Source organism: Phyllostomus hastatus, unplaced genomic scaffold (genome assembly GCF_019186645.2).
Source record: "Phyllostomus hastatus isolate PE091 unplaced genomic scaffold, TTU_PhHast_1.1 phas_contig_196, whole genome shotgun sequence".
Classification (NCBI taxonomy): domain Eukaryota; kingdom Metazoa; phylum Chordata; class Mammalia; order Chiroptera; family Phyllostomidae; genus Phyllostomus; species Phyllostomus hastatus.
Genome location: NW_025333709.1, coordinates 32162319 through 32306497, shown reverse-complemented (window position 1 = coordinate 32306497; position 144179 = coordinate 32162319). Strand labels below are relative to the sequence as shown.

The 144179-nt window shown below is 42.7% G+C and overlaps 1 protein-coding gene across 2 annotated transcripts; it reads right to left on the bottom strand.

Annotated features, from left to right (window-relative positions):
- Positions 1 to 41820: 41820 nt before the first annotated feature.
- On the bottom strand, positions 41821 to 120182 carry KIT (KIT proto-oncogene, receptor tyrosine kinase). Of its 2 annotated transcripts, none has more exons than XM_045834392.1 (21): positions 120038 to 120182; positions 86456 to 86725; positions 83664 to 83945; positions 82490 to 82626; positions 78276 to 78447; positions 74257 to 74446; positions 72157 to 72272; positions 58269 to 58383; positions 56439 to 56632; positions 55166 to 55272; positions 54945 to 55071; positions 54568 to 54672; positions 54366 to 54476; positions 53038 to 53188; positions 51079 to 51170; positions 50422 to 50549; positions 49251 to 49373; positions 45849 to 45960; positions 45635 to 45734; positions 45191 to 45296; positions 41821 to 44068 (listed from the first exon to the last, which is right to left on the bottom strand). In XM_045834392.1, exons 1-21 carry the CDS (start codon positions 120102 to 120104, stop codon positions 43940 to 43942), a joined length of 2934 nt encoding a protein of 977 aa, XP_045690348.1. In that variant the 5' UTR covers positions 120105 to 120182; the 3' UTR covers positions 41821 to 43939. The 2 variants fall into 2 exon arrangements, with proteins under 2 accessions (XP_045690348.1, XP_045690349.1); XM_045834393.1 differs by having other exon boundaries at positions 56451 to 56632.
- Between the last annotated feature and the right edge of the window lie 23997 nt (positions 120183 to 144179).

Below are 144179 nucleotides of genomic sequence, written 5' to 3'. Positions count from 1 at the left end.
AGCTGCAGTTTTCCTAACTCTAGAATGGGGGTAACAGTGCCTACTTCAGAATGTTGTTGCAAGGGTGAATTGGATAATGTATGTGAAAGTGCCTGGAGTAGTTCTGGGACCTTGGAGGCATCCATTGGTTTACCAGTTATATGGTAGAAAGTAGTGGTATGTTACTTGGACTGTCAAACTTTTTGACGAATTAAGTGCACGGGTTCCTGTTGAACTCATGCAAGGCCAATCATTGGGATGTGTGTTTTTGTCTACATCTGTCTGCACGCCGGGCAGAAAGAGAGATTAAATTGTTCTATGTAGAGCCCACCTGCATAGTGGTTAAGGTCTGTAGACAGACTGTGTAGCTGTATATCCTTGCTCTTCCTTGTACCTGTCCGGTGGCCGTAGGCAATTTCCATAGTCTCTCCGTGCTGCATCTTTGTCTGTGGAAGGGGAGAGATAACTTACGTTTGTTGTGAAGGTTGAGTAATATATATTAAGTATTTAATATGAACTACTTTTATTTAACTCTGTACTTGTAATTGAGCTGGAAACAGATCTCTCTTTGGCTGTTCAACAGCTATGTTCTCTGGTTCTAGGATCAGCAGGACATGGCATTGGACAAAACTGTGGCAATGAAAGAGACAGAGATTTCAAGGAGGTCTGTGCTCAGGGAGGTGCCAGGGCAATGATCTGTGAGGGGCACAGGCCAGTGGGATGACAGAAGCCAAGAACCTGAGAGGAACAACAAGAGAGGGGTGGGGAGCTATGGTATAATGAAGGCGGCACCTAGGACCCAGTGCACTGAGGACACAGTGACACTCTCTGCCTATTGCTGCTGCTGAAGCTTATGTTGAAGGTGGAATCTGACACTTGGGGTTTGGGGATGTTGCAGGCTTTCAGGGTCAGCTTGGGCAGCGTGGAAAAAGCCTGTGGATTCTGTCTGGTGTCTGCAGAAGAGGTTAGGCCTCTTCTATAATATTGTATTCAGTGTGCCATCCAGTAGGGAGGGCTGAGTGTTCAAGTGGGCATGTTGCCCTGAGAGTCAGAGGGACAAAGCAACCAGGTCTTCTGTGGTGACATAAGGCAAAGGCTTCCAGTTACCCCCCACACCTGCCCCCATGCTCAAATCTATGCTTCTAGGTTTAATGTGCAGAGTTCTGGGAACTGGGTGCTTATTGTCCTTCTGAATATGTCACAGGTGATAACTTGGAATGGAAAGCGGCATATCTCTACCACTTCCTAACTGTGTGGTTTTGGGAAACTTACTTCTCTTTGACTCACTTTCCTCATTGTTATGGGCTGAGTTGTGATCTCCCCAAACTAATGTTAAAACTCTATCCCTCAGTATCCCAGAATATGACTGTATTTGAAAACAGAACCTTTGAAAAAGAAGATTGCTTTAAAATGAGGCCATTAGAATGGGCACTGGTGCAATCTGAATGGTGTCCTTATAAGAAGAGGAGATCTAGGCACAAAAAGAGACAACACGGATGTGCAGGCACAGAGGACAGACCGTGTGAAGAGGTAGCAAGAGGACAGCCATTTGCAAGCCAAGGAGGGAGACCTCGGAAAAAGCCAAACCTGATCCTGGACTTCCAGCCCCCAGAACTCTGAGAAAATTAATTTCTGTTGCATGAGCCTTGTAGTCCATGGTATTTTGTTATGGCAGCCCTAGCAAATGAATACAATCATCTATAAAATGAAGGTTAAAAACAATACCTCACGAGATTGTTGTGAAATTTAAATAAGATAGTCCATGGAAGTCGCTTGTTACTTTGCCTGGGTCAGAGTGAACTCAATAAACATTAGATTTACGGGAGGTGCTCTGGCAACTTCTGTTATATGATGGGGTGGGTTGGAGGGGGTGGGGAGGGATGGGGTAGGGTGGGAAGAGGTTCTCCAAAATACATAGGTGATATCTGAAATAACAAGTATCATGTATGACATGATTATTATGTGTGGTTCTTGTTTAGTATTAGATTTGGTTGCAAGCAACAGAAAAAGACCACCTCAATACTTAAATAAGATGAAGTGTATGCCTCTCTCCCCTGCCAACATTTGGAGGCAAAGAATCCAGGGAAGTTACGATACTACATCATGTTAGGGACTTCTTTCCATTTTGCTAAACTGTCGTGTGTAGCTTTTCTTCCCTAAGTCTCCTCACTGGCCAAGATGGCTATAGGAGCTCCCCCCACTGTATCCCCATCCTAGACAGGGCAAAGGACGAAAGGAGAAAGAAGCACAAGCCTTATTCTAAACACACGGCCAGGAAACTGCACGCACCTCTTCCGCTGGTAGTTCTTTGGAGAGAACTCAGTTCAGTGGCCACACTTAAATGCCAGGAGACTGAGAAATACAATGTTTATTCTTAACAGCCAAGAACCCAACTAAAAATCAAAGATTCTATGATTGAGGATAAAAAGGAGAAGAAATATCTGGTAACAACTATTGATCTGTGTCAAATGTGCAAAGTGTGTACTTGTGAGACAAGCGCCGTCATCGTGTAACTTGTTTCAGATGGGGAAACGGGGCCTTGGAATCTCCTTCAGGAGCCCTCCAGCTAGGACAGGGCGGGGTGTGATCGACCCTCAGTCTCTCGTTCACGACACTCTGTCCTCCTCACAGGTAAGATCGACTGCTTCTCACACAATCAAGGATCCTCGAGGAGATGGCGACAACTCCCCAAATTCCCCGTGCGTGCCGTCTGACAGAAGACTATCAAGTTAGATTGCAGTTGCTTAAGCCAGACATGGAGAACATTTTAAATCTTGCCATAGTGATTTGTGGAAACAAGTCTTGAATTAAAGTATAATGTCATCTTGTCGTTCCCAGGAGATGCTGAGGAGGGGTAGGCAGGAGAAAACGGTCTGGGGTCTTTGGTGGGGGGTGGGGAGCTCCTACCCCTGAAAAGGCGTCTGGTGAATCTGTGGTTAGAAAAAAAAGGGGGGCTTATTTACATGAAGAAGAAAAAATAATTGCTGTATCTGGTTAGCTTAAAGGTTTCCAGGGAAAAAGAAGCCTGACAGAAAAGTTGAAAGAGTAAATGTTAGACTGGAATAAAAAAAAAAGCTTTCACCAAAGTGTCAGGGGAAAAAGAAGTGCTGGGAAGTGAGGCCATTAATAAGTGAGCACATGATAAAGCTGGCGGCAATTCTTAAAGGCGGGGGGGAGTTACTGAACTACTTTAAAAAAAAGTTCATTTCTTTCTCTTTTTATTCAGCTCATTTATAGGTGTCCATTACAGAACATCTAATCTTACAGGCAACTAGGCTAAATTGAAAACATTAAAGAAGTCTCACTCTGATGAATTAGACCAAAACCACAGCTCAAGGAAGCCCAGGAGACTGTGGGGGGCCTTGGGAGAAGCTCAGAAAAAGAAAATCTTCCCAACCGAAAGAAGGATCAATTCCCAAATCTGCAGTGATGCTTTGGACTCCGGGAGGATGGGCGGGTGCAGAGTGACTGAATCCACATGCTTTCAAGGCTGGTGGACAAGAAAGAACAGCCTAATCTTGCCTGAAAGCTAAGATCTTTGCCAGCTTTTTGTTTTAAGGGGTCCTTTAAAACACCCCTGACTGGAGTTTTCTTTCTTTGGCCCAGAGGAGAGAAAACAACCCCAGGACTCACCGAATGATGTTTCTCAAAGCCATGAATCCTTCCATTGGCCACACATGTGAGGTGAAGGAGGCAGCCCTGGTGTGGTCTGAGAGATGCAGAGGAGCTGGTACCCCCCCAACACACACACACACACACACACACACACACACACACACACACACACCTGTCCCTGGTTCTGTTCTGTCCTAGTATTTGAATACCCGCCCATGTTAGCCCTCCACCGGGTTCAAGCATTGTTTGTCCCAAACACCTGTTGAAAGGCAAAGATTTCCTAGCAGAGTAATGCACTAGCACCAATGTGTTTCTTTTTTCTTTTTGAATCAGGGTGACATTGGTTTACAACATCAGGTAAGTTCCAGGTGTGCAACATTATAATTCAACGTCTGTGTACACCGCATCGTGCTCGCCACCCAGAGTCTAGGTTCTGTCACCATACTTTTGACTCCCTTTACCCAGTTCACCCTCCCTCCACCCCTTCCTCTCTGGTCACCACCAATCGGCTGTCTGTCTCTGTAAGTTTGCTCTTGCTGGTTTGTTTTGCTTTTGCTTTTAGAGGGCCAGAAAGGTCCAAAGTTGGGTAAGTTGTCCTGATGGGAACATCACAGAGGAGCAGGGAAGAGGAGGGAAAGGGGGAGTGTGGTGAAAGGCAGAAGCACTGAGCTCTCAAGATGGAAGGAGTGGGGTGAGGATGAGATCAGAGTTACAAAGGGGAAGGTGTGGGGGCTCCTGCAAGTCTCTAACTTTTCTCTCACAAGGTCTCCCAGAGGCAACCTGTTCCTACCTGAGGGCTCGTATTCTTCCTCAAGCCCACTGGTGAATGCACCTTGGAGTATGTGCCTGGAGAGGAGACACTTCATTCCTTTTATTATTAAAACAATAAAATAATAGCACCATCATTAAGCACTATTGGTTCTTAACTTAGGAGAGAAATGATACATTCCTGTGAGATTATAATGAAAACTCTGGTTTCACTTCTCAAAAAAAAAAAAACAAACCAAAAAGCATTTTCTCTACAGCCACACAAAATATTACATATTTTCACTTGATTTATGGGCACCGTGGGAGTCTGTCCTTGGATCCTATAAGAAACATGGTCTTCTGATTTATTTTTAATAACCCTAACACAGCCATTTTATTTTTCTGCATTTCTTCTAAGTCTTCCAGATGCATGCAAAATTATAATTGTACAGTCATAATGTATCTCATACAATTTATGTGTTCTATTTTATAAAATCTAACATTATCTAACATTTATAAATTCTAACATATATACACATTTTTCTAGCTGGTATATAGTCTTAATAATTATAAATTTGAATGGATCCATAATATTATATTGAATTGTTGCAGTGTGAATTTCTTAACTGTTCCCCAGTGATTAAGTCTTTGAATGGCTTCTAATTTTATAGTATAGATGATGTGGCATTGAATACCTATACATTATCTGCTTCTGTTGAATGTTCCCTTCAGACCAATTCTCGGGCATCATTTTACTAAATCAAAGAGGAAGAACATATTTTATGACTCTTAAAACATGCTGTCATGTTAATTTTCAAAGGGGTTATAATTTTTGTTACTGCCAACAATATAGACATGTCCTAATTTCAGCACACTTTTTCTGGTAATGGATATTATTATTAAAAAATTGTTTTTGTCTAATTTAGTAGTTGTCATAGCATCAAGGGGGCAGCCTGATGTTGGATTGCCAAGAAGTGAAGTAGAAAATGAGAAGAGTGTGTTGGGAGAGCAGGAAAGTCTGAGTCTATAATGGGAATGGATAACACCTCTCTACTTTTTAAAAAATATATTTTATTGACTATGCTATTACAGTGGTTCCAATCTTCCCCCTTTGCCCCCTCTACCCAGCACTCCCCACTCCCTCTGGCAATCCCCTCCTTAGTTCATGTCCATGGATCATGCATGTAAGTTCTTTGGCTTCTCCATTTCCTATGCTGTTCTTAACATCCCCCTGTCTATTCTGTGCCTATCAATTTGTACTTATTAATCCCTGCATCTTTCCCGCCATTCTTCCCCTTGCCCCTCCAAACTGGTAACCATCCAAATTGTCTCCATATCCATGATTCTGTTTCCATTCTAGTTGTTTGCTCAGTTTGATTTTTCGATTCAATCATTGATAGTTGTGAACTTATTGCCATTTTAATGTTCATAGTTTTGATCTTCTTTTTCTTAAATAAGTCCCTTTAATACTTCATGTAATAATGCCTTGGTGACGATGAACTCCTTTAACTTTACCTTATCTGGGAAGCACTTTATCTGCCCTTCCATTCTAAATGATAACGTTGTTGGACAGAATAATCTAAGTTGTAGGTCCTTGCTTTTCATCACTTTGAATACTTATTGCCAGTCCTTTCTAGCCTGCAAAGTTTCTTTTGAGAAACTAGCCGACAGTTTTATAGAAACTCTTTTGTAGGTAACTGTCTGCTTTTCCCTTGCTGCTTTTAAGATTCTCTCTCTTTAACCTTTGGCATTTTAACTATGATGTGTCTTGGAGTTGTCCTCTTTAGGTTCAACTTGTTTGGGACTCGCTGTTCTTCCTGGACTTACATGTCCATTTCCTTCACCAAATTAGGGAAGTTTTCTTTCATTGTTTTTTTCAAATAAGTTTTCAATTTTTTGTTCTTTCTCTTCTCTTTCTGGCACCCCTGTAATTAAAATGTTGGTACATTTAAAGCTGTCCCAGAGGCTCCTTACCCTATCCTTGTTTTTTTTTTTAATTCTTTTTTCTTCTTGCTGTTCTGATTGAATATTTTTTCTTCCTTGTGTTCCAAACCATTAATTTGATTCTTGGCTTCATCCACTCAACTGTTGATTCCCTGTGAGTTTTTATTTATTTCATTTACTATAATATTCATTTCTGCCTGGGTATTTTTTATGCTGTTTTGAAGTACCCAGTGCATTCCTTGAGTATCCTAAAACCAGTGTTTTGAACTCTGATAGATTGCTTGTCTCCATTTTGTTTACTACTTTTTCTGTCATTTTGTTCTGTCCTTTCATTTGGACCATATTACTTTGTCTTCTCATTTTGGAAGCCCCTCTGTGTTTGTTTCTATGTATTAGGTGGAGCTACTTTGACTCATTTTCTTAGTGGTGAGGCTGAATGTAGACAAACACACCCATTACTTGGATGAGGTGGAGCCTTACAAGATCTCCTGGGTGGGGCAACCTGTGTGAACCAAGCTGATAGAGTCTCAGATATGGTATCGCTGCTCTGTGGCTCTGTGTGGGGGAGGGCTCAGAAAAGGGACAATGGCCACTGCCTGGCCTCTGGAGTTTTGTCCAGGAGGAAGCTGTCTGCCACCACTTGCCCAGATGCTGGACACTTCACTTTCTCCCCATATGCCACTGGTGCCCTTCAAGCTGCTGACCTGGTGCTGGGGCCAAGAGGGAGTGAGTCTACGTAAGTCCCAAGTCCATTGTGGACCCTACAGAATTCTGAGATGCCTGAGAACCCCACAGTTTCTTCTTCTGCCCTAATCCTCACTGGTTTTCACAGCCAGAAGTTATGGGTACTTATCTTTCTGGCACTGGAACCCTGGGCTAGGGGGCCTGGCATGGGGCTGGGATCCCTCACTCCCATGATATCCCTCATGCTCTTTATCCACCTCACCTGGGTGTGGGACTGCCTGCTTCATGTCTCTGCATCTCCACATCTCTGTCCCTCCTACCCGTTTGCATGAATGTGACTTCTTTAATTCCATGTTTATCAGACTTGTAAAGTTCTCGATTTTCTGACAGTTCTGGGTGATAGTTGTTTTGTAGTTTAGTTGTAATTTTTGCTGTGGCTGTGTGAGGAGGCGAACTGTGTTTACCTGTGCCTCCATCTTGACTGGAAATCTCCACGTCTCTACTTTTAAATAGCAGCTGGAAACTGGCAGAAGATGTGCATTAAAACATGCACCCACTGACTCAGGAAACAATACATTTCCATTTTCTGCTCAGTCCCTTCTCAAGCCTTCACTTGTAAGTTTTACCATCAAAATGGAAAATGGGAGCTCGGGTTTGATTGGAACCAGGAGGGTTACCCTGGGTCACTTTATAAGGCTATATTTTATGGTTCATATTGGTGGTCTAACCCCATGAGCATGTTGTACTCTCAAAAAAAACTGCCTTTGCTCAACAGCAACACCATCCAACAGAAGCATAATGTAAGCCACACGACATTTTCAAGTTTCTAATAGCCACATTTTTAGAAAAGTGAAAAGAAACAGGCAAAATTAACTTTAATAATACTTTTTCTTGCACCCATCATATCCAAAATATTACCTACCATTTCAACATGTAATCAATACAAAATTATTAATTAGGTATTTTACATTTACTTTTTCATACTAAATCTTTAAAATTCAATGCATGTACTCACAGCACATCCCACTTCCATCTAGCCACATGCTAACTGCTTGCTTGCCACATGGGTCCCAGCCCTCATATTGAAGAGTGAAGCTCTGCAGCCTCAGTCCATCAAAGGTGCATGGGATCCACCTTTTACTACAACTGAGCTACTGAGAAATCTTTTCTTTCCATGCTTGGAGCTACTGGAAAATCAGAACCATTTCCTTTATCAGGAAAGAACGTTTCATTAAAAAACATAAAATAGTCTGGGTTGTAGGGCTCACGACGGTTGTAGGGGAGACAGTGGGAAACACTGGCCACCTGCTAGGATGCGTCAGAATACACAGACTCTCAAGCCCCACTTCCGACGCACTGAGCCAGAGCCTTTGTGGGGTGGGAGTCCGCAAATCTGCACTTATTCTAAAACAGATTTTTAATTGCCGGTTTTAATATGATGGTAAACGGTGCCTGTTATTAATGAGAGGAAATGGAGTCACAAAGGGAGTGACTCCTCCATGTTTTCCTAGTTAGGGGTCAGCCGGCCCTAAAACCTTGATCTGACCTGCAGGCTCCTTTCCCGCCACCACGCTCACCGCCAGCTGTTCTGTCGGCACAGTTCCTGTCGAGAAAACACCTGTCGTGAGTGATAGGTGCTTTTTAAGAACAGTTGAAATATCTTCCTGGGAAGGTAAAATATATTTCCCCGATTAACCCAAACAAGAGGAGAAAAAATGAATTTCTTCCTCTAATCTGCCTTTGTCTCAGGTTGAAATTGCTCTCTTGTCCAAACAGTTAGAAACTAATTGTGATAAGTTTAGTCGGCCAAAAAATGACACTTGTGGTCCATCTTAAAAAAAAAAAAATATATATATATATATATATATATATATATATATATATATCCCTAGTCTGTCTTCCTGTTATCACACTTAGAAATATGCAGCTGAATACTTATATAGAAGGGTTTGAAACAAATGCCCCTGAGAAGTTTCAGTAACAGAAAACAGCCAAATTTTCTGTTTCAGCCAGGGCCATGTGGCAAAATACTCTTCAGACCCAAGTATGATAATGAAACAAGAACAGCAAGAACAGCAGGTCTGTAAACATCCTGATGACAATGGGGAGCAAACAGCTGGGCTGAGACCAAATCCGCTCAGGCAAATGTGCTCGTGCTTTGGATCCAAGTGCAAGACAAACGGATGCAGGGGAGGCGGCAGCTGCAACACAGCTGGACTCAGGAGGCATGTGATAATGTAACTTGCAAATCATGCTTGAAGAATCCATCCTCTTGAGCCTGGACGCGAACACAGTCACATGCCCCCCGCCCCAATCAGCTCACACACTGCAGGCAAGAGGGAGACAGAAATGCAACCTGGCTAATAAGAAGCATTAGCCCCACTACTGGATGGACATGGCTATCTTTCAGGAAAGAAATTGCACAGGAAATGCACTATATTTGGAATGACCCTAAATTTAGAACCATCCGAGTGATGTACTGGCTTGAGCAGAGAGCTTAACTGAGAGATGCTTAAATGTCTTCTATAAGCATATAAGGCATTTTGGGAGGTTTTGATCATGGGGTCTAAAATGAAAGGTTATTCTCATCCCTACTATTGTTCTAGCAGTTTTCAAAGAGCCTTATATTAACCTTCACTTCACAAATAAGTAATTGAGACCCAGAGATAAGTGAACATTGGATATGTGTGTGCATGCACACTATATTATATATACTCTATGAATATACACATATTACATATATTTACACATCCTATATTATAATACTATGAACACATATAGATATATGTCTACACGTGTACATTCATCCAACAAATATTTACTGATCAACTGCTAGATACTAGACAGTGTGGGTGCTACACCAACAAGGGTAAAGGGCACAGCATGGCCCCAGTTCCCAGGACACTCACAGTGTAGCTGGGAAGAAAATATTAAATAAATAATCACAACATAAATATATAATTAGAGTCTGGATAAGCACTACCAGCGAAAAGTACAGGGAGTGCTGGGGGTGTGCAAGAGGGGCCTAGCCTGGCCTGGGGTGTGAGCACACTTCCCTGGGCTGAGCTACCCAGACGAGCAGGTGGCGACTACAGTCTGTACGCTGTGTCTGCTGAGCATCTGGCCACAACACCACCAGTGTTGAAGGCTTCGCCAGGCACAGACAAGGCAGGTTTCCCTAAAAGTATGAATTTCACCAAGTTAAATCATAATTTCAGCCCAAATCAAAAAGTTGGAACTTCATGGAAGCCAAGGTTAAAGTCTAATCAACTTAATAAACACCAGAATGTAACATGCTATAGAAACAGAGGTCTGAGTGCAGAAGAGCTCTCCAACTCGCCTTTCTGTGCTTTAAGTTTGCAGAAGTTTTCAAGAAGCACAAGGCTTAGTTCCATCTCTCAGAGCTCTCCAGCATTCCTGTTTCCTCTGTCTTCTCTCCTTTCCTTTGTTTTTCCTCTCTCTGTCTCTATGTCTCTCCTTTTTCTTCTACCCCCTTTCTTTTTCACTTTCATAGGTTAGTATCAGTGCTTCCATTAATCTCAATTATAAATACCCATTTTTCACGTTAAATGCTATCATCACTTGTGTTCTATGTTCCAACATTTTAAAATGTATAAATGATATGGCAAAAACTATTATGGTATCACAAAAGCAAGCTTTTGTTTGTATTCATACAAACACACACAATAAATACAAAGGGTTTGTTGGTGTAGGCTAGAATCAGACGTTTTCTAGTGTTTAGTGCTTCAGGTCATACGATTTCTAGTGTGCTGAGCCTGTGTCTCTCTGCTTATCCAAACTAGCCATGAGGGTCTTTTTAAGCAAATAGTAAAACCAACAGAGCATGACAGCTATGTTCTCAAAAAGGAAGAGTTTGAATTTTTGCTGTAGTCATTCCTCAGTCAAGGGGGGACTCTTTGCCTCTGGTTGCTCAAATTCAGGCGTTTCCGAGTGGCAAGGCCATCAACAATTTGGCAGAGGCAGAAGAAGAGAAAAAAAAAAAAAGCCAATGGAACCCAAGTGAAGTTTCAACACAGCGGTTGCCTTGGAACCCGTTGGGAGGTTAACTGTCTCCAGCATTTCCTTCCTTCAGGAGATTCGCACCCCAGTTCCAGTCACATTCCAACTCCAATGAAACAGTGACAAGACGCCCTGGAGGGGTGAGGACAAGCCTGTGGGGGGCAGGCAGGGTCAAATCACATCATGGGAACAAGATGGGATTTTACATAGTTGGAGTGTTGACTGTTTTCCACTTGCCAACAGTGGGATAATTGTGCTCGTTGTTAAATAATTAAATAGGCAGTTTGTATTTATTTAACATACAAACTCTAGCCAATTCCTGCTGACAGCTACCAAAATAACCCCACATTTCCTCGCTCTCAATGGCTCAGAACACTGTTCCCTGACTGCGGGGGCATCGCTGCCGCAGAACGAAACTCTCCTCCAAGTCTCCGAACACCTTTTTTCATCACTTCAAACAATAAATCAATTCACAGCGTGCGATCCAAAAACAACAGCCCAGTTTTACTGGATGAGGTTCTACTCTCTGAGGCGCTCCCCTCTATCAGCATGGAGCTGTCTTGAAACCACGGTGCTTGTCTCTGGGTGGAAGAAAAAGGATACAGGTTTCCCTCGTTTGTGCTTCTCCAGTAAACAAAGTACACATTGACCTAATGATTTTAAACCGGAAAAAAAGAGAAAGGGTGATGAGTTGGAGCAGACCAACCAGGGATTCAAGGAAGGGAAACATTTAAATGCCCTAAACGCTGTGGTGGGTAGTCTGTGAAATTTTGGAACCCTCTGTGGTAAAAGTAAAATCCCTGGCTGGTCCCCTGAGGTGGTCATCGGGAGTGGGAAACTAATGAGCCATCAAAGACTTAGTGGGTGGAGGGTAGATATAAGAGAGATACTAGGAATATTTATGTATTATTGAGGCTTTTACCCTATCACACATACAGAACTTGTTATCAGAGGATATATAGACCAGACCCTTCTTGAAGTTTCCTGGACCCCATAGTGTTTGGGGCGTTTTAGGCACCCTCTGCTAAAGAGAGATCTTTAGTGGAAGCTTAAGTGGGAGAAGAAAGCTATTTGCCCTGCCCTGTTTGGCTGCCCGTCACCCAACAAGATGATAGTATGTGGGTACCATCGCACCACATCATCTTCTTTCCGATGCTCCCCCTAAAGGGAGCACCAAAGGACCACCCTGGGCAAGGACGCAACCACAGGTATAAAGCAGGAGGAAAGCCTCAGTGGGAAGAAAGATCTTTTTCCTTCTCACCATTCTACCCTTACCCACTCCCTGACTCTTAAATGGTCTCTATACTAATGTAATCTGCCTTTTGAGTGATTCTATTGAAAGTGGACATAATAAAGGCCTCTTTGTTGTCAATATTAAAACCAAGCATCAAAGAGTCAAAATAACTCCACTTTAAACAGTTCAGCATTAGCAGCCCCCTGGAGGTGGGAGCTTAGGTGAAGAAACCCATTCACACAAATAAGAAAGAGGCAGCTTATTAGGATGACACAAACATTTCATCTGGAATATAGTGTCTGAAGCAGGAAGTCCCTCCCCCTATTATCTGTGCATTTGAAAGTCTGGACTCAGTTTCCTCATCTGTAAAATGGGCCTGCCCATTGTTACCATGTTGTTCTGAAGATTGAAAAGGATCAGGACTGGAAGTGCTTCGGGCTCTGTGATCCCCTGTCAGTCCTGTTTTGTTGGTCAGCCTTGAGGCACCACAGAATTCGTCTCTACTTCTTCTGGACATGGGAAAGTATGGGTTCAACCTAAGAAGTAGTTTTTTTTTTAAAGTGGTCACTCCGCCCCTCATTCTTTCATTTGTAAAAGAAGGAAGTTTTCATATAAGGTTTTCAAGATTTCTTCCAACCTTTAAAAAAAAAGAAGGGGCAGGCAGTCTGTTCAAGACTGTCGTTGGAGTCTTGACCTACTTTGGAATGAGAGGCAGGGTTTAAGTAAACCTCAGCTTAATCTCTATTCACTCAGCCTCTGAAGCAGACACGCTGAGCCTGGATGCCTCAGGAGCTGGGGCAGACTCCTGGGCACGTTTCTAAAGCACAATGAAAGGAGGAGTGTATCACACTTGCTCATCGTCTGAGGCCACAACCCTAGGAAACTAATTTAACTATTCACGGCCAAGAAAGATTTTCAGTCACAGCCCCAAGTCTCCCATCAAACCTGCTCCTGATGTATAACCTATGCTTCTATAAATCTTTTCAATTTCCTGGACAAGGAGTCAGGTGACTACCACCAGAAGCAATGGAGTTGCTGATGGTGGATATTTTGAAGAATCCCTCACCTCTACCTGTCCCTTATTTCTTTTCTCCCTTTCCTGTCCCACTCACAGGGTCCCTCTTCATTCTTACCCATCATCTTTGTTTTTCACCTTGTCCTTTCTCTCCCCTCCATTTTTCCTTCCTCAGCACCTCTGCTGATGACATAGTATTTCTAAGCTTCCATCGGGATAAACACACCAGCTCACTCACATTTCCTTCTCCTTCTTCCTTTTCTGTCTCATTCCAGTTCCTCCCTATGGAGGACAAGGGAGTGTGTCCACACTGGGATGGAATACAGCCAAAAGCAGCCTCTAACGACCCAAGCCCCATGCCCACAGTACACCAGACCCCACACAACATTCAGCAGATCACAGGACCAAATATCAGGCCCTTATTAGGATAGAATACTTTTGTTCCCAGTGGAGACTTAGTATCTGTCCATTGAATTTCTTCCTTTTTTTTCAGTTTTCATATAGCATAACCTTTTTTAAAAATTGTTGTTCAAGTATAGTTGTCTCCATTTTTCCCCCTCCACTCCCATCCTCTCCCCACCCATCCCCACCTTCCACCCTTGATCCTACCCCCTTTGGCTTTATCCGTGTGTCCTTTATACATGTTTCTTGTTGACCCTTCACCTATTTTCCCCCCATTATCCCCTCCCACCTCCACTCTGGTCACTGTCAGTTTGTTCTTTATTTCAATGTCTCTGGTTATATTTTGCTTGCTTGTTTGTTTTGCTGATCAGGTTCCATTTATAGGTGAGATCATATGGGATTTGTCTTTCACTGCCTGGCTTATTTCACTTAGCATCATGCTCTCCAGTTCTGGATGGTGGGCAAAGGGGAAAAAAAGATTACAGGTTGGAGGTTATGGAAAAGATGACATAGAGGAAAAAAACAAATTAATCTAAATACTGAGTGAGAGATGAAAAGCAAAATGAGTTGGAGAAGCATTTTATGGGGGGGAGGTGGAGTGGTGTTAGTGAATGGGAATTGGAGAGTAATACAAAGGGGGAACCAACAAAACCCTGGAATTTGTTTATTAAAAATGTGCATTTGTTCTTACATGTTTAAACTTTAGTCACCTTCAAAGTACTCTCCATTTGATGCAATACACCTCTCAAGATATTTTTCCCATTGCTCAAAACAGTTCTTGAATTAGTCAATTTCAATGCCTTTTACTGCATCAAAACATTCCCTTTGTGGGCTTTTATTCATCCAATGAACAAACAAACAAGCAAAAGCATCACTTGGATGAGATTGGGTGAGTAGAGAGGGTGGGGCACAGGGGTCATGCTGTTTTTGGTCAAAACTGCTGAACACTCAGCGTGGTGTGGGCAGGTGTGCTGGTAAATCAGCCATCATGAAATGGGCAAATGTGTTGAAAGAGTCTTCAAAAAACATTCACTGAAGCTAAACACAGCCTCTCACAACAATGCCAGCTGGTACACTGATACAGATGGATTCCTAGAACACTCACCTAACAGGGGAAGCCTGTACTACAAGAGGCCTGCCATCCAGAAGATAATCTCGGGGTTTCTTTGGTCACTCCCTTGTATACGGTAAAGAGAGTTGGGGAGAGAAAAAAGGAGATATGAAAAGTGTGGTGGGGTTTATACATTGGGTCCTCACAACCTTTTTTTTTTTAAGAGAGGCAATTTAGAAGCTAGATTTTTTTCTTGATTACTTGGGCTGTTTTATCTATAAATCTTCAAATATAAATCTCTCTGGAAACCTAGGAGGCATACAGGTTACACACGAGAGTTAGGTTAGTGCAGGAACTTCTGAATTGTCTTTGGCTTAAGCTCAACCACTGAGGTTTGGAAAGGGTGGTCATTGCAGGGATTTCCCCTGCAGCACTCTCTCATCAGACAGATTCTTCAAAGGGCAGTCTTTTCAGCAGAACTGGGGAGAGATCAATGGCAGCCCCGTGCATCTGATACTTGATATGTCCTTTCTTCACTGAGAAGCTAATGCTTTGGTTCCAGGCTTACCTGAAGCCGTTCGGAGACGATCAAAGATGTAAAACTCTTGTGCTAAAAGTAAGCAGGCTTTAGAGCTAGAAGAAGAATTGTCTTCAGAAGAATTTCTGAACACAAATGGCATTCGGAAACCCAATTAATGTTTGATTTTTAAAGCAGAATCTGTAATTGTGTTCAAAACTCTCAACTGTTCCGTCTGATTCTAAAACAAGCTCCCATAAAGATGGCTTTTAGTCATTAGGGCAGGTCGAGCTCCGTAGGATAAACTTTCTCTTTGGAATAATAATATATTGTGTTTTTATCGTTTCTTTCATCCCCAAATTTCAAAGCGTTTTAAAATAGTTTGAGGTGATGTAAAATGTAATGTTTTATCATTTAAGCTGTATGTCAATACTTTGCTTGAAGATAGAAATTACTTTTTCCATGAAAGCAATGTTGGTACCTAATTTTATTTCACTTAAAACTGCAAAAGTGCCATTATTAATCATTATGATAGCTAATACAGATTGAAAGCAGAGTGCTTATTCTGTTAGGTATTGCATTAAGTGCTTGACATGTATATCTCATTGAACCTCCCTGTGAATCTAATTCTAAATCTGTAGGATTCTTTGAGAAAAGCAGTACTTCTATCTTTTTTCTTACAGATTATATAAATTAGGGTAAGTAGATTAAATCAGTTATCATGGTCGCATAGTTAGTAAAATTGCTCGAGTATCCTGTATTGGGTAAGGACCAGTTAGCACACGTTCTGGTGGTCAGTTTCCTTCTCAAATGTCATCCACATGGTGTTCTAGGCAGCCTCTTACATCATGAAGAGACGGCCTCCTTAGTCCTGGAACCGTGCAGCTGGAATCTCTGCCAGGTCTTGAATGTGCCAAGCCCTCCATTGTCCCTTGACACCTAGTAAGTAGAGAAGACCCAAGGGTGGTTCAAAAAACATAGCAAATGACAACCCTTCTCAACTGTCAGCCAGCTCTCTAGAATTACAACTACAGCACACATTGTAGCCAAAAAACCCAAGACTGGAGATACAGGCTGTCATCTTTCCCCTGGATTGTTGCAATCTTCTCCCCATTGGTCTCCCTGCTTCTACTCTTGTCCTTGCAGTCTCCTGTTGACTGAGCATTTGGATTGATCACCTTAATATGTAAAACCCAGATAACTTCCCTGCTTAACCACCCCTGCAAACAGTTTCTCAGCACATTTAGAATAAACCCATGGCTGAACGCTTTACATGACCTCGCCCAGCCTTCCAATAACGCGATCTCATCTTATACCACTCTCTCCCTGGCCACTCCATTCCAGCCCGACCCACTCAGCTGTCTGTGGATCTTCAAACATACCAAGTGCTTCCTGCCTGAGGGTCTTTACAAATACATGCTGTCACCTCCTGCGGAAACCTCTCACCCTTACTTTCCTCCCGATTTCTTCCCCCTATTGCTCAGGTTTCAAATGTTATAACTGGTCTTCAGTGATACGCCCCACCCACACACCACCACCACTGCCCCCCCACACACATGAGCATATACCACATCTAAGTTCTTGCTACATTTTCTCCTAGCAACCTGTGTGTGTTCTTTTTTAACATTGCTTTCATCCATATTTATCATTTCCTACTTTTTGGAGTACTTCTTTGTCTAATGAGTGTCTCTCCATCTGGACTGCAAGTTCCATGAGGGAAAAATCCCTTATCTCTTTATCACCATTGTACCCCCCAAATCTGAGGCATCGCTTGATAGAACCAATGAAGTACTTGATAAGTTGAATGAATCTAATTCCTTATCAACCACCTAATTGTTATGTGACCTTTGGAAATATATCCAACTTCTCTAAGCCTCTTAGAGTTTTTATCTGTTAAATGGAGTTTACAATAACTCTGTCACAGAATCTGTATGGAGGAGATACATGACAATGCATATAAAGTGCTTCAGAAACCATTAAACCTTGGATTAGACTCGGCATCTCCCTCTGAAGCAAAGGGCACTCCTCCTCCCAGTCTGCAACTACACCAAGCTTGCAGAAGGAGCCGACTGTGGCTCAGTACCTGGGCAAATTTCACAAGGCTTGGAACCCGGCTCCAGGGCATTCAGAGGCTCAGAAAAGAGTGAAACAGGCCCGGTTCATCCCCTGAGGAGCACACCAGTCCCTCGGCTGAGCCTGCATACTCGTGTTGCTTATTTAGGCTTCCTCAACTCAGCTACCTCCTGTTGGCCTTTTGTCCTCTTTCCTAACTGACTTCTCCTCCAAAGCACAAAGCCAAAGGGAAACCCACAAGAGCATGTGTATCAACAAGCCCGTGCCCTTTGTAGGATCAGAGTGGCTTGTGATTATTTTAAGGGAGAAAAAAGCAGAGAAGCTCTGCAGGCGCCTAACGCAGAGGGCTCTTGTCTCCACCCGAGGAGGGCCCGGCAGGGTCACCGTGGCTGATGCAAACTTCTCCCAGAGGTTTTGATAAAGCCCTCTGCCTTCATGCTGACTGGAACGTGAAAAAGTAGTGTCAGCAAGAATGTTAGGGGAAAGGAGAGAATGGTTAGCTGTTATCTGCTAGGAGGAGGATCAGAATAAATAGAGGTCACCTGTAGAGACCAAAGTCTAGGGTATCTTCTTCCTTTTTTTTTTAACTTCCTTCTTCTCACCAGTGGGCAGATGGGTGATCTGGGAGTCCTCATCCTTGGAATTCCCTGGAGATTCTCTAACCCACCCCACCAGTACTTTGACGTGAACAGGAAGCCTCAGAGCAGACTGATCCTTAGCTTTTCATTTCCCATGGGCTGGCCTCTGGAACAGAAGAGAAAATAATTCATATCACATGTGGTATTCTAAAAACAATAGCTCTTTGGGGTTCTTATCTGGTACTGAAGGGGTGGCAGGGATTTTTCCCAGCTTGCGGAAGAGCCCCAGGGTCTGCTGGACACTGGGAATCCACCACCACAGCCTACAACCACTCCTGACGTGGCCTCCCTGCTTCTTGCCTGGATCGCGGCACCTGACTTCTAAACAGACTCCTCGCCTCTGGTCTGGCCCCTGCTCCACACCATCCTTAGTCCATTCTCCATACTTCACCCAGTGACCTATCTGAAAAAAATCCAATCATTCCTTCCCTGCTTTCAAGCATTTCCATTGTTCCCTGATGCTGTGGAGGTGCAATCCATACTGTGACATGGCCTGTGAGACTTGCTTGGTGCCTCTCCAGCATTGTCCCTTGGAAATTCTTTTTCTCCTCTCCCCACCCACCTCTTCCCACCTCTATTTTCCAGCCATGCTACTCTACCAGCAGGTCTCAAATGGGCCGGGCTCTCTTTTGGGTCTTCTGTTATTGTCCACACATGATAAAGTCTACCTTCTCACTGCCCTGTAGTCAAAATATTTCCCTTGAGTTACTACACTGTGCCTAAGACTACACTGTGCCTGGTAACTAATAAGGTAAAATTGCTTCCTTGAAGAGCTCCTAATCAGTGGGCAGACAGCTAGCACCGTCAAGACATCAGAGAGGACAATAGGTACAAAATGAAAGGGGCCCAGAGGAAGGGACCACTGAGCTGGTCAGGGAACAGTCAAGGAAAACTCCACTAGGACATAAGAAGAAAACTACCAACAATAATGACATACATTTGTTGAAAATTTATTTAGTTCTGTGCTAAGTGCTTTATGAACATTTTCTTATCAAATTCACAGAACAGCCCTGGACACAGATGCTCTCGGGAGACAGGAGAGCACAGTGTTTGAGCACATGCACCAGTGCTGGACCCAAACCCTGTCTCTGCCACCTGTAATGTTTGTGGCCTTGGGAACATTCTTTATTAAGAGAGAAAAAGGTGTGAAAACAGCATGGTGCCTAACACACAGCAAGTGTTCTTTAAAAGTTGGCTACTAATCTTCTTCTCAGTTTGCAGAGAGTGTAACTTTTGCTGGGTCACACAGCTAGGAGATGCCAATGGTAGGGTTCACACCCAGGTCAGCCTGCAGAGCCCAGGTTCTAGTCCACGATGTTCTCCTGAGAACTCGTCTGAACGAGAACTTTGGGACGAGTATTTGAAAGCACTCCTCAAAGCAAGAGCCAAAATAACAAAGAAAATGTGCCGTTGAGACAGCACTGGCTTGGGAACAGATACTTGGAACTGAAATCAGAAAAACAGTGCATCTTGGCTAGAGGAGAATGTGCGGAGGCCGAGCCAGCTCAGGTGGGTGGTGCACACCTGGCGAGGAAGCAGCAGCAGTTTCCACCGTGGGCGGTGGGTGCAGGGAGGCTGGGCAGCCTCCAGGACTACAGGACCCACTCTCTCTCTTTCCCTCCACCCAGGCTGCTGCTGCCGGAGGACTGGGGGACGTTCTACCTTTACTGCAAAATAGCTCCCTCCTGGAACCCCAGGTTGGCCTTTCCCTGCTCCTCTGACTAGCTATAATAGGAGCTGGAGGGACACATCAAAGAAACAGCAAAGCTGGGGATCCATTCAGCAAACTTTCACTGCTCCAGAGGTGCAGTTATGCTGTGTCTACATAAAAGACCCTAATTATCTCTTATCCCAATAAAACAAATTTCAAAGGGTCCACAAAGACCTACTAACCAAATGTGTAATCTGTAAGTACAAATCATCCACTGGGCAATCAGTAAACGCTTTAAGCCATTACTGAAAAGTTTATGCACTTCCACGGGAGATGGTTTTCCTGAGGCCTTTTATGTTTTTAAACCGAAATATACATAAAACATTGATTATGGACATAAACTACCCTCTCTCATGGAACTCATACATCAAGATGGACTATCACAACTCTGATAAGTTTACTGACAGACAATGTATTAAGAACAGTTTCGGAATGACACTAAACACGATGGATTTGGGCCTTGAAAACTGAAGTCGAGTCTGCACTAATAAAATGCTGGTTTTAATGAAAGAACTAGCAGCTTTTGGTGTGTCTCAGTCATGACACCAGAGCATGCAGTCTGGGCAAACCGATCCTGGCTCTCGGGCTGCATGAGACCCCTGTAAAGTGGTTGCATCCACATATTCATTCATTCGGCCAACAAAAATATCTTTTTGTGCTCCCGCCCTGTACCGGACACTTTGCTAGTGGAGGAGAATTGGATTGACAAGGTCATGCTCCCATGGAGCTTATCTTTGGAAGTTGGCAAGAAATAAGTAAAATGGGTAAGATAATTTCAGAGAATGGGCTGCTATTGAGCAACTACGAAGAAATAAAGGGATAGTTGACTGTCCAGTAGGAGCCTGGAGAGGGGCTGATTGAGACTGGAGATATGATTTGTCAGCTGAAGACTAATTGTTGAGAAGGATTCAGTGCCATAAAGATGAACAGCAAGCTTGTCATGTGTGAGAAACAAACCCGTTTGCCAACATGCTTGGAACACAGTGAGCAACACGGTACAATATAGCACTGAAGGGGCAGGTGGGGACCGGCTCACCTGGGGACTTGTCCTGGTAAGGAATTGGAATTTCACTTTCCTTGCAGTGGAAAATAGAGGGGTGACATGAAAATGTATATATCCTCGTACATTAAAAATAAACTTTTGGTTGCTGAGTGGATAATGGATCGTAGGAGAGCAAGACTAGACAGGGAGACAGCTAGGAGGTGATTGCAATAATCCAGATGAGAAAAACTGTACGCTTAGATTACAGAGCCAACAGTGGAGATGGTGAGAAGTGGCTGGATTCGGAATCAGTTTTGACATCAGAGCCAACGGGACTTGTTTCACACGGAAAATGAAGGAAAGTGACAAATGAAGGCTAACTCCTGAGACTTTGACCCAAGTAAGTAGGTGGATGACGGAGGCAGTCACTGAAATAGGGGAAGACAGATGAGGAGGAAATTTCAGAGGAAGGAGCTGCAGGAAGCAACCCTTCTGTTTGAAAATGCGTTGCATCTGCCTGATCTTTAAATGAGTAGGTCAGACGCACCGAATGGCTTAGAACCCAGAGTGGTTAGGGTTGGAGCTTTTGCATATTGAAAAGCATCGCCATCTTAAGAAAACTGAGAATTCGGAAGGGTAAGGGATTTACCTAAGGTCATGCAGCTCACACATGTGATTCACAAAGGATGTCCTGTTATGGACTCCTCTGCCCCGTCAGCTGCGTCCATGGTTCCCTCGCCTGTGTTGTCAAAACCTCCTGCCACACTGACTTCAGGCCATTTCTCAAAGGTGCAGAGCTCTTTCCTGCTTCAGGGCCTTATGCATGACCTGTATCCGGCCTGGACATTCTTCTCGTTTTCTGACTACGTATCATCCAGCACAACATCACTTCTCAGGAAAGCTTTTTCTGACCCCCTGACATAGATCATGTGACCCTTCCACATGCATTCATGGTTCCTTTTATGTGTTATGTGTCATAACCAAACTTGAATATATGATTATTTGATTAACTGCTGCTCATTCACTAGAATATAAGCTTCACAAATGGTCTCTTACTATTGTATGTATACCAGGAACTGGGTAATCAGGACATATACGTTGAAACTGGTCATTGACAAGTAGTGATAATCAATAAATGTTGAAAGAATAAATAAATTTTAAAATATTAATTGACGACTAGATAGAGAGGATGGTTTTATTACTTGGTTAATGTTGAGTTATTTAGCTTTTGTTCATCTTCCACCAAGTGTATATAATTAAAACATCTTTATCTTTTTGGAGATGTTGAAAGACTGAAGATAAAGTGCTTTGCTAGTTTAAAAATAAGATCTATAAGTACAGGGTAGTTTCAAATTCAGAGAAAATATTAAAACATTACTTAGTTAATAGTCATAATCACTTATCCAAGCATTTTCTTGGAGGTGCAAACAATCCATTTCAAAAGATCCCTATTTCCCCTCCTCTCTCATCCTTTGCTCACTTCTTTTTAAGAAGTGGAAATGCTTTATAAAATATTCCAACTAAGAGGGGCCAAGAATGTTCCCAGTAATCTTCTAATAGCTGCAGAATTAATCTCCAAGCAGAGGTCAGAAAAGCTGACTGCATTTTTCTCTCTAGTTGCCTATTCATTGATGCCCAAAAGACCCGGGACCAAATAAAGCCTTCAGAGGGCATCCGTGGGCCATGGTAAGTAAATAAGGTGCCATTTGCACTTGAGCCAGGTGGACGAAGTCCAGCTACCCTGCTGGAAAGCTCATGTGAAGAGGGACAGATCCTGGGACTTCACAGAGAGTGAGAGAATGGCCCGGTGAATGGGCCCAGCATCCCAGCAGAGCCCAGTCTCCCTGCCATCTCCACCAAGGTACCAGAAATGGGAGTGAACCAAGGCTGGAGATCCCAGTCGACCAACCCCACCCCCCACACTGCCCTGTGACTATGAGAACAGCTGACACTGTATGTGAAGCAGAAAAACTGACAACTCAGCCCACAGAATCCTGAGAAATAGTAAATTGGTGTTGCTTTAACCTACTAATTCAACTCTCTTACCCCTCTGGAATGATTTGTTAAGAAACACAAGATAATAGGAACAGAGATTGCTACAGGAATAGGATCATTCTGTAACAAAAGGCTGAAATACATGGCATTGAAACCACAGTGGCAGGTCTGTCCTAGAAGGGCCTTGAGAATACGTTTAGTATAGGCTGGATGGACACTAAGAACAGTTTTACTGGAGCCCAGAGAAAAGGCAACCTGTGTTACGTAGTTGCTAAAAGTTTAGCAAAACTGTCACCTATAGTCACAAGGAAGAAAGAAAGGGCATTTAATTTATTAGCAGTTATGGCTAAATTTCCAGACAGAATACTAAAAGTATCAATGTGTTTCATCTATGATGACATAAGAAAGAGTTTAACCAAAGAAAAAACTGTTCAATTTTCATGTAGAATTTAGAGGAAATAGAGAAACCCCCAAAGTGTTTGGAGCCTGGAAAGGGTCCTGAGAAATTAAGAAATGTTCTCAAGCCATCACTGTCCAGTTTAAAATGGCCTTCAGGTAAATCCAGATCAAATATGTGGTCAGACTTTGGGGAAGATAAAAGGTAGTGCCTCACAGATCCTCTGAGCTGGACTTCTATCCTTGGGGCACAATGAAACAAAGGCAAGTTTTCAATATATAAGTGATGAGAAGAAAGGTACTTCAGAGAAATTCATCTGACAATAGAATGTAGGATGAAAAAGCTTAAGAAATAAGGAAACAAAATAAGAACTATCCACCAGTGCTAGGGATGCCTTCTCAAAGAGTGTGGCATTTTGTTCTTAACCCAGAGAAGAATACAGAAGATTCAGCACCAATTATAGTACCGAGTATGGAGTACATATGCAAGAAATACTTGCTAAGTAGAGTGATGTATGATTTGAATATATTTCACAGTATTAATTGCAGAGCACCAGCTCATTTGATTAACATGCTCCAGTCCTACTCTAATTGTCTGCAAAAGCAAAAGCAAATACTCAATATTTATAAAGCAAAACTGACACATCTAAAGGGGGAAACAGAAAAATTTACAGACACCATGGGAGATTTTAACATATCACTCTTAACTATTGATAAAATAAGCAAACAAAAATATTAATACAGATATCAAAGATTTAAACAATACAATTAATAAAAGTGACCTGACTTATAAATGTAATAGATATAAATACACAAATGGGTAGTAGATGTAAATTGACTTTATATATTTACATACACACACATATATGTTCATATATAAATATATGTACACTATACCCCAAAATGGTAGAATACATATACTTTTTGAATGCTCAGGAAATATTTAAGATGTCCAAATGCTGGACTACAGCATATTTCAAATATTTCAAAAAATCAAAATCATATAGAATATGTTCTCTGAGCATTGTATAGTTAAGCTAGCAATCAATAACAAAAATATCCCTCAATGTTTAGAAACTAAGTAAATGACTTGATTAGAAAAAGATGAGCAGATTAAAACTCAAGAAAGTAGAAGGAAGGGAATAACAAAGATAAGAACAGAAATTAGGAAAAGAAATTAGGGAAAGAAAAACAATAGGTAATACAAAGGATTTTTAAAAGTTGACTCTTTGAAAAGATTTTAAAAATTTATAAACTTTTTGATGTGACTAAGAAAAAAAGAGATAGTGCTCAAATAACCAGTATCAATAATGAAAAAGTGATTGCCAGTCTATATTTTACACATATTTACAGCCATTGAAAATATAACAAAAAGATATTATAATCAATTTTTGTGACTAAATTAAAAAATTTAGATGAACTAGACAAATAGCTAGAAAAACAAAACCTACTGGAACTGAAGTAAATAAAAATGTAAACAATCACATATTGTTTGTTTCTGTAGTGAAGTCACTGAATCTGTAGTGAAAACCCTCCAGCAAAGAAAACTCAGACCCACATGGCTTCATCAGTGAGTTCTCCCAAATATTTAGGTTATTTAAGGAAGAAACAACGTTCATCTTATACAAACTCTTCCTGAGAATAAAAAAAGAGGAAACACTTCCCAACTTGTTTTATTAGACAAAACCCTTTGATAGTAAATCCTAACAAGCACATTCTAAAGCAGGTCAGACTCTCTCACAAACATGGATGTGGATGCAAAAAAATCCTAGATAATTATTATCAAATTGAATATAAGAAGGAAAATACATCAGGACCAAGCTGGGTTTATTAGAAAAAAGCAAAGCTGATTTAACATTTGAGAAATCAATAGATGAGATTCACATTAACAGAACAAAGGGAGAAATTATATAAACCATCTGAATAGAAGCAAAAAAAAAGCATTTTGAGACATTTAACACCTATGCATAATGAAGTCTTTCAAACTAAAAATAGAAATACACTTCCTTAATCTGGGGAAGAGTACCTATGAAAATCCCATAGAACCCCATACCCTGAGATCAGGAGCAAGATAAAAATGCCCCTGTTCTTACTTCTACTCAACATCACATTGCATGTCCTAGCCATGTAACAGAATAAATAATACTGTAATTTAATATTGCAATATAACATTTAATTTAATATTATAATTATTGTTGATTTAATAACAATTAATTGATAATTGATATGTAATTGCATATTAATTTAATATTATAATATAATATTGCAGTAATGTTTTAAAAAGGAATAAAAGGTAAAAGGATTGAAAGTCAAGAAATAAAAGTTAGTATTTACAGATTACATGATTTGTATCCATGCCCAAGAAATTGACATAGAAATTATTATAAATAAGTTAATTCAGTAAGATTGCTGAATATCATATCAACTAAAAGGTTATTTGTATTTTTATGTACCAGCCACAATTAGCAAATAAAATATTTTTCAAATATCAAACAATATTTCGATACTATTTTTTCAAATAGTATCAAAACAATCAAATACCCAGAGCTCAGTCTAATAAAAGCTCTTCGAGGTCTATATACCAAAAATTATCAAATGTTATTGAGAGAGATTAAAGAAATCATAAATAAATTAGAGGTATGCCAATTTTCATGGACCAGAAGATCGATATTGTGAAGGTGTCAATCTCCTCAAATTGATCTATAGATTTAATGCAATGCCAATCAAAATCCCAGCAGGAACTTTGTTAAAAATTGACAAGGAAATTCTCAAGTTTATATGAAAATACAAAAGGTCAAGTATAGTACCTCCTCCTCCCCCAAATTACGAAGAATTTAGATAACTTAGATTACTGGACATCCAGACTTAAAACCATGGAAATAAAAGTAATAAGATGTTTCACCAGGAACATACTGAGAGCACAGAAAAAGATCCACACACATGGATACTTTCTTGGCAATGAAAGTGGCAAAGTAGAGCAGGGTGGGGGGAGGGGGAAGGCATGTTCTCTTCCATAAATGGAGCCACGTCAATTACACATTCATAGTGAGGGGAAAATGCTACTTAGCTCCTCCACCTCCTACATAAATCTGTCCAGGTGGATTATAGCTTTAATGTGAATGCTAAAGAAAAGAGTAAAGCTTCTAGAAGATAAAGTGTGAGACTGTCTTCATGGTCATAAAAGGGGAAACTATTTCTAAAACAGAAAGCAAAGAGAAATCATTCTAAAGAAAACAACTAATATATTAGACTATGTTGAAATCTCTACCTAGCAGCCAGTGTGACCCTTAAAAAATAAAACTTTTATCACATCACTTCCTGTTCAGCCCTCCAGTGACCTCCCGCTGCACTTAGGTAAAAAGATAACTCCTGCCGTGATGGAATGGATGTCAGTCATTTCTTTGGTTTTCCAGAATCCTATCCCACTTTCTGTGTTTGGGAAATTGCCTGACTTTTGAGTGTTGATGGGTGGGTGGCATACTTTACTTTCCACCCAAGAATACATCAGATATTCATATTCAGGCTTTTTTGTCCCCAAGAATTGGGCAAGTGAAGCACTTAGCCCATTGATTGTACTTGCCCACTGTGATGGCTAATTTCATGTGCCCACTTGACTGGGTCACAGTGTGCTCAGACATTGGGTTAAACTTAATCCGAGTGTGTCTCTGAGTGTGTTTCTGGATGAGGTTAGCATTTTAATCCATAGACTGGGTAAATCGATTGCCCGCCCCAATCAATTGTGGGGGTGGGGGGGTGGGCATCATCCCATCAATGAAACTTTTCTAGAACAAAAGCCTGAGTTAGGGAGAATTCCCTTCCTCTGCCTGCCTGTCTTTGTGCTGAGACACTGTTCTTCTCCTACCTTCAGTCTTGGACTTGGACTGGAACTCACACCATTAGCTGTTCTCCAGCTTGCCAACTGCAGATCTTGGGACTTCTCAGCCTCCAGAGTCACGTGACCCAATTCCTTAACGGAGAACATATATTATACATGACACATGCATACATTCCCCATCGCATTAGTTCTGCTTCCCTGGAGAACCTAACATACCCATACACCCACCATTGGAAGCGTCAGGGACTGCAGGGAATCCCTCCGGGTGGTGGGGTCTCATGCAGCATGGCTGCCATCCAGCAGACGCGTCCTGGTTCCAGTGATGACAGCGGTGCAGGGTCCAGCTGTTGTCCCTTGTTCTTGTCACTTCTCCATATCTGTCCCTGGCAATCCAGAGGGCTACCTAAACTCCTTTCAATCAATTCCTTTTCTGACATAATTACCCAATCAGTCTGTGGCTTACAAGAGACTCATAAACGTGGCTTATCAGGCCTTCCAACTCCTGGTCACTTCCTCCACACCACTGTCACCACACACCAGCTTCGCCCCTCTGTCCCTACACTCCATCCCTCGGGACTTTTTTCTCCAAACTCTTCTGCCTGGGGACTTTTGTACCCACCCTTTCCCAGCTCTTAAGTGGTGGTTCCTTGTTATTAATGAAGATTCAGCTCAAAGGGCTCTTCTCAGGGAGCGATTTCTGATGGTGTGATTTAAAGCAAACTCTTTCCCACCAAGTACCTTTATTAATTACCCTGCTTTCTTTTCCCTGCAGTACCTGCAACTATCTAAAAGCATCTCGTCCATGCTTTCACTTGTTTACGGTCTACCTCTCCCATTGGGAGTTATCCCAGGAGAACAGGGACTGTTTCTGCTTTGTCGACACTGCATCTTCAGGGCCTTGAATGGTGTCAGGCACACAGTCATCTGCAGGAATCATCCACAGGACAGAAAAACATGAAAGCCCCTCTGGGGAGGTGCCCAGGCCACACTCCTTGGAGGCATATGCCCTGGCTCCAGGGCTCACCCTTCACACCTGAGCATTAGTTTCTGAGTGTAGTAAATTCGTGTATTTTGTCTTTCTGAGGATCCAGGCATAAGTCCCCTCGGGCTGTCAGCAGGAGTGGCTCTATTCATATCACTTACTGCCATTAAACCCTGAAAACTGCTGGAGTGTTGGACAGTGAAAAGTTAGAAGGCCAAATGCTGTGATCACCCCAAGCTATAAATGTCATCAGATGTCCCTGTCTGTGTTGGCAACAAAGGGCATCCACTGGTACATCTCACTGAGAAGCAACAATAACAAAAAAGGATTCATTTCTTTGTTCTAGTCTGACTCAAACCTATCACTATGGCTCTTGCTGGAGGAAGCGGCACATGGAGAAGAGCAGGGTCTGGTTTTTCAGGCTTTGGAGACATACAGGGTCAGCTTGGTTGGGTGGGAAGGGGGAGGAGGAGTAAGGATCCAGGGAAATAAGGAAGAGAATGAAAAGAGCAGATCTCAGAGGGCTGATGAGAGATGGAGAGACGGCGAGAAGAGGGTCTGAGGGTGGGAGAAGAGAAGAAACAGAAGGAGGATGAAAAGTGAGGGAAGTGGAGGGATGCAGAAGGAAGCAACTGTGAGGCCAAGGGGAGGAAGGCAAGACAAGTACATGGGACCGCGGCTTACACACCACTTGCTTTTTTCTTTTTAATTCCAGTAAAAGTAAGTTCCCTCATTGGGTTACTGAAAGGAAAGTCTGTGTTTTTAACCTGGATCCCCTGTACTGTCTTTCCCTCCTTTCTCTACCCCGCAAACTCTTAGTTAGCAACACGCATGCTGATCAGTAAGCCCCTACAGTGCATTCAGCACGTGCCAAACACTGTGTCGAAGACCTTCCCTGTATTAACTCATAATCCTCACAGCAACCCTATAAGGGGAGGTAAGTACTATTAGCCCCACTTTTCAGAAAGAAAAAGTGAGATACAGAGAAGAGAAGGAACTTGCCAAAAGTCACGAATCTGATACAGTGATGGAGCTCGGATTCAATTCTAAGCAGTTTGGCTCCAGAGTCTCTCTTCTCAAATGCGCAATCATTCAATATGTATTCATTGAGGAGCTACTAAATCCCAGACATCGTAAGTCTCTTCCAGCACCCCAGGCAAAGCTAGTTGTTCCCTTCTCTGTGCTCCCAAGGCGTTGCGTACATGCCTGACCCCATCATGAGAAATTGTACACGTATGATCTCCCTCCCCCAGGAGCCGCTAAGTTCTTGAAGGCGCTGTCTATGCCTTATGTATCACTCTGTGCCTGGGCCCCAGTCCTGTGCCTCCCACTGAAAATGTTTATAAAAGGAATTAAATTGTTGATTAATTAATTAACATTAGCTGCTGTGACTTCGGAGCTAGTGCCTCCAATTCCGAAAGCATAGGCTTCCCTTGGCTAGTGTGGAGAATGTGCAAACAGCAGTTCAGACAGCCAAGAGAGGTGTGTGATGATTGCCTGGCCGTGACCTGACTCATCTACTTCAAACTTGTGTAGCCCACAGCAAGCCTGGGGGTTGGAGGGTAAGGGAGAGAGGTCGCAGAAGCCAGTGTAGGAGGCACTGCACCAGCAGCTCGTAGTTCCTGAGGAGCTGTGCACAAGCCGGAAGGGTTCAGGCCTGACTTACGCTGTCTCTGGGCTCAGAGCCCATGGCTGGAACTGCTGCTCCCTCTCCTCACCTCTAAGAGAGGGCCCAGTGAGGACAACGTGCAAGAGAGAGGCCGTCGCCTTTTCCCAGCAGATTTAGGGGCATTCACAGAATCAAACTCTAAAGATCAACCAATCGGGTGGTTTCTAAGACCTATTTTTTGTTTCAAGTAGCAGAACTCTTTTCTCTAACAAGATACACAAACCAGATAAAAGTCAGGTGGCTCTGGTTAAAGCAAGGGTGAAGACTCAAAGTCCCACCCACTCCCATCCTCATGCTCATTGAATGTTTTGAAAACCACTGCTATATCACAACCATCTCACTTCAGAGATGCCAAAACCCGTGGACTTAAATAACCTAACAAAGTCGCCTAGGTGGGATCCAGCAGGTCTGAAGAAGAGTTTCCTCCATTATGTCCCTCTGCTTCTTTTACAATCAAGTCTGCGAGAAACAATGATGAGAACAGTGCTCTGTACTTTCTAGGGTGTAGCTTTCAGGACACTCTCTGGAGCCCAAAGCTGAAATGCTGATGCTTGTGAGGACCAGCCTGCAGCCAGAGGAGACACATTGGGAAGCCCGAGTTATACCCCGTGCACTTGGAGAACACTGGACAGGTCGCAGAACTCCTTTTCAGATGTGGCAATGTAATTTGTTGAGAGATTAATCTGTGAAGCAGGCAAAAGTTGCCAGAAGACAGCATCGCTCCTTTTTGAAGTCTTCTTTTTCTGAGGCCCGGGTTCACGGGAGGCATTAGGTTAGGCTTTGCCAGAGCCGGTGACGAGGCGAGTGAAGACATGAAGTGGAGGCTAGGGGAGTATTTGGGGAAGCTGAGACTCACAGGTTTTGCATTTGTACCGCAAATAATACTTAAAGTTACATAAAATAAGCCTAAAAATATACATGGCAAAATTACATAAGGGGGAAACAAGGAGCCAGGCCTGAGATTAGTACCAAGTGTTTATCATCAAATTGTCTCTGTTTATAAGGGGCGAATCACTAATTTGGTTTTAACCTTTTAGGGTGACTACAAAGAGGAAAAACCTATTTGATTCAGAAAATCCGTTCGGCCAAAGCATTTCTTTTCATGGAAAAGCACTTGTTCTGGGGCCGGAGAGAGACTTCTCTCGTGGGCCTTAAAAATGCTGTTAATGGCAATAATACAGTAGAAGTGATCTGGGCACTGTAATTCACTGGTTGATTTAAAAACAAAAACAGCACTGTTTAAAGTGGGGGAATTATTTAAAAAAACATCATGATACAAACATACTTTTACACCTTTTATTTAAATGAACCCTATTAATATACCTTCATTCCCCAGTCTGGGAGTAGGTCAATGAATGCCCTTTTCTTGACTCTAAATCCTCTGATTTGAGTTATTGCTCCACCTCTCTCATAGAAATCACATTCACGATATGTCACTATAATCTGTAGTCAAACTGAGGAGTGAAATTAGAAAATTTGTGAAGCATTTTGAGTATGTACTTCTAGATTTTTTATAGTACTCCCCCATTTTTGAAAAGATTTTATTTATTTATTTTTTACAGAGAAGGGAAGGGCAGGAGAGGGAGAGAAATACCAATGTGTGCTTGCCTGTCACGTGCCCCATGCTGGGGACCTGGCTGGCAGCCCAGGCATGTGCCCTGACTGAGAATCGAACCTGTGACCCTTTGGTTCACAGTCCAGAGCTCAATCCACTGAGCCACACCAGCCAGGGCTCCTCCGCCATTTTTTTAATAGTTGTCAAACCTGTATCTACTCTGACAGCAATTTTTCTTGGCCGCTCATCTTTATGAAGTCTTTCCATACATTTTCCTTTACTTTTATTGAAATAATTCCTGTCATACATTTTAGAATATTTTAATGTATATATATATCAAAACATATTATCGTGATCAATTCAACTGGCAAATGTGTTTGGGAACAAAAACCAGTGACTTCAGTAAGCATGCACGTTGGCTGATGTGAGCCCAAGTGGATGGGCAAGCTAGAGAATGACCTACTTGCACAGCGTGCCCAGTGGGTGTGAACCTAGGGCTTTATCATTTACAGAGGGCCTGGCAGGCTCTGGTTAAAATAATAGCTACTCCAGGAAGACCACGAACTGAGAACTCAACTGCCAGACTTAACATAGATTATCTCATTTAATTCTACAAACAGCCTATGGTCTAAGACAAGGGTGTCAAACTCATTTTCACCGGGGGCCACATCAGCTTCACAGTTGCCTTCAAAGGGCCGAATGTAATTTCAACTCCTTAACCGTTAAGGAGTAGTTACGCTTTTACAGTCTTAAAATTATTTCAGCCCTTTGAGGCTGATGTGGCCCCCGGTAAAAATGAGTTTGACACCCCTGGACTCCAGGAGCTGTTCTTCTTTTTCTTTTTTTCCTGGCTATATACATATAAATTCAAGTATAGTTGCTACACAATATTACACTAGCTCAGAGTAATTGTGTGGCTCACCTAAAGTCTTAACAGACAGCAGGGTTGGCATTAAAATTCAGGTCTTTTCAACTCCAAAGACCAAAAGTTAATCACAATAATGTTCTTTTTAGAATTTCCTTCATCTAAGGTGGAAGCTGATAGAATAACCCAATGTATAATTCAGAAGCACATTTCTGGAGTTATGATACAACGGAACCTAGTCCATGCACACAGCTTTCTTATATCCCTGGACAGAACCTGGTTTTCAAAAGGCTGGGAAGATGAACTAATTATTCTTTAGACAATTGTGCATAAGCGTTGTTTCCGTCAACCAGGCTTTTGATGGGTTCTGAACGTCAGGGAGCTGGAGGTTATGCTGCCTGACAACTACCTGGCGTGCAGCTGTTTTCGCTGTCGGTTAGAAGCAGACTAATGCTTTACTAATCAGCCCAAACAGGGGTAAGGATTGACATTCTTGGGGGCAGGGGAGTTGCAATCTTTGGAGAGCAGTTCGTAGAGAAAGTGATAACCTATTGTTATCGGAACAGTGAATGTCTAATGTAACCCTGCTGTGGTTTGGCTGAATTTTAATCCTAGTCAACCGAACTGTAGAGGCATGTGTGTGATTGGAAAATAACTCCTTTTCTTCTAATTTCCTTCAGACACCTAAGAAAAGCTAATAATCTTACTTTTAAAATACATTGACTAAAAATCAATCCCTTCTACTTTCTCAGATCATTAATTCTTACAAAAGGATGTTATACTTTCAGACTTAACCTTTAAGAGGACATACACCTTGCTGGGCATGGCTCTAGACCATCCCAGATGTGTCTTCATTTAATAAACTGACCAAAGTCTATTATTGCATACTCCCCGCTGACTTAGCTTTTAACCCAAACAAATACATGCGTGCCATACATTTGTTAGAAGTGAACCAAAAAATAAGACCTTGGACTGCTAGTAGCTAATATGACAAACTGTTATCTAAAAACATCAGACTTTTGGTATGTCCATACTGTGGGAAATTGTAAGTTTAATTTTTAACTGGTGATCTGGAGTGCTAATCATGATACAGTGGAAGTTAAAAATGTTTGTTGCAGAATATATAGTAATCTCATTTCTTTAAATAACAGGAAAAATATAAATGTATATATGTATATATTTGTACAAAAATAGAGAAGTATAGAAGGAACGAACCATAAGAAAGTTAACATTGATTCTGAGGGGGAATAACAGTTGAACAAATCTTTTCAAAATAACAGTATCTTACATACAAATTTAAAAGAAATTTGAAAACAAATTGGTGCTGGAAAAGTCTAGAAAACTTGCAGAAAGAAAGGTGTCCTTTCTTCCTTGTCTTCCTGTTGAGTCAAAAGAGGAGTCTGTCTTCCAGGGACTGGGGAAGGCCCTGAAGCACCGCAGTGCAGCAAATCTTCCAGCAAGAGGAGACATGAGCCACTGTCCACCATGCCACACCAAGGGGAGATGGGATTTTAAGCTACTGAACTGCAGAGGGCTTTCTGTGGTTTCTCAAATGTGGTCTGGGAAGGACGAGATAGCCGAGGAGGCTGTGGGGAGTGATAAGAGCCTTCCAGGCAGACTTCTGGGACTCTGTTGCCACTGTCTGCTTTGCACACTGGGATTTCCATTTAACTTAAGACTCAACATCAACACCCCTAAAAAACATTGAAAATTTCTGATTCCATCAAGGGGGACTTGGAAGTCCAACAAAATTTATTTAATCTCCCTGAGCTGTAGTTTCCTCATCTGTCTAATGCAGGACTGTGGTGAGAATACAATGAAACAATACAGTTAAGCGCTCAGCACTGAATAAGAGGTCACTTAAAAAGGGTTGCCCTGACTGATGTGATTCAGTTGGTTGGAGCGTTGTCTGTGACTGAAGGGTTGAGGGTTCAATTCCTAGTCAGGGAACACACCTATGTTGCAAATTTGATCCCCAGTCTGGGTATACCTGGGAGGCAACCAACTGATGCTTCCCTTTTGCTTTGTTTCTCTCTCTCCCTTCCTCTTGCCCTCTCTTTCTCTTAAAAAAAAGAAAAAGCAATGAAAAAACATCCCTGGGTGAGGATTTTTTAAAGATCAAAAAAAAAAAAAGATAAAAGGGTCACCTAAGTGGGTAAATAGAGGTACAGGCAGGGTAGTGATAGGTCTGGAACACCTTACACTATATCCATTGTCTTCAACTTTCCCTGTCACCTCCAGATATTACGCTTCAGAGACTTGGGTAAAACTGTCCCCCACACATGCTGTGAGCACCTACTCATCCTTGGGACTTCCTCTTTCTCTGGAAAAGACATCTCATTTTGCAGGAATCCAAGTCCTTGTCAGCCTGAAAGAAAGAAGGGCAATAGAGACCCACGAAGCTCACGTCTAGTATTCATCACAGTGGAGAAGACCCCTTCTTGTATCCTAGGCCAGGAAAAGTGTGAGGCCTTTACTGACCCAGGCTGACCCAGGCAGTCTGTCTTGATCACAACAGCATAACAGGTACATAAAGACAGTTGACAGAGTGGACCAGAACCCAAACTCTGAAGCTAGACTTCCTGGATTCAAATCCTGCCTTGGCCCCTTACCAACTATGTGAACTCGGTCAAGTCACTTGACTAGACTATGCTTTAAAATTATAACTATTTTTTTGTTTTTATGCCTATAAAATAATAACTATTGCATATGGCTACTTAGAGGATCAGATAACTATTAAGTATGTAAAGCAGTTAGAGCTTTATAAGAGCTATATGAGATGCTATGTGAATTAGCACATGCTGAATTCCCTATACCTACGACCAGGCAGACATAACTAATCAATGACAGAATTCTTTTTCACTGAATCTGTTTGGGGTCTCTGTAACCTTCTCAACAAAGCTACTCCATGAAGTTGCTTATTGCATAGCTCACCAAATGAAAACTATTTCCATACAAAATGCAAGTTGGTACAGCCACTGTGGAAAACAGTATGAAGTCTCCTCAACAAATTAAAATGGAACTGCCTATGACCCAGCAATTCCACTTCTGGGTGTATATCTGAAGAAACCTCAAAACACTTATTTGAAAGAATACATACACCCCTACGTTCATTGCAGCATTATTTACAACAGCCAAGATATGGAAGCAACCCAGGTGCTCACCAATAGACAAGTGGTTTAAAAAGTGGTGGTGCATATATACAATGGACTATTAGTCAGCCATAAAAAAAAGAATGAAATCTTACTATTAGCGACAACATGGATGTACCTAGAAGAAATTATGCTAAGTGATAAGCCAGACAAATACCATCTGACTTCACTCATATGTGGAATCTAAGGAACAAAGTAAACAAAACAACAAAATTAAAACAGACTCATACACACAGACAACAGCCTGAAGGTTGCCAGAGGGGCGGCTGTTGGGGACTGGGTGAAAAAGATGAAGGGGTTGAGAAGAACAGATTCGTAGTTACAGAATAGTCATGAGGATGTAAATTATTGCATAGGGAAAAGAGTCACTAATACTGTAATGACTATGTGTGGGGCCAGGCGGATACTGGCAATATCAGGAGAAACACTCTGTAAAGTATATGATTGTCTAATCATTCTGCTGAGCACCTGAAACTAATACAAATAAATATTGAATGTAAAATACAATTTAAAAATTTAAAAAGAGAAAATTACTTCCACATTGTATTACTGTATAATGTCAACTGAAATAAGTGGATGTAAGCAATGAAGTCCGTTCACCCATTCCAATTTTCTGTACCAGATACTCCACATGAGTAAAATGCATCCCGATTAGAGGCAAATGATGCCGCGTAAGGGAGATCTGGCCCTGGGGCCAGGCAGCCTGTTGTGTGGACACAATGTGTCTGGCTGCCCTAGGACGCCTATTCACATGCTGAGACAAACAGCCATGCAGACGTCCTTTTGCCTGTCCCCCTTGTTCCTTTGCTATAGAACAAGAGTGGCTGCTGAGCCACAGACCACAAAGAAAAAGGTCAGTCCCACAAAATGCACCGCGGTCCTGCTGGTGTGCTTGAAAAAACACGCATACTTCAAAGCCAACCATGGGCGGAGACACAAAGGCGAGCCACTTGGGGACACTTATTTTAACTAGGAGCATTTACTGAGGACCCCAGCCTTCATGAGGTTAAACCCCCCATAGAGGAACCCACATCATAAAAACTGCATTTAACCAATGAAAGTGGAATCAACAGTGAGGGAGACATATGGGTAACAGCTTGTTAATTTCTAACCAACAATAACAACTGCTGAAGCAAAGGGAAGGTGGCGGTTTCACCCACACTCTCACTGATCTGCAATTCCTGATTGCCCCCCCTCACCCCACCCTAATGTTCCTCTCTACACTTCAGACCCCAGCCCTCTCTGCAAACACACATTTTTCTCATGAGGCTCAAATGAACAAGACTGTTTTTTGGAAACATCAAGAGAAAAATGTTCTTGGAAGGCATGGGGAAGTTCACATGGTGCATACGGGAGTGGGCCGATCACAGACCTGTGAAATCAACAGAAGAGTCTGAAGCCTCACGTGAACTTGTACTTCAACCACCATTCTCCCCCTCATTTCGAGGGGTTGGCAATGAGCAGCGAAGTGGTTTTGATCTCCCTTTTCCTGAATTTTCTTGTATTTTTTAGATGAAATGGCTAAAAGATCATCCAAAGCCCAGAGAAACACAATAAAAGACAGGCTCCGGGACCAAGTAGATGGCCGACTCCGCCATTTAATCCGGGGGTTCAGAAGTCAAACACTTGTGCAGGCTTCTCCACTTCACGGCTCAGAGCCGTGAGCTTTAGGGCAAGATGGTGAGCTTCTCAGAGGCAAAGTTTCCTCACCTTAAAATGCACATAAATAATATCTCCCTCCCCGTGTTACTGTGAGGCTTAAACAAAGTAATACATGTAAAACATCTGATATAATAAATCCAGGTACATAGTAGGTATTCAATAAATGGTAGCTATTATCATCATCATATCACCACTGTAATCATCACTGATAATTATCCAAACAAGACAACCTACCTATTGTCACTGTCATTTCTATGACCAAAACATTTAGAAATATCCCAGAGAAAAGAAAAGGCTCAATGAATGAGTGCATGTTCTAAGAGAGTGAAATGTGCAGTGTCTTCTTACCAGGCAAGAATAATTGGAAATTAGTTTGTTAAAATTATTGGGATGCCTATTCACTGCAAAGAGGAAGGAGGGAAACTTTGGGGATCGTAGCAATGCTCTATAAGATTGCACTGCGGTTGCAAAATTCTATACAATGTATAAAATCACTGCTTTATACACTTATAAATTGATTATATGGTATGCTAATTATACTTCAACAAAGATACTAGAAATATTCTCCATGGACAGGAGCTGAAGGGGGATCACTTTGCGTGTAGCATAGAAAGACAGAAAGAATGAAAACGTGGAAGGCAGATTAAGAGACATGGAGGACAGAGTGAGAGGCTGTAGAATGCATTAAACTGGAATCCCAGAAGGCAGAAGGAGAAGAGAAAGCAGGATGAGCAGAGGCAACTTAAAAGGGCTGAGAAGTTCCCAATGTTGATGAAAGACACCAATCCCTAAATTCGAGAGGTCCAAAGAACCACAGATAAGGACAAATAGAACTTCAAGCTTACACATATCATAGTGAAACTACAAAACCCAGAGAACAAAGTCAGAAGCCAATAAAGACAAAAAGATGAATAACTGTCTTCCAAAGAACAGACTGATCTAACTTTCCAACAGCAACAATGGGAACCAGAAGAGAGTGGAAATAAATGTGCTGAAAAATATAATTGCCATCCATGATTTCTATATAGAGTGAAAATATTTTTCAGGAATAAAAGTGAAATAACTTAGAAAGCAAATCTGAGATTTGCCACCTACAGACTTTCACTAAAATTAAGTTCTTCCCCATTCTTCACAATCCCTGCAACTTTGACTATTCAATGATTAATTAGTTTCAGGTCCTAACTTCAAGAGGCCCAAGATCAAATCAAGGGTTGTTAGATTTAGCAAGGATACCCATTTCAATTTCAATTTCAGATAAACAATAAATCGTTAGAATATGTATTCTCTAAATATTGCATGTGACATTTACTGGGTTCCTTATTTCATTTGGCAAACCCAGTCTCTGTCGGGGAGAACGATCAGAGACAGAGATGAAACTTGCCAGCAGGTAGATGGCAGCCACATCCCAGGGATTAGAGGAGAGAGACCAGCGCTTAGCGGGCGCGTGTCAGATGAAAGAAAACAATAAAGGGCCAGACCTGGAATTCTGACCTTTCAAGGCTGATGGAGGGAAACTGAGATGAGGAGGGAGGGCAGGCAAGGAAGCGAGTTCTGAGGAGGGGTGCCCCCTGGCAGAAAGTTTCATTCCTTCGGTATTGAGTGTCTGCAACTGTTTTAGATCACCATTGAGAAGAGTGCTCTGAAATTGACTCTTTGGCAATCACTTCTGTAGTTTCTTAAGAGTTTTTAGAGAGTCAATGTCAGTACTCCAGTGAAGACCAGGCCACCTGCTACAATACAGAGGGTTTTGAAGTCTTTCTATTATGGATTAAACTGTGTCCCACCAAATATGTATGCTAAAGTCCTAACTGTAACCCCCAGGACTTCAGAGAGCTTATTTGGAAATAAGTTCATAGCAGATGTAATTAGCTAAGATGAGGACATACTGGAACAGGGTAGGCCTCTAATGCAATATGACAGATGTTTTTATACCAAGAAGGAGCATTTGGACAGATACCTGCACTGAGGAAGAACCCCATGCGAAGAAGGCAGAGATCTGTAAGGGAGAGAACACCGCAGATCACCAGACAACCACCCGAAGCTAGGAGGGAGGAGGATTCTCTCACAACCCTCAGGAGGCACCAGTCCTGTCAACGCCCTGACCTTGGACTTCTAGCCACCAGAATGGTGAGACAATAAATCTGTTTTCAAGCCACTCAATCTGTGGTCCTATTTTGCTGTGTATAATGTGCACCCATGTTTTTGTGCACATTATACATGGATTATACCCTTGGTGTGTAATCATCATACCCACGTATAATGTGCATTTCTATTCTTCCCTCAAAAATTTGGGCAAAAGGTGTGCATTATACATGGCAAATTATAGTACTTCATAAAAATTAACTCAAAGGAATTCTCCCCCACTGACACCAAGCCCTCTCCTGGTGTGCGTTTCCTGTGGAGACCCTGACCCTGACTGGCCCTCTCCCAGGGTCAAGCCTGGGGTAGGGGACGTGTCCTCAGTCTTCAGTTTCTGTATTTCTAGCCCAGGGTCTTCTCCTTGGTAACTTACTTCAATGCCTTCCTTCTGAACAAGGAAGAGAATTACTGCCACTTTCCCTTCCTCTCCACCCTTCCCCATGCGCCCAAGGCCTCCTTCACCTCTTTCCCACAGAGCAGCTGTGCAGGCCTGGTAAGGCCGCCCAAAACTTTCCTAGTTCCCCTTTCCCTTCTCCCCAAAGCCTCACCCCAGTGCAAAATGAAGCTGCTTTCATAGGCCCCAGTCTGGAGGAAAAGCTGTGTTTTCTTATATTTCCAGGCTTTTCTAGATCCATTTCCTCCCAGATGGCTTTCCCTTATTCCATGCTGATGGAATGTTTAATTATTCAAAGTATATTAATTAACCACGCAAGAAGCACTGTGCTAGGAGCCTCAGGAGCGTCTGAGACGGAGAACACCTGTGCCTCAAGACAATTGAAACTTGGTAATCATTTCAAGGTGGCAGGTAAGCTTGTCCTTAGGCTAACTCCAGTTGACTTATCTGGGCTTCCAGAAGGCTTAGACTTTAAGGCATCTCGGCTCCATGGGACAGAATGCTATGAGACATGAGTGATGTCTCCAAGGACAAAGGAGGGGAGATGCCAGCCTGGGAAGGCCACATATTTGCCATCACTGAACAGAGAGCCTCAGATCTAGATTCAGATTCTGGCTCCAAGTATGACCAAGTGAACTCGAGCAAGTTGAAACCTCTTGCAGCCTCAGAACGATTGAACCTCTGAGTCGCTCGATAATTAAATATTTTAACAAGTAATAATAAAACCAATAATTCTGGAACAGGTAGGTATTTTATCTTGATTGATTTTTAAGTCTGGATATAGTGGAGCGAGGAGGAGACAAGACCGGAACCCCAATAATTACAGCACAAGGCAGAAAAGATGGGAAGAGCGCTGGAAGTGTGGAGTGCCGTGGGGACCGCACACCAACTGCCCAGGGCCTGGAAAGGTGGGCTTGTTGGGAGAGAACAGACACTGTGGAGTCTGAGGATGGAATCAGACGAGGGGGCATATTCACAAGCCCATGGCAATGGGAAAAAAATGCCCCAAAGAAAGACTGGGACAAGAGCAAAGAGCCTTAAATTCCCAGCTAAAACGTTGGGATTCTAATAAAATAGAAATCTCTACAACAGAGCCAAGTGCCATAGCAAACCAGTACAGTATCATCTACATTTCAAAACACAAGATACAAATTTTCGATTGTATAGTTCTTTGTGGGGTGACAACTGAGTTATGCTGGTATAGAAGCATCTTACTCCTTCCGAATAAGACTAATTAGCCATGATAGCAGTTACCATTTTGGAGCACTATTTATGCATTACATGTATGAATAAGGCAGTCTTGACAGCCTCATATTAGTACATCAAAGTAGACACTACTATGATGAGAACTGAGATTTCAAGAGCTAATCTGCCCAAGGTCACCCAGCAGCAGTGACAGAGAAAGGGCTGGCAAAAAGATGGGACCCCAGTGTGAGCCTGCACACCATGCACCCAATACTACACTTTGGTATTAAAAGCTGCGCCAGTGAGGGGGACATAGCCACAGAGGAGTAATGTAAGGGCTCTTGACTGCTTCTAACTCAAGATTTCACGTACATGAAAAGGTCCAAATGACTCTTGAAAACATTCAGAAATGACTTGTTTTGTGATCCCTTAGCATTCATTCTTATTTAAAATAATGAAAATCACCTGAAATGTGAATCAGTTTTTCACTGATGTGTTTCCAGCCACCCAAGTTCTGCCTGATTTTAAACGATTCTTCTTCATTACGGGTCACCTCTCACCCTCCCCTTCCTTTCAGGCGGTACACCCACAGGTGCAGATGCCACATTGATAAAGGAAATCAAGATGGATGGTGTTCTGTGTTCACTCCTAACAGGATTACGTGGCTCAGGATGGCTCTTTGCTTCAAGCTGGAAGGCCTCGCAGGCACTGTGCAGGATCCGCTGGTCTGGACAGTGTCTCCTGATCACAAAGGATGCTCCAGCTACAAGACAGCCCTGAACCAACAGGTGCCAGTCACCTCCTTCCAAGTGTGTGATGGGACTTAACTCAGTTCCAGAAGCAAGTGAGCGTGAGGATTGAAAGGTGGAGCATGAACATCTGAAGATCAGCTCACTTCTCTTCAAACCCAAAGCCAACGAGAACACGAACCACTTTCTTGGGAGACTCCCCATGTCAGTCTTGCAAATTAGTTTATTGTTCATGCTAGTTTTCAGACAATCTCTTTTAGGAGGAACCATGCCAGTCACATTAGATGGAACCACATAAAGCTGCTGCTATTTGACCATTATTATTTTGCCCACATGAGTCAACCTAATAATAATCATCATAATGTGTCAAATTCTCAAAGTGTTTTCTCTATTTACTTTTCAATTTAAATGGAGACAATAGATAAGGATAAGAAAATACATAGCACATCCTAAATTCTTTATAAATGTCTGTTGAATTTTCAGGTGTGTAACAGTGGTCTAAGTCTTGTTGGATCTTATGCACACTTGGTACAAAACTTCCTCGCGTCCAGGTGACATCCAGGTGAATGCACATTACTACTTTAAAGTTTAATGTCACTAAGCTTAAAATAATGAAAAAATCCACTTGAATTTATATATTTACATTTTTATTAGAATTCTTCAGAACTGTCAACAATTGGACAACATATCAGGAAAAGAACACACAGAACACCGACATCCTTTAAACTTGCACCGCTTCCGTATTTACACATAAAGTTACTGTATATATAAAAAATATTTTCAAGGACTCATGGGCTTGGGGATATTCAAAAGACATTATTGCTACATTTCCATATTTACAAAAAAAGCCACAAAATAATTTCAAACATTAAGCCACTGCAAAGAAACATCTGATGTAAAAAAAATTATAAAAATATAAACTTTCAAGAATACCCAAGACAAAACTCTCAGTGGAGTGCCCCTGAAGTACCTAGACATCTACAGTTAACAATCACTTTTCTTACTCTAATCAAAGTCAACAGAAACGCAAAGGAAACTTTCAAAGTATGGCAAACAGCGACAATCTCTTTTGTTGACCAAAAAAAAAAAAAAAAAAAAAAGCCCCAAAACCTGTTACCTTTGGAAAGGTGCGAGAGCATAGAACTCCAGTGCAAATGGTTACTTCCAGATAAATGGCCACAGTTCTCTAAATGTCGTCTAAGGGACCTGGGAGGGGAAACCGTGAAAGCAGCATACCTGAATCTTGCAAGACAACACGCAGACCTTGCCATGTACACATGGACCCCTTATAGTTTGGCAGTGATGGAAAGGAAGGTAAACTCTAAGAATAATATCCAGGCTACAACCTAAAGGGTACAATTTAAATACGTTTCAGTGGGAGAGTAGCATCAATTAGGTCTAAGGAACGAGTACAGTATGCTAAGTATAAATAACAGAGTGCCTTAAGTGCAGGTGGATTGCAAATAAATAAGTACTTAGGCACTGCATGTCCTACATGCCTCTATGTAAGCTTTGGGTAAGCTTCTCAGGACAGCTAGGTGAAGGGAATCAAGAGCAGCATGAATAGTGAAAGCCAAGCTACTTTTTGGGTACTGAAGGAACCTCTTGGGCTCAGGGCAAGAATGCCCCCCAAAAGATTTTTCTATAGGCATACACACACGTGCACACATACACACATACAGATACTGGCCCGGTGTCCAGGACACGCCTGCAAAGGCAGCTGAATCTCAATTTTATTTCCTGCTCCAAACTAAGACAGCACCATTTTCTCACTCCTGCCAGAGTCATGCAGTAGATCTTTTCAAATGGCATCAAATCTATCGAACAAAATGTCATTGTGAAGCTAGTAGGCTTGTTCTGGAGAATCTATGAGCAAGTTCATTGGCTACAAGAGGAGACTTTTGTTAAAATTGTGCTTGACAATTATGTTCTCTCTCTCCCTCTCTCTCAGCACTAACTATGTCCTTCAAACTTGCCTGGCTCTTCATCGATTCCTACATACAGCAGACTTGAGCCAGAGTTGTATCCAGAAACGACACCTTGTGGGTTTCCCCCCTCAGACACACGAACACGTACGCTGCAGGATGAGTATATACAGATGCAGGCTGGGGAGGCCCTGGCTCCACTGCACTCCCCAGCAGCAAACTCCGGTGAGAAAGCAGGTCAGTAGCACAAAGGCTCACGCTCGGCAGCAAGTCTTCATTCATGCTCGGGGAGCATTTTTTCATGGTCTACGTCTCATTCCCAGCATGAAATAGAGTTCTTAAGCCCAGATATTCATAGACTCCTGACCTTTGTCCTAATAACATTCTATTTTCCACATCAAGGGCTTAGTTTTCAGCTTCTAATCTTGTTACACCATCACATCATTATGGATGGTTACGAGGGCCGAAGGTGACTACTGCCATTTATTCAAATAAACTATCAACCACATTTTTCAAACAGAAATAAAGAAGTCTCAGAAAGGGCTCAAGGTGTCTAGTCTATCCTACTCTCCCTTTCTCCAGCTCAGAATTATGTTTCATTACCGGCAGCTACTCTGCTATTGAGAATATATGCAGTTTGAACCCTGGCAAAGGGGTGGGGGCTGATGACAAGAATCATCAGCCACTAAAGTGTGCTCATAAAGACAGGATTACAGCGGGGTGTCCATTATCCTGGAGTAGGATGCTAGTCGAAAGAAAATAGCCATAGAAACCAGAAGAATGGGGATCACTGTGTTGGGGAGGCCCCAGACGTGTGTTCTGCTTTAGACGTCTTCGTGAACAAGCAGAGGCTGCGTGGATGAGGCGCTGCTGCCCACGGAATTGATCCGCACAGAATGGTCCACCACCACGTTCTCCTGGTTGGGGCTCCAGTTTGCTAGGTTGGAATAAATCTGAGGAAAACAAGTCCACAGTTAATACACTAGCCCCTCCACTGAGCACAGTAACAAATGGGGCATGTTCACAGCTTCAGAGTCACAAATAACTTAAGACTGTTAAACAGAGACCTTCACGGTCCCAAACCAAATCATATGACAAAAGAAAATGTAAGTTTTGCTTTACCCCTCATTTTCCCCAAGGCCCGATTACGTGGGAAGTGATAGCAAAAAAAAAAAAAAAAAAAAAAGTGCTTTTCTGCTAGGACACTTCCAGGAACAGGCACTGCCTAATCTATTTAAAAGGTTTATAAATCTAGGCAGCTAACTACAACCCAGCAGCCCATGTAATTTGCTGAGAAATCTGTGGCCCTTCCACGGGTCTTCCACTGAGAATCAAGCACTTGGGTGGAAAATGCCGTTTTGTTTGAAATACGGGTTGACACCCAGAAGCGCAAGCTTTAACCCTGAAGTACCAGGGGTATAATGCTCAGAAAAGAGCTTCAAGCACATAGTCCAGAAAAAAAGCAACTTAAAAAATCTGAGTCAAAGTAAAGATCTATCTTCTTTAAAAGAGGAAAGAATGGATTTGGGTTTTGAATTCCTCCCTCCTCGGATCACTGGAAGGGGTCTCCCCACTTCAAACAGCTCCTCATTCTGTGTGGCTTGTGGGCATGACGGCTCTCTGCCATTTTCTGGCTATGCTTGTTTGAGCAGAAGGCTTATCTCACTGCAGTAAGAGGCTGCCTTTTTATGCTTTTACTCTAGTTCACATCACCCCAACCCTCCGAAGGCTAAGTGGCCCCGACATGTGAGAGAGAGTCCACACCGACCCCATGACCACCATTTGGGGTGGGGGAGGAAACGTGGCAAATCCTTATGGAACCTCTACTTCCACACTTCTGAGTGTAAAGCCCTCCGCTCCCTTCCCCCCTCGTCTCACATCCTTCTTTGGCTCAGGGTGGCTGGGCAGAAAGAACTTGTTTCCTTTGCTTTACTTTCCCACCCAAAGTCCAGTACACAGCCTAAGCCAGGGAGAGAAGGGGTGGGGAAGGTAGTCCTCGCCCACACAGCCCGAGGAGGAGGACACACCTGGGGCCGGAAGGAGGGAGGCCCTGGGCAGGGCCAGAGTGTACTCACATGGTTGCTGCTCTCCGAAATCTGCTTCTCAATCAGCTGGACAATCTGCTTGAATGTCGGCCTCTTCAGGGGGTCGGCATCCCAGCACGTCTTCATTATGTCATACCTGCAACACAAGGGCCACGTCCCATCACCCCTCAATGCCTGTCCCCAGTCTTCAGGGGTACGCCAAGCAAGCACTCCAAAAATAACGCCAGGGCTGGGCGCCTGGACATACTGAATGGCACACTTATGTATGAAATGCTGCTGAAACCCTTTGTGTATTTGGTGACAAGTGAGGAGGAAAATAAACTACAGAAATGACATTTGACCAGGGTCTTAAACAGGAACCAGGTGACATTTCAAACTGGCCTACTTGAAAACCCTCAACATCTGGGCTTCTGTCTTTAAAAAAGAAAAATAAAAGAGGAAACATAAACTGCAGGAAAACATCTTGGCCCTTACATTTCAGCAGGTGCGTGCTCGGGGCTCAGCATTCGGAAACCTTCCTTGATCATCTTATAGAACTTAGAATCGACCGGCATTCCAGGGTAGGGGCTGCTTCCTGAGGCACAAATGGTTTGCAAATCACTGTTACTCATAAGAAAGCGGGACGCTGATAAAACCTTAAGAAGGTGCTCTGAGCCTATGAAGGTGCCTGTGGCAAGGATCACTTTACCTAAAGAGAACAGCTCCCACAGAAAAATCCCATAGGACCAGACGTCACTTTCAAATGTGTACACACAGTTGAATATGCTTTCAGGCGCCATCCACTTCACAGGCAGCCGAGCCTGTAATGGAAGCAGAGTGTAAGTTCAGAACCTCCAAAAAACCGAGTAGAATGTGTTCCTATCGACGTTGCTCCTGCTGAGAGGTGGGGGCGAGGACCTACCTGTCCTCTCACAGAAGCCTTTTATCTATACAACTTCCGATGACTCCCACCTACCTTCGAAATAGGCCCATCAGAAGAATACCATCCTTATTTTCGAGATGGGGACACCGAGTCACTACAGCATAGGCATCAGAGGCAGACAGACATGGGTCTTAATTCTGACTCCGGCAGTGGCCTTGAGCAACACAGACTTGTCAGTTACCACTGAGTGTGTTTCCCCTATCTCCCTTCACGCCAGAAACATGGCTTCCCACAATGAGAACTGCATTTCCCAGCCCCTGTACTGCGAGGTATAGTCATGGGACTCAGTTTTGGCCAGTAAATTACAAGTGTTGTACAGAAGCTTCAGGAAAACCTCCTAAAAATACTGTTGGTATATGCCTTTGCCCTCTCCCTCCTCGTCCCTTCCTCGACCCTGCCTTCTGCATGTGGCGGTCTGGGCAGTTGCGGCCCTCACGAACCACGATTAGGACTACACCCAGGGACGGTAAAACACAGGAGGAGGAAAGATTTGGTTCCCCAGTACTTCACGGCGCCTCTGTAACGGGCCTGGCCTGCTGCTCCTGTGCTTCTTTTTCTTTTCTTTTGGGTTTTCTGTTGTATATAACCAAAATTCTCCCTAAGAAATACACTGGGAAAATCCTTAAGCATATGGAACTAAGCCTCTGCATCTTCTTCTATACAACAAAAATAACACTTCAAATTTCATGAGCTGTTCTGTGGGTTAAATGAGATGATGCGGGTCAACGTGCTGCGTGCGCACAGGCCCGCCGACTCGCTAACACCTGAGAGGCGGTGCGGCACAAGCAAGCACTCAGCATGGAGCAGCGATGTGCGCAGAAGACTGTGACTAGTCCCAGAAGGTGAGTGGCAGATTCAGGGCTTACATTCAACAGCTGAACTTATTTCCTGAACCCTTTCTGCTAAAATCGAGCCAAACTTTCCGTGACTATTCCTCTTAAAGATGTTCTGGATTCCTGGATCTTAACGTACCATAGAAAACTAAATCAATCCTTCTCTTAATCCATTTAGAATGGAAAACTAAGGCATATTTTTCTAGTCTTTAAAGTTATTTTAGTCCAAAGGAAAAAAATCCTTCCAATATCCTCCCTGACCCTGAGATTTTGTGCTAACGCTCCTATAGGGGCTCTTAACCTGAGATCTTAAATTCAGATGCCTATGAACTTGGAAGGGAAGAAATGATATTTCAGCGCACACTAACTTCTACATGAAGTTTAGTATTTCCCTAGATTCTGAACGAAGGCAATAAAGCACAGTAGTCAGAGCAGGACCTGTAACTGTGTCGCCAATAGCAATCACAGCTGTCCTCATCATAGTCCAGTGCCTGCACTCACCAACACCTTGAAATTAGAGCAGTTTGCAGACCCACAGCTGCAATACAGAATTCTTTGCAACAGAGCACACGTACTGTCACACCACGAATTTACTTTTGAATATTTTGATAACTGTATTTCAGTGTAACTGGTTCCTTGGTTAGACTACCTATTTTATTTTGGATATTTAACACAGTGTTCTGACAGAAGATCCACAGGATGTGCCACTCTAAGAAGGAGACCATGGCACAAAAATGACCAAGAACCCAGGTAACAATGGAAGAACTTCCTGAGAACGGACCCGACGAGGAGATCGCAAATGACCATGATGTACATTTGGGGGTGGTAACCAGCTATGTGACTTTCCGTGTTGTTTTAACTTGTCCATATACTTTCCTTACTCCGTTCCCTGGTGAAAGTGACATCTGAGATCGGTTAGTTCAACTGACTTGAGCTGGAGTCCATAATACAGAAGCCTAGTGGGAACTAACCCATCCTTGGTGATTCCAGCTAAGGTCACTAACCAATAACAGGCTATCAGTGAACTGCAGCGTCACCATTGTCATGATGACTGATATCTCAAATAAGACAGCTATAAAGAATAGTTGCCATAAAGTGTTCCATATAAGTATTAGCCACACTGTGCCTGGCTCTAATCTAAGCACTTTGCATACAGTAATTGTCTCAATCCTCATTACGGCTTTATTAGGAAGCTGACAGTATTATTCCCAAGAGGAGCAAAACCAATATTCAGAGGTGTTGGATAATTCTTGCCAAATATGACACAGCCACTGAATGATGAAGCCAGATTTAAACTCGATGAGACTGGGTCCAGAAGCTGCTACCTTCTTCCTTCTGTAATTTTGTCACTATTCAGAGGCCTAAAAAACCGTCTTACACTCTTCCTTCTAACAATGCATTAGGACATAAAGAATATCATTTTATTAATGGTCCTAATAACGAAATCTAGCTTCGGAGCAATGCCTGCTTTGATCAGGAGGGAAACCTGGCAATGTTTTTTCTATAAACCCGAGTCAGATACAGCCAACCCATAAAGATGCCATAGTGACAAAGAAAAAATTATTACCTTATCATAAAGGACACAAATAGCTACTTCCCGGAATAAATCTGAACTATAGAAATGGGCCCGGGAAAACCGATGGAGAAGACTATGTATACAGGACTACGTGACTTCCCAGGTTAACAGGATGCTGGTCTGGAAATCATGGGCTCTACCAACCTCCACAAACCTGTGTCATCACAGACAAACATCACTGAAATGTACTGTAACTCTTCAAATGTAAGACGTTGCATTAAAATGCCAAGGGCTTGTGATACAATGAAAATTGGCAAGGAAATAAAGCACTTTAGAATAAAATCACTATGCTCTATAAACCAATTATAACTTATAAACTGATTTAATAAACTCTCTATTGATTATAAGATCCAACATTCTCTATACCTAATTCCGAACATTATCTTAGATTTTAATCTTTTTTTCACATGGCATGTCAATCTCAAAATAAAATTCTCCTGCGGTGACCTTCAGGTTCACATTCATTTCACTGGAACAAAATCAAGTTCATTGCTATTCGGAGGCTATAATGAAAACTAAGGCTATTTCTGTTTCCTTCACATGCCCCATAATTACACAATTAGAATGAGGAATTCTATTATCAGAATGTTAGTTGTAGTAATGTTCAGCATAGCATGCAAATTTTGCTGAAGTACAGTTGATTTGACTGCTAAAGTGCATGGTATCTCAAAGGTGGGATTTGCATTATGAAAATCATAAAAAACAATTCTTATGAAAACTTGAAACTAAAATCCTTCACTGGACTGTCAAGGTACTCACGTTTCCTTTGACCACATAATTAGAGTCATTCTTGATGTCTCTGGCTAGGCCAAAATCACAAATCTTTGTAATTCGCCCATGAGTAAGGAGGATGTTTCTGGCTGCTAAGTCTCTGTGAATACACTGTATCAGAAAAGAGGGGAGGGAAAGCCATTTAAATTTATTTTAAACCTTTAAAGGGTGAACACTATGTTTAATGCTACAGTGCTGCTTATGTTATACAAATTCAATGCTTCCGCTTTACATTTCAATTATTTGGTGCACCAAAAAGAAGTATCGAAATTATGCCTTGAATGATGCTCAAAATTTGTGTTTCACATCGTTAGGACCTTAATTACTATAATCACTTTCCAAAACCAACTTGAATAGATGCTTTCTTGGGCTGCTTTCATTCATAGGAAAATATGTTAGATGGTCATATCATATTTTTTACACCAAAAACTCATTTTGCATGCTTCTCTGTGAGTGTCCTTTTATAGAATTTCTAAAAGGTCTTTGTAACTTCAACTTGACATCTCCCAAGGACACAGGGAAGAGGCTCTTTATTTCAGCCACCCTATATCCTCTTTTAGTATGTAATTGTTTGGAAATGTCACCACTGACACACCAGAGTCGGGTCTGTGACCTTATCCTATTCTGTTCGTCCCACTTCCTCAGGAATTCCTCTCACCCTTCCAGACACCCTGTTCCTTGTTTTGGTCCCATCATTCTCTTCCCATCCTCATTCTATTCCCAAATGTTTATCATTCTCTCTGATCCATTCTTCCCCCAACACTTTATTAAACACACATGCAATATACTATTAGTCTAATTTCAAGAAAACCCAAGTATATGCCTCCCCAAGTGCTGCAGCTACATGAGGTGCCCTTTCCTTTCACTGATAAAACAATTACCTATTTTCTAACAGCTTCTGTATCCTAAAAGCCAAAAAGGTTTAAATGAATTCATTGCATGTGGAAGTATTCATAGAAAGCTCATTTAGACAGGATTACACTTTAAAGCTTATACATGAGAACAGGAATTCCAAAGAGACAGCAGTTGGAACATGAAGAAACTAAATTTCCTCTGCTTTTGGTTACCGCGCTTCAAAATGACACCCTGCATTCTAACAACGACTCTGACATGCTTCATTCTGGGAAGAAAGATTCTTCTGAAAACCACTTCCACTTACGTTCTTTGAGGCCAGGAAGGCCATGCCCTTTGCCACCTGGTAAGAAAAGCTCAATAAGTCTTCCAGGTCCAGGGCCAACTCGTCATCTTCCATGATGGCGGGAGTCACGTCTCTTTCTATGTATGAGCCTGTTGAGAGGAGAAGGGTTTTCTTATCAATTAACACCTTCAAGGTGAGGAAAACAAAAGACAGTAAGTGACATCAATAAGACCAAAGGCTGGTAGTGAGCGAACCGACGTGAACTTGCAGGCCGATGACCTCCCCCAGTGTTGAGGACATTGTAGATGTTGAATCACAAAGTGATATTGACAGTCCTGGAGTAGGTTATAAAACCTTTCCAGGAGAAGGGCGGTGGATTAATACAACAACCTCCTATTTTTGATATGCAAAATACGTATCTGAAATAATCCGATTGCAAAATACATATTTGATATGCATATATTTTCACAGATGCAATAAGATGCTTAGACACAATAGCCCATGCTTTGACACTAAACACCCCCTGGGAACCCTGACTGCCTCCGACCACTACTGTCATTGCCATTGGACCCCACTATAACGGAGAACTGGTCACCACCAGGAAAGGTGTTATATTCCACGGTGGTAGGAGAAATCCTCTGTAAATAAAGTAAATTTTATCACCTGACAGGTACCCACCTATTCTCGCTGACCTCCTTTTGTCTGCCTTGGTCGGCACAACATAAGAAACTCCGGGTTTCATGTCCATGTACTCATTAGTGCTGTCACTGCTGCGAGAGAGAAAACAGGCATCAGACCATGACTGAATAAAGTGGGAAATGGGGGAGCACCCATGGGGCAGGCTCTATCTCCCCCTCCCTTTCTACATAATAGGCTGATTTTATTCAAAGAAAATACTGCCAAGTTTGAATGAAGAAAATCTTCTTTAGTCAGAGATGAATTTTTAACATTCAACCTTTGGGTCCCATCCCCAAGAATGAGGTGGGGTTTTCTGTGTTCAATCATACACGAGACTCAGGTTAGAAGTGTTCTATCTCTGGACACTAGAGATTTAATGGAAAACAGAGCCCAAAAGCATTGTCCCATATTACTTCAAACTCTCTAAATTAGCCCCAAGAGACGAGATGAAAGAGACAAAGAACCAGAGTTTCTGAGACGTGTTATGGGGGAGAAGACAGAGATCATTAACATACAGCAACTGATGGGAGACGGTTTAAAAAAAAACAAGTTTGGTTCAGATGAACACCAATAATTTGGATGATTTTCTGAACCATCTGGACCTCTTGAATCTGCAACATTTGGCTGGAGAGTCTTCAAGATTTCTAGTACTTCCTGCTTGTGATTAGCATAGAAACACCATGACAACTATCTCCTCCAGAGCGTGTGGATGGTTCCAATCCCATATGGGATCCCAAAGCACAGAGAACACCACACAGGCCTGAACAATTTAGGCCATTATTTCAGAGAGTTAAAAAATACATATGAGACCAAGGCTTTAGAAATAAGGCAAAGTGGCTCACTTATTCATATAAAGAGCATATGCTCTGGAGAAACTAACAAAAGGTGGTTGGTACTGCGTTTTACTACCACTTGGACAATACTCAAGTTTACAGGATTAAAAGAAAATTTAAAAGCTTCACCTGGGCTTTAAAACTTTAGCCAGAGGTACAAAAAAGGCCTTTTAAATGCGCATTGATAACATTTACTGAGGTTTCCTTAAGAGTCTGGAATGAAAAGATTAGGAGACCAAGTCTTGCTATCTCAAAACATAGGGAACACAGTAACCAAGAAGAAGAGAAAAAAACCCACCACACAACTACAGAAATATAAAGTACAAGGGATGGGGCACGAGACGTATGATTTCTGTTGGGCTGAGTGAATCTAGGAAATCTGTTTTAGTGGTGGATCTTAACAACATTTGGAAAAAAGAGGCAAGGCGTGGCAGAGAAGATTTCTATTCTAGCTGCAAACCACACTAATTCTCCTTAAAGGAACTTGAAGCTCTTTACACATCATTTGAATTCAGAATGCTATCAGTGATGAAAGAGATGAAAATAAGGTGCAGAATTTCTTTAAATGTGCTACAGTGGTTGTGCCTTTTTATAGCATAATGAGTTTTTTTTTAAGGGTAAAGTACATAGAAATTATTTAGAGGTAGATGGAGAGAAACCTACATGCAGAGTTATATTCAGAGCTTCCTGCCATTCTGTTAAAAGTTTTAAAGGAATTTATTGTGACAACTTGACAAGCTTTCGCATCCTCCCCATACACAGTATCTCACTGTAAAGATGCACATAGCACCGAGCTCCACAGTATAGTGGCATGACACACGGTTCCCAGAACCGTGATGAGGGAAACAGGTATCCAGTTCATCCAGGTGGACAGAACAAAAGCTTAGGAAAAAACTAAGGATGCATTAAAAAAATCTGCAAAAATCTAAGTTTCACACTACCTGAATCTTTAAAAACACTATTTGAACTCTGTAAACGGTTCATCACATTTAAGTGATTTAATAATTCTGATTTTGCACCTCAAAGTACCTCAGTTCATTTTTTTAAAGAATCAGTCTTGATTGCAAACCCTTATGACCCCAGAACTGCCTGTCGACAGCTGACTGTTGATGTAAATCAGTCTTACCAGGAAGGCTCCTTTGAATGCAGAAGGTTCTTATAAAGTGCTGCTTCTGCGTGATCTTCTTGCTTTGAGCAAATAAACGAATCACGTTTTCTCCTCAAAAAATTCAAAAGATCACCATAGCAACAATACTCTGTAATGACCAGGGTGGGCCCTACAAGCACATGCAAAAAGGTTAGAGAGAGTTGAGGTGTACAGACAAACCCCGCCTCTCATGACAATGCCCCAGGATGCTCCAGGCCAGCAGCAGTCAGTGTCGAGGGATAAGCCTACTGGGTACCAACACAGTCCTATCTATTAACACTGTTTATCAAAAAGTAGCCTTGTGTGGATAAAATCAAACACACAAGCCCCTTTTTGCCTAAATTTCTAAGTGGTCAGGGGCCAGGTGTGACTGCTGGTTGTACTATACCATACTTCCTACACGCATCCTTTGATTCACTTCTGCTCACACACAGTCGGGCTCACAGAGTGGGGCTCACACCCTCTCGGTAATATTATTATGGAAATGAGGGCAATGCAACAGGGAAACAACCTCATGGAAAAGCTGGCTGAGACCCATTAAAAAATGGGAGAACCTGACATGACAGGGCATCACCTGTGTTCTGAGCACTAAGTCAAACACTTCCTTGGTGTTGTGAATGTCTGAAACTGCAGCTCTGAAGGGAACAGGCACCTCATTAACTTGGGCAGAAATTTCTCATGAACTATTCATGATGTGGTAAAGCGACATTTATGGGGACTGTTTTAAGAAATTATATAAAGTTGTCAACTTGACCGTGGAGCTCTCCAGATCTCAGGGAACAGTTCCTTTCACACGGCTTTGTTCCTTTAGACCAAAACGAAATCCCTGATGGGAGGCTCAACGGATGCTTCAGGACTAGAAAGTTATTTTTAACAAAAGTGAAGTGTTTGCCTCATTTGGTGTACACTTGAGAGCCGGGAGGCTTAAAGGCCTACTTTTAATTGTGGTATGCAATGACTATTAACCCTTTAGTGCCTAAATATAATCCAGCAAAATATAAAGCCTGCAAGATAAAAAGAAAAGTTTTCTGGGCAGATAAGGTATTCTCAAGATATTCAGGAGGTCAATGGTGTTGATGAGACGTGTAGCACAGTAACTAAGGTATGTCCTGGGCTGTCCCACCCTGTGATGATAAAACTAAAATACCCATTCTTCAGAACAATAACTGGAGCGGGGTGGGGGGTGGGGATCTAGCAAGAAGTAACAATGACCTGGGTAAAAATCTTGCAAGGAGTTATTAGTCAAGCACAGTCAAAATCATCTCAAAATTTCCCCCCTTTTGATAATATGCTGGTCGTGGCTTTACCTCCAATGGTGCAGGCTCCAAGAAGATTCACAATATTCATATGATTCCCGAGGTAACTCAAGACTTTGAGTTCAGACATTAGAGCTTCTCGTTCTGTTAAATGGGCACTTGCTAAAATTAGAAAGACCTTGTGTTAGTGAAAGTAAGTTTTTTGGGCAAACTTGATGTTGAGCACGTGATGCAGTAGCCTGCAGAAACTCACGTTTGAGCATCTTCACGGCCACAGTCATGGCTGCGTCCGACTTAATTAAGCCATACGCGGTGGCCTCCACAACCTTCCCGAAGGCGCCAGCCCCCAAGGTTTTCCCTGAAGAAAGGAAAAGAACAGAGTGGGTGGTGGTGGAAGGACCCAATGACCATCTGTGTAATTTTAACATCAACAAAGGAATGAAGGACAAATTTGTCTAGATACATTTCCCTATTATGAGCTTTATGCCAAATCTAACAAAGATGGTCACATTTCACAGAAAACATTTACTGTTCCAGGTGGAATAAAGCAAAGAAAGCTATTGGGGTTCCCTAAAGTCATTGTTCTGTATACACAAGAAGGTTCCTTGGAAAGCCCCCCTTCATACTGACCAAAGCTCAGCCTGTTCCTGGGAAACTCCCATTTGTGATCATAAGGAAGTTGCGTTGGGTCTATGTAAACATAATTGTTCCCATTTATCTCCTCAACAACCTTCCACTGCACTTCGTACATGGGTTTCTGGTGGGAGGAGAAAGGGAAAGACATATTATCTTTTAATGATCAGCATTTCAACCATGAGAATAGTCAGAGCAGAGAACAAATAAATGGTTACCTGTAAATATTTGTAGGTAAGAATCATCACAATAATGCACATCATACCGGCCGCAATCACAAAACCGATCAGCAAAGGCGTGAAGAGGGTGTGGGAATGGATTTGTTCTGAAACGAAAGAGGAACGTGGAGTCACAACCTATCAGCAGGACCGGGTCTTTGCCATAACCACCTAACCCCAAACCATCCGCCTTCCATCCCCCAGCCCACCGCAGCATTCGCAGCTGCGCACACCTTGGCTGCGTGCCTTGGTTAAGATCTTAGTCCTGTTATTCAAAGGAATCTTTTAAGGTAACTTGGACCCAGATCCTATGGAAGAGAGTGTGAGATGTCCACAGCACGAAAGTAATCTTATGCTGCTTGTCAATGAAAAGCAACATCTGAATGAACTTAGCACTTCAACCCAATTCCTTCCTTCGACAACTTCTAAGAAATGTTCTTTATGGATGATTTCTATTTTCTTCTCTATGCTTTCCTGTACTTTCCTCATTTTTTCCCACTGAGGATGGATCTTTTCCATAACTGCGAAAAACATTTTTTAAAGTGTTCTTTTTATTGCCCCGTCTGAAAAAAATCTATGCTGAAGAACAATGTAAGGTTCTTCCCCTCATTACTCAAAAACTGAGAACACCCCACTTTTGGCACTCGCCTCTGCCAGCTCAGGAAAAACAAAAACTGAGTCCTAAGAACGTACGTGCTCAGCTCTTTGTCTGGCAATGTCACACCAATTTATCAATGTGTCCACAAGGATCATGTAACTTCTGTTGGGAGAGCTAGTCACTCATGAATCAAATTTTAAAGATGTTAAAGGAATAGCTCACTAACATGACTTCATAAAAAGCACTGTCGACTTTCTGATATAGTGTCTGGCAATGTGTTGAAATAATTGACTTTAAAGGGAATTTAAATTTTTAAATTTCCCTAACTCTGTTTCTGTTTGGATATAAGGTAAACATATCCCCCTATTTTCCTTCTCTACTCCTTTTTAATAAAAACAATTGGAAATACACAATTCATTACACAGATACGTGTGAATGCACACATACATGCATATGTGGACACACACGTGTAAAATATATATAGCACATGGCTACAATTACCACGTACATTTTATTAATAGACTAGTAGAGAATGAAAGTGAGTTTGATGACAGCACAGTGCAATGTAGATATTACCAGAAACGACATGGCCAGTGATGGGATGGACTTAAAATCATGACTGATATGGAAGCAGAGACTAAGCATCCCCTTAAATTGGATTAAAAAGAAATATACCTTTGCTGTTACCTTTAAATGCAAAGTTTAAAAAGGCAGAACTCTTGCCCACATCATTGTAAGCCCTACACTCGACCGTGCCGTTGAGCTTGAATGCGCTGTAATCAATGGAACTCTGAACCACTAGCTTTCCAAACGGCAACACAGAAGAGTTCTGTATCTGCACGTCCACCGGCCCGACGGGAACAGAACATCTAGGGGGAAAGCAAACAACAGCCCAGACTTACTTCAGGAAAATCCATCCCTCCAACACCCTGGGTTCATGATCTGACATTTCCCTTCACAACCAAGGCCGTCTGGTGACAAAGGATCACTTCTGTGGTCCGGGGAGCAGGAAAGCACCATGGGAGGGAAGACGGAGGTGTAGCTTTGAAGTAAGGTGTGGGTTTGAATCCTGACTCAAACACCTATCCTGTTGACTTCTGACCAGCCATTTCAAACTCTCCAAGACCCAGTTCCCACAGCTGTAAAATTGGGATAAGATGACCCATCTTGGAGAGTGAAATGGTTAGGAATGACTTCAATATCCTTAGATAAACTAATACTGAAAGGATGTACGAAGGGTTGAAAAGGAAAAGCATGGGGGAAGAAAGCATTGTCTCAGCAAGGATGACCACAAGCGACCCAAGACCCCAGCAGTGAGGACCCTACAACTGGAGGTTCCCCGGAGGCAGGTACAGGTTGTCCTGCCAGGCTGCAGTCCAGGTGGCAAAGACCATGTACAGCCAGATCCTGATGACTCTATTTAAATCATCCCTCCCACCCAAGCCCCATGTGCCTAGCAGTCTTCTGTTCCTTACCTTGCTGTTTTCCTCCTTAGCATTTAACACCTGCCTACGTTGCTTGTGTATTTCATCTTTTGTCTATCTGTACCCATTAGAATATGAACTGACAAAGCTGGAGCTCAGGTGTGATTCATTTACTTGACCAGTGTCTGGCATACAGTTGGCGCTCCATAAACATTTGTTGAATGGCTGACTGTAATTACTGGGTTGCTTCCACTGTGAGCAGACTCGCTGAGGGTCTTGAATCATCCCTACTATTCCCCAAAGAAAACATTCTACTAACACTCAGCTGAAAACAACAATCCTATGTAACCTCTTCCAACTTGTGGTGATAAAAAGGTCTATTCAATGAAAAATAAAATTTCGACTATTATCCTGACTATTCCATTGTGATGTTGCACTGAGCTTTTACAGCCTGAGCATAAAATACCATTCGACGGATAAAAACAGCAACGCTGACCCCGTTTTCATCTTCAGGTAATATGAAAGGACAATTGAAGCCTTAAGTGTGGATGCTCAGGGAGAGGAAGCACAATGCCAGATGCGCGCTGCTCAGGGGCTGGGCACCTCGTCGAGGAGGAAACCGTCTTAAAATACAGAGCTTACAAACAGCAGATGCACGCCGTCACTGAACGATCATTACTTTTTGGTAACTTGGCAATTAACTTCTGAGGTAATATTTTTCAGGGTAACTACAGCCACGTTTCCCACACACATTACCTCCTGTGTACAGAATGGAAATCTAATTACTCTGCCCCAGAAAATTGCTTTATCTACCTGTGGGCTAGAAATTGCATGATAAATCCAAAAAGATAACCACCAAAATAGAGAAGTCATCTCAGTAATCATTTTTCAGCAAACAAAATTAATGTCTCCCAAGAAAAATATAGCAATTACGCTCCCTCAAAAGCCACGTGGACAGGAAAAAAAAATAATCAAAACAAAGCTTTTGGGGGAAAAAAAGTCTGAAAACACAGTTGAAATCCAGCTGTATTGCAGGCCTTCCGTTCTGCATGTTAAGTGGTAACCGGAATCATCCTCTCACCTCTGCTCAGATCCTGGACAAAAATACCAGTCTATGGTGGGCTCCGGGAACCCTGCCGCCACACACTGCAGCATGCCATTCACCAGCCCCTCCAGAGTCAAGATTTCTGGTTTTGCTGCAGAAAAGAAAAGTAGCCACATGTCAGACTGCTGGGGAGTCTCACCGAGATTCACCCTACTCTTTTATTAGAGTTCTTAGAACCTTCTTGGGGCTGAAGAAGACCCGAGGGCACATGTTATTCAAGGGGAGAATCCGAACCCCAAATGGAAGGTACAGGGAGGGACTGTGAGGGTCAGGCCGGGAAGGTTGGCGGGGTTGCAGTGGCCCAGCCACAGCACCAGCGGTCCTCGCTGCAGACGGGGGTCTATCCCCGAGAGCTCCCAGGAGCAGAGAGGCCAGGGCCACCCGGTGGGGCTTCTGTTTCCAGTGAGCGGGAATCGGAAACACTGCTTCTAATCAAGACATTAGCACTCCAGATTATTTGAAAGGTGAAAATTCTGTTGAAAGGACTCCTGACATCAGGACTTCAGGTTATTGTGGGGACTGAAACAGATGAACACAGGAAGAGCGAGCCCCTGTCAAGAATTCCCTCTCTTTTTTTTTTTTTTTTGGAAGGGGAGACGAAAGGTGGTACAGATAAATAGCTGCATCACCCTATTCACAGAAAACCCAAAACATAAGAGCAAATACAATATGGGCTTTTAACTCCAAATTTTCATTTCAAATGCAAAATACAGACAAAATTAGAGGAGGAAACCAGCGTAAGAGTTTTATTCATACATATTATCTAAACCTGAGTACAATCACCAAAAAAGTAAATTATATCAGCAGGAAGGCTCTAATTTGGCATTTCTGTGTAACTACAATAATCAAAGGATATTCAATCAAGGGTGCCCTAAAGCACTGAAAATTCCTGAGATTATTTTGGAAGTGGAATGGAAATGAAGTTATATTCAGTTGTCCTATTAGTAATACATTTGGAGGATTTTAACCCTGTGAGAAGGAGTAAAATAAACTGTGAAGGGTGATGTGTTCACCCAGGATCCTTGGTGCAACATCGAGGGCCCGGCTGGGGCCCTGGACGTGGAGGCCACGTGCGTGGCGGACGGCCCTCACCGGTTCTGCGGCCTCCATCAGTCTCCTCAGTGTAAAATGAGGTCAGTGGCAGCACCCATTCCACGGGGATGTTGTGAGAATTATGTGAGACGGAGCACGAGAGTGAGTCACAGAAATTAATGAAACACTGAGAACAATTCATAGAAATGAAATGATTGTTAATGATTCAGTTGGTCTTTCCCGTGCAGAGTGCCAGCCCTCCTTGGTTGATCAAGTCTGCTTGCTACCAATTAAGTTCACTATATTTACCACTCTAAATGTTCTCTTCCATAAACTAAAAAGTACTTCTCTAAGATAATGTGAAAATGTGTATGCATTTTAATCTGATCAGCTGGGAATTTGACATCAGTTATATTGCAACTAATAGGAAAACTATATGTGGTGAGAAGGAAAGACTGACAGATTAGAAGCTGAGGAAGCTTATTTTCTCAAAGGAAGGTAACATTGATAAATGACATCTTTGTAGAACAACCTCTCAGCATCTCACCTCCTTACAGGCAAAACAGCTTGGCAGGGATCGGAGTGTCCACATGCATGGCACACCCACCTGTCACTCAACCTGGCTCTGCTGATGGGATGGCCATTTGGCTAATACACACAAAAGAGTGACACTCCAAAGCAATCTCAAGGTAGGGCCATCCTTGAGAGTTTGGACCCAATGCCAGCTTTCACAAATAGAGCAAGAAAACGAGCCATCGTCTTGCGAAGGCATCCATCTGGCAAGCTTCATTTAATTATAATGGGCAACTGTGTGATTGAACTGGAAAGTAGGACATAACACACAAAAAAGTGGAACTTTAAGAGAGTGCTATTTGCTGGAGACTGCAGGCGCCATACGGTGGGCCTCTCTGGACTCAACTCAAGTGTCACCTCCTTCTCCCAGCCACCCTCCGCTCTCCAAAGACAATGTGGCTGATCCCCCTTCCTACTCCCACAGCACTTTAGAGCACCCGACATGCATACAATAATATCCTGGTCCACCTGCTCCACCAGGCTATCTGTCCTCAGAGCAGGAACCATGTTTTTCGGGTTGTACGTACCTCTGACCCTTAGCAGAGCCTGACTTGCATGGGACACACAGCAAAAGCTATTGAATTATTATGTCTCTCCCACAGGAACAAGTCCCTCAGGTTCCAAAGGAATTCAATTAGAGTCCCAAGAAGGGACATGGAAAAACAGCCCAATGGAGACATCCCTGTGCAGGGGCACTATTTCCACTATTTTTCAAAGGTGGGCAACCCATGCGTACACCTGGATGTGTGAATTCTTTTTAATGCCGAGATTAATGTTGAAAGGGGAGGCTTACACTAAATAGACAACAAAGAAAACGAGGTAAGACTCAAATGGGAATGATTTCATAAGACAGATTTCCTGATACCAACATTCCTTTTGTCACTCATTCTTCCTAAAGCCACATGATGAGTTTTAGTGGAATTGACTCAATAGGGAAAAAAGGGCTGAAAGTATACAATCAGATGTTAATAATGGCTATTGCTGGGTAATAGGGTTATGGATAGTTTCTATTTTATTCTTATTTTTTAAAAATTATTTTTAAAAAAGTTTTGTTTACAATGAACATGTAGCTAATAATGAACCTATAAAACATTTTTTAATTAAAAAAATTGGAACAGTTCAAAATTATATAATCAATCACATTTAGCTTTGATTATAAGTGCTCCAAGCCTTCCAGCAGGACACCTGGTAGCAGTTGCACACGGCCAGGCTGGCAGGCAGTGAGGTCTGGCTGGCCTACTTGCTCCTGTGTGCCGGTTAATTAGGCAGATTTTTCAGCGACTGTCCCAGTCACCACATGAAGCTAGCGGAGCAGCCCTTGTTCTGTTGGGCCTGCAGCTGGTCAACCAGACCCAGAAGGTCCTCTAACTTCAGTGTGCATTAAAAGTGCTAAGAGGTCAAAATGCAGATTCCTGGGCTCCACCATAGAGATTTAGTAGGTTGAGAATCTGACCTAGTGATGGGCTTTTAAAAAATACCTTCCATCCCTGGCTGGGGTGGCTCAGTGGACTGAGCAATGGCCTGTGAACCAAAGGGTCACCGGTTCAATTCCCAGTCAGGGCACATGCCTGGGTTGTGGGCCAGGTCCCCAGTAGGGGGCACATGAGAGGCAACCACACACTGATGTTTCTCTCCCTCTCTTTCTCCCTCCCTTCCCCTCTCTCTAAAAATAAAATCTTAAAAAAATCTTCCAGGGATCCTTGATCAGGTTGGGACTAGGGTCAGGCCAGAAAAACTCTTAGGATGAGAAATTTAAGGAGGTGCTCATCCTCGAGGTCATATAAGGACAGGGTTGGCACCATGAGTGAGAGTCTCCTTAACTTCTGTGCCCTAGGTGCCTCTCTTGCCTCACCCTAACTCCAGCACTGTCCCCAGTGTTAGTAATGAGAGACCTCACTGTGAACAGGCTAAGTGATACAACTGCAGTTTGGATGGTACATGACAGGTTGCACTATGAAAATGTTTAATGCATAAAGAATAAGCTAGTTATAAACCTGATTCCTAAAAACAAAACTCTGGGCTCACCTGAATTTTATAAGTGTCTCAAAGCACTATGTGAGGCATTAAATATACATTTTACTTTTTACAGATATGTAACCCTCTGCAATCTCCAGGTTAAATCTAAGCTATGGTTTCTTAGATATTCTGCCATCAGCAGGATACCACATGATGCTTTCCCTGATTCCTCCCAAGTTGGAGGTTTAGCTAAGCCTAAAAGGTGTATAAGTTACATGTTTCCTGTGGAGATAAAAAAAAAAGCTGCCTTTCTCTGGTGTCTCAAACAACACCGATCAGCTTCGGAGGCAGATTTCCCAGTGCTTATAATTTCTACTGAGAATTTATTGCTAATACAATGAAAAATTCTAACCATTGATTTACTCCACAGATATGTGGATCTTGAAAAATATTCCTTTTCAGCACCATCAGGTCCATTCAGAAGGCAAGAACAGAATGAATGTTGAAGAACGCAGCACTAACAATGAGAGCTTGAGGGGAGTGGGGGCAGATACCCAGTGACTGGTGGGGAAGCAACGTGAGCACAGCTCGCCTCGCCCTTAGCCACCAGACCAACTTCTGCTGTGAATGCACATTGCCTCACACTCAATAATGAGGAAAGGACAGACTTAAGTCTCCAAATGATAAAAGATTAAATAAAGAGGAATCATAAAAATAAATTTTTTTATCAAGGTCTCACTGACATATAACATCATATTAGTTTTAAGTATACAACATAACATTTTGGTATTTGTATATTATGCAAAATGACCGCCACACTAAGTCTAGTTAACATCCAACACCACACAGTTACAAAAATTCTTTTTTGTGATGGGAACTTTTAAGACGCTTCCTTAGCAACTTTCAAATATGCAATACAGTATTAACTTTAGTCACCCTGCTGTATGTTACATCCCGTAACTTATTTATTTTATAAGTGGAAGTGAGCACTTTTAAACCCCCTGCATCCATTTTGCCCACCCTCACCCCCCTCCTCCTGGCAATCACCAGTCTATTCTCAGTATCTGAGTTCAACTTTATATATATTTTTTCCACATGTCTTGCTCTGCCTGACTTAATTCACTGATGATAATGCCCTCAAGGTCCATCCATGTTGTTGCAAATGGCAAGATTCCATTCTCTTTTATGGTTGAATAATATTCCATTGTATGTATAAACCACCTTTTCTTTATCCATTCATCCATCGATGGACACTTTGGTTGTTTCTGGAATGAATTTGTCTTTCTTATTGTAGGTCTGCTGTGTGTCTAATGACAACCCAGCAATGCTTTGTAGCAATTTGTCACTGCCCAGGTGCATCTGAGTCACATCTACATTCCCGCTGTAATACCATTACAGTGAAGAAACTTAAATCAGCCAAAACAGGAGTGCAGGAAAAACTCAGGTTAAAAAAGGAATACTATATATATTTTTAAAAAACACAGAACAGATATTTTTACAATATATTTTGTTTTATACATTCTTAAAGACAGGCAGAAACTGGCATATGGACACTTGAACAGAAGTTTGTTTAACAAACAAAACAAAAATTCAACTACAATCTCCTGTGTATCTAGCTATCTTTAATAGACTGTGTACCATTTTAAAAGGTCATTCTCCTAAGGAAGGGATGCTCTGAACTAGGGGTAAGCAAACTTTTAATGTAAAGGGTTCCATAGGGTCTCTCATGAAAGTAATTCTGCCATTGTAGCCCAAATGCAGCCTCAGGCGTGTGAAAAACACGCACGTCTGTGTTCCAAAGAAACTTTACTAACGGACACACTGAAATTTTAACTTTAGTTTCATGTCTCATAAAAATCTTCTGATTATTTTACAGCCATTCAAAAACAATCCTGAGTTTATAGGCCATTCAAAAAACACGCTGCAGACAGACTCCAGCCTGGGGTTTGACAGCCCTGTTCTAAACCGCCATCAGAAAGATCTCCTGATTCGGAGATCAAGCTAAAACAAACAAAGAAAAATGATGGAACTGCTTGGAGAGGGCCACTCCCAGCCAGAACCACTGTGCAGGACCCCACGGCCATGTGTCCCAGACATGGGTTAGGGCGGGGGAACAGGGTACATGCATCACAAAGCAACCCTGTAAAGCAGTGAGTTCATGTTGTTGCATAATTCAGAAGTGGGGGAGAGGGGTTATTGTCACAATGCCCATGGAAAGATTTGTACCTATTCTTACATTTATTTAAATTTCCACTAAATTATAGGTGACCCTGTAATACATTTGTAAATAAAGGAGGCCAATTTGATGTAAAAACATGTGTGGCTCAACTGGAAATTTTTTTTCCCAGAGAGTAGACGTTCCACTACTGTAAAATGGACTACTCTTTGTTTTTTTTAGAAAAGCAGGTCCCAAGTTCAGGGGCAATTCTAGCATAAGATGATATGGTTACATGCCTAAACCCGTTTCTCCTGCTCTGCCACCATAAACAGGAAGAAAGGCCAGATCACACCTAAGAGGACCTAATGACTTAGACAGTTACCTTGTTTTCTAACAAGCGTGGTGTTTAAATAGATCCTCCAAACTAGCACCACGCCCTATCAGACCAACTTTCTTATGACCACAAAGAAAACATGACACCAACACTTGGGGGGCAAAGGCGGGGGAGGGGGAAGGAGACTCTGTAGTTCAGAGCCAGCTGTCCTAATTTTTTTCAGAACAGAAGACAATCAAACTCTACTTTAAAAGCAGGTTGCTGTGATATCCCCTTTCCTCCCCATTCACTTGTCTACAGCCATCCTTGCATCCACAGAGAGCCTCTTCATACAGAGGCGATATTAAAGTGTCAAATCAGAGACAACCCTCACAACTCCCAAGCAATTTAAAAACAAAACCTCACATTCCAAGTTCAGGAAAAGAAAATAAAAACAGAATTCAGATACTGTCAGGTATCACCAATGAACATGCAAAAATACACATTAATGTAAAGAGACAAGCAGCAATGTTTACACGGATTAACTGCCTGCCACCCTAAGAAGACCTGAAAATCATTCCCTCATTTGGAGCGGTCCTGAGAGCCCGCACCGTGCACCTCCCACGACATACGTTCAAGACGCAGCGGCGTGGGAGACAAAGACAGGCACCAGCCTTACCGACTTCCAGACACTCAGGCAAGGCTGCTCATTGGAGGTTACACTAGATAATTATAAATGTTAATCATCAGATGGCTTTCCTTCTCAAACTTAGTCACATCATTTCAGAGTCCCACCTCACACTGCGCAATATTTCAAAACTGCACCAGACACGAGTTAAAGAAATGATGAATTGTCCACAGAGTGAGATACCAAAATGATATTGTGGAGGAGTATTTCATGGTATGTCAAGATGCTCAAAACACATGTATTGCTCAGCACCAAACACAAGGTTACAAAGAAATAGAACCTAATTTCTGTAAAAAATAAAAGTTATTTTAGTGGCCTGGAAAAGTATGTAGTGATACAGATATTTCCAAAACTGGCTTGATTCTTATTTTGGCTTATTCTCTATGCTTCTTGTAACATTTTATAATAAAAATTTTAATTTAAAAACACTATACAAATGTTTGCACACACCAAGCTACACTCCAGTTACTGTGGTAGTTTTAGAGCAAATTCCTAAAGTCAAGAAAATAAATCAAAAAGGAGTTCTACGTTTAAGAAATCAGGTATTTTCACATAGAAGTAGTTCTAACAGAACCCACCTAAGGGTGGGGGGCAGGGACACAAACAAAGCAAAGCCTCTCAACAAAACCCAGCAGGTAAGTGGGTCAGCAGTAAGTCTTAATAAACCCGTTAGCCTCTAACACAAGCATGATTTGCACACCCCACTGCTGGGAGGGTCCTATCATCTTTAACAAATGGAAGCAGACAGGCTAAGAGGTTAAGAGGTAAGAAGACATTTCCACCTTCTAAAACAGCTAAGTTCTAGTAACTTCACTCTCACGTCATCAGAATCTGTGAAAGCACAGACCCACAGGCCCCCTACCAAGCAGTCCTTAAAGGCATGCCCACCATGGTCATTTTACCTTGGGAAATTTGTCACCGGGCTACCATCCAAAAGACCCTCATGTTCCTCAATACCTGGACTGTGTCATGAGCTCTGCTTGCTTACAGGAACTGAAAGTGATTCCCGACCATGACATGAAAAGAACTGAGTGTCAAGACCAGGTGTTGAGTGTGAAGGCCGAGATGGCGATGGGGCATCGTGTGCAAAAGGGAGCATGTGCAAGAGGGCTGAGTGCAACATCATACCTATGCATACCTAAAAGAACAGAATCACTCCACCTTCTGCCTACAGACACAGAGGGAAGGTTCTGTATGTATTAAGTATGCATAGTTCTTCTGTTGCACTCAGCCCTTCTGTATAAATACAGAAGGACCTTCCTCTGTATTTATAGCCAAGGAGCAGCGCCATTAGAGCCATGCATTCACCCTCCTCCACTCCCTGGTGACAAACATGTTTCTGCCCTGCTTTCCTGAGCTCAGTCTTGTTCTGTTGGTGCACATGGCACTGGGCAGAAGGACCTTGGTTTGGGTCCCTGACCCAGAAGGGTCAGTAAGACAAGGTCCCTGAGACCTCCCGCCAGGTGGGTAACCCAGATGGCTGGCTGGCAGGCAGTCCAAAGGCATCTATCTACATGGCCGGCCTGACAGGTTGGCCCTCACCTTTGCCAGATGGCGGCCTAGGCATGTGCTTTATTTGCAGGGTGTTACACTTCCAGTGGCTTCTCCCAAGAAGGAGAAGAGTTTAGCCACTCATAACTGAAATTAATTATGACTAAAAATATATACAAGGTAACCCAGATTTTACAAATGTGGTTAAAGGGAAACTTTCTCATCCAGAGGCCTCATTGGGTGATTTATTACTTTGATTTGGGTATACTGTATGATCTATAAATAATTGCCCACACCAGACAGGATGTTAATTATATAATGTAGTGATTTAGAAATAAATTATTTAACATTTCCTTAAATTGTTTCAACCTCCTGTTAACATTCTGTCACAACCAAAGTGAAAGCGGTGACTTCTGAGAGTTAATTTGGTACAGCTCAGCAGTCGCTTGGCTATCCAGTCTGCTTTAACAGTTCATTGTCCTAGGCAAGCCAACAATGAAAGGAGGACCCTTTAGTTCTCTGTGCTGTGCTTGCCGGGCTTGCCCTGCTGCCTGCCTGCCTACCTGCCTGCCAGCACCACCAGTGTGCCGGCACCACCTGAGTGCCGCAGCCCTCTCACTCGACTGTAGGTTTGTCAGTAAAGGACAGACAGACCTTTAAGACTATGAGGCCAATGTGGCCTACAGTGAAAATGAGTTTGACACCCCTGGCCTAGATATGTCATCTGCTAAAAATTCGTAATACATATTTGGAAGTGCTACCAAACCAAAACCACAATGAGAGACCACCTCAGATCTGTTAAAATGTCTATTTCCTAGAAGACAAGAGATAACGAATTCTGGCAAGGATGTGGGGAAAAGGGAACACTCACACACTCATGGTGGGAATGTGAATGGGTACAACCACTACGGAAAACAGTGTGGGAGTTCCTCAAGAAATGAAAAATAGCACTGCCACAGGATCCCATGATCCCACGTGGGGGCATACATCCCAAGGAAACAAAAACGTTACCTCGAAGAAATATTGTATCTCCACCTCTGTGTTCAATGCAGCATTATTCACAATAGTCAAGGTAGGGGAACAACCTGTGTCCATCATGGGAAAAATGGATCCAGAAAATGCGGTCCATATACACAACGCAATATTGCTCAGCCTTAAACGAACAGAAAATCCTGTCTTTTGTGATAAGGAGAATGAAACTGGAGGTCATTATGCTAAGTGAAGGAAACCAGATGGAGAAGGACACACAAGGCATGGTGCCACTTACATGTGGAATCTTTTTAAAGTAGTGTTGAACTTGTAGACACAGAGTAGAAAAGTGGTCGCCTCGGGATGGGGTGGGGAAGGGGCCAGGGAGAGTTGGTGGAAGGATACAAACTCTCAGTTCCGGAAGGCATAAGGCCTGAGGGTCTGATGCATATCATGGTGCCTATAGCTGACAACACGGCAGTGCAGAACTGAAATTTGCTGAGACAGTAGGACTTAAATATATTCACCAAAACAAAACACAACACAACAAAGTGAAACAAAGTGGGTAAAAATGTAAGCTGATAGATGTGTTAATTAACTCGATGGGGGGAAATCCTTTTGCAATGCAGTATACATAGATCAAATCAGTATGCTGTACACTCTAAATAACTCACAGCTTTATTTATCAATTATACTTCAATAAAGCTGAAAAAAGGTTACTGGATCTTCTTAAATTATTCCAGAGGTTTGAAAAACAATCAACTTATCATAGCAATCATAATTTCTTTCTACAATTATGTAAATTATTTCAGGATTCACATGGGATATTTGAAATTAGAAGCCAAATTAAACTTATAAAATATTTATATTACTGATTAACATTTCAGTCCACTAAAAAGTCTATGACATTTTGAATAGAGAGGGAAAAGAGCCAAGTCGATAAATTAGGGTTAAAATTCCTGTTTCACCTTTTCATTGTACCTGGGTTTGGGAAAAACCTTATTGTGCGACATCTATTTCATCCACAGAGACCACAGGCCCCTAAACAAGTATTACAAGCCACCTAAAGAATCTCCGGTGATGCCACTTAGGGATAGTTTCCCAAGTTCTCAGAACTCTTGTTTTTCTCCCAATTTTGATTGTCAGGAAAAACAAATGACCACTTCCCCAAAGTACAAACTTTGTTAGAACTACGGAACCTATTGCTGTCTACATCTTTGGTAGCAGTGAGAGATTACAGTAATGCAAGTTCCATCCAAAGGACCATGGATTGTTTTGTTTTTTTAATGAAAACTCCCAGTAGTTTCCACTGGAAGTTCTGCTGAAAATGGTAAACATGTTATAATACGCGTTTGCCCTTACAAACCACCTTCAGTTCCCGTGGGCCAGCTCAGACCCACACAAGCTGCAGCTTGGTTAGAGAGGTGACAGACAGTTTTACCTGTTACGTATTTGTCCCTTAACACAAGCTGACAGGACGTGATTTGTTTGAAGCCCTACATGAGTGTTAAACACATTCACTGTCTCTCTCAATATACTCAAATCTACATGTGAAATTTCCAAAACAAATGGATTTTTCAGCCATCAACCATTTAACCATTCAAAATCAAAGATTTTCATGAGCATTTCTCAAAGCCAAATCCATTAAGCAATTATACATCCACATCACTGATAAAAGGAGCCTGAATTTCTGCACTAATATTCTGATTATGCACTTATTACTCTGACTTTTATTAATTCTAATTTTTATAAAGTACAATCTCTTTCATCCTTGGGGCTAAAATTATTTACAGAATAAACCATACAGTAGAATCAACATATGCTAAAATGTTGTGTCAAAATGGATACCACTGCACCAATTTTAGAACTAGTTTTAGCTTTTGATTTTAAATTTTAATTTCAAAAAAATCTTGCCCCATAATGGTATTAGATTACTTTTACATATTTTTCAGTCAAAAAAAATCAACAAAAAAATTAGCTAACTGGCCCTGACGCAAGTCCTGACTGGTGTGGCTCATTGGGCTGGGCATCGTACCACAAACCAAAAAGTCACTGGTTCAATCCCCGGTCAAGGCACATGCCTGGATTGCTGGCCAGTTTCCCCGGCTGGGGGCATGGGAGGGGCAAGCGATCGATGTTATCTCTCACACATCTATGTTTCTCTCCCTCTCTTTCTCCCTCTGTTCCCCTTTCTCTAAAAATAAATAAAATCTTAAGAAATCAGCTGACTATATCTGTAAAATACAATTGGGACATATTTCACAAGAGGCAAATGCTTTAAGCTTCACATGAAAATAATACCCCTATCAAAGCATTTGGGGATCAAGAAATCTGCTGTGTTAGGAAGGTGACCTAACTGCCTTTAGTCAGTTTAGTATTTATAACAAACTGACATCAATAAAAAGATTTCCTGAGCAGCTTAACCTAGGACAGCAGAGTCCACAGTACCCTCACCTGTTCACCTAGTGCATGAAATCAGCAGCTCAGTAACTGCTGGGCAGGCGTCTGCAGCCCAGGCCCCAGAACGCAGAAAAGGCCTGCCGCACTAATAGGAATTCCAAGCAAGGATCACTTGGGAAGGTTAATGCCATTTCCTACCCAGTTTCAAACAGGCAGGAGTTCACGAGCAGAAGTGATTAATACTGATCCTGTTAGATGGCAATCAGCCTGGTAAAATTAGCCTGTGAAGTAAGATGGTGGCCATTTCGTCACTCAGAGACAAGGAAGGGTGATTTTCTGCAGACGTCTCTCTGAGATCGGTGACTCACAACCCACTGGCAGACCACACGCTGGCAAATGGAAGCATGAAAGGGAAAAAGAGGCCCATCTCAAGGTCTCCTTGGCCTTGAAGCCAGGGAGAGGTAAAGATGGCACTTAATTTTATAAAATTCCCAACCAGGGAGCTTCTCACAGCGAGGTCCGGGAGTGGGCCCCGTCCAAGACCTGCTGTTACACCCACAGGAAGTGCGCACAGCCCGAGAATGAGCATTCTGAAGGAGCAGTTTGACAGAGTGATTTGTGTATCTACTGAACCAATTATTAAAAATATCTTATATTTTCTACTATCTCTGTTTTTTTTTCACTTTACTTTTCTAGTAACTGGTTCTTACTCTATTTTATAAGTATTGATCCAGAATGAATTGGAAATTTTTTTAAAAAATACCTTTTCCCATGGGGAGTTTGAAAAGCACCGCACTAAAGCAGGCAAAATACAGTTTTCTGTGGATGGTCTGCATGTCATGATTGCGAGGGCACTGATTAACCTGAAATCGTTCTCCAATTACTTGAACGGTAAGATTTTTCAGAAGCAGGTAATTGTGCCCATGTGTACACTACACTAAGCTCCTCTGATTAACATCTGAATTAATCTAGAGATATCTAAATTGTAGGTTAATGAGATACCACATAATCAAAACTATTCCAAGGAACCGAGGTATTAATGAACATGATTCCCTTGGAAAAGGGAAATTCTGCGGTCAAACACGTGCGGGATGTTTGCTCCGTCTCATGGCCCCCTCCTGGGGAGCCGTAAGACAGCTCGGCAGGGGCGGGATTCTGAGAAGGCCAATGATTAAGAAAAGAGTCTAAGTACAGATGTGACTTTCTTTATCTAAACACGTATCTTGTTCAGAAAACACAATTTTGGAAACATGGGTATAGTGAAAAGCCTCCGTCAGCAAACAAACACCCCAAGGATTACTCACTAGCTGTTTGTCATCTTCATTTATACACGCACCATGCTACCCAGCCCCCACGCGGCAGAGCTCCAGCACCAATGAGATAATGATATAAAATGACTTCATACAGCTCCTTGAGGGCAAGAAATTGGCTCCCATCCTACAGCCCAACACATACAAAGTGCTCAGCAGTTATTAAGCCATTCTCTAAGGGATGTTCCAGGTTGTCTCAGCACCCCCCAAACACAGGATGGCTCATTTTGTGGCCACTCCCTTGGAAACCTGTGTCTTTGGAGGCCTCCCTTCCTCTGGTCCCCTGGCTGGTGTGCGTGACAGGTACCTGGAGACGTAGACAGGCCCCAGAGGAGAGCCAGGAGGAAGCCCTGCACTTGGAAAAACCTCCCAGCTGGTGATCACACTCCTGTGGCCTTAACCTCTGGGCAGAGATGAGGCAAGACCCAGGAGTTCAGGTTCCCACGTGCACATCACACTCCCACCCGAAGCCACCTAACTCCCCTCTCCCAGAGTATCCACACGGTCGGTGCTCAGTGGGGACCCACTCTGCTGGATCAGCACTGCGTCATCTTGGTGGGAGAACAATCTCAACACAAAAAATATCACACCCCCAAAACAGAAAGCATCGTAACAAGAAATCGTGTCAGTCCGGCTCCTATTCAACCTCTGGCTCCCCGTTTCAACAATCAACAACAAAAAGTTAAAAATTGTATTTTTAATTTCTATGGCTCCTACGTTTACTTCAAAGGCAGCATCCACACCTTGCTCAACGTCCAGAGGGTCCTGTGGTCAGTGAAATGTAGGGCAAGGGATTGGTTTTGGTACACATTCTCGCAACCACCAAACCACAGGGTCTTTGTTAAGGTCAAAATTATCATGAAACATTATTTACATAGTACACAATGAGCTGAGTTCTGCAGCTGTTACAAACACGGGCCCTAACTTGAAATAATAAAAACAAAGAAAGATAAGGAGTCTTTGATTTTACTCACTGTTCACGTAAACATTAAATGTCACAGAGGAATCGACGTCAGAATTGGACACTAGAAACGTGTATGTGCCTCCTTCGGTCCCTTTTAATCTGGTTAAATGAAGTTCACTTATATATCTACAAAGAACAGACAATAAATCAATCATCTGTGGGCTGTCTGCCTTGAGTACATGTCTTTTTCACAGTTTCTATTTGGAAATGCATGGCTGTTTAGGGAAAATACAGCTCCCTTAATTCAGTATTAATGAGGTCCACAGAAACAGATACAAACACACACATATTTAATTTGGGGCAAACGCCTGCTGTGTGAGAAAGCGGAGTGGGGAAATGGCTTTCTCAGCATCAAGGAAATCTCACAGAGACTGCAGCCTCTCCTGCCTCCTGAGCTGTCCTCACGGCCCCCTTCCCACCAGTGTCCTGAACCTGCCTGCCCTGCTTTGCTTTAACAACACTGGCCTGGAAAAACCCAGACTGGCAGGCTGTTTCATGCAGACACTGCAAGGCACCTGTGGCAAGGTCAATACTGTTGCCCTCACCTTTCTTCTTGCAACACCACAGTCTCCTGGCGTCCCTCCTACCCCACCACTTCTGAGTGTTCTTTGCACTACATTTGCTGTTCAAGCTTCTGTTTCACTGCAGGGCCGCCAGATATGGCTGTGTGGACTGAGCACACATGGAGTTATTGCCATGGGCTCCGGTGTGGATGGGGTGCCCTGGGCAGCCCTGGAACTGCACGAGCTACACAACTGACTGGACACATGCAGAGGTGAGTTCAGACTCTTCCCACACTGCACATGCTCCCTGGGCAATTGCTCTCACACCGAACTATTTTCTGTTTGCTCCCTTTCAAACCTTTACCTCCCACCCAGACTTCTCTGGCCCAAGGCCTCTTCTACAGAGCTATTTTATGCCACCATCTGCCTGGGTGCAGCAGTGGATATATATGAACCCACACATGCACCTTCTCCCAGGACATGCCCTCACCAGACACTAAGATGCACTTGAAAGTGGACTGCCTTCCAGGTCTATAGCCAGTGAGAGACTGACCACGGGGAGAAACAGGAGCCCAGCTCCAGAGCACCCTGGGGTCAGACTGCACCTCAGCTTCACCTCAGCCATAGCCCCTCTTTCATCCTTTCCCCCACACTCCCTGGCAGGTCTCCTGCTCCTTTAATGAAGCCCTTGCCCCAGAACCCCCACCTCAAGCTCTACTTCTAGGGAACCTGACCTAGGATACTCCTTGCCTGCACATCTCCTCTCATGGTCAACCTCAAATTCAACAAACCCCAAGCTCTTAGCCCTTCCTAACCTAAAATGGGATCACCTCTCACCATCTTGCCTGACTGATGGACCCAAACTCCTCCCCCTCTCTCCCACCCCCTCAATCCCCTAGTCTTGTTAAGGAGGCATAACCTGGGCACCTCCCAAATCCATCCCTTTCCCGCCAACCCTTAGGCCTTGGCACAGGACAGCATTGTCTCTCACGGATCTTACAGCAGCCTGCAGCTCCCGACTGGATAAATATGCAAACTCTAAGTGAAGGAAGTAAGAGTGCTTCCTCGCAGGGTTTGTGAGAACTAAACTTACTGAGTAAATATACTCAAGGTATTCAGAACAGCATAGGTAGAAAAAAATGCATGCCGTTTACTTACATGAAGTGTTACTACTGCTGCTCTTTTTGTCATAAATGTTTTGAGGATCAAATGAGGGGTCTGCTGTAAAAGAGCTCAGGTTCACTGCCTGGCCCACAGCTACTCCATGATTCTTAGTTTCTTACAGTTAAAAAAAATGATGAAAGGCACTAACTTCCCTCTTTCTGTGAAGCGAATCATTTAATGTGTCCCTAGTACGTGCAAGTATCCTGGGAACTGCAGGAGAGAACTAGCCTCTGTGTTACACTCGAGAAAACCTGGACACAGACTTACCTGTGCACCCTAAACGTTCAGCAAAATGTAACTCTGGGAGGAAGACTTGAGGAAGTAGCCCCCAACTTCCTTCTTTGCCAGGCGTCCTCTAACTTATGGGTCACGGAAATAGAATCTGGTAAGCCAGGTAGAAGAGGGGCGGAATCCCCTCCCCCAAAGCAAGGCCCTCTTCTCACCTGATATTACTTTCATTCTCAGACTTGGGATAATTTTCCCATTTATCGGCAAAGGTTTTGTTCATATATATCCACTGCTGGCGTTCAGGTTTTGGGTATGCCTCGTATTCAACCATCAGATCCACATTTTCTCCGTCATTTACAAATACTGTAGTATTTGCCATCGGGATGATATTAATAAATCCTTTATCTAATCAGAACAGAGTAAAACAGAAAGAAACCGTTATCCACAACTACCCAGCAAAAAGCACAACTTCATCTTTGGATTTCAAAGATATTGACCAATTTCCAGCATGAACTGGCAATAACAAGTCAGAGGGCTGGAACTAGCCATTTGACATGTGTGTTGCTCCTGTGTGGTCACTGTCCTGCATGAAAGGACCCACAATGGAAACATTCACTCACCCATCTGTCTCTCCAACAACTCTCATACTTAAAGACCTATGTCCCTCTTATCAATCTGCTACAACTACTAGTCTCAATGCTTATTAGGTTTAAAAGTATTTATAGGACTAAATAGCCCATGTCCAGACTCAATACAGGTGTTTATTTGATAAGAAAAGAACATAAATCAAGAAGGGACAAAGAGTCTCAATGTTCAGTAAAAGTGTTGTATTTGGGAAAAAACTAAACTAAGGGTTGTCTCATCATATCATATATTGCAGATGAATCAAGGACAGCATTTTAACAATCAGACCATGCTTTTAACTAAACAACAGAACTCTTATCAAACTTCTATGGGACAGGGGTGAGGAGGAGCAGGTTTCTAATTTTTTTTTAGAAGAAACATAAGAAAAAATCATAAAAGACAAATCTAAATACATAAACATTTGTAAATGTCTATATAGTAAAATTAATTAAGGTAACAGAAGAAAGGACATAAAATATAGATGAAAAAACATTTAGTTAAACTGGTATTTAAATAAGAAATCATTTTTGCATATTAAAAATAGCAAAACCTCAATAAAGCTATTTCAAAAATAAAGTATACCCAACCTATTGATAAACAATAGCAAAACTAATTTGAAATAAACTTAATTTTCCAAGTGCGGTAAAAGTGGTGGACTGAATGGCACACTGCAGACCAACACAACTCTTAGGGAGCATTTAGCAACATAGATTTTTAAAGATCACTCTTCAATTTAACACTGTAATTGACATTTGAGTACTTTTCTTAGTGAGCTGGATAGCTATGTTACAAAATAAGTGCTATTTACATTAGTTATAATAATTTTAAAAATGAGAAACTGGTTAAATAAAGTAGCCCTTAGATATAATTACATACTAATAATATTAAAAGAACTTGATAAAGAACACAATAAAATAATTGCCAATATTATTTTTATAGCTACCATTTATGGAACACTTACTAATGTGCCAAGAACTGCCCTAAGTACTTTAGCATACATTTTATTTAATAATTATAACAAACATTTAATCTTATAATAGTGAAAGAGGAAGCTTATAACCCCTAAATTACAGATGAAAAAATCAATTCCTGGAGGGAAGAGCTTAGATTTTAATACAGGTCTATGAAAAGCTAACTCTGACCTCTTCTTACTATAGTATATCTTAACAGTCTCTACTTTTATTTAGAGAGAGAGAGAGAGAGAGGAAATGAGTTATATGTATAAATAAAACTCTGCTGCATATAAAAATACAAATATACCAAATCTTTAAAATGGTTATATCAGCCAATGGAATTATACGACTTTTCATTTTATTTTCCTTTTTTTTTTTCAAATTTTAAAAATGAATTATGAAATGTCAATTCTTATTATTTTTGGTGCTGTTTGGTTAAATATATTGAAGTCCAAAATGACACTGTCAAAATAGTTATTTACTGCCTTTTAGTTTCCTATATACTCAGAACAAAAAATAGAATCCAACTGTCCTACGTACTAACTGAAAAAGGATTTTTCAGATGAGGATGGAAAATCATTTAAATGAAAACTAGTTATGGAAACCACCACCTTGTTCTAATTCCTGAATTGTAAATGATACCTCCTACCATTCTTTAAGCTAAATTAGGTTAATTTTGAAAAACTAAATGTTTCCTCTGAATGCTACACTAATTTTTCAGGTTTTAAAGGTTATAAATTCAAATCACACAATGCAAAATACTCAAATTATTATTGACAACAATAGTGCATGGAACTATGCATGGACTAGTTTTAGGTCCTATCACGGAATAGAGCATCAAATTCATGAAGTGTAAGAATTATTGGAATCAAAGAATCCACCCGTGTTGGTATAAGATAAAGCATGATTTTTTCAAGTATTTCTGCATTAAGTAATTAAGGAGTTCTTTGATAATGCATTAATATTTAATTAGGTGCAAATACTGTGCCAAGTACTTCTACAAAATTTATTCCCTTTTCTCCTGCACACAAACTTGGGACTTAGAAGCTGTGTTTCTCAGAAGAGAAAATGCAGGCAGAGAAAAAGTAGGGTGCATTCGAAAGTTAAGTGGCAGAGCCCCAACTCAAAACCAAGACAGGCCATCCCGAAGTTCTGCTTTCTCTACTACTCCACATTGTAGCCAAATCCTACTCTATATTCCCAGCCACTAGAGAAATTACTTTTTCTCTGTCTCTTCCTGTTCTTGTCCCATTGCAACCCACTCCTGAAACAATACAAAACCAGATTCAGGTTTCTCAGCCACAAGTGTTTCCAGTTACACAGTTATATTCTTGGAAATTGATGAATGGATTTTAAAAATCTGATTACATACAACAATATGCTCCAAACATCCTTACTAATTGCTTTCTGGAGCTGAAGCTGATATATCAACATACTCCCTAATCAACTTAGCAAATTAGCACTTACTGGGTTTAATATTTTAAAAGCATAGCCTTCTATTTAAATTAATAAATGGTCCACAATCACGTTTGGGGACATAGTACTCTTTCTCTGTACCGACTCTATAATTGCAACCAAAGTGTCTTCTCCACATTCAGTCTGGTGAGACCCCTTCAATCATATCATGGACAGACATACCAAAATTATATGAGATTATTGTGGGATAAATCACAGACCTCTGACATTGCTACATAAATTATTGAAGAAATGTGGGGGAAAGCAGAAATGAAAACAAATATGGCATCATTTTCTTATTGCTCATGATGAAGAATTTCTCCACCCTTCAAGTACTTCATCACAGTCAAGCACGAAGAATAGGGTTGCAGGAAAGAGACAAGAAAATAGACTAAGTTCAAACAATACTGAAAAGACAAAAAATGTGTAAATGAAGTCATTTTGAAATCGTTATTATTTTCTGTAAATCAAAAACATCAACTACTTCACCACATTCTGCTCTCTTTAAGTAGAGGCTTGGAAAATACAAATTTATTGAGATGTCTAGAGTAGGGAAGAAAAGGCTAAACCACATGATGGGGTTACGGGGCACAGGTTATCATGTTCCAGTTCACATTCTGTAGAACCAGTGACCCGTGTGCCTGTGCCCTCCTTCCCGAGGGTTCATGCTGCTGCCTGGAAGGATGGAGAGTAGGGTGAGGTGGGGCGGGGAGGGGAAGTTCTGCCGACTCTTCCGTGCTACAGATGAGCTGGAGCCATGAGTGGAAAACAGTCAGCCAAAAGGCTGAGGAGCCCCACCAAAAGGTTCAGAGAAACTCTTCAGGCTTTAAGCATTTGTACCCCTCCAGAGAAATTGTACACCCGTTTCCAAACTCAAGTCATTCAGCAAGGACTAGAATTTTTGAAAAAGCTCAACTTTGCTTTATTTGTTTGGTGGGGGTGGGGAGGGTGAGTAGCACAGAGAATGAAAGGTTTGAAGAACTTCAGTTACAGCTTTCCACTTCCCTCTACTGAACAGGTAGAATTTACTGTTTGTGGTCTAGTGGAAAGAAGCGACAATGGTAATTTTTATTCATTCATTCATTCGAAGATAATAAAAATTTCTAAGAACCTGTTCAACATTCCATTTACATAAAAAGGAAACTAGTAATGTCTTCTTTCACTACTGCCAGGTATTTATACATTCCCATAGAGATATTTACCTATGACTTCCAAGGCTGTTGTGACATTTGCTGATCCAAAAGTATTATTGGCATAACACATGAACACTCCAGAATCATTCACTCTTGCTGAGCTGATAGTCAGCCTTTCCTGACGTACGAAATTGAAGTCACCCTGATGCCAGCTATTACTCTTTACCTGTGCTTTGGTTTGCTGGTTTCAGAAGGAGAGAAAAAGAAATCAGAGATTACCATAAGATTTATATGCAGGATCTTTCCTAGGCAAATTAAAAATAGCAGCAATTAACTTCTCCATATTAGTGTTCATTATACACTACTTAAGTAAGAGTAATAAAGCATCACGACAAGTCTGTCATTGGAACACTTCATATTACAGGATTATATTGAAAGACAGTCATTAATGATTGGGAAAACATGAAAATTCATGTCTTAATAATCATAGCATACATAATTCCAAATTCTATGTAGTGCTATTTTTTTAACAGGGCCAAATTTTAAGTCACTATATAAAAAACACTGCAGAATGCTGATATTTTACACGATGTAAGCATACTTACATCGGTATTTCCTGTTATATATTTTTCCTATTCTAACTCCCAGTAATTGAAAGAAACACATTGCAAATAATAATCATATTCTATTCTATTAACATGTATACTATTTTTATGAATAAAAAGAGAATCACAATGTCTACAACTAACTTGAAAATCCACCCTACAGTTTTTACTAAGCAGGATTTTGGCAACTCTTAAAGGGAGTTCTAAGATATGTAACACATACAAAACCAAGCCCCAACTCATTTACGCATGCACTGAAGAGCAAAGGTCGTGAATTCGCCCTTGTGATATCACCCTCCACTCTAATCGTTTCAAGATGTGGAGAGATTTCTTGTATGGAAAATGTCATGAGGAAAAACAAATATAAACTACAGCTGTTCTCCGAAAAGATTAAAAGAAGTAGCCTATAGCTTTTAGCCTTTTCCAAATCTTCTGAAATGTGACACATTCCTATTACAATGGAAAAAAAAACTAAAAAAGAAATTAAACAGGAGTTGATCCTAACAGGGAACAAGACCAAGGGTGATTGGCTGGCCGGGCGCTGGCGAACCCGGGAGCCTTGGTCTGTTCTGACAGCACTGCACATTGGCACAGCCCTCTCTCTGCACGGCACCTCGGCAGCCTGTCCAGCGCCCTGGTCACTCCAGCACATTTATTTCAAAGTAACAACTCAACAAAAAACTGAAGCTCAAAGAGCTTTACTACAGACTCAGAGATGAACTGGATGTATACCAGATATCAAATTTATGAATACATGAAAACAAAATATGTACATTACTTAAAAAACACAAATTGAGTGTAACTTAAAATGGCAACCATGTGACAACACATGTGCATGAGGACAGAAAGAAAAGAAACACCAAAAAAATATACACGGGCAATACAGCATTTGTAAGGGCTGGCCATATGGGACTACTGAGTACTTAACATGAAATAGTCTGAATTGAGTTGTTTCTAAAATATAATATATGCCCCAAATACTGAAGACTTAGGATGAAAAAACAATGCAAAATGTCCCATTAATAATTTTATGTTAATTACATGATAAAATAGGATTTTCAGTATATTGGGTCAAATAAAATATATTCTTAAAATCAATTTTACTTTTTTTACTCTTTGTCATGTGCCTCCTAGAAAATTTAAAATTACACAGGAAGCTCACATTATATTTCCATAGCACTACTACATACAATGGTGGGGTTATATCTATTTCTCTTTCTGTTATTATAGTTTTGGAAGAATTTTTACATTGAAATAAGCACAAATCAAAGCTGACTGCCAGAGTCGAATGTTTTGAAATATAAAGAAGAGGAGCCTTGTGGCTGACTGACTGTGAGAGCCTGGGCAAGCTGGGGACACCACTAGCCTTTTGTTTCTAGGAGACAATGAGGGAACGAAGGTCCTGAAAGGGCTCTGCGGTCAGGAGCACTCTGTAGGTTTAAAAATCCTCCTTCTAAGAGAGCCTTCTAATAATTAATTGGCAGACACCTGCCACTTCACTGCATAAGATCAACTGTTAAGAAGATGCAATAGCAAGGCGAAGTGACACTTTCTCTAGCCTTTCCCAGTCCATCATGTCACAGACTTCCCCTCTGTGAAGGCAGAGGGACAGAGGGCAGATAACACGCCACATTCTAGATTTCAGGAGTCTTCCTTATGGTTCTTGTAAGAGCACGAGAGTATTCAATAGGAAGCTAAGCAGGGACACTGAACACATCAGTGCCAGCAGGAATAGAGTGGTCATAGGGAGGCAGTACTAACACCTCAACTCAGAGACCATAATTTAGGGAGCTGTCAGAGATCATCATCAAAAGCAAGTAAAAATACAAGGGTTTATAAGCATTAGAAAAGCTAACCAAGGTTCACAAGTGCTGAATAAACTCTGGAGTCTCTTACATTTGAATACAAAATAATTGCAAAACTCTAAAAACAGTTTACCCTAAATTTCATTACGAGTTAAACCTACTTTAAATGGTCAGAATCAAAGAGCATGATTTTTAAGATAATTTGATAGCTTTAACAGCGCTAAGTATTCCAAATTAAGCCAAAGGATATCAATGTAAGATTCATAGATGAACCTTGGCACAGAGCCATGAGCCCCATCTGCAATTCACACATTACATATTGCTCGCACGTGATTTGGTTTTCCTTAACCCTTGGAGGTGCGCACTGGGATTTCCCCAAAGGGCTCCCAACACTGAAGGTTTATCTACCAGTGTCACTGGATTAATTGGGAATGGCATGCAGGGCTCCTGGGAAACACGGTTCAGAACAAAACTGCCTGGGGCAATTTAATTTCTCATTTCAAAAAGGCTAATTTTCCAGTTACACTGAATCTCAAATACACACACCGTCTAAACTGTTCTCTTATCTGAAATCAAAAATTATAGAAAGTCAATTAATATAGGATTGTGTTTGGTGAGGTTAGTCAAAAATGCATGCATGAGCTATTGTTTTTTATTAAATTATATTATATGGAAACTAAAACTTATTCCCTGAGCCATTGGTTTGAAAGAACCAGCCTACAGGACAATCCATTCTTCTAGTCAATGGCAGGCTTCATTTAGCAAGGTATCATCCATCACAGGTCTACATGAATACCATCATAATGCTTTGCATTATGCTAATCACCATGGTTACTTGTTTAGCAAGGAATTCTTTTAAAAGGCATGAAATTGCCATTGTTGAATATAGGGCATGAGGAGGAAGGAAAGGAGAAGAAAAATATAGCATTTCCTTTTTTCCTGTGTAATGCACACACATGTACTAAGGAAAAATGACCACGATAGCACATTAACTAGATGGCCAAGATTATCAAAAAAAATAACTGAAAACTCAGTTCATGAAAATCATAAACAAAGTATTAGAGAAATTAGACATTTTAAAGGCCTTGCTATTAATGTGAATATTTCAAGAGGAAAAAACTTCAAATACAACTTGATAAAAATTTATTTAATTTCAAGGTACGCCTAACACAGTAATCTGACATATAGTGGACACATGTGATATGCATTTGTCAAATAAATGAGAACTTAAATATGGCCAAATGTTTCAGATGAATGATAACCCTTTTATTAATAGCAACTAAAACAAATAGAAAACCATTAGCAACTTGATCTCTGGTCCAGCCTCAAAGGAGGAAATCAGATCCATACAAAAAGAAACTCATCTCTCAAATGGCTAAGCTGTTCTGCAAGAAGGGAAGACCTTCCTGGTTAATATCTGAGAACAATTCTTCATTTTAATTAGGCAAAGAAAAAGCCCCCGGCAACTCTTCCCAATATTTTAAATAATCTGGCCTGAACAGTAATAGCTTTAAAAACTGAGGTATTTATACAGTTAACCATTAGTGGTGTTTTTTAAAAATTTCCTATCTAAAGTCATTCAGAGAAATAGCATGAAGTAATAACTTGACCCTGAAGTTCTCTTTAAGATTCCCTAAAACAAATTTACCAAATGGCATTTACTTGGTACCAGTAATGAGCGCACACATCCACATATGGCTCTGTGAGAGGGGGAACATGCATCTCAGCACACTCCCAGACAGCTCCACCCCAGGCAGACACACCAGCTGAGCCGTCCCCCAGGACAATTAATAGACTTTTTTAAAAAAATGTGATTATCTCCCACACAGACAGAATGATATATTGAGGAAAATGAAGGAAACAATTCACTCACCTGGCTGTTTTCCTTTATCCACAGTGAGTCCACAGAACTAGACACATCTTTTATCAAGCATGTCACTGTAAACTCTTCCCCTTCCCTAAGAAGGTAGCTTGCTTTGGACACGGACACAACTGGTACAGCTCTGATGGCTAGAATAAAAAGAAACACAGCCCTCAAATAATCTCTCCTATCAAGAAATATGACTTTTTCCCCTCAAATGCACACAGCTTATTTTGGCATCTTTTAAGTAAAACATAAAATACCATACTAAAGGATCTGTATGACTTGCACCCCTGAAGACATCAGCAATTACATCATGCATCCTTCAAGTAAATTCATTACTATTGAGTGAAAAAGTAGGAATGTCTACTCTGAGATTACAGTGCTGGACAACATGATTCCAAAGCAGGCAGAAGCCCCAGCTGGCAGAGGGGAGCAGCCTTCCTCTCCATCTCACTCAGCCTTGGTGGTTCATGAGGACGTGACCTATAACTCATTACAGTCTTTTCCCCAAACAGGCACCATGTGTTGTAAAAATATCTTACTCATTTCTGAAAGTCCCAGGTCTTAAATAATCAAATTTGCCTTACTCCTAGGGAATGTACTTTTTCAAAAAGCCTTAATAAAAACTATTCAATAGCTGAGTACCAACTGGTGTTGAATGAGATGATCTCTTAGATACAAAATCTGTATGTCCTCCTGCTACCAAAATAGTCCTGATGCCACAATAATAAGGTCCATAGTCAGTTGGTACTTTCCTCCTTGGATTGTGAGTTGAGAATGCATTAAAATTAAATAGCTGAAGCAAAAGTTGACTCATATTATCAATAGTAAATCAAGGAGTGAATAATCTGTAGGCTAATGTTTCCAAACAGTGTAACTAAACTTCCCCAGTGGATTTCTCTGGGAAGGAACACTTTCATGCAATTATGAAACTCTGACTGTCCCCGTATGGCCTTAATCCCAATCTATAGTAGACACACCCAGCTAAAGGCAGCCCTGGACTGGTCCCAGGTGGTTGGGACCAGGAAACAAAGAATTTACAGGCAGCTGACATTATTTTGAAGTTAGGGGAACTGAAGAGCCAGCTGCCTGGTTGACTAAGATGGACCACTCGGAATAGAGAAGTCTTCTTTAGACCAGCGGATGCTCTGACTCCCAGAAGAAGGTACTACGGGGCCCATACCTGCCCTCACTTTCAGGGTGAACTTCTTCGACAGCACTGACTTGCCCTTCTTGTCCGCGGAGCAGTGCAAGCAGAGCCGGTGATACTCGCGCTTCACGTTTCTGATGGTGATGCCAGCCTTGGGATCCGTGACGAATGTCAAGTCCTTGGGGAGAGGCTTCCCCTCGCACCCCATAAGGGAGTAGTTGGTCACTTCTGGGTCAGTCAGAGGACAGCGGACCAGCGTGTCATTGCCTTCTTTCCCATACAAGGGAAGGTCCACAAGGAAAAGCTTTGCAGGATCTATATAGCACATCAAAAATTAGTGGTTTGAATGGCTGCTCACGGGCACTGAAGACACTTTTTAAAAGACCAAAAATGTTACCTCTCCCAACAATTCCCAGTGGTTCAAACGGCCATTGACTTCTTTCTTTGCAGGCAAAAGTAGCATGTATCCACATGTTAACAAATGAATCTCAGGCCCTACGCTTGGACCATTGCACACTTTATATATTTAATTCTCAAAACACCCCCAGGTTATGGGCCCTACCATCCCCACTTTATAGATGAAGAAACTGAAGGCCCCAAAAGGTGACTCCGCGTGGCCCAGACGTGGTTGGACAGAAGTCAAACCCAGCCTGACTGATTCCAAAATGTGTGCCCTCAAAACTGAGCATACCGAATTGTAACCATCACTCTTTTTCTGCAACAGGTAATACTTCCGGGAGCATGGGCCAAGAAGAGGATGTCTGATGGTACCTATTAGGGTCAGGGAAAGGTATTCTTCCTCTGACCCCTCTGGCCCCTCTGACCCTTCCCCGAGTTCCCGGTTTCCGGGACCTTTCAGCTTCTGAACTGAATCTAGGAAAGAGTCAGCAGACCACCCAGCACAAATGACATGGGAGCCTCATATTCTATTCCAATTTCTTAAAAGTGAAGTTAAATATAACTTCTGGAAACCAAGTAATTTCAAATGCACAAGGGAGTTTATGAGTTTCGGGAATATTTGGTCATCTAAACCAGAACCCTGAGGAGTAAAAGGGGGTACAATGAATGACTATGCCAGAACAACAAACACGGACCGGGGGAGACTCAGGCAGACCCGGACCCCACGTGCGCAAAGACGATCTCGCTCTGCACGTACACGCTGCCACCCTATCCTGCGTACAGAGACCACAGGCATGTGGCGGGCCAACAGAGTCCATTTAAGATTTGTTTTTTTGTTACCCTCTTCATCTGAAAATTAGGTGCTCCATGGAAATCAATCTAATATAATTAAAATATAACTTCAGACAATTTTGAAAGTTTTCCAAAATATACCTCCTGGCCTTCCATTTACTTCCTGCTGGGTGAACAACAGTCCAAGGCTGGAGGTGGCTATTTTTCCATCTACCTTTTTCAGTTGCTTGAGTCTAAATGCTCCAACAAACCCCCGATTTCCTACATGGCTATAACATAGATTACACAAGTATCCAAACATCTCAAGTCAGTTATTATTAAGTATATTCTAAGTTATTGAGGATGACTTTCCCTACAAAGAAAATATGTGAGTTCTGACACTAACATGACTAATTCAGCAACTTTTCCCATTTAGTCAGTTGCCTACCCATCCTATTAATAAGCAAAATGATACTTATTACCACCTAGAAAATACAGAGTACCTCTGTCAAAGAACCGCACACAGGCTGGCTCAACAACTGTGGAGCCACGTCCAGAGGCTAAGCTGGGGCCTATCGAAGCATATTTTTTTTTCAGCTGCCCAACCAGGAAAGGACAACATATCAGCTAAGGAGGGGCAGAGTCAATTTCATGGTAACCTTTACAGCAAACATGTGAGTCAACCTCATTAACCCGGAGAAAGCTAGGAAGTGCACAGTTCCGTCTCCCTAATCACAATTGTGTGAAGAAGACAGAGCAGGTGACCTTATCAAATGATGCAGCAAGGAGCTGAGACTCGTAAGGTTGCTCAGGTCTACAATGTGGGATAAATGTATTCCTTATTTTTCCACAACACCATGGACGAGGCCTCCCACCCAGGCCTGGGCCAGTGGCAGCCCCAGTCCAGGCAGAAGCCCACAGGACAAGAAGTGGGCCCGTGCTTCTCTTCGTAACCTGGCTGTGTCTCCTAAGCATCGTGTGCTCCTGTTTTCACACTAACAAAAACGTCCCCCTCTACCCCCGCCCCCAGCAAACCTCCTCCTGACAAATATATCAGAGGCACAAACAAGGGAATCACTGAATTAATCACAGGAAATGAGTTACAGAAATCCAACTGTCATATTTTCCTTTTGTTTCTAAGAGGTCACGATTTTTTAATGAATCAACTGACATCTATTAAAAACTTAGGAAGGACACAGGGTGCTTTGCTGACTGAGTTATTTTTCTGATTTTTATCCCCTAAAAGTGGGTCAGTTCTTTTGAAGTGTTGGTCTGTTTAGGCCTTTAGAGACCTTTAGTTCCCTGAAGCATTTTTTACTAAGTAGAAGTCTCTGAGATCTCAAGGCATTAAAATGCAGCCTTCCCAAAGGGCCTAATTTATTCTCACGGTTTACCCAGAGCACTGGGACAAATGGTCTCACCATATTGTCATCTCATTAGGAAGAGTGTCACAGGCTTGCAGACCTTCAGCTGGAATCATACCCAAAGCTATGTATCAAAAGATGGAGAGACTGACAGAGAAAAACTTGCTTTAGGCTTTCTAGACCCAGCCAGCCGTCTTATACCTGTGGCTTACTCATCTATATGTCACCCATAATTAAGGACAGGATATTAAGTTTTCTGAAGCACAGCATCAAACAGAGCTGGACATTTACCTCTAACAAACACGTAAATGGAGCTGCCCAAGCCGTCCTCATTGGTGCACGTGTAATTGCCCGTGTTGGTGGCCTCTGCTTTCTCCGTGATCCACTCATTGTGAGCTTTCTCACTCTGTTGACCCAGGGTCTCAAAAGTCCATTTGACAAATCTTGGATCGGTGCATAACAGCCTAATCTCGTCGCCAGCGCTGACTATTAACTCTGACTTTGCTGGATGGATGGATGGTGGAGACAGTCCCCCTGGACTCACAGATGGTTGAGAAGAGCCTGCCAAGAAAAAGGAGAATCGTGTTGAATGTGATCTTTTTCCTTGGCGAAATAAAGCATCTCTTCCAATATTGATTTCCATCGTCTGTGTACTCTACAATAAAAATAGGACAAAGCTGCCCTGCTATTTATAGTTCAACAAGAGTTCTGTTTAAAGTTTCTTATGTTCATCTAGAACGTTATTTTCTGTAACCCTCAATTAATCCTGAGGGTCACACTTGGTGTGCAAGCCAAGACTTGCTGGACACCCTGGGCTCCTCTGGGTTAAATCTATAGATGGGTCAAGTTTCCTTTCTGAATACAGGCCATTGCAATGATACTGACATGCTGACACCCGGCTTAAAAACAGTAAAACAAAATAGCACACTATTAAACAACAACAACAACAACTATTGGCCTGTCACCATTTCGGCAAAATGCACACAACCATGACATAGCCTGGCTTTTTCTTAAAGCTTTGTAAATTCAGTTATTTCTATGTCGTTCTCCTTATACGGTCATCAAAACAAGAACCATTATTGAGTTTCAAACAATAAGGTGGTAAATAAAAATCCCATTTTAAAGATCAGACCATGAGATATTTTATGGCAAATGTTGGGTTACGGCCTGATCAAGCTAATGCCTAGACAGGTTTCCTAGGTAGGAAACTAGTTTAAAGATGGAATCTTCACTCTGAATATAAAGCTTGAACCCTAGAAAGTTCACAGCAGCCAATTCACTCATTCATCTGCTGCATGAATGCAAACATCTGTTCATTAATTACAATCTTATGATCTGCAGAGGCGTCATCCACGGTGCTGGGGAAAATTCATGTAAGTGTGGCACGGGGTTCTTACACATGGGCCTGCCTCCAGAGCTTCAGTACACTGCTCAGGTGTCAAAATAAGTGAAAGATAGCTACAAGGTTCAGGTTCAAGCTAAAGAAAAAGTAAGAGATGGGCTGGACCTTGACAATATCGGCAAGAGGCAGAAGAGAACACAGCCTGAGAAAAGGGCTGATTTCTTTAGAGTTATAACAAAACCAGCCTGACGGAAATGGGGTTCCCTCGTGGAGACCATGTGAGGTAAGACTAAGCAGGCTAAGTAAGACGGAACCAGGTCACCCAGAGCCCTGAGCATCTGGTATAAACACGTGCAATGTACCCTAGAGACCAGGTAGAGTCACCGCAGGTTTCTCTGTAGATAGATGGCATACACTGTGAGATATCAGAGGTCAGTGAGATTCAAGGAGATCGGTGGGAAGCTCTGGTCCTCAGGGAGGCCAAAGCAGTAAGAAGCTACATTAAGGATTTGAGACTAAAGAGGTAGATGAATATACTGTCAGAGGAAGAACACACTAATGGTGATAGGTTATAGCACAACTGAAAATCTGAAAGGTTGAGTCATGGGTGACCTGGATGAGGGAGAGAGAAGAAAAAGACCTGGGTCAGGTGGGCGGGGGCAAGAGGAACACAGAATTCCTCGGGGTGTTCTCGATCTCTTCTGCAGGTTCGTGGAGGAAACAGCTGGTGTGCAGAGGATCCGAGTCCCCTCCACACGCACACAAGGCTGGAGACAAGAACTGACCTGAGTTCTGAAGGAGCAAAAGCCATCCAAGCCAGGTGGAGAAGGGGGCCAGTGTAAGGCAAAGGCAGCAAGAGGAAGTCCTACCAGAAAATTCTCCACAAGTTCAGGATGGCTGGGGTGAGGTAAGAAACACAGTCAGAAAGGAAGCGGGACAAAACACCTACTCCCAGGTGCTACCTGGGGGGTAGATGGACTTCTCACCTTACGGCCTGAAATTCAGCCGGCAGAGGCAGAGCAACAATGCGTGCAGTTAAAAGACTGGGATCAGATAATGAAGGGAAAGGGCTTGTGGAAAAAAGAGAAGCACACCAGGTACCAATCTTAGAGAGTTCTTCCGGCTAAGAGGGTGTAGGAAAGAGTCAAGGGAGTCTTAAAAGAAAAAAGGAAAAGAAAAAAAAAAAGAAAGAAAACCACCAGAAAGAAAGAGGAAAAGCTAAAGGTACAAGGAAGGCAACAGACCAGAGGTTTCAGAGAGAAGTAGGGGGTGGGTCTCAAGGCAGATGCTGAACAAGATCAGAGGGAATGAACAGAAACAGAAGCCCCCGAATCTGGTTAGACAGAGACCACAGGAAATCCAAGCGTACAGTTTCAGTTGGGTGGGAATTCCTGTTTGCTCCAAGGTGAGAGGCTGCAAGTGTGGGCCTCTCCGTGGAGAACTACAACAAGAGACGACAGTGAGACAGATCTGTAGTCGAAGAAGTTTAAAACGGAAAGAAAATCGGTTTCAACATTCGAAGGTAAAAGGAAGAGTCCATGGAGAGGGACAGACAGAATGTGCTCTAAAGGGCTGAAGCCGTCCCCTGCAGGTGTCCGGAGGACCAGCCTCAATTACAGTTTTATCTGGACCAGTATTTCATCTGGGTGTTTTTCAACCAAGGCATCAACTGTACCTCCATGATGTCAAAGTACAGCCCTGATCAGAAGACACTCAGCAGCCTTGATGCGTAGAAGATAATAAGGTGAATTATAGCCACCAGATGTTATTAAGCACCAACAGCATGGGAAGTGCTATAGGCGAGAGAGACTACCTGCGCCCGGTAGCCTTAGCATCCAAATGGAACAGCCAGAATATGGAAATGAAGTGGTTGGGATTATTTTCAAAGTCATACAGAGTATTAAGCAATAAAAACAGGCACAGCAATAAATAGAGGCACTATTATTTCAATTATTTATCCCCTTTAAAATGGGAGTAGTTCCAAGCAATTGTGAGTAATATTGACAGTAAATTCCATCCAAAAACTCTTAAAGAGTTCATATCACAAATATTTCAATCACTTCAACCTTCTCATGACTGGGTTGTAAGGACATATTGTAGATATTGCAATCCAATATCTACCAGTGAATAACTGCTGCTGATTGCTGGGGACCTACCATGCCAGCGTAGGCAAGGCTGAGCTGTGTGATTTAAGGCAGGCCGTTTGACCTCTCTGCGTCCAAGTTTCCACATCTGGAAAATGATGATAAAAAGAGCTTCATCTCATGAGAGTTCTTATGGGAACTAAATGCAGTAGATATATGCAAGGAGCTTACCACAGGGCTGAGCAATTTTGAATAAATCCTAGCTATTATAGAGAAGTAATAAAGCATACTAAGTAAGAGCTTGGCTCTTGAATTAGACTTGCATTCTGGCTCTGACACTTACTAAGGATGTAATCCTTAGGCAAGTTACTAATCAATTCTGCTACAGTTTCCTCACCTATGAAGTACGGACAGTAATAGCAGGTCGTTATGTGAAGCACTCAGAACTGTGCTTGGGCACACAGAAAACACATCATTAATATTAGACACAATTATTCTAGAAACAGAACCACTGAACCCGCCTCCAGTCAGCCCTGACTTACTCACTTCCCATGGAAGTGCATGGTTCCACCACTTCCCAGATGGGGTCCTACCCAACTTCTCCCTCCCTTGGCAGCAACTCCTAGCAATCTTTTCTTCAAACTCTCTGCCACATATCCTTTCTACTCTGTTGCCCCACCCCAGACCAGCCGTTCACTGACCACTTCAAAGAAGTAGCATCCTCTTCTAAAAGGTTTCCATGCCTCCAGCCTCTGCTCATGCCACCCCCAGCACATCCTACTTCATAACCCTGAGATCCATCAGCTGAAAATACCACCTTTTCAACAACCCCAGACCCGGTCTCAAAAGCCCTAATAGGGACAGCAGCTACCACTGACATCAGGTACAGCTTACAAAGAACTTTCATGGGATTCATTTCTAGCTGATCCAACCTGACTCTCTAATAAGACAGACCCTTAGGGCTGGCTGGCTGAGGATCCTGCAAACATCCGTGTTCCTTGGTGTGCTCATGTTTCTGCCTGTGCCCAGGACACACCTACTCTACTGATTCCCCGCCCTGTCAAGTGGAAGGCCCAGTCTTCATGGATGTTGTTCCCTCACCGCTCCAGGTCACTAAATCCCACCAACACGTCCAGCCACATCAACCACGTGGTTTGCACTGATGCTCAATACCCGTCTTCATCTAGATCTTACCTTCTCTACCTGCTCCAGGGTCTTAGGGACCTCAGAGCAAGAATTCTAAATTGTACTTTCCCCCCAGCATGGTCATAAAAACACTCACTTCAATCCCTGAACATATAAAAGACTGAAAGAATGACAGGTGCCTAAATACCCAGCCCTGATAACAGATGTCAACAGTCCAGGGACCTATCCCCAAAAGAGGACAGATGTCAATTCTGCTCTGTCACTGAGAAAAGGGAGTGGCCAAATCCATCCGTGAAAACTGCCATGGATACCTGCAAAAAAGGAGCTTCTAAACTTGAGATCACTAGCTTAGGCTTTACTCCTAGGGTTTTAAAAAATAAATTTTTAAAATCATTACCACCAGAAGCATTCAGGGTTTTATTTTCCAAATAAATTATTTATCAGCTCAAGTTGCAAACTTACACTATTGAAATGAAAATAGAGCTTATATTAGAGAGGGACTGTGGGTATTATTCTCTTTTTCCCAAACTATCTTGAATGCTATTATAATGTTCTCACAATAAAAAAAAAAAGACTGTAGAGATTATGTTAAAAGGTGTGTATGTTTACGCATATACCTACCTTTCTACCTTTATTATGTTTAAAATTCAATACTGATAAGATATTCCAAATGAGTTTTGAAATTGCTCTGAAATTACAGGTTTTGAAATGCATCTGGTACACAGCAAATTCTCAACAGATGTTTGTTAAATTGGGTTTTATCTACATCAGGTCTCTTTGCATTAGAAAATGTACTCCCCTAATTATGTTTGGCTAAGGCTAATATTAAAAGATGTTTTCTGTTCCCTGAACACATATTAATAAATGAGCCAAAAAAAACCCCACACCATTCTGGGGACCAACTACTACAGTCAATGATGACTCTGAGCTAGGAACTATAGAAACTATTCAGCAAGCAGTTATCTAGAAACCTTGCTAAGTTTCTAAGTTTCCTGCCTTGTTTTTTGCTCTTTTGAGTTCAAGGACTGTCTTCTAGGTTCAACACTAGAAGACAAGGCAGGAAAGGAGCACTTGTGGAGAGTCAACCATGCAGGATTTTAATAAGAGTTCAAGGTAAGTGCCAACATACCCTCCAGAACCTCTTTCGCACGCATGAGATTTGACCATACTCCAAAGAACTGAAAGCAGGAATGCAAACAAGTATTTTGCACACTCATGTTTATAGCAGCATTCTTCATGATAGCCAAGAGGTAGAAGTGACCCCATGTCCATGGACAGATGCACGGATAAACTAAACAACGTGTATATGTACACCTGAATATTATTCAGCCATAAAAAGGAATTAAATTCTGACATATGCTACACAATGGGTAAACTTTAAAAACATTATGCTGAGTGAAGTAAGCCAGACACACAAGGACACATATTGTATGATTCCAGATATATGAAATACTCAGAATATGTAAATTCATAGAAACAGAAAATAGAATAGAGATTCCAAGAGCTGGGGGAGGGAGTAATAGACAGTTATTGTTTAATGGGTACAGAGTTTCTGTTTGAGATGACAAAAAAAGTTCTGGAAATGGACTATGGTGACAGTTGCACAACACTGTAAATGCACTTACTTAATGGGACTGAACTAGACACACAAAAATGGTACTTTCTGCCCAGGCTGGGTGGCTCGGTTGGTTGGAACATCATTCCATGCACCAAAAAATTGTGGGTTCAAGTCCCAGTCTGGGCACATTACCTGGGATGTGGGTTCAGTCCCCAGTTGGGGTGCATATGGAAGGCAACTGATCGATGTTGCCTTTCACATCTCTTTCTTCCTTCCTTCCTTCCTCTCTCTCCCTCTCTCTCTCTCTCCCCCCACTGCCTTTCTTCTCTCTCTATAAAATCAATGAAAACATATCCTTGGGTGAGAATTTTTTAAAATGGTACTCTTATATTATGTATATTTTACCATAATTTAAAAAAATAATTTAAAAAAATCAGCAATTCTTCAAGGCACAGGTGAAGCCTCAAACTTTCTCAGCTATCCTGGCTCTTTCTCATCCGATCACTGTGACCCCTAGTGTTAGCTTCTGTGAGCCACTTAACTTTGTTTTAAATCACATCATTTAAAAAATTAATTTGTTGTTATTTTATTTGTTCCATGCAGTTGTGACTGGGGGCATGAATGGCATCTTCGTTCTCGTTCCCTACCACCTCATACAATGCAGGCATTCTGGCAGAAGCTCTTTTCACCCTCTGGGCTCTGTGACCTAAGACTTTCAAACCATACTGGCGACTACATCCAGGAGACCTTGAATGTTCAAGGTTATAAGGTTCTTCTCTCAAACATCTTGCTTTTCTATTCACACTATCTGGGTCACTAGGTTTTATTCTCAAACCCATTTATAAAAGTTGGACTTGACACTGTATTATGTGTAAGTTAAGTACATGTTATGAAAACTGATCAAATATGAGTGTGCGCATTGGGGGAGAAAGCTGTTGACTCTCTGATGACTCAAACACTTTACGGGGGGCTCACCTAAAAAAATACTGTCAATTAAGTGTGAGTAAAACACTTGAAGATTGTGGGAGGCCTCCAATTCACAAACACAGAGGGATTCTGCATTCTGACTATTTCATAAGCACCACATTTATGAAATAAATGTAGAAATTGCAACGAGAAATTTCTGAAATGAGAAATTACAGACCTTGCATTTTGGGTGTGGTCTATGGATATCAATTCAGAACCCCCCTGAGATCTCCCATTAGTCATCCCAAACTCAAAGTCAACAGTAACTCAAAGAAAAGGCTTTGCTTCTCCATCCAAAAGAATACAGCTGTCCACCTGTCTTTTCTTAAGTGAAAATAAAATACTCAAGGTAGGCCTCTGCATTTTGCAATCAGTCGATTAAAAGACGAAGTGAGAGTCCAGACCGGGCTCCTGAGCGCAGAGGTTCTCGGACCTGAGTGAGTGCGAGCAGCCTGCTCGATCGCAGCCTCCCCGGTCACACGCAGCAGTGGCTGCACCGTGTCAACCGTTTCTCCCATCCAGAGTCCCCTGAGGTCTTCATTCCCTTCACAAATGTCTAAAGCTGCAAAGACTGATTTACAGCTGAGGTTAAAAATAAGGAAGTCCTTTCAAAACCTTTTGTCCTTTGGACACAAATATAAGGAATCAAGCAAAATAATGGCAAGGAGGAAAACCCACATAGAGAGGCCTCATCCAGCTTTGGGGAAGGAAAGCAGGAACTGTGACTAAGGCAGAGCTGAAAACTCCATTGCAGTTCAACCGCTCTTTGGTTTGTGCACTGTTTAACCACAATTTGTAATTAAAAAAAAAAACACTAATGATTTGTATGTCCTACTCTTTCTGGCATACTTTTATATCCCCATAGGAACAAACTGGATAAAAAGCAAAATGGAAGGATCCTAGTAGTTGCCCACAATACCCATGAGGCTTTAAAATAAGTAGATGATACTGGAAATAGAATAAAGCTGGGGAAAGGTGGTTTATGAACTTGGTGAAAATCACTCAAGTATAAAAACATGGTCCTGCCCAGGGGCAAGGACACAGCACATCCACTCGGGTGACCACAAAGTGAAGGAAGCTGTGCTGTGGCGGACCCCAGAACAGCCCCCATTCTACTGCACCGAGGCCACGCCACCACGACCATTCCTGTCTGCCGTTTCAACACGGTGGTCTAGATGCTGACGGGGAGCTCAGCCTCATGTAAGAGCCAAATCCAATGCAAATAAAATAAAAATATTGAAAGGGGAAGAATATGTCCCCAGGACCCAAAGGGAGCAGCTATCGTTCAGCCTGAAAGGACCACAAAGAGCCCCAGGGGGAGGGGCCCTGACAGCTGAGCCAGGAAGACTTTGTGTGTTTGCTTGGGTCCTGTTTGCATGTGTAAGCAAGGAAGGGAGGGGCAAAGGCAAAGTTCTCAGAGTGTGAAGGTATACAGTGATTCAGGAAAAGCTTGTACTAGAAGGACTCCCATTGATGTTTCCACCCCAACTGTGAGCTTGCAGGATCCAAGGCAAAGTTTGCATCCATCTCTAGCCTCAAAGGCTCACAGAGCACCAGAAATACAGAGCATGCTCAGTGGGAGCATGGGGAAGGAATGACCACATACGAGAAATGTGGGGGTCTGGGACAGGGGAAGATCACTGGGAACATCACCCTACAGAGCGTGCTTCTCCGATCTAGGGTATTTCCTAACTAGCTTTCTTAAGGTCAATTTTAAAAATCTTTAAACATTCCTTTATATCATACTATATAGCATAAAAGAGAAAAAATCTAATGCATTTTTCAGGGGGAAAAATATGTTTTCAAAGAAATTGTACTACCTTACAAATACATACTCCAAAACACACCATCCAAATGCTGACTACCTCCAATCTTGAAAAGACCAAGTCTGAGAACAGTCCTAAATGGATCACATGGATCTGGGCTCAAAATTCTGCTATTTACAAAGGATTCTGGGTAAGAGAGACTTCAGATACGTCTTTAACCTTGCAATACAGAGATTAAAGTACTTATCTAGGTAGAACTCATTAAAATCTACTCAAATTTAGACACGAGGTAAATAATAAGTAGTTGACATGATTTCCTCACTGAATTTTAAAAGTCTTCCACTGCAGTACTCCTGTGTTGGGACCTGGTACAATGTAAATTTGTATTTAGCTTTTAAAAAGGAAAGAAATACTCTATTTGCATGCCAGGTCTTTGGAAGTACATTAGGTACAGGATATTTAATGATTATACAAAATCTGTTTCAATATTTGAGAGAGTTTATCATTTCGAGCAATAGCAACATACCACTGTAAAATGGCCCAAATTTTGTCATTAAACTGACTTTCAAATTTCCAAAATTTCTAAAATTTGAAAGTCAGTTTAAAAAAGTCACAACAATAACAAAAACCTCACTGCAGAACAGTATGTGAAAAAGCAGCTCCTTAAGCACATTTCAATGTTGTCTAAAGATTCTGAACTGACAGAAAGAAACCAAAGGTCAAACCAATAAAAGCTGAAGCGTTAAGTCATTAATGGCAAAGAGAGATGGCCCAGTAACAAAGCAAGCACTTCTGAAACGTGTCTTCATTGACAACATGGTAACTGAGCTCCTGCCATTTGGCCTGGGTAGAGCTGGGACCAGGACACAGAGCTGGGGTTCTGTGGGAAGAAAGTCACACAGAGGACTACCACACAAGGAAGCAAGCACAGGCCGAAAGGGAACAGAGGTGGTGGGCAAGAAGAGGGATCAGGAAAGGATTCCTAGAGCTCAGATTAGAAAATATGTGTGTCCTGGCCAAGCTTCGGGATGTAGGGGAGACAGGTCTATTAGATGGGAGGACCACCAGAGCCAATACCACAGCCCTGGTCAGGTGCATGCTGAGAAGCCCCAGAATCCTTCAGTCGCTACAGCAGAGGGGTGAGGCCACCATAGCACCTCTGTCATGGTAAGGACCACCGTAGCACCTCTGTCATGGTAAGGGGGTGAACCTGACTGATAGAGATCTATTGATGTCTGTGTTGGGGGAAGCCCTCTGGAAGCAGTGAAGGATAGCACGGACAGAACTAGAGATGAGGCAGCTAGGACAACTAGATCCTGACAACCAGATCCAGCATAAGCCGGAGGTGGCGGGGACCGAGAGGACAGATGGGTGTTGACTAGGTGAGCAAGGGGCCTCAGGATAGGCTGCATCTAGCAGTGAAGTGAGAGGAAGGAGAAAAGCCATCCCTGTTGTTGGCTTATTTGACGGGGAGATGGGTGCCAATAGACTGGATGAGGAACAGTGAGTGGATGGCAGCTGGAAGGTTCTGGAAATTGCTGGGGGGTGGGGAGGGTTTGTAGGGGCAGTCAGGGCCACAGACATACTCACAAGGGGTGCTAGTGGGGGTATCCGCGAAGTCACTCAGGAAGGGAGTGAAGAATACAAAGGATAAAGGGGCAGAAAAGAAAAAGACACAGCCCAAGGCGGCTGGAGTAGGGTAGGTATGACAATGACCGAGAACCAGGGAATTCCAGGCTGGATGGTGCAAAGGGCCTTCCAGAGGGACTACAGAATCTCTGGAGACACTGCAGCAGGCAGGGGAGCAGAGACGGACAGAACCAGCCCCCCAGTCCTCAGAACACAGGAGGATGGGTCGCTGACGGCAGCGGAGGGGCAGAGGCACGTGACTGACGCCACTCGCTCCCATCCCCACCTGCATGTTACAATGGCCAACCTCCCAGCCCCACCTCATGCCAACCACAGCAGAATCTCTGATAGCACTGCAGTCGTGGCATGTGGGGAAAGAGGAGCTTGACTGTGTGTGCTGTTGGGGGGCAGCAACTTTGAGGCCGGTTGTGAGGAGGAGGAGGAGGGCAGAGGACTCTCAGAGTCAGTGAGCAAGGAAGGAGGTGACTAATGGCTGAGGGGAAGACACGGTGGGTGAACAAAGGTGGCTCAGATAAAGAGTTTGTGGGGTGAACAGCCACAGAGGCAGGCAGCCAGGGAGGATAACACAGGAGCAAGGAATGGGAGGCAGGGACAGAGAGAAGTGACTAGCAGAGAAGACTGCAGAGCAGGCCTGCCAGAGGCTGCTAGGAGCTGATGATGCATGTGGCCATAAGGTGCCTGACCCCGCTTAGGCTCAAAGGCACCAAAGGCAGGAGGAAAACACGACTTTACAACCCTTTTTCTTTGGACGTACTCTTTTCCAGAAAATACCATTGGCACAAAGGAGCCAGTGAGACCACATCTCCCACGGGCACCGGAGGAAGGTGGTTTACCAGGCTCCCTGGTGCTAGAAAGGGATGTCCCTTGGCACATGGGGCGCCCTTCTTGGGGGAGGTGGGGTCAGCTGTACCACCCCCACCCCACCTCCCTCCCTCCCTCACCTTTCTGTGGGTTTTCAGCCTGGGTGGACTCACCTGTGGCTTGGGCCCTTCCTGCCTCTGCTGCTGAGCGTGGTTTCCTCCTGGGGGCCAAGCCAGGCCCTCTATTTTCTGCCTTAACCACAGAGACAAACCCAGCACTAATAAATCACCTGTGTTGATCACACCTTTCCTGTGACATTTGCATTTCCTGCTTTTCTGGCGGTTACTGTGATCCCAGGGCAAATCATGCAGACCTCCCGCTCTGCTCTAAAGCTTCCCCCACTCAGATCCCTCCATACTGTCCCCCTGGCAGCTCCACTGTGGTCAAATCTTCAGTGCCTTCCTGCCACCAGTTCCCAGTTCCCGATTCACAAGCCTGCCCTCTGGTGGCAAAAGAAGACGCCCTCTCTGCAGGTGGGAGAAGGTGTAAGGTGGGGGATAAATGGTGATGGGGGAAAAAAAGCTTAAAAAGAGAAGATGCCCTTAGGCTGTTTTGCCTGTGGAAAAGCACACTCAAGATCAAGGGGACATTAAAAGTTCTCTATGCATCTGAGAAAACTTACTAAGAGGACCTGACAGTAAAGCTTCAAGCTTCCAATAAATGTCGTTTAAAGATGTGACATCTGTCCAAGCTTCTCTCAAGGTGGAGGGGAAAAAATTAGTGTTTGTTGTCTGCCAAGATATTTAATATTTGTACATTTGAGATGGAATGCATCACTACAAGTTTTTGCTCTTAAGCAGTTAGTGGAGGATGTAAGGAAAAACGCACGGACGGGGACAGGAGAAGTTCAGCACTCTAAATCTCGGGCACGACACTTGTATCCCCTAGGCCTCAGTTTCCCATTCTGAAAAACTACAAAGAGATCATTAAAAGCCATCAAAAGCTCCAAGATTCTGTAGTCAAACACTCAGCCAATAAAAGGGTCAAGATAAAGCTCCTTATAAAAGATCCACTTGGCTGGACATAAAAGGTACTCAACTATTTGTGGCAAGCATGAATAGCAGTGATTCTTTTATGATATAAATAATACAGCTAATCATCTGTTTGTTTTTAAACTACTGTTTGAACACAGAATTGGAATAAGAGCCTAAACATAGGATTTGATCCCTGGCTCGCACATCGTACAAAGCGAACAACTGTGGAGACACATGTATCACTCAGCACTGAAAGGACCTTGTTGGTGTGTTCTTCTGCAAAATTTCTTCTAGATGTGCACACATCACCGGCAGCAAAGGCTTTCATAGGGCTGCTTAATATATTTCCTCCTCACTCATCCTAAGAAAAATACAATGCCATGTTTGAGGAAGCCGGACTTCCCCTTTTGATCGCAGCCAGAGATACGTACAGACAGGAAACCTTTCTCCACCATTATGAAGTCGATCTTTGGGGTGTCAGATAAGGTCTGGACTTGACAAGCACAATGTATTTGGATCCATCCCCGCAGCAAAGAGGAATTTCTCATTTCCAGTTGGTTTTCCTAACATCCCAGAACAGCTCCTATTGTACATATGTAGATTTCCATGTTTTGAGTTCTGGAAAGCACTTACTGAAAACTAAACCAGATAAGCAGCACTAAGGATTTGAATCCAATAAACAACAGACCAAGACCCTCACCACCTGTGAAATTTGGGATGCAGGTCGGGGAGCTCTTGACTTCTTTCAACTTTTACTTCCTTTACTTACAGTACGACTGAAGAGCTAAGTAAAAAGGCAAGATGAGCATGGCCAAGGTCACCTATGCTAGTCAAAGGCCAGCTTCCCTGCCCCCGAGACCTACCAAAGCACCCTAGAAGACCCTTGTGTATGTATGTCTCACCTCCGAGCAGACGCTCCTGGCTGCACCAGAGAGAAGGCTGTAGCTGGATCCTCACCAGATTTTGCAGAAGGACCTGCCAGGTGTAAACCGCCTCCCCATTAGCACCATCCTGGACACGTGTGGCGGAGTGTGGGCAGCGCTCCAGTACTAACTGATCACCCTACCATGTCCTGCTGCCAGGAAACCGACACTTCCTCAAAGTGTCCATTCCCAGGCTCAGGAGAATAACTGAGGTAGTGCTAGTGGCAAATGAAAAGTCTGAAAAGTGAAAATGCATGGCTCCATAGGCTCTAGTTCCAGTTCTACAGCAACTCATTCTAATGACATCAGATGAAATATCAGCAAAGTCAGGGACTGGCTGGCCAACATTTGCACACACACACACATAAATGTATCCAGACTGGGCACTGAATTTCTTTCATGTAGTAAAATATACATAACGAAGTCTACGTTTTAACCATTAATGTTCGAGTTGAGTGGCATTAAGTGCAGTCACGATGTTGTGCAAGCATTACCACTAGGCATCTCCAGAAGTTTTGCATCATCCCAGCGTGAAACTGCCCCGAACTCCCCGCCTTGTTCAGCCACCAGCCCCGGCTCCTGGCCACCACCACTGACTGTCTCTGTGAGTTACTACTCTAGGGATCTCATATAAGGGAAACCCCACAATATTTGTCCTTTCGTGTCTCGCTTATTTAACTTGGAATATTATCTTCAAGGATCATTGGTAGCCTGTGTCAGAATTTCCTTTTTAAAGATAAATGATATTCCATTGTACGTACATACCACATTTTTGTTTATCCGTTCATTCTGATATCTGGGCTGTTTGCCCAAGGCATGTTTAAACCCAGTCTTCAAATGTGATCTTCACTTCTGAGAGGCTTTTCTGATTTCCTAGCTCTAAAAAAAAAATGCTAGGAATTATACTTGGCTTAAATAGATATTTAAGCTAATTCTCACCATAATGGGTGAATCAATATATTTTACTAGTGAATATACTCTAAATCCTGCTTTTAATGGACCTGTCACAAAGGGAAATTGCACCTTCCCCTCCATTCCATATAGAGAGCAGACAGAACATATTTTTTCCTTCTGCTTCCACTTTCAAAATGTCACTTTATAGCCACAAGGGTGGGGTTTTTTATACCAAAGGAAGTAAAAACAAAAGTAATAACAATAATATAGAAAGGAATTTCATCCGAGGCAGCTGCCAGAGAAGAAGTGGCCGGCACTGAGGACTGGCAGACAGACTTGAACTGGCAGGGCGAAATGGTTTAGCTGCAGCTCTGGATACTGGCCAAGGCAAGGCCCCTTTCTCCCCTCTTTTCACAGAGCAGGCAGAAACATACAGGGAGCCCCTTTTTCTTTGCCTTTGTGTTACCTTGCCACAGGTGAGGTTCGGTTTTTTAGGTGCTAGAGAGAGCCAGTTTCTGGGAAGGCAGTGGATGAGCTTTAGGGTCTGCGCTGAATTTAAAGGGCTAGAACTAAGATTGAGGGGAAGAGTGTCCCTCCCAGGAGGGGGTCCTATCCTAGAGCAGGGGAGGCCACACTTGGGTGGAAGGCAGCAGAAGAAACTGGTTTTGGCTGGCCTCAGTGTTCCCATGAAATGCAAAGCTGACTCTCCTTGGGACAGGTCTTCAGGGGCCTCTTAGCAACTTAACCCTCAAAATGGTTCAGAAAAAATAATATGTAGATACATGGACAAAGCAAATGTGGCAAAATGCTAACAATCAGTGAGTCTAGGTGAAGGGTACCCTGGAGTCCTTTGTACTACTCTTGTAACTTTTGTAACTTTATTTAGCAGTAATTTCAGGTCCAGAGGCAAGCTCAGGGACTGGAGGTGAGGGTGCTGCTAAAGCAGCAGAAATGCAGGGAAAAGGTGTGGGGTTTGGAGCCAGACACCCATAGATCCCAATCCAAGCTACCAGACATTTTGGGGAAGCTACTTGACCTCTCCAGGCCTCAATGCTGACATCTATAAATTGGGGGTAAAATATTTCAGGATTCTTACGTCATCCCTAAATCTTTTATGTGGCCTGCACTCAATAAAAGGCCCTGTTACTACGACTGCTGTAATTACCACGCTTGACAGCTGGAAAGGTGGGTGAGAGAGAACCAGAGAAAATAGAGGGCCACGTTGGGGTTCAGGATGGACAGAGAAGCAGGTGGCTGGGGGGTGGGGGATGGGTATGGAGTGAACTGAAGGTATGAGGAGGAAAATGGTATCTAATAAAGATAAATAAAATAAAGAACCTAGGCACCAAAACATAAAATCATAGCCATTCATCCTATCAACACTCCAGGCCAGCTCAGCAGATTATAGCTCTGCTGACACCAAGTGAGAAATTGTGTTTATGACTTTAGCTCCAAAACTTACCGTGTTTATTACATCCTCTTAATCTAGCTGCAGTTTACAATAGTATCACAGGTTTAACCTCAAATGGAAAAAAAACAAAAAGCCACACATCAATCAACTATTTTAACAAATTAGTTAACAGATAGTCAGTTCCTCCATTAAAAGCAAGATTCCAACAAATATGTCAGCATCTTTACCCTCAGGTCTTGAAATGCCTTATCTCAAAAAAAAATTTGAGCCTTACTCTCAATGTATGTATTTTTATAAATTAAACATGCATAGGCTATTGGCAATCCTTCTATGAAATATCAGAAAGGCTTACTTAATGTCTTAGCTGAGACCGATGTCCTACCTGGAAGCTGTTGCCTCTGGAAGCTTAACCCTGTGCTTTCACTTTCTAGAACAGGAATGAAAAACTCTAGCTTTACCCAGGCCAAAATGAACTGACTAAAGTAAGGCAAAGAAGTGCATCTGTTTTTCTCTTAGACTTGGAAGTGGATGGAAAGAATATGATGCCCCAACATCAACTCTGTGAGCCAAGCAGGCAACTCTTCTTGGAAGCCCTGAGTGGGGAAGGGACAGTAGTCATTTCCCTGGAAACTCCCTGGGGGCCACCTTTACCACTCTGGCTGTTGGCTTCTTGGCCGTGCATTATGAACACCTCCGAGATCAGAGGATTTCTCCTTTCTTGTGTCCTTGGAACAATAATACTTCAGAACTTCTCTAGGGTGTTCCAGAGGCCAGACCCCAAATTAGAAACAAGTTAAAAGATTTTGCTACCACTGTGCAAGGGACCTGCCTGTTCCGGTGGTAGGATTACATGTTGGTAGCAATTGCTCTCATAAGTAAAACTCACCAGGTGACACCTCTATCACTATTGCATACATTAACCAGCCCCATAACTTAGGGATAAAGATGAGACTGCACCCTCCCCCACTTGCCATCACCCATTCATCTAAAAGTATTTCCTGAGGGCTTGCTATGTGCTGCACCCTTGAGCTGCAGTGAACAAGGCAAGGTCTCTCCCCCACGTGGAGTTTATATTTAGCTCCACCATTGAGCAATAAACTATTATACAATTATATAATTACAATGTGATGAGTACAAAGAAGTACACTGTATAAGGAGAGCTGAGCTCACCTACCCTGGGGGGTCAGAAGGCAACATACAAGCTGGGAGCAGAAGTGCACTAGGACGCCCGGGGGCAATGCGGTGCCCTGGCAGTGCTGGACCGAGCAGCGCACCTTCAAGGAGTAAGAAAGCATGAGGGCAAAGGATGAGGCAGGTACCATGTGCAAAATGGAGCTCAAAAGGAAACCCTGGGGGCCCTGATTTGGATCTGCATGCACAAATTTACTCTAAGAGCACTGGGTTTGAATCAGAGAGAGTCTCAATCATATTTTCCTTTCTAAACACCACCTCTAAGAGGCTTTCCAGTCCCCTCTCCCATGCACATGGGCATTTTCTGAAGGTCTCTGGCAGCCTCTACTGAGGCACTGTCCCACAGTACTGCAGTTGTCTGTTTTCCTGTCCGGACTAACTGAAACTCTATCTTCTTAGCACAACAGAAGGAGAACTGAGAACCCTCTCTGACACTCAAGAGACCACAGGAGCTTTAACTTTAAAAAATTTTTTTAAGATTTATTTATTTATTTTTAGAGAGAAGGGAAGGGAGGGAGAAAGAGGGAGAAAAACCCCATGTGTGGTTGCCTCTCTCATACCCCGACCTGATCTGCAACCCCGGCATGTGCCCTGACTGGAAATCAAACCGGCCGGCAGCCCTTTAGTTTTCAGGCCGGTGCTCAGTCCACTGAGCCACACCAGCTAGGGCAAGAGCTTTAACTTTTTAACTATCATAGCCCACTGCTGTGACAAAGCCCAGTAGGTTTTACATATACTCTAGACCAGTGGTTCCCAAACTTTAGCCTGTCCCAGAATCACCTGGAGAGCTTATTAAAATGTATTGATGGGTCCTGCTCCAGAATTTCCAATTTCAGTAGCTCTGGGTAGGGAGGGAGGGTGCATTTCTGACACATTCCAGGTGATGCTGCTGCTGTTGGTCCAGGCCCCCACAAGACAGGCGGCTGACAGAAGAAACCTATGATATTAGTGTAGCAAAAAAAAAAAAATTTTTTTTTTACCAGTATCTGTATCTTGGAACTCAAAGCAAACCTGCAAAAACAGATTGTCTTGAGTGAGCAAATCTGCCTAGCTTTTACACCTAGAAATCGGCCTCACACTGGGTCCCCCTGACAAGCTTTGGCAGCCATTGGGGCACAGATTTCTCAAATCCCCAAGCTTTAAAAGTGGGAAATGTTGCAGAATTCACCAGTCACAGCGACGGGACTCTGTAACAGTGACACTGGGTGGCAAAGACAACTTCTGCAGCACATCAGACCTCAATCTGTGCACTCCATCTGAGGGCCCAGGGTGCACGCCCGCGGCCCATGCTAATCCAGTCAGGGCCTCTGGGTCCCGTTTACAGGGGGTGAGACACAGAGAAAACGGCACAGCTTCTCCTCGACTTTGGGTGCCCTTGCACACAGCCCTCTCAAACGCCAGGCATTTCTTGGTGAGCAGTCCCATACCAGTCACCGATTTCCTAAACTGCTAATCAGACAACTGCAGTGACCGTTAATTCTACAGTCAATTTTGAATTAACGGTTAATTCTACAGTTAATTCAAAATTCCACATTTGAATTAATGAAATAAAAAAAATAATTAGACCCAAACAATCACACTGGTCTGAAAGCACACAAATGGGCAAAATTAGTTTATTCATATTTGCTGCAACATTCATCAGAACGCTTGTTGGTCAATTTGCTTCAAGAGTGTTCACTTTTCCCTTAATTTTTCTTGGGTGATGTTCATTCACAGCAATACGTTAAGCCTGCTACCGTTCTGCAAAGAATTCCTAATGACCAGCCCCGTGTTTGAGATGATTTCTTCTCAACCTCTTTGTAGAAAACAAGAGGGAATGTCTGAAAATGGCCTATCTGTATTTTCCCGGATTTTAAAAAAGATTTCCCATATGTCCATTGAGAAAGTTTTATTTCTTCCTTAAATGACTCTAGAACAATGTCTATCCCTGAAAGAAGAGCAAAGCGAGACCTCTTCTAAAATTGTAACCTTTCAGTATGTAATTTAAACCAATGGCCAGCTGGAGGAAACTCAAGTTGGAGGAAAGAAATTTAATATATTTGGAACTCTAAATTAATATTATGTCAAGCCCCGGCAGCCCTTTTCCCCAAATCACTATAATTAGAAATATGCAAATGTTTCACTGGGGAAAAAAACTGAAAGCAAAAAATACACCTCATTAAGTAATGGTTTTATCTTCATTAGATGGTACTAAAAGTATAAGTGAGGCTGAAAGTTTTTAGACTACAATAGCATTATCTCCTTCAGAACTCAAGGAATATCACACCAAATAATGGCAAAAAATCTGTCACTTTTGATACATTTTCCTCAGGAAAAAAATAGCTCAGACATGGGCTCCCTGGTCCTCGGAAGATTTCGACCTTTCCACTTCGTCATAAACCGTCGGTTTAGGAAGTGAATGCTACACCGGCCACCAAGTGTTCCAGTTTTTAGCCAGTTACAACCCCTCACACTTTTCTCTCTACAGCACATTTTTCGTAACTGCTTTCGGAAGTTGTTTTTCAAAGACAACTAACCAGTGATTTAACAATTCAAGGCTTGGCTGCTTTGGTCCCCGACTCGGTAGACTCAGAGGTTAGCAAGTTTTACGTTAAAAAGTCCACAGAGACTCCAGGCAAGATGGCGGCGGCAGCACAAGGACTGAACACCCCCCCCCGCCCCACCCCCACCGTAACCTTAAAAACAGACAGACAGAGCAGAACCGACAGGCACAGCACATCTAGGGGACAAGGTCTCCCCACGACCCCTGTGGGCGACCCCTGTGGGCGAGGACGAGGAGCCGGACTACCGGAAGTGCCCCTGGAGAGTCAGCTGAAGAGCCCGGAAGAGCCCGGAAGAGCCCTCCGGGGACACGCCCACACACAGGCAGAAGGCTTAGCTGGCTCCCGTTCCACCAGTGAGGGCAGAAGGGATCGTGACCCAGGCAACACAACGTTCTGAGTGGGGAAATCTGATCCCTGTGAACTAAGGACAAACTAGGACAGCCCCAGGCAGAGGAGAAATTGCTGGGGATGAATCTAAGATGAGGAAAACAGGGACAAAGGGAAGGTTCAGATGGGCTGGGGGAAGGTGGGGGGTGAAAATGCGGACACAAAAGGAGTTTAAGACCTTAGGATGCAGAAAAGTGAGTCCACATTTTTAACCACCTCATGAAAACAGTGTAAGTGGATCCTCTAGAACTCTGACGCTGGAAAAGCTCTACTAAAAATATAAGAAAAGTCACAGTGAATGACAGAATAGAATCACAGTTCAATTCCAAATAGTTACTTAAGCAAAAAATAACACACAGAATGACAGCCCTAGTACAAACAATAAAATCATGCCAGAAAGACACAAAACAAATGAGAACTATAACGTAATATTTCAAAATGAACTAAAGGAAATAAAATGAATGAAAGAAGCTATGAAGGGCAGCATAAATCAGAACTTTAAAAACTCAGAAATGAGTTGACTGGAGAAACTAAAGGTTGGAAAATAGGGGTAAAGAACTAAGAAAAGAATTAGAAAAAAAGTCATTTTAGAAATGAAGGGTAAATAAAAAGGAAACAAGAGCAAATAAAATAGTGTCTTACAGGAACTAGAAGATTGAAAAAAGGAAACTTTTTTAATTCAAACAAACTATGAAGCCATTAAAAGGATTTGAGAGAAAGTGATTGATATAGAAGACTAGCAAAGAAGATCTAACACACACATAATGGAAATTCCTAAAGCCAACAAAGAGCAGAATATGAATAAATAGCTGTACTGTAAGAAAACTGCACTAGAAATGAAGACACCTGATTTTACATATTAAAGTGGCACATCATGGCCATCCTGAGCAACCAACCCTATAAAAGTACTGGACTTCAAGGAGTAAATATAAAAACCATTCCTTCGGGTATCTGGGCAAACAGACCCAAAGCTAAATGTGAAGGAAAGAAAATCAGTTTGTCAGCTGACTTTGACAACACTTTATGGCAAAAGCCAATACAGCATTAAAGGCAGCTGAGCAAAGAAAAGATGGGCCAAGGATTTATGTATCAGCAAAACTTACTTTAAGTGGCAAGGCTACAGACAACTGGTTGTAAATGCATAATTCAGAAAATACTTTCCATGAGTCCTTCCTGAGGCACCTATTAGAGGCACTTCAGAAAATGGTTAATTGTATGTTATGTGAGTGAAAAATTAAAGATCAAACATGAATAGGACCAAAACTCTAAATCACCAATTCATAGGAAATGCAGAGAACAGAGAAATGCAATCAGCAGAATTTAGACTGAAAAAATGCCTGGGACAAATCCTGTTGCTTCAACAAAAAATGGGAAAAGAATCTATAAATAAAAAAAGGAGTTAAACATCATATCAACCAATTGTAATATGTGGATCTTGTTTGGAGTCTATCAAATGTTTATATATTTTATACTTTCTTAATAGAGAAAAATGTGAATGCTGAATACTCAATGACACTGTGGAGTTATATTGATTTGGAAGGGTGTGACATTGGCATTACCATTATTTTAGGGACAGGACTCGGTATTTTAGAGCTACATACTGAAAATATTTACAGATAAAATTCCATGGTGCTTGAGACCTGCTTCGAAATAACGAGAGGGTGCAGTAGACAAAGGTAAAGCAGAAAGACTGGTTGCTGATCCAACTGGTGAAGCTGAATGATGAATGTATAAGGGTGCATTACACTATTCTCTATGTGTGAAATGTTCCCATAGTAAATAATACATATACTAAGTGAAGATGAAGTTCAGTTCCTCCATCTTGAAATAAAATGGCTGGTCATAGGTTTTCAAACAATCCAGGAAATAGCCTAGAAGTCATAGTTCCCCTACTTTTTTTTATCTTTTTAACCATTCCCTAGTCTCAACTGATAGCAAATTTAAACAGGGCCTATTTAAATTTAGGCCCTGAAAGTCTCACCCCAAACAATAGGTGCTAACCAAAGATGATTATGCCAGATAAAAAGTATTCTCTGGCTTAGAAACACTAGAATCCTTCCTCAAACCTATAGCAAGTACTTTAAAGCAACTGATGGAATTCTTAAGTACCCCTAGTTGTATTCCTAAAGCTGGTAGTTTCATCAAAATCGTTAACTGACATCCCACCAAGCAGCTGAGGAATCCCCTTAATGCCCTCAACCAAAGCTTGGTCACGCCGGGCACACCTTCTTGCCCGCAACTCAAGAGGCTACCACTTCCGTCCCTAGCCCGTCTGTATCAGGGATTTCTTCCTACCAGTACCAAAGGCAGCAAGAGTCCTGTTCTGTGCCCCGTAGCTGACAGAGAAGGACCTTTCCAATCCCAAGTATTTCCACTGTGTCAGTTCTCACTTGGGGGCGTCAGTCCTTGATTTGAAACTGGGCAGCTTATCACTTCATGGGACCCACAAAGGCCACCCTAAAGTTATAATGGAAAAAGTCAGGCGAAGTCAACCAGGTCACCTCACCCAGGCCAGCTAGTGACAGGAGAGTTGAAACATGATGGGCAGTATGCCTGACGGTGGCTAACTGGCACTCTGCCAGACCCACAGTGCTACTGGTAGAACACAGTTATTATTGAAACCGGAGATGGTCCAAATTAACAAGAAAAGGGTGAAACGATTTAAAAGGGAGGTACAGATCCTCCAGTTCTGGGAGACATTCTAAAGAGCATTCAGCCTGGACCCCTGAAGCATCTGTCTCATTCTGGTATGTTCTGGGGGGAAAAAAATGGTTCCAAAAAAATTTTGGCACATGAACGGCTCCATGAAGCCCTGAAAGTGAGGACACTGGGTGCGCACACTTATTCAGTCCCCTTCGGCGAACCCTCCGACAGAGCACCTGCTCCGGGGGCGCAGGGCTCCAAAATTGCAAAAAGGCTAGGGCGGTGAAACGCTGCCAGGGGGAATGCACAGCCTTTCTGAGGGCAGGACTGAGGGCCGGGCTGGTGGCAGGACTGGTGGCAGGACTGGTGGCAGGCCGGACTCCAGTGACAAACAGCTCACAAAGCTCCTGCTGAGTGAGTGCCTGCCCATCCCTCTCCTCTCCCCAGTCTCCCAGTTTGCCTTCTCAGGCCCTTCCTTCCCCATCCTGAACCCAGTCCCTCCCGACCCGGAGAAACCTTGCTTTCTCCGCTCCCTTCCTCAATTAACCGTAACACAGAACTGAAATAAAGCTAAATTAAGCTGCTTTCTATGAGTCCCTAGACCATATTTTTTCTGGGCTCTCTGTGGGCCTGGGCTTATGAGAAAAAGAATTCACTAAAGCATAAGCCCCTAGAGGACAAGGGTTTTTTACCCAGTGTGCTCAATGCTTTGGTAATACCCCACTTAATGCTTTGATAATTACTTGTGAACACATCTAGGAAGTCCTGGTATCCGGTCAGTTTAAAAGACATTAGAAGGGACCAGCAGGACGAAGCTGCACATCTCAAGCACTACTGCTATATGGCCGGAGCTGCTACTCCAGGTCCCTTGTGCGCTGCTCCAGGTCCCTTGTGCAAACAGACAGGCCGAGGGCCCTGCCTGGGACTCCCCTCACCTGACGCAGGGCCGCGTGTCCGCCCCTCTGCATCCCCCCCTCAGCCAGCCTCTCTTCAGAAAGCAGTAGTTCCAAAAAATATCCCTCGAAAATGCTGGAATGTAAATTAGGCTACACATTCAGATCTACTAAAAAATGCATAAGCCCGTCTACATATGCTACTAGTTTATTTTAAAAAGCAGGAGAGGAGGGGTTGGTTCAATGAAACTCATAAATCCTTGGTTGAGCTAAAAATCTGTCTATTTCCCGGCAGTAAATGTACCAACTACACTAAAATAACTAGAAAAACACTTAAATATCCCAATTAACCATTTTCAAGTAGCTATTCTAAGGACACACTTTGGATTAAGAATCCTGGTTTAATTTAATGACAGAATGCTAAAGGCCAGCCCGTGTGGTTTAACCAGGCCATTTCTTCAGGTGAAACTCTTCCTCGGGTACATAACTCAACTTTACTCATTAAACAAGAAATCTACATTGTGATATTTAGAATGGAAATACATTTAGAACATTTTACAAACTAAAAAATTGTCATCACTTTGAAACTACCCAGTTTTTCCAAGTAGAATAATTCTCAACTTTTTTAAAACACTGCCTTGTTTTCTTAACAACATGCACTAGCCAAATAACAAACAGCCAATGCCACCACCCACCTACCACAATTTCAAAATCAACAGTTTTCCACAGGAGCCAAATCTGTATTAGATCCCTATCTATAAATACTTCCAGTACAAAGAAATGCCAAGCCCTGACCAGTGTGACCCAGTTGGTTGGGCATCATCCCACAAATCAAAAGGTCACCCGTTTGATTCCCAGTCAGGGCACATGCCTAGGTTGTAGGTTCAGTCCCCAGTGGGGGATTGATGTTTCTCACATCAATGTTTCTCTCCCTTTCTCCCTCCCTTCCTCTTGCTCTTAAAAAAAATAAAAAAGAAGAGAGATACCAAATAATTTCCAAAGTTCTCTGTGATAACACATCTATTGTTCTACCTCTGCTAAGTAATCCTTCTGTTTAGGGCTCTACAAAGGTCATTATATGTAAATTACTGGCAGTTCTGGGTTGTTTTGAAGTTTTAACACCCTCTGAAGTTACCTGAGTCACCTGGGGGTAGGCCCAAATGCAGCAGGGTGGCTCACTTCACTAAAAAACTTAAAAGATACAAGCAAAAGAGTAAAGATTCCTCCTCTTTTCATTTTCCTTATTATTTCCCCTGCTTGGTCAGGAACAAGGTTTTCCTTGGCAAGTCATCACTCACGCCTTTTCCTTAAATGATAGATGTGTGCTTCCCACAAACAGCCTTTCAGCAGTGAGCAGTAGCCAACACACCTAATTACTTTCCAGTGCAAACCTGGGGAGCCCAGGGCAGAACCCCAAGATCTCCTAAGCCACGTCCGGCCTTTATCAAGGCTTGGGGGTTCTGCTTGGTGCTGGCTTGGTTTGAGGGTTTGTTGTTGTTTTACAAATGATCTTATGCAGACTGCTGCATACCCAGCTTATCATTTAACTAAATATTTACAATCTGTTAATAAGCATCTACTGTAACCTGTTATCTCAGGTGGGGGTGATGGGGTGGGCAGGTTGGGCAATGTAATTAGCCATAGACCTAAAAACAACATTAAGTACATATTCTCGGGAGGGACCTGCTCTGAATTTGAATTGTACATATATGTAAAACATGCAAAAGTGTGATCCGTACTTTTCCGCTCAAGTTATTTCTGAGTAAGCAACTAATTGACCACATTACACTCACACAAATCTCATCACATATGGCATTGTAGGAAATACTGCAATTATTGAAGAATATAAATGCAAGTTCCCTAAAAATTATCCTCTCTCATCTTCCACTAGTCTCCGCAGGGATTCGTTCTATAGGAGGCTTTTGGCTAACTGCAACCCTTTGCTTGTGCTGTCAACACCTGGACCAATTCCTGTCCCACTCACTCTTCAAGATACAACTCAGGTGCCAGATCTTCCTCTGAATCAGCCATTCAACTCACAAACTGACGGCCATTTCTCCAAGCCAATGGTAATGAATGCCGGACGAGGGCCGTTACTTAATTACAAATCTGACAACATCAGCATCTCCCCAGCACTTACCTTCCCAGATCCTAGGCTCTTTACAGGCAGGGATCCCATCTGAGACTTCACCACGACAGGCGAACTGGTCTAAACAACCAGTAGCTGTTGAAGTGCCATTTCAGTTCTACCACCTTCTCCGACTGGACCCCTGACTGCTCTCCCATGTGCCACTGAGCCATGAGCCCAGAATGACCAAAAGGAAGAGGACAGGTGGGACGGGAAGTCAGAGGGCTGGGGTGAGCCACCCAGTGAGCAGTCCATCCCTGAGTCCTCAACGGGACAGGACTTCATGCTTACGGGTCTTTCCATCTCCCAGCAGCACAGCCGGCTCCTTCTCAAAGGATCAGTCAGTCGGGCAATCGCAGAGCACAGTTTTAGGTTAGGGATAATGACGATAGAGGATGGACTTCTCCAGACCTCCAACTTCCTTTTGTTTTTCTTATTTTGACACTCAGCTTAAGCTATCACACTGCACAGTTCATTCTGTGGTTAGAGGCTCGATGTCCCCCACCTCCAACAGATCAATAACCAACCCCCTTTTAGGCTGTGGGTTCTTTATTGGCTATTTTCAATGTAGCCAAAAATTGTGAGGAGAGCAGTGCATCACGTTAGAGTCGATCCGCGGTTTATGAGAAACACTCTATCCTGGCCCAGGCAGCGACCAAAGACAAAGAGCAGGTTATTTCATACAAAAGGGTTTCAGACAGGCCGTGAAAGGGCCATCAGTCCCCGACCGAGGTGGGCAGGACCCAACCATCTCAGAATGAAAATTATTTCGCTTTCCTCATAACTGCAGTGAAGCCCCTATAACTAGTTCCAATCAAAGAATTTTCCTTAAAAAAAAATCTTAATTTTCTCCTGGGGCAATTTAAACTGCTCTCCTTTTGTCCCATCCTTCACTCACACATTACAAATATTTGAGGACTGTCATTCACTAACGCGTGTTTCATCTTATCTTCCCTAGGCTTAATAAATCCAGTTTAGGTTGCCTTCAAACGGCCTATTTCTCAAGCTTTAATTAACTCTGTGTCTTCCTCTACATCCAGAACGCCCATCTTGTCCTCTAAGAAACCAATAAATACACTTTTTAAAAGTAAATAACTAATGCTAAATATTTACTTTTCATGAAAATTTACTTTTTATTATATAGATACTAAACACACAATTTTTTTCATTTTTCAGGGGGTCATTTTTAAATTTTTTTAACACATAATTCTTATAACTCCCAACTCCTACCATAATGTCATAGTCATGTTCCGTGACCTTTGGGGTTTAGTTTTGTTTTTTACGTGGACCTGACCCTACGAAGAATTTCATGCATGTCTGCCACCTGTGGAATTGAGTGTAGCCAACAGCTAATCGATGCACAAACACAACATCCGGTCCCCTGCCCACCACCGGTGGAGCTGCAGCTCCTCTGGGCTTTATTTCCGCTAATTTCCAGGTACCACCAGCACTCCCAGTCACACACACCCGCCGGGACTCCCATGCCCCTTCTCCTCGGTCTCGTCGGGGCCTGACACATCCCAGGTGCCTGTGAATTTGCCAGCTGAGTTAAGTCTGCACCTTCCTCTTTCTCTTAAGTACTGCCCCTTCTTTCCAGGGCACGCACACTAGCACTCAGGGCCTCACCCCTTCATCCGAAGAGTCAGATCATCCCTGTGCCCAGCTCCGCACCAACACATAGCTCTCAGCCATGGAATTCGCTGTCCTAAAATAGGACCCTCAGAAACTCTCCCTTAGGTATTTATACACCCATGTTCACAGCTTCATCACTCTTGATAGCCAAAAGAGGGAAGCCGCCCAAGCATCTGTTGATGGGTGAATGCATAAAATGTGACATATTCAGGCACATACATACACAAACCACATGTGCTACAATATGGACGAATCTTGAGGACACTATGCTAAGTCAGTGATTTTCAACCTTTTTTATCTGATGGCACAAGCACAGGTCAACTAATTACTAAAATTCTGTAGCATGCCCTAAAAATATCTTTTTTGCCAATCTAACAAAAATAGATGTCATTTTGATTCATTCACACCGAATGGCTGTTGTTTTGTTATTTGACAATCTCAGGAAAAAGAGGCCAGTGCCTTTTGTATGTTTTGTTAGGTACTGTATGTTTTAAAAAATCTTGTGGCACACTGCTGTGCTAAGTGAAATTAGCCAATCACAAAGACAAATACTGAATGATTCCACTTACATGAAGTCCCTCGAGTACTCAAATTTATAGTGACAGAAAGTAGAATGATGGCTGCCAGGGGCTGGGGGAGGGGAGAATAGGGAGTTAGTGATTAATGGGTACAGCGTTTCAGTTTTGCAAGCTGACGCGTTCTGGAGACCAGCTGTACAACAATGTGAATGAACTTAACACTACTGAACAGTACACCTAAAAATTATTCAGACGGTAAATTGTATATCCTAAAATGTGTATTTTCCTAACATTTAAACACTCATGCCTTCTTTAGTCTCAGCTGCCCACAGCAAAAGAGCATCCAAGTGTTGGAAACAGGTTGCAGAGTGGCCTTAAACGGACAGAACGAGTGAGCAGCTCTGGACTAGTAAACAAAGCCCACCCTAGTCTTGGCTTCAAAGCTTTTTTCAGAATCTGAACCAAACCCTAAATGCTCCTTGAGGCTAAATCAAAAAGTCTACCTTTCCAGCCTTTTCCCCTCCAGCTCCCTACCCCCAGCCATCACACCAACAGATTGCACCAGCCTCAAGTAACATTCAAGTAACATCGTGATGTCTTCCTCCCCGTTTCTGTAGCTTTTTCCAATTGAAGCCTCAACAACAAATGCTCTACCTTCTCTCTTTTAAGGTGCAGAAATGAATCTCAAATGTTACCTCCCACATAGACACTTTTACTAATCCCTGATTGCTATCACCCACCCATGGAGACACTAACTCCTCCCCAATGAAATCTTCCCCAAGCACTTTGCACTTCTTAAGACACCAATTCTACTTTGAATGGGTGGCTGTGTTCTTCCCTGTCCCTCCCCCAGCCCTAGCCAGTTCCTGGAGTCTCTGCAAGAATATAGGTACAGAGATGGATAAACCTCAATCTGAAATGTTCACTGAGCATTTATTGTGCCCAAAGTGCGGTGCAGGTGCTGGAGAAGAGGAGAGATGTTAAGCCTATATTTACTGAGCCTCACTGAGTGTCCAGCCTGGGGCAACGGACAAGTTCAGCTTGGTCCCTCACTCCCAGCGAAGGCAGTCACGGGACAGCTCCTGATCTCAAGGACCTCTCAATGCCACTTTACAAGGTAACAGGGTTCCAGGAACCCACGTGAGTTACATTTCCTTTCTCACCTTGAGAAAATGACCATTTACAGACCTTTCCCCTCTTCAACTTTCATCCAGTCATCTGTATCCCATTTGAGGGAAAGCAGTTTAAATAAAGTTAAATAAAAAGCCAGGAAGAGAAGTATGCAGTACCAGAATTATCAGCTTTAAAAACAAAAGGAAAAAAAAACTACACATTAAATGTATATACTTCATCTTAATACCAAAACATACTTCTAGTTAATCTGATTTTACACCATTTTCATTTTTTTATAAGAGATAAAGCCAAATGAGGAACATGAAATCAGCATGATAGTGAAGCACCGTGCTCCCGCTGCACAGGACACCGTGCTGAGCATGCTCTGCGCAGCTCATACACTCCCTTCAGGAGCCCTGCACCATCGCGCCCGTTCTACAGACGAGGAAACGGACTTCAAGGAGAGGTGACGACGGCTCTTACCCAGATCACACAGTGGGCAAGCGGCGGAACTGGATAAAAATGCAAGTTGCCAAAGGTGGAGCCCAAGCTTTTAAATCTAATGCCACAGGCCCTAAATATCTATTTAACTTAAACTTTAAAATTTGCAAAAGTGTTGAAAATCTAGCTGTCAGATAGGTATACATTGGAAGAGATCTAACAAAAATGTGTCATAACCAAAATCTAAGCGTGAAGGCTAAAGTATAAGCTGAGTGGAAAAATTATCAGGTACAATTATTGTATCAGGTACAATCAGGAAAAATGATCAGACCAGGAGTTCTGGTTCCCCCAAACTCCAAGGTCGGCTCAATCTCTAAAACTAGTGATTCCCAACTGTTATCTAAAAAGCTCACTCAAAATAAAACTCAAAGTTTGTGCCATTTTACAAGGTGTCAAGTTAGCACTTACTGGTACTGTATACAGGACTATAATGAAAAACAGTCAAATTCTACATACCTGCAGAATTTACTCATGTATTAGCTGCCTATTCTACCCCAGACCCCATATGCCAAGTCTCTACAAGAATCTCTTTCTAATCTTTAGGGAAATCATGTTAGTGTAGGCATTATTCCCATTTTAGGGACAATCAGATTGTCCCTACAGATTTTTTATCTGTAAAAAAATTCCTATTTTACAGATAATTATGGCTGGCATGTATTGAGCTTGTACTCTGAGCCTCCCAGGCCACACTATTCTAAAAACTTCATATGTAGCAACACATTTCTGGCACGGAAAGGTTAACTAACTTTCCCAAAGTCACGCAGCTAAAACTAGGATGAAAAAGCGAAGCTCAGCAAGATTAAACAACTGGTTCCAAGGCCACAAAGCTATTAGCCGAGGAGAGAGGGGGTTAATTCGAAGCTGTCTCACTCCTTCGGCTTGTGCTCCTTCTTCCAGGTATCTGTGTGGTACCCCCTGGGCTTCCCAGGGCCCGAGCGAAATGCCAACATGCCTTAATGCCTAGGGCTAGCAGGAGAGAGCAGTGCTATTGCCTAGGGCAACCTGAACAGCACAGGTCCTGTCTAGAGGGGCAGAGTTCTCAACTCTTCAAGAGACCTGAATATAAATTCTCCATATTTTTAAACACTGCCTCAATGGTTTCTAAAAAAACATCATGTGAGCCAAACGAAACAGCTCCATGGGCTATCAGCTTGCAACTTCTCTTTACTTATTGAGAGCCTAAAGACAAAAGATGAGCTGTCTGGTGTCCAAAATGTCAGACATCAGAACTACTAAACCAGGCTTCCTCTCCAGGCTCCCCTACTTTCAACGAAGGCTAACCCCACATCCAGATGTTTGCCGGCGGTAACTTCCCAGTAGGTCCCTCCCTGCTCTGGATTTGTAGCCATGGGGGCAAAAATCCAAGTGACAGAAACTGCACTTGAAATTTTGCATATTTAAGATTCTTTCAAATATCTTTCAATCCCTTTTTGTAAAAGTTATTACACCTGAATGCAACAAAATAAAGCACTTCTCACGTCCTAGCCTGTAGCTGTTAAAACTAAATTCATCCTGGAGAAAATTCACTGCCTTTGAGGGATCCCTGCTCTGCAGTCCAGGTTCAAGAGTCCCACTTGGGACACTGTGGCTCATTTCCTGGTGTCCTTCTTTAATCAGCCTGGGGAAGACGTGAGGAAATGAGTCAAAATCCTAAAGGCAACTTATAGTGACTGTCAACAACAGCAGCAAAATCCATCATCACAACATCTGTACACAAACATGCTCCAAGGGAAACCCAAAAATACTTGGCGCATTGCTGAACAGAATTTGAGAAGAAAAGCTGTGCGTGCAGGTAACCTGCCTTATCTCTCCTTGTGCTCACTCAGGGTAAATGGCCCAGTGATACTACCCATCACTGAGGGTTTTCTCATTCATGAATATGCCACAAGTTTATAATGCTAAAACCATTTCTGTTTTTTGGAGTAGGGGAATGGAAAAAATTTCAACTGACAGCATCATTTTAGCACAGCTTATCTTCATTTCTGAGGGACTAACCTCAGGCTTCACTGCTGATAATTTTGGGAACTGACTCACCCTCAGCCAGTTCCCCCAGCAGTAAATGGTAGGGACTGGAACAATATTGCCTCCTGGGCTTGTTGAGAGGACTGGAAATGTCAGTTAAAAGCAAGGCCCCAGCACAGTGCCCAGCACACAGTTTCCAATTACAGAGCAACACTATGTACAATACAGGTATTGTGAAATTTCAGGCACCACAGAAAATGTGTTGTAATGGCACAGCATACATGATTTATCAAATCGTAAGAGTAAACGTGTGGATGACTGGGAAAGACCAGGCTGGAGATAAATGACTTCTTTGGGATTCCACTGTAAGACCGTCATATTATTTCCAGCAGGATAATCATCCACGACGTGCACAGCTGCTGGGAATGACTCTAGCCTCACACCTGCAGGAACAGGGGAAGGTATGATTCACTACTCCTCGCAGGTTCATCCTGCTGGGCACAGGAGTTGTAAATACTTGGGGGAGGGGAGAGGATGAAGGGTCTGGCAGAGTTGGTACCTCCTAGTCCTCACAACGAAACTGTAGATGAGCACATGTGAATTAAGGAGAGGACAACCCAAACCACACCTCCCTGCTCTAGCCAGGGGCAGACCAGCAGGGTACCACCAAATGGTCCCTGTGGCCGGAGAGGCGGAGGGATTTCAAGGAGGCAGAAAGGAATCAGGGAAAGATATCAGGAAAGGTGTAGAGGCTACCCTCAGAACACTGATAGAGGAAAATTTCAGACCCAAAGGCTCCTTCAGGATGTAGATACCTCACTGTCCTCTTGAGGAAACTGGCCTCCCCCAAATTTAAACAAACTGCCCAAGGGCACACAGCCAGTAAGTCGTTGAGAAAAGAAAAATCGGAGGGCAGCAAAAGGCTTTGTCACCGCACGGTAAGGCACCGCCCCCCCTCCAAGCCAGACCTGAAAATTCCCTTTGCCAAAAATCTATTGGATGGAGCAGGCTAATTATGAGGAAGGAGGAAGCAATAAATTCACTTCATTTTTAAAAAGGGAACTATTCTGTGAGGTTTGTCTCTCTAGTGCCCTACTGGGGTCAAATTCACATATAGTAGTTGAATTTTAAGATGCAAGGGCCAAACGTGTCGTTTGAAGCTTAGGTGGTCAGACCCGTCACAGAATCTGGGCACTCACGCAGGATCCCTCCTGCCTCACAAGGGTCCAGATGCAAGGCCTCTCTTCCCCCACAGGAAAGACCTCACAATGCCTTACAAGACCGGGAAGCGGGAGGCTGCATCTTGAGACCTTATAGGAAAACTGAGCAGTCGTCTATGGAGTCCCACAACAGTTCACAGCGATGCTTCCTGTGCAGCCCCTGAATTCCAGTTCAGACTCACTTTCTATCCTTACGTCATCAAAGTAACCTCAAGGGTTTTTTTGGTTTTTGTTTTTAATGACCTGGGAGAGAACGGGGCTTCAGGGTTGGCCAAGTGACCTGCACTGGCTCACGCACCAGCGACATCCCTCACCCCCACCCCTCCCCCCCCCCAAAAAAGGGAAGGGGCAGGAATCTGCCTTAAGGCTTCCAGGAGCCTGCAAATCCTCCTGCTCCACCATAATACCCCAGTTCCCGCTCAGATATAACTGGATTTTAATAACAGCTTTAAGATTCAAGTAATATTTGCAGAAAGTTCCACTCCATCGCCCACCCCCATCCCCCCCCACCTCAGGCAGCCCTTAAGTATCGATATCACGTGGGAGGGGGTGTTGCAAAACGGACCAACGATTACAGGTCAGACGCCGATTCGAGGGGCTTGCAGAGCTCTGCCAACCTGGCCGGGCACTCTAGCTGGGCGAGAGAGACAGCAGGGTCCTGGCACCTCAGTGTCCCAGCGCACTGTCCCTACCTCCCCTGAGAGCAGGCAGGCAAGCAGCCCCCAGCCGCTCCGAGGAGCGTGGCAGGAAAGAAACAGCACCGCAGCAGAAAGGGGCGAGCCTCTGGCACGGGATTTACAAAAGCAGAAAGTCTGCAACCTAGCGGCTGCTTTCCACACGCCCTACCCAACTTGTCCCTGTAACTGCCACCTCCCGTTCGCGGGGTCCCGCCCCAGAGCCGCACGCTGAGCGCTCCTTGTGCAAAAGCATAACCTGGAGGCCCGGGGGACGCCGCAGACTCTGACCCGTGTCCACGGGTGATGCCGCGAGCAGAGGCAGCAGCGAATCTATCCCCACCTCCGGGGCACAAAGAGCACCCTCGGTTGGAAAGCAGCAACTGCAGAGCAAAAAAAAAAAAAAACTCTCCAACTTTGCCCTCCGCGCTGAGAACCTGCCGGCTGGTCCTTCGTGCGCTGGTCACAGAAGCGCAACTTTTAACAAAAGGAAGCAGCGGCCGCGCCTCGCCGAGTAGATAACGCGCGGGGTGCGAGCCCCCGACCCTGCCGCCTCTGCCCCCGTGCACCCTCCGCACAAAAGCAAACCCAAACTAGCATGTAGCCCGCACCCTCAGCCTGCATTCGCTCACGCTTAAGACCCCTTGCTGCCCTCATTCCCGGGAGACCCCAGCTTAGCTACCCCTCCACCAGTGGCTGGGGGTTCCTCACGCAGGTGAGCGAGAATGGGCGCCGGGGAGTTCCAGAGACGTCTGGAATCTCTCGGGATGCTGAAACGCAAGGACAGTGGGGACCGGCAGCCGCCTTTCCCGATACCACGAAGCAAGTTGGAGCCCTCAGGGGCACAGGCAGCGGCGGGGGGCGCGGCCCCGGAGCCCGCCTAGCTCTCCCACCTGTGTGGAGGCCGAACAGGAGGAGCAGGACGCAGAGAAAATCCCAGGCGCCGGGAGCGCCTCTCATTGCGATGGCAGCGCTGAGATCTCAGCTCCGTTCCACGTTCCAGCTCTCGCCCAAGTGCACCGAGCGCGGCAAAGCCGAGCCCCCAGAGCCGCGAGCGCGGAGGAGCAGCCCCTCCTCCCAGTGCCCTCCCCCTGCGCGCCGGCCACGCCCCTTCTCGTCGCCCCTCCTAGCCTGCCCTTCCTTAGTGCGTCCCTTGCTCCCAGATTTCGCTACCTCTCGGCAGCGTCAGGTCACTTTTCCTTCGACCTGTTTAATCCCTGGGGGCTCAGCCTCCCGGCGTGGGAGGGGGGCATGCCTGCTTTTGCCGCCAGCTTCCGACCCCGGAACCCACCTCTCCTCCCCTGTGTTGTGGTCCGGCCGCCAGAGGCGGTTCCCCTACTAGGGTGGTGCTGCCCTCTGGCTTTGTACAGCTGGGGACAGCTCTCACATTGGGACACCGGCCCGCCACCTGGCAGGTGCTCCCCAGACAATAAAGGTCGGCCGCTTGGCCCTGGAGCATGCTCTGGAGGGAGGAGGTTGTATGCTGCTGATAGTGAGGGTGCTGAGGAGAAAGGATGGGGTGGTGGGGAGCGGGTAGGAATTGGGCCCGGGTATTCTCCATTCCTGTTTGTCAAAGGGGACCAAGAGTGACACCTGCCACCTCGGTAAAAGGCTGAGCCAGAACGTAGGTAATTCTTTATGCTCAGTTTCTACACCTGCTTCTTAGCCTGTAGCAGCACAGTTGGTTTCTATTGGTCTGAGTGGCCTCCGCCAAACAAGCTCCTGCTGAGACTGTTTTGGAGTCGGGCTTTGTAGTAGGGGGAAGGGGTTTCCGGGTGCCTGGTGAAGTTTGATCTGGGAGCCTCGATTTTTTAAATCCTTTTGAACCTAAGTCATTGTACTAAGCCCTCTGGGTGCCTTCTCTCTCTCTCTCTCTCTCTCTCTCACTCTTTCCTTTCCTTCACCATACAGTTTCTCTGCCTCTCCATTAGAGGACAGTTTCAGGGGTGGGGATCCCAGGGTTCCTTTTAGCTGCCCTAGCCTATATACCATGAGCAAAGTAATAGTAAAATGATTCTCTTAAACCAGGTTCCACTGCCTAGGAAGTGTTTCACCCAAGGAGACAATAATATCTGTTTAGGATTTTATAGTTCCTCCTTATGCTGAATATTATTTCATGCCCATAATACTATAACAGCTCTGTAAAGGAGAGCAGATACAGTTATTATTTTAGTTCCAAAAGTTGCCCAAGATCACACAGCTAATAGAGGGGAGATACCTGCAGCCACTCATTTTAAGACTGCCTGCAGGTCTAAGAGCTTTCCTTACACATTCTAATAAACAAATAAAGCACCCCTCCAGATAGCTTAGAGTGGAAAATAAAAGGGAGGTGTCATCAGATAAAGCAATGGAATAATTTAGATACACTTAGACTCTTGTCTAAAGTAGCATCCAAAATTTATAACTAACCAGCCCCCACTTTATTTAATATTGAAAGCTCTCCTGTTTGATATTGATAGGACCTAAGTTAAAGAAAAATTATTTTTAAAGCTAATCACTTAAAAATTATCACTACTCAATCAAGACATATGATTACTTCTCTTTAAATTCATCTATTCATTCAGTAAGCATTTAAGTGTCTACTGTGAACGGGAGGCACTAGGCCCTGGGCCCTACCACAGTCTTTACGGTCAAGTGTGGGGACCTGTATCCCAATGTCCTGGCAAGTGGTTGACGTCATACAGCTGTGGGAAAACTGAAATTCAAAGTTCTCTGTCTGTGTTCTGAGCCATTGGACCATATCTCTTTCTTAGATGACAGAGGTAAAAGCTACCACTCAAAGCAATCACAAGTTTCTGGGATCTTGATTTATTTCTAAAATCCATTTTGAAGTGAGAAAAAAATCACGAGTTAAAATATCAACAATCTGCCTGAGAGGTAAAATTTACAATTTTCTTCTTCAATCAACTGATATTGGAGAGGATAACAAGTCCTCAGCACAGTGGGTGAAAAGAGACCATACTGCAATTTAATTCCAGGCAGGAAACTATCAGGAAAAAAATACCAGCATAGGGAATTATATTATACAATGCAGGGCTGTCTCCTATTCACCATTCAGCAAACATCTATCGAGCACCTAGGTAGGCGCAAGACCTGCAAAAGCATCCTAAGACAATGTCCCTGCCTAGGGGGATTCACAGTCTGGGAGACCAAACAGATACCCAAATAAGAAACTATAGTATCTGCTAAGAGGGTGCAGGTACTCGCACCAAGTTAGCCATATCGGTTGGTAGAGTATTAAAATCCTTGCACACTGATGAGAAAAATGCCACTCTCCTAAATACCTAAGTGCACCCTCACTCCCACCCCTTTGTTGGGATACTGCAGATGTCCTCAGATCCATAAAAGTTTAATGCTGGACACAGCAGAGAGCCTCCAGCGCCTGTGCCTTTAGGGTTATTAGCTATTTTTAATACTACTCCCTGTCAGCTAAGTACTAAAAGGAGGCATCTAGAAGGGACTATGAGTGAACTGCTAACAGAATGAAATATTTTAGATCATGTCCAACAGAAACATTTACAATGGTGGAAATGTTTTATATCTCAGTAGGGTGTGCGGGACCAGTTCTGTGCTCTGTTTTGTGATAGCCCTGAACCCTTTCATGGATTATACCTTAGGTGTTTTTATTTTCATAATTGTATGAATTCTGGATTGTGACTTGTAGAAACCCAGCTCAAATGACTTAAGCAAGCAAACAAACAAGAAACCTAAAATGCATTGGCTCTTATAACTGGAAAGTCCAGGGATGACAGTGTTCCTAGACTTTCTGAGATTCAAGAATTCTAAGTCATCACACTTGAACTTGGTGTGTGTGTGTGTATGTGTGTGTACACATATGCATTTTTCTCCATCTCTGTGCTTTCCTTTATTGCTCCCCTGTACTTGTGTACACTCAGAAAGCTCTAGGCTTATAGCTCATTAGTACTGATGTAAGCAAAGCTTTTCTGCCCTTGTGAACATCTATAAAAATACTGACTTGGCTTAGGTCACATGCCCATCTGGAACCAGTTACTGAAGCCAGATGGAATAGGATGATTGGCCAGGTCCCCGTCACATACCCTTCCCTGGGGCTGGGATCGGGGTCTACTTCATCCATATGACAAGGCCATTCTTAATGGAGAGGGATGTGCCCCCCCGCCAAAATTGAGGTATTCTCACCAGAAGGAGGAGGAATGACGCTACACAAATAGAACAAAAGATAGTCTCACATGGCCCAAAACTTCAACTTGAAGATGTTTTATATTTCTGATTGTAAAAGTAAAGACGCTTATTGTAGAAAAATTAGGAAATATCAAAAACGGTAAAGAATGAAACAAAACAAAACCACCCAATATATAATTACTAAAGAGTTCATTTTTGTGTGTTTATTTCAAATCCTTTTTTCCTGCTTATTCTAAGGAGGTTTTTTTAATATAATTTAAAATTCTATAATATTTGCTAGTTTTCTACCAAGCTTTTCCATTAAGATAACATAAGCATTGTCCCAAACCATTAAAAATTCTTTGGAAACATAATGAATAACAGCACTATGATGTCCAGTTGTATGCAACACAATTCTGGGTGTTCAATCTTTTCTCTATTTTTTTCTAGTTTTATTTCTATGTATATTATTTGGTGATGAACATCTTGGTGAATAAGCTATTCCTGCCTCCAGTTATTTATTTAGGATAGATTCCTAGAGGTGAAATTACTACATTAACAGTATAATCCTTTTCAAGTTTTCTACTTAATAGTCCCATTTTTCCAGTAATCCTTTTAAAGTATTTTGTCCATAAAGTGGGAGAAGTGAATAGACTCTATACCAACAATGACCACCTTGCGGTTTGTGAGGTTGAAAGAAGATGGTATATGCTCTTAGTTGAAGCTTTCAGTTGGTATTTATTGAACATCTATATGCCAGATGTGCTACAGTATGTGCAGGGAATGTAAAGCTAGACAAAATACAGATGCTGCCCTCCTGGGATTTGCAGGGAAAGAAGAGAGACATTTAGGGGGGTAAAATATTATTATATTGCTATACATGCTCTAAGGGAACTCTGTGTACAGGGTTAGGTTTGAACACAGAGGAGCACCTAAATCACTATACAGAGTCTTCATGAGGTTCCCCAAAAAGGTGCCAATTAGATTCTGAGGATCAAGAGAAAAGGAAGGCAAAGCAGGGGGAGAGCGTTCAAGTGCAGGAAGCACACGTGCAAAGGATGAGAGGCATGAAAAGTCTGAGCAATAGGAAGAACCACAGCTGTGTGGCACAGTTAGGGAACCAGGGCCTGTTGAGGGTGGAAAGAGTTGAGGCTACAGAGATAAACAAGAACATTCAGGCCAAGAAACTTGAACTTCACCTCCTGAGCTATGAAGAGTCACTAGGCGACTTGGTGCTGGGGTCAGAGGTGATAAGATTCTAAATTTGGAAAGATAGTGGAGAAGCTCGGTGAAGGATGTGTCGAAAGGCATCAAAACTTGAGGCAGGAAGAAAATAATAAGCCTAATATAGTGATCTACGGGGAGACTGTGGACAGAGTTAAGTTTATGGAGGTCAGAATGGTGGGAGTGGTAGGGGATGAATAAGACAGATGTTGAGGAGGCCTTGATCACTAACAGTATTGGGGAAGGTGGGTGGGAACAGGGACTCCAGGATGGTGCTCTGATTTCTGGTACATGTGTCCCTTCAGCAAGACCTGCAACTAGATTTGTTATTGAAGGTAAAGGATTGGAGTTGGCCCTATGGGTTTTGAGGTGCTTATGGACTCCCCCAAAGCTACACAAAGCCAGACCTAGAGTTGTAGCCAAGGATTTGGGTGAGGCTACCCCAGAGAGAACACACCATGAAGAAAACAGCGGGCCAACTTAAGGGACAAACAGCGGGGGAAAATGATTCCATGGAGGATCCTGACAAGTCAGGGTCAGAAAGGTGAAACACAAGAGGGCTATGACAAAAGGAAAGCAGGAGCCTTCCCTTGTGTCCTGTTTCTTAGGGAGGTCAAGTAAGATTTTTTTAAAAATACACATTGATTGGAGTTTGTATTCATAATAAGAACTGACAACGCCTAGCCAGTTCCAAATTCGTTATACACACTAACTCATTTAATGCAGTATAACTCGGCCTAGTAGATACTCTTAGTCTCCCAAGTTTACAGCTGAGAAAACTGAGGCATGAGGGAGTTAGGTAACTTGAACAAGTTTGCATCGGGATTCAAACCCTTGGCATCTGGCTGCATAGCACTGCACTTAATGACCGCAAACACTGGCTTCCCTCCTTAACCCGAGATCTTTGCTGACTAAGCACACACTCTCACACCCAGACACACACACACAAATGTGCACACAGTTTTCAAGCCCAGAACTGGGGCTCTTGTGGGTCGAGCAATACCTTAGAATTGAAGAGGTGAATCTAAGAATTTATTATTTGGTAAGTTTTTGAGAAATTTAATGGAATACAAAAAGAGGAGATGGGACAAGAGATGCAGGGAAGACTGGGAAGCCTTGAGCAGTTCGTAGGCTGAAGTGAAAGCACCAGATGATGGAGATTCTGAAGACCCAGCTGGTGGCAGAGGATGACTGAAAAGGGGGGATGGAAACACAATCTACAGCCTAGCTGGAGGAATGGGCAGTAGAAAACAGCAGGGACAGCCCAGCAAGAAATGGAGGAAATGTGTGGGGTTCATCTGAAACCCTCGAGTCATTTGTATGTACGACTCTCTATATACAAAAATTTTAAATATATACATTTCTAAATATGACACTAAAAGATGACTTTGTCATAATTATCAACGACCATTGCAGGGTCCCATGCCTGGGGCACTGTGCAAAAATAAATAAATAAATACCAATGTGATAGGGCCCTTATCTAATTTCATGCTATTTCCCAGAATTAGGAGTATTTCTAACCTTAGAGTCACATTGGTGTTCCATAAATCCCCAAAGCACAGGGTTGACATCTCTTAAGTAATATATCTTTCATTGCCTTACATTATTAATAGAATTATTTGTAACCCTGTTATAGCCTCTCCAGTAAATATGCCATTCTTTGAAGGGCTTGCCACAAACAAAGCTGTGCACACAGTAGGCACTGCATGTCTGCAAAATGGTATTACTGACAAATTGTGCCTCTGGGTTCTTTTCCCTGTCATTTTTATTTTATCAGAATTTGTTCTGACTCTAAGAAATACGGCTTTTTTTGTTTTTTTTTTTTTTTACAAATTATTGTTGTTGTCATAAATTTGTATAATCCAAATCTGTCTTAATCTCATCCTGAGTGCCAGGACCTTTTCACCTTTTTTTACATTTTCGTTGGACGCTAATAAAGAAGTCACATAGCAGGAGTAAGAAAAACTTGTATAAAGATTCAAAATATTAAATGGTTGAATTAATACAAGGAATAAAATGTACTTGACACAAAAACAGTGCAATATATCAGGTCTCCTGATTCGTGGAGGCAAGCAGTAGAATTGTTTCATCTATGTGCAGGTCTTAAAACTGGCAGCTAAATGGGCTCATATCGGACACCTGCCCCTAATTCTTGGTCCACAGAAACTATATCCACAGCACAAAGGATGAGAATATGAGCATGGCCCTTGTTCCACCAGTGCTGTCACTTAAACCATTCCCGTAGACAGAAGGAGTTCTAGTCATAGCTTATCCACAGGTCTCCATGGTTAAACTGATCATAGACTTATCATGAAACTAGGACACTTTGGGAAGGGGAAGAAAACAACAGTCATAAACCAAATAATCCAAAAGGAATGGTTATCTTGAGCGTGGAGATTACAGCAAACTTTCTGCCTGCTGTGCCAGATCAGTTAGGAATCAGATCTCTTGTACACCTTAGGCCCTTCAGAAAGAAGTGCCTTGAAGACGTGGCTGCTGGGATTGAGTCCTGGTGACCTCAGTTTAGAGGAGGGTGTAAGCAAAGAGAGAGAGAGAAAAAGAGAGAGTATGAGTGCATAAACACTTTCACATTGACAATTAAAGTTAATTAATTTTAATTACCTTGCACATTAAAAAAATCCTAGCCAAAATCATCATCATCATCATCATCCATAGTAATTATTAATATGTATTACTATCATTAGTGGCATAATAACCAGAACTACCCACTCTTTCTACTATGAAGTACCTTTAAGACTTACTAATGGGTCATAACTCTGTTGGGCTATCATAATAATAAATAATGTTTATTGAGTATGATGTTTCGTGTGCTGATCTAAGTATTGGCCTATATTACCCCATTTGAGGTCAGTCTATTATCAGCCCCATTTACAGATAAGCAGTGGGAGGCACTGATAGGTCAAGTGACCTACTTAAGGTCACTGGGTAGTTAGTGGTGGAGGTAGGCTTAGAACCCAGGCATGCAGGGAGCAAACATCTACACTGTGCTGCCTCCCTCTGCACCATTGTGTGAGTTTGTTCCCCTTTACTAGTAGGTTTTCAATTTATACCTAACTGTCCAGAACCAGAGGGCAGGCATTCTTTGTCACCATCTCTGTGCCTTCCACAGCGTCTTACACTTGTTAAAAGTTCAAAACTTTCTTGCTGCAAACTAACTATAAAACAAAAGTGTGTGGCAAATGGAGCAGTTTGAATACTGACAGGCCATTAAGCAATACTATTATTGTAAGGTGTGTTAATAGTATTGTGCTAATGTTGAAAATAGAATTCTTATAGGTCAGAGATACATACAGAGTTAATAATGAAATGTGTGGTGCCTGAGAATCTCTCCAAAATCATCCAGTGGGGTGGGGAAGTGCCGAGTGCATGGGGATATAGATGAAGCCAGGCTGGCCAAGTGGCTGATGATTGTTAACGCTGGGTGACGGTGAGACGTGGGGTTCCATTATACTATTATAGAAGTTTAACTATCTCCACAATAAACAGTTTTTTAAATTTATTTACAGAATTTAACCAAATGGGAAAAACCATGGGAATGCCTGAATGCATGGCATAATCTATACCCCCAAACACTCAAGGGCAAGCTTCAACCCTGCCCAAGTCCCTTCAAGGCTGTGGGCCCAGTGTCTTCCTTCTTTTTACAAAAGTTTATGTGTTTGTTTTTAGAGAGAAGGGAAGGAAGGGAGAAAAAGAGGGAGAGAAACATCGATGTGTGTCAACTGGTTGCCTCTAGTTCGTCCCGAAGTGGTGTCCTGGTCCCCACCACCCAGGCATGTACCCTAACTAGGAATTGAACCTGTGCTCTTTTGGTTCCCCGGCCAGAGCTCAATCCACTGAGCCACACCAGCCAGGGCTGCCTTCCTTTCTTTTTTTTTTAGATTTTATTTATTTATTTTTAGAGAGGGAAGGGAGGGAGATAGAGAGAGAGAAACATCAATGTGCGGTTGCTGGGGGTCATGGCCTGCAACCCAGGCATGTACCCTGACTGGGAATCGAACCTAGGACACTTTGGTTCATAGCCCGCGCTCAATCCACTGAGCTACGCCAGCCCTGGCTGCCTTCCTTTCTTAAAACAAGAAGTTTGTCCTTGACAGTCTCTGAGATTCTACCCAGTTCTAAATATTTATGATTCTCTGATTTGGGAGCAACAGTTGAAGGAAAAAAATAAATTGCCAACTCTTTGCCCTGGTGGCCAAAGAGGTGCTAAAACCTTTCAAACTTCTTTAACCTTCCCCAAGTACTAGTCTCTTCTTTTCATTCCTTTCACCCCCTAGGTCTGTTATCTTGGGAAAGTTATTTAAACTCAGCACCCCAGTTTCCTCATTGGTCAAATGGGGTGAGAGTAGGGTCACAACAATCTCATAGGACTGTGACGACAATGACATGAGTTAATGTATGTAAAGCGCTAAAAGCAGTGCCTGGCATCTAGTAAGCACTCAATAAATGACAGCTATTTTTTACTATCTTAATTTTATAGCTATTAAAACTAATTGTGATTCAGTGAGAAGTGATTTAGCCAAAGTTTATCAGTTTTAATAAACAATGGAGCAGACATTTAAAGGCAAGTTTTCTGACCATAAATCAGTGCTGCTCTGACAGGGACATTATTATGAAAAATAGCAATTATGAAAAATTATACTAGACAACAATCTAGAAGGATGAGTTACTATCCTAGGACTCCAGCAGTCATCAGAAACTAAGTTAACATTTGTTGTTAACACAAAAACAGTCTGAGTTGCAGACTGTGTATGGCCTCTGGGTCTTGGAGCCAGCCAGCCTCTCTCCCAGACAGTGTGGAGCCCAGGGCAGTGCAATCGAGATCGCTGGGTGGCTGAAAGGTAAATTACACTAGGCAGCTAGAGCCAGCCCAGCACAGTGACGAGGATGGGGGCGTGCTTTTGTTTGCAAACTGGAAAGCTTCTTAACCAGGCACACTGGGACACTGGGCCCCTTAGAAAGAACTGGGCCTTCTGGGCAGGTTGACCTCAGGCAACCAATTTATTTTTCAAATGTTAGCAGAGTATGAGTAATTTTTCCGGAAGCTCTACCATCTTCCTTTCTCCTCTTCTTGCAGCATTAATCTATACTCAAGATTGTTGTTTTTGAATGATCCTTTTAGAGATGTTACATGCCAAAGAAATACAAGTGATCTCTCTATGTTCACAGAATTTTAAGATAAGTTGTTAATGAAAGAGAGTAAGTCACAGAATAATGTGTATAGGGTGACTCAAATAATGTTAAATAAATACTAGGTGGAATTGTACAAAGGTGCTAATACTCTATTTTTGACCAACAAAAATAGCAATTGTGCACAGTTCCACCGAATAGATAACTCCACCTCTGAAAGGATACACACCCACCTGTTCACTATTCACCTCAGGCAAGAGGGTGGACTTGGGGAATGGGAGTATAAACAGAGTCCATTTCTTCCTCTTTTTATTTCTGCATTGTTTGAACTTTTATCTAACTATGTTCACGATTACTTTTATAATTTAAAAAATAAGTGACTATTTGACAAGTTTAGCTTCATCAAACATTTTCTGGAATGCACTTACAATGAATAAATATATGCATCAAATTAAACATTTCTGTCCTGGATATTTTAAAAAATTATTTCTTTTTAGAGAGAGAGGAAGTGAGGGAGACAGAGAGAAAGAGAAACATCAATTGGCTGTCTCTTGAACACACCTGGACCTGCAACCCAGGCAAGTGCCCTGACTGGGAATCGAACTGGTCACCTCTTGCTGTGTAGGTATGGTACCCAACCACCTGAGCCACATCAGTCAGGGCAGTCCTGGATACTTTTGTATTTGGTATATATCAGAGCTGCACACTTAGATGTCTCAAACTTCCAGGTTCCGCCCTGATTGAATTTTCTATATTTCTCATCAGTGTGACATTATTTATTTATGTAGGAAGCGAGATAGGGTAGTGGGCATAATTTCCTTTCCATTTGTTTTTAAATGGAGACAACATTTCTAACCCCTGAAGACTGAGTCACACCACTATGTGTTTTAACTGATGTGACTGCTGACACACCTTTTGTGTCTCAGCATTTCCCACTCTGCATAGTCATGCCTGCATACCGACGTTTCAGTCACAATGGATGGCAGACACACCTGCAGTCCCACAGGTGAAACGAAGCTGGAAAATCCCTATCACCTAGTGACATCATTGTGTAACACATCACTCAGCTGTTTGTGGAGATGTTGGTGTAAACAAACCTGCTGCACTGCCAGTGCCGAAGGTGCTCACATGCCTTTGTGTGCAGGACATGCTACTTGTTAATAAAGGACTATGTTACCGGTTTATGTGCTTCCTACACCACACTTTTTATCATTACTCTGCCTACTTATATAAAAAACATTTGCTGTAAAACACTATGCCATGTTTTGCCGGCAGCAGCCTCATACATCTCATGCTTATCGCTTCTCTTGATTGCATCATTTTCTCTTGTGCCTGATTTAATCTCATGTTGATGTGTACAGTAACATGTAGTACAAGCTGGTAGCCTAGGAGCAGTAGGCCATACCATCCAGCCTAGGTGTGTAGGAGGCTGTACCACCTAGGTTTGTGTAAGTGCACTCTGATGTTCATACAATGACAAAGTCGCCTAATGGTGTATTTCTCAGAATGTATCCCTGTCATTAAGCAGCACAGGGCTGTATTGTAATCGCCTGTTTACCAGTCTGTGTCCCCCAGCCTCCCCTGCCTCCTGCCACCCCCCTTGCCACACGCAACTAGAAAACAACCGCCAGTTCTGCTCCCTAAGCCCTCCCTAGCATATAATGAGCAACATAATAGGAGCTCATCAAGGTTCGCTAAATGAATGAAAGCTTGCATGCCTTGGGGGCGGGGCAACTCGTTTTATAATTTGTCCATTTTTATCTCAAAGAAAAGACATGCCACGGGTACAGCAATGGCAGGGCAGAGCTTTAAAGAATTACTCATGTAATGGTTCAAGGGCAAAGAGCTAATAGCAAGTCAGAAACTTCTTGATGTTTTGTTCAAAGCCCAATAACACTTCAACATGTATTAAATGTTAATAAGCAGCTATCTGGGTCAGTGGGTTAAGTAATAGCAATGGGGGAAGGTGAGAGGTGAGGAAATACACGGAAATTACTTTTGGAGACAGCTTGGCTCACCAGAGCACAACTTGTATAATAGCATGAGAGTGATTTAACCATGTTATCTTTTCCCCTTTTCTCATACAGCAGGCTTGGTGACGTGACAACATTCTCTTTACTCAGGCATCTGCAGAGCTTTGCAAAATCTGGAAAATATCAGAGAGGATCTAAGGGTTGGGTCACCTTCTTCTCCTTAGTGACAGAAAAAAAAATCACCCACATTAAACAAAACTGTCAGGAGCTGATTGTACAGTTTGTGGCTCATCCTTTCCTCCTCTTCCTCATATCTGACCATTTGTCTGCAGTCTTATGAAGGCTAAGGAAAGAAACAAACAGGATTTGTAAGTGCAAAGTTTCTGCTCCTTAATGGCAATTCAAAATAATAATAATAATGATGATGATGAATAATAATAAATCACAAATAATAATAGCTAACATTTTGAGCACTTCCTCTGTGCCAAGTAACTTACTAAGATTATTGGCTGAGGGGAGGCAAGCAGTTTTGCCCATTAGGGGGCACTTGGTAATGCCTGGAAATACTTTTAAGTGTCACAACTTATGGAGAGGTGAGCACGAGGAGGGGATACTGGCATTTGGCAGATGGCAGCCAGGGAGGCTGCTGAATACCCTACAGGGCACAGAGCAACACTCTCACAGCAAAAAATTATTCAGCCCAAAATATCAATAGTGCCAAGGTTGATAAACCCTGCTTTTAATGAACTATCTCACTTAACACGCAAAACAACTCTCGGAGATTGCCTCCATTTTACAGATGAGGAAACTGAGGCATGGACAGGTGAGGTAGCTCGCTCTAGCCACACAGGTAGTAAGCCACAGAGCAGCTTCCCTGCCCAAGCCTGTCTGACTCTGGAAGTCTTAACCTTGACTATGGTGTGTTGGTGGGAAAAGAGCATAGAACCTTGGCCTGGCTGTGGATTTGATGATGACACTGCAGAGAGCTGTTGCCAAGGGGCCCCTGGTGTCCATCACCTCGCTCTGTGGGAACGTGGAGGCCGAAGGCTGCAGCTCCGCCTCTTCTCTGTGCTCAGAACGTCAGCTCTGGGGGGTGCCTACAGTCTTTGCCATCTTAACTAAAACACTCCGAGACTGTATTCTTTGCAATAAGATGATATTGAGTTATAGTTAGTAGAAATAATATTTAATAGAAATATTAATAAGGTGTTTGTGAATAGTTCTCCAAAATAATAAAAGTATTAGCAAAATCATAAAATATGAAATTCGACCTTTCCTCATTGCATGGAATTTTCCCTCAGCCATGCATATCAATGGGCAGGCATCCCAAGTTCTGTGACATTCATGAAACAGCCTTTTATCCCTCATCAGCTCTCATTTTCCATATTTTACGAGAAGCGAACATGTAAATACATCTCTACCAGTACAGTACAATAATACCAGACCCAGCAATGAGGCATTTCACCTGGCTGTGACTGTATTTCATACATAAGGGCTCCTCTTGCCCCTCGAAATCCCCAAAGGCCTGTCATTGGTAGGCTCTACTGAAAACCATCTATTTCCCATGAGGCCGAAACAGGCTCCATGTATAATGGGCCAATGTAAAACACACTAGGAATATTAGTGTGTATGCTCTGTTTTCCCCCTTCTCAGTGGGTTATGCTTCTTTCTCATTCCCACATCTTGCCATCATCAGGTTCCTTGTTTATTGGCTTATTATCATATTTGACTTGATAGTTTCCATCCCACATGTCTTACGACACTCTCAACTATTTGCAGCAAAAGAGAACAGGGCCACTGGGGGTCATTCAGACCCCAAATTGAATCCAAAACTTTAGCATCCCAGCCAGCTTCAGTGTCCAGACTTTATAACCCTGCCCTGAAGTTACTGCAAAACCGCTTAGAATACAGTGAAAGAGGAAAAGAGGAGGAAGAGGAAGAGGCCTGGGGTGTCCTCACCCCAGGGGGAAGGGGGAAGAGCAGGGGGAAACCCTTAAATAATTGAACTGTGGTTACCTTTTTATTTATGCTACTTTTAATAAAAGAATATATTAGAATAAAACCATATATGTACTTTAAGAAAATCCAGGGTCTAGCAGAAGTAACACATGCTTGAGTGTGGTTGGTAGGGTACGTGAATGTCTGGCACGAGATGGACAGCAGTTTGAACATTTCACCTAAAATGTATTATGGTGTGCTTGGGTGTGGTATTGTTATATTACAGAATTACATGCTTATGATTTTGGTTTGCAGGCCAGTGCTCAACCCACTGAGCCACACTAGCCAGGGCTGATTCTGTAATAAAAGTTTTGGTATAGATTCCCAGCTCATAAAGAAGGGATATTATTTGTGCTGAACCCTGTATTTAATAGGATGGCTGTTATTCAAGTCTAGCATTTACATTAAATCACACCATTGAACAAAGTACAAGCTAATAGATATTTTATCTTTTGAATTTAAAGCAGAAGAAGATAGCAACAAACCCAGTTTAGAAAACTCAAAATAAACCTGACTCTTCCCTACACCACCTCTTTAATAACTCCCACAGGGGGAATTATTTTTCTAAAATAAAAATATGAAAATTCCATGCCTGTCTCAAAAAGCTTCAGTTGCTTTCATCATTACCTAAAAGTGACGTTCTAAGGCCTTAGTGTAGCCTTCTTGGTTCAGCTCTAATTTAGCTTTCTAGCCCCTTTTCTTGACAATTCTCACTCCATTTTTTTTCCCCTCTTTACTCAAGAAGCTTCAATTCCAATCAGAGCAGATGGCTCAGGGTTCCCCGCAAACATGCTCCTATTGTCCGACCCTTTGTCTAAATGTTCCTTCTCATTTCTCCACCCAACTCAAATGATCCTTCTAGACCCAAATTAAATGATACCCTTCTGCCTTCCAATAGTATGTTGTTTGTGCCTCAGCAATAGAAACATTCCAGGGGTATTTTGTCACTTGCATAGTTGTCTGTAACTCTGGGTTAGCTTCTGGGCTCAAATTTTATCCATCAATTGTAACAGAATCGGGCCCATAACTGGGGACCAAGAAATGTTTCATTTGAATTAAGTGATGATAGGAAATACGTTTTTGACACCAGTTTGCCTTGGAAGTTGAGATTAATATCTACCCTGGCCACTCCTTACATTTGGTATATTTTGAAGGGATTTAGGTGAAAGTGGTGTGAAAAACATATCCTGCACAGGTCAATCCCTCCGATAAGAGTGAGATCTAATTAATTCATGATCAGGTTTCTATCAGTTCAATAGCATTTCCCAAGTTCCTCAACCCCAACTGTCCCATCATAGGCTGAAGATGCTTCCGAAAATATGAAAGAATTTTTCCCACTCCTGTTTTCCCAGGAAAGCCACTTCCTTGCAGTAATTCCAGTCATGCAGTAATTATTATATTGGGACAAGGATTTTGGGAGTCAGTGACATACAATTTTCATTATAATTTGCAAAAACCTGGCAATTTAGCAATGTCTTTATTCTTAGTGAAATTGCACATAACCAATGTTATAAACATTCAGCCTAAATGAGATCCACTTGGGTATATTGTACTTAGGAATTTGTAAACATAGAAATTTCCATTTTTTTGTATCCTTGCTGAAGAAGCAGCTACCACATTCTGTTGGGCTCCTACTCTCTGGCTTTTTCCTTAAAGACTCCCTGGGCTGTGGAAAGGGGACAGCAGACATTGCTTTCCTGACTCGAAAATTAGGAAGGCATGAGCAACTGCTGAGGTGCCAGACAGGCACAGTCCTTATTAAAGGACCCACTCAGCCCTAGGATACAAACTGGAGAATGAATCAAGGACCTTAGGTTTGAAAATGACCTTGGGACAAGAGTTACCGGCTCCACCATCTCCAGGCTGGTGGGTGAGAAAGTCGGCTACTGTTGGAATATAAGAGCATGTGGCCTTTTTGAAGAGGAACAAATCCTCCTCTACCCAGGTGATAGTTGATGGGTAGGAATGAGGGGCACGCTGTTGTCCAGAACATTAAATCTTCCAAGATACGCTGAAAATCTAGACTGAGGGTGGGTGTATAAATCTCTCTATTGGGAAACTATTCGAAATTCATTTTCAAACATCCTGTAGATCCCAGTAAAAACAACTGTAGGCTGAATATGGCCTGAGGCTACCAGCTTGCCATCTTTGTTTAGGGGGCACGTGGCCCACCTCCTTTATCTTATAGGTGATGATGCTGCAGGTGAAATTGATTTCATATAACCAGTTAGAACCCAAATTATAGGATTGCCAGTTGCCTTATAATTGTTCACTTCAGATCAGGCATTTAAATCCAAGACAATTGGGAAGCAAGGACAGACATACCTGGTTCAGAACAGGAGTTTCCAGGCCCACTTGAGTTTGAAGGACAACAGGATGTCAGATCCATTGTAGGTCCCTCTGTAGTCTCCCAGCTCCTCTAGAACTAGACTGGTACTTCTTAATGTGGTATCATCAGATACATCCAGGACACCTTACAAACTGCAGATTTCCAGGTTCTGTCCTAGAACTAAGCAACCCAGAGCTCCAGGGACATGTATATTTTTCATAAGCCCTATCAATCATTCTCGATGGCCCTAAAACATGGTGTCGCCAGCTGGGGTAGTCAGGAAGTCTAGACTGGCCCCATTTCGAGGCTGCGGTCCTTGGTGGGGAGCAGCTGGACTCTTTCAGGGAGTACCTACGCGTTCCTGCTTTCCAGCATTCTTTTCCAATTTCCCAGGTTCTTGTTTTCTCACACTTTTAGGGGGAAGAAAAGAAGAAAGAAAAGCTAACCCTATTGTATGACTTGGTATGTGGTCTGACTTGGTTTTCAATAGCACTGCTGGGTATGATATTTTTATTCAGATAGGGACTTGAACAGCTGTAATGAACTACTTAATTAAATCATGGATAATAAACTCCTTATAAATTATACTAAAGCATTTTATAATTTTAATAGTTCTTATTTTTTTACTATAATCTATAAACATTTAAGTGGAAGCTATGAATTAGATTTTAAAAGAGAGGAGTAATTTTAGACTGTGACATCCATTTTCATAACATTCTAGTTTATTTTAAGGGACAATTAGTAGCACTTCCCAAAATGTACCTAATTGCTAGTCTAAATCAAACTCTGCAGTCCTTGGATGCTTTTACCCACATCAGCCTAGTTCTTTCCACGGTGATCGAAACAATAAGGGGAGAGGGGCAAAAAATAATATTCTAAATGCAAAATGCTTATAATAAACTTAATTTTCACTCCAAAATCAGCTCAGACTTACTTAGGCCAATAACTTATTTCTGGATCTCATGAAGCACTCATTTTGACCCTTATTATGGACATGGCCAGAGAATGTCCTGCTGAAATGTAACTGGAACCTCTTCATTTCAAACTCAGTTTGATTATGTTGTTTGGAGGCTTACCTTGCTTTTAACTGCCCAGATTAGAAGTCAGATTTCATCGGTGTTGATGGTGTTCACTCATCACCAATTGACAGAATAAGCACGTAGACAGGTCTCGTCAGGTAGTTGTTTGCCAACTTCCAAGGCGTATGGCCCAGGAAAAGATTTAAATAATGCCTCTCCCTTCTTTAGAAGTTGGGTACATGGTGCCCTTGACCAATTTTTATGAGCTTAGTTAGCTTGGTCCTATGAGGAACAAATCAGTTTAGCTTCTTACTCCTCACTCAGAATTTAACACCGCAGAAAATCTCAAGGCTGAATCATTTTTATTCTAGCCACTACCTTGCAGAGAGCTTTCAACAACTCTCTGAAGGACTAATCGGGCCTAACTTCCTTTCAATCTTGCACAAATATTCCCTGAGTTGGTTCTTCATTTCTGATGAAATTCTGTATTTATCTAGTTTAAAAAGCCCCAATTTTTATTGTCAGGATGACCATATGGGGAGAGATTCTTGTGCCAACCCAGACTGTTAGAAACAGCAAACAGAGAGGACAAGGACCTGCAGACAGGACAGCTGCTACCCAACTTCAGCCCATTGTGCCATGTGGCAGAGGGCAGTGTGGCTAGATCTTCTTGATTTGGAAGAAAAGTTGGTGTCAAGATTGTTATACAAAATCCCAATTTTAAAACATGGGAAACTGAATTAAAATACTACCCAGTTAAACAATACACTTCTGTGGGACACTCCTAGCTAGTGTACTGCCAGTTGGCAAAGTCTGTGTTATAAGAAACATTGCTCTGTGGATTTATAGTCTTTAGGGCTAAATCCTTTTAGAAATTTCACCTTGAATAACTTTTATGTAACAGAGTACACATATAATATCTACTGTGGCTCAAGCACATATAGATACTGGAGATACAGCAGTGAATAAAACAGACAAAATGATGTCTACATTCTAGCATACATTTATAGTCACAGAATTCACAAAGGTTGAAACGAGAAAATATGAGAGATTGAGGGATAGAAACAATCTCAAAATTTAAAGCTAGATGATTTTAACAGACACTTTAGCATGTCATATAGAATTTAACAAAATTAAAACTTTGAAAGCAGACTCCTTCATGGAAGATGCAGCTATGTTTAAAGCATTTCTTCTTAACAGATATTTGCTGAGTCCCTACTTTGTGCTGAGTGCCTTGCTAGACAGAAAGGAGACGACAGTGAGCAAGGAAAACATAATTTTAGCCCTTTGCATTCAAGTGCAGGAAGCAGGCAATAAATCAGAAAAAAATAAAAATAATAATAAATTAAAATAAAAATAAATAATGACAAATTATGATGTTATTTAAAGGCTAAGATAGACTCTAATGACCAAAATGAGAAACCTAGTTTAAATAGAGTAGTCAGGTAACTTCTGCCTGAGGAAGTGACCCGTAAGGTGAGGTCTAAAGAATGAAAAGAAGGAGTCACTTGAAAGAAAAGGATAGGGTAGAGGGAGGATATTTACATAGAGGAAACAGCATGTGCAAAGGTCCTGAGGCCTGAAAAGAGCTTATTTATGGAACTGAAGTCTAGTGGGGCAAGAGGACAGGGGGTTGAGTCTAGAGAGGCAAGAAGGGCCATGGATCCACAGTAAAACCTTTGGGTTTACCCTACATGCAAGAGAAATTACCACAGAATTTTAGTCAGGGGAGTGACACGGTCTGATTTAAACTTTTGAAAATCAGCCTGGCCATTGAGTGTGCAAAAAGCACACAGAAGTCAGGCAAGCATTGACACAAGGAGATGAATTCGGGTAATGGTTGACTGCCCAAGGATAGCAGCACTGGAGATGGAAGAAGGGCATAGATTTCAGATATATTTTGTCCAGGGGTTGCCTGTAAGTCCCAGGCTCTCTCTGTTTGTCTATTCTTCTTATTCTTTTTTTTTCTGGGAAATAAAAACACAAGGTTAAAGTCAACTAGGCCTCCTGATATGAAAAGTCAGTGCAGGAAATGTACAGTCCATTCTGTCCTAGTAATAACATTTCTGTGAACTGGCTTACATTGACTTTAAGTCCACAAAGATAAACATCAAGGGCATGATCCTGTCTGCAAAGTATTTGCCTTAATGCCAAAAACTTAAGTCACTAGGAGTTCTTTGGATTCTGAAAGATATGAACAGCATGATTGCCCCTCTTATCAAAATACTTTGCATGTTTGTTTTATTGCTTACTTGCTAAAAAGTCAAAATGAAACAAAACAAAATAACCTGACACCACCGTAGCAGAAGAAACTTTATGGCAACTCTCAACCAATAAAACTCACGAGGAATTAGTCTTGGAAGAAATTTAAATGAGTCCAACAAACTCACTTGCTCTGGGACTTGACATTCTTGTGGTGGTTGATTTGTTTTACTCCGTGTGCTGGGAACCCAGTGATGCCAGTCTGGGCCCAGTGGGGCAGTGTCACCAACAAGCTGGGTTTGAGAATCAAGCACATTTGAGAAGGGAAATCAAAGTAAATATCTGATTTTTTTTTCAACTGGATACAGAGGTTGGAGCAGAGAGAAGAGAGCAGAGAAGAGGGCAGGAGCTCTCAGCCCAGAACCTGGTCCATCTGCAAGGAGAAGGTTCTCTTAACCCACTCTCTCTGTCTCCCAGTCCAAATGGCGTGCTCCCAGCTTTATTCTGGTCATGCATATCTTCTGCAGCCCTCTCTGGCATGGGTTGAGACTGGGGCAAAAGAAAACTGGAGAACATCTAATACAAAAGAAAGTGGCAGATATATCAGGGCTGTTTTGTTTCAAGTTCCTCAAGTTGTAACTTTCCAGGTGAAAAAAGAATTGAGAAAAGGTCGTATCATGCATAAAGAGTTCAGTCTATCTTACTACACCTTACTTTACCTTGAAGGGAGGCCCAGGACTCTCAAAGAACACACGTTATCTTAGTTGATTTCTGGAATCATTTTTCCTAAACCTTTTCTCCATCTCATCCCACCTCAAACTAAAGACAACATCAACCGTTTTGACTACTCAGTTACACTTGTAAATGACTGAACACTTAATCCAGGGGATCAATGTTAGTGAAGGATCAGCCTTGCAACAGATGAAACTGAGGGTTTGCAGACAATGTCAGGATTTTGGGCTGTTGGATGAAGTGCTTTAAATTTCTTGGGAAACCTATGGGGTCTGGATCAAGGGCTTCTCCCTTCATGGTGCTTTGTGGATAGATTGTGGCATCAGAAGAACAATAGCAAACACATACACTGCCTACTTTGTGGCAGGCAGTGTCCTTAGAGGTTTACTGGCCTTATCTCATTTAGATCTCACAATGACCCTGAGAGGTCCTCCAGCTAGTTAGGGGCATGGTTCTCACTGAGGCAGCCTAGTTCCAGGATCGTGCTGTTAATACCCCACCTCCCACCCTCTGAGCCCCAACTGCTGCCCCCTACCTCCTGCTTTACTTATATGTCTTAAGTGGTGATGAATATTCCTTTTTAACATTTTTTCTTTTTTAAAAAGATTTTTATTTATTTATTTTTAGACAGAAGGGTAAGGAGAAAGAAAGAGAAGGAGAGAAACATCAATGTGTGGTTGCCTCTCATGCACCCCCTACTAAGGACCTGGCCTACAACCCAGGCATGTGCCCTGACTGGGAATCAAACTGTTGACTCTTTGGCTCACAGGCTGGCTCTCAATCTACTGGGCCACACCAGCCAGGGCCATTTTTTCTTTTATTGATTCCAGAGAGAAGAGAAGGGAAGAGGGAGAAAGATAGGGAAAGAAACATTGATGTGAAAGAGAAACATCAATTGGTCACCTCTTACATGTCTCCCAACTGGGGACAAAACCCACAGCCTAGGCATGTGTCCTGACTGGGATTGAACCCATGACATTTTGGTTTGCAGGACAATGCCCAGCTAACTGAGCCATACCAGCCAGGGCCATGATGAGTATTTTTGTAGAATTTCCCCCTCTCCTTTCCAGCTCACATGTTAAACATTCAGATTTGGGTCAACAGGATAAAAAATAGGAAGGGATTGTGAGAATAGTATTACCCACAGAATCTAACATATATAGGACACACCAGATGTCCGGCACTGTGCTAAGAATTTTACACTGACTATCTGTTTAATCCTTACAACAAATCTAAGAGAGAAATACTATTACCTCTAATTTAGAAATGAGGAACCTGAGATGCAGAGAGGTTATGTGACATCTCCAAATCATATAACAGGAAGAAATAGAACTCAGATTTTGATGGGATCTATCTTACCTGCTTGGGAGCAAAAGCTCTGAGCCTCTGAACCTCCGAGCCTGCGAGCTGCACAGCCTGTGAGCTGCACGGCCTGCCAGGACGCTTACTGTCTATTTTCTCTCTGGTCTCCACTCAATACGGCATGAGGGGTAGCTGCTGCAGTGGGCACCATGGTGTCCTCCCTAAATCCATGCTGCAGGTCTGGGGGACACATTCCCCGGCTGATAGAAGTGCTCTCCGGGGATACCCTTGGTGGGAGGGAGCCGCCTTGGTCAACATCCTGCCTCTTCCCAGGACAACCCACACATCATGACTAGACGCAGAAATATACAAGCTCAGTCCCTCATCCTAACCTGGGTCAACTCTGAGTTCTCCATTGTGTAAGTTGAGGCCTTGGTTGCATTTTCAGTGCTGCCCACCTTCTCCCTCTGCCCAGCCCGGCTTCCCACACACCTCACAGATGTGGATCTTGAGACCACTCCCCAATTATCCTCCTGCATCCAAATCTCAGTCTCAAAGTCCATTTTCCCAGGAATTCATTCTGCTACAGCCACCGAGCACCCCAGCACCCTCTCCCAACCCTTCACCCCATTGTGCCTATTCATCCTGTGCAAGAGACAGAGGAGGGGAACTGTATTTACTGCGCCCTCACACCATGAAAGGCACAGTAGTGAACATCCTATGTAGAGTTCCCCATGAGCCCCTCTCTTACATGGAATAACACTGTGAACCCTCACACCTTACAGACATGACTCCTCTGAGCCCTAAGGAATCATGTAAAACATTGCTACTTCCATTTTGTATGTGTGGATGTCAAGGCTTAGAGAAAGAGAGTTGTTCAAAGTTATAAAGTTAATAAGGAGATAAACCAAATTTCTGGATATGAATGCTTAGGCAATGTGGTAGGTGGGATAATGGTCGGCCTCAAAAGTGTCTATGTCCTCCTAATCTCTAGAACCCTGGAGTATGTTATCTTATGTGGCAAAAGGGACTTTGCAGATGTGATTAAGTTAAGAGTCTTGACAGACGAAGAGATCCTGGGTTTTCCAGGTGGGCCCAATGTAATCACAAGAGGCCTTATAATAAGGCAGCGGGAGGTTCAAAGTCCACAGCAGATGTGAAGATATAAGCAGAGATAGGAGTAATCTAAAACCAAGAGCCAAGAAGCATGGGTAGCTTCTAGAAGCTGCGAAAGGCAAGAAAATGAGCCCCCACCCCCCACCCAGAGCCTCCAGAAGGAAGGCTGGCCAGATTTCTGACCTCCAGAGCCATAAGATAATAATTTGTGTTATTTTAAGCCATGGTTTGTGGTCATTTGTTACAGTGGTAATTGCAAATAATACAGGGAGGCTGCTTCACATGTGTCCATTCCTGCTTCCCCGTTGGAGTAACATCACGGCTCCTCGTTCTGAGGGGTAATGATGGCTCCTCCTCTGTCTAGCCCCCTCTTCAGTGAAGTCACTCAGGGGCTGGCCAGTATATAACAGGCCCTACCCAGGTTGGAAGAGAGGAAACAGGACTTAGAGGGGAAACTCCTATGAAAACTTTTTTTAGCGGAGCCCTGCTGCATATACCTTTGGGGGCAAGTTGGTCTCCTCTACCTTGGAGTTGCTTGTTCTGCTGCTTACATCACCGTATTCCCTTTCCTTTGTCTCTGAGATCAGGGTCAAGCTCTTTGAGAAGTCTCAAGCAACTTGAAAGGAAAATCAGAGACAGATATAGCATCTTCATTCCTCTTTAAGATCAAAGCTTTCATCACTGCTGAGAATTAATTGGATACCGACTTTCCTAGGTTTGCGGTGGGGGTGGGAAGAGAGCAAGCCCGGCCTGCTGGAAAGGAAAGTAGCATTTACTGAGTCTCCACTCAGTGTTAGTATGATCCCTGTTTCACCAAAAAGAAAATCAGGTGCTTGCTGAGGGCAGGCTGAAAAGTGGCAGACAGGGGGTGCAAACCCACATCTGTCCCACTTCAGTGTCCTGAGGCTCTTTCTTTACATTCTGCCGTTCCTATAGGACTTGTATTTTTAGAGGGATAAAATGGTGGCTACTCTTCTTTTCCAATATCATCACCAAATTCATAAAATGTAATGCCAATTTATACTTTTTAAAATATATATATTTCTACCTTCTACTCTAAATGAATCCTCCAAGGTGCCTCTCTGCCACATGCCTGTACCCCATACCGGTTCTCACTCCCCCTGGAATCAAAACTCTTGCCCAGTGGTTTTACCTCCCGAAAGGCTCACCAGCTCCCCTGGCTCCTCAGTGAAACTCCAAACCTGTATAGACATCCTGTCTCTTTTCAAATTCCTAAAACCTTGACATTTGCTATCCACTTGTTCCTGAAGCTGCAGTGAGTGTTCTCCAGAGTCCCATTACAAAATGCAGACAAGTTAAAGTACAGACTTACAGAGCTGGCAGGGCCTATTTTATCAAGGAAGACACGGAGACCCAATATCACACAATTCGTTTAGTGGCCAAATTGAAACCTTGAGCCAGTAACGGGAGTCTATGTGCCTCTCTACCCTTTCATTCATTGACTGGGCCACTTACTGATTAAGAGCACAACTCTGGAGCCAGATTGCACGAAGTTCAAAGCCAGCCTCAGCCACTTGCTAACTGTGTGACCATGAACAAGTTTCTTAATATCTCTGTGCTTCCTTCATAAACTGGAAATAATGTCAGTACCAACTTCATAGGGTTGGTGTGAGAGTTCAATGGTTTAATATGTATAATTGTACAGAATAATTGCTCAACAATATTATTTATTCATTATTATGTCATCCAATGGACTGAAGGTTTTAATGGAACAGGATTACCATAATTTTCTGCTGTGGTTTGAGAGACTTCCAGAGATGGGAATTACAGCGGAGTGGGTAAGAGCAACCATGAAAATGAACTGTTGGAGTCCAGGTCCTTGTTCCAGCTC

What these genes read in the sequence shown, in the direction of transcription:
- KIT (XM_045834392.1), bottom strand. Translation starts at nt 120,104, where the DNA reads ATGAGAGGCGCTCCCGGCGCCTGGGATTTTCTCTGCGTCCTGCTCCTC. An exon ending in CCTGTTCGGCCTCCACACAG is followed by an intron (nt 86,726 to 120,037) that starts GTGGGAGAGCTA and finishes TTTTCTTGGCAG; the next exon opens with GCTCTTCTCAACCATCTGTG. An exon ending in GGATAAAGGAAAACAGCCAG is followed by an intron (nt 78,448 to 82,489) that starts GTGAGTGAATTG and finishes TTCTGAAACCAG; the next exon opens with CAAACCAAAGCACAGGTAAA.